The following is a 138,539-nucleotide window of genomic DNA, read 5'->3' as shown; positions in this document are numbered from 1 at the left end:
TAGACCCAGGAAAAGCTGATGCAGACTGCAGGAATATATCATAAGAACTCAGCTGGTTATGGCAAAGTCACTACCTGGAGGGATCAAGGAATTCCTCCAGAGGAAGCCAAATTCCAAGGAGCTTTTTTAAAAAATATATTTATTTATTAATTTTTTTTTCATTTTACATACCAACCCTAGTTCCCCCTCCCTCCCCTTCTCCCGCCTCCTCACCTCCCTCCCACTCTGCCCCCATCCACTCCTCAGAGTGGGTAAGGCCTCCCATGATAGTCAACAAAGTCTGGCATACCAAGTTGAAGGAGAGCCTAGCCCCTCCCCATTATATCTAAGGCTGAGCAAGGTATCCAAGGGAATGGGCTCCAATACTAAGGAGCTTTTGATGTTATTTGGCTTGTTATATATCAGCTGTATTCTATTATGAAAATCATGTGTGCCTTCATAGTTTTCCCAATTGATTTCCCCCTAAGAAGAGCTAACAGTGTAGACTGATCACTCTCTGGACATACACATTCCAGGTATTTGGAGAACAGCCTCAGGAAAGGCTTTCTCTGGAATTAGATATCTCCCTTAGCCACTTTCAAGGACCTGCAGTAATAACAGTCCACATGAATGTCTCCTGATTTAAGATAAATTCCACAAGGAGACACTGCCTAGGTCAGGTGGACATTAAGTAATAACTTTACACAATTTAGCTTGGACCCTCCTTTCTTACAGCCTTACTAACTTTATAGGCCTCTAACTCCTTACCTAACCACTTCTAGGAATATTTAGATAACTTTCTGTGCTGACAGCTGTGCTCAGCCAGAACCCCAGTTCAAGCCTCCCTGTAATTATCATCATTGGCAGCATCCGGCCAGGTCCATCCCCAGATGGAGGAAAGTACCTTAGCAGAGACACCTCTGTACTCTCTAAGAACAGACTTAACCATCCAGGCTACCAGTTTGAGAAGGCCTGGCAGATGTGCCAATTAAGCTTACCTTCCTCCTTTCCCAAACCTTACCTCTAGTTCCAGATCTCCCTTTAACTATCACCAGAGGCATCTAGCTGTACACAGGTTGCCTAGTGACTGAGCACACTTTCCCCCACCCTGCAGAAAAACAACAGATAGCTTGGACAGATAAGAACCACAGGAAAAAAGAAGGCAGTTTTATTTCCTCCCATTGACCTAGCAACTTATAGAGTCCTAACATTTTCTACCAATCACATTTAAGACTATAGTGGAGCACATAAGATACCTCTTCTTAGATATTACCCAAATTTAGCCTTTAGCTAATTCATTCCCCATTGGTCACTTCCCTTTTGGGTTGCTAATGATAATTAATGCTTATTGCCCCTCTCTGTGATTCTTATCACCCCTCCATTTGACCCTGGAAACCTGGCTTTGCACTGTCAAGGGAATACTGCTTGTAAGCGTGTATATACCAGGACTCCCAGGGCACGGGAGACAGAGAAGAGAAAAGAGAATGGAAGAACTAGATGGGTAAGAACTGGAGAGGAACAAACCGAGATGGGGAAGAACTAGATTGAAGGGCTAGAAGAGAGTACTAGAGGAACAAGATGAAGATGAGGAAGAGCCAGATGGAGAAGTCCTAGCTGGGTAAGAACAAACTGAAAAGGACCTAAATGAGGCAGAGTTAAGACAAGAGAATTAAGATAGAACTTAGAGGGAGCAGTAGATAAATATAGAGAGAAATCAGGCAAGAAAGGAGCTAGGCATGAGAACAAGAACTGAAGCTGTGTAGATAGGATGTTATGCCAGAGGAATTAAACCAAGTAGACTATAGAGCTGGGTGCACTGAGATTCTATTTCCCAAAAATAGTCCTCGCCGTTAGTAGTTCTCTCTTCTGAGCCCCTGGGATGTATAACATTAAGGCTGGTCCCTCTAATATTATACAAGAAAAAGCTATGAGCTGACTCCACCCAGTGGGGCCTACATCTAAGAGGAAGTACCTGACATTCCAAACATCCTCTATACCCCTAGACAAATGTCAGCCAATCAGGGTCCTGAACCCTGGAAATCCCCTCACCCTAACCTCTGCTATGATTTAAAAAAAAACACAAACAACAACAACAAAACAAAACAAAACAAACAAACAAAAAAAAAACACCCTGCCTGGGGTCTGGGCTCTCACTGTTGCCTTGGACAGGCAGAAAGACCAAGCCTTGGAGCATGAAAATAAAGGCTCTTTGCTTTTACATATAGGATTCAGTCTCCATGGTGGTCTTTTGGGGGTCCTAAAATCTGGGCATGATGCTCCATAATTTGATCTGCACAATCATTTCATGAAAGTGTGTATATAGAGTTCCATATTTTAGGGGTAGCTAAATGCATGACTGCATGAATACAGTGTGGATACTGATTCCATCATAAAGTGTGTATCTACAGAGGAAGCCATGCTAGCCACACTGAAGGCACCATCCCTCTTTGTAGCCCTGGCTGTCTGGGAACTCACTAGGTAGTCCAGGGTGCCTGGAACTTGAAGAGATCCATCTTAGCCTGTGAGTTCTGGGGTTAAAGGAGTGTGATACCCCACCTTACTAAAGAAGCTGGTCTAAAGAGAGAAGAGATTGAAATAGCTTTTTTTTAATTCTATCACTTTTCTCAAAAAGGGCTTTAAAAGTATAGTCAATATAGATAGTGAATAATAGCCTTAGCAAAATGTTAAAAATAATAACAAAGACAAAATAACAACAAAATAGCGAAACTAAACCCAAAACAATCAAAAGCAAAAACCAAAAACAAAAAACAAAAACAAAAAATGTATCATGTGTTGGGTTCATGGGGGTCCATAGAAGAAACAGTCACTCTAGGCTGATGAAGCACAGAGTCAGCCTCTGGTGAACTGACTGACTGTAGCCTTGCAAAAAAACTTTTTTTTAATTATAAATTATATCTTTAGGAAGTCAATTTCCACATACCAAAACTTATCTGAAGCACCCTAAAGAGACAAATGCCAAAGCAATTGCCAATCCCAGGACATCTCAGTTTTCTGAGTCCTCTGGAGACCAAGTTTTACATAGGCTTTGAATCTCTAAGAAACTCTCAGAGAAGATTTACATACTTGAAACAGAAGGAACTGGACACAAAAGGTATCAGTCACAAAAGGCAGATCAAAGCCAGGTGCTAACACCCTGGAATCAAACCAGCTGCAGAGCTCTGCAGGATCTCCCATAACATCTCCTCCTTTTTGTCTATGCAACAATTTACTATGTTGGAGATTATGCAGCTTTACAGCAAATGCAACCTTTTCTCTATCTTTCTGTTTTACAATTTTTTTTTGTTTTTGTTTTGTTTTTCGAGACAGTGTTTCTCTGTGTAGCTTTGCACCTTCCTGGATCTCACTCTGTAGACCAGGCTGAGCTCGAACTCCAAGATCTGTCTGCCTCTGCCTCCACAGTGCTGGGACTAATGGCGTGTGCCACCACCACCCAGCTATGTTTTACATTCTTATGTAAGTAAGCCAAAATACATTTTAAAGTCAGTGAGGTTACTACTATGTTGGGCCCCATAAGGCCCAGGTGTGAGGCCCAGTGTAACTTTCTGAACCTAGCTTGAGTTTGATGACCTGTCCTCCCGTGGGGAGCCAGCAGAGCCTGGTACTTTCAGTAGAGGCAGGTCCAAGCCCCTGCCTATTGGTGAAATTATTAAGGCCACTCCACATAGTTAAAAGGGAGGTTTATTTTGTGGGGTAACTTACAAATGAAGGGGTAGGTTGCAGGGTCTGGCAAAGGTATAGTGCAGTCTGGCGGTGTTCTCTGGAGAACTCTGCTTGGTCTACCTCCAGCGTCCAGGGTCCCAGAACCAAGAGAGAGACCTCCTCTCGATCCTCAGTCTTCTGCTCCCTCCTCCGCCCCGCCTTGTGGGCGTGACCATTACCGAAGCCTCAATGGGGGTTGGAACTTCCAGGCCAATCCTGGGATGGCTACCCACTACACCTGCCCCTGCCTCAAGGCTGTGAGAGGTATCCCACCATTGGTAGTGGGCTCCAAAAATCCAGCTCATACACCAGGGATGGATCTTGATCTTATTGACAGGGGGCCCTTAAACAGATCAAGCTACAAAACTGTCTCACTATGCAGAGGGCCTAGTCCAGTCCCATGAAGGCTCCATAGGTGTTGGTCTAAATTTCATGAGTTCCCACTAGTTTGGTTTGATTGTCTCTGCAGGTTTCCCCATTATAATCTTGATACACTTGCTCATAGAATCCCTCATCTCTCTTGGACTGGACTCCTAGAGCCCTGCCTGGTGTATGGCTGTGGATCTCTGCATCTACTTTCATCAGTTACTGGAGAAAAGCTTTGTGATGACAGTTAGGATATTCACGGATCTGATTACTGGGATAAGCCAGTTCAGTTCAGGCACCCTCTCCACTATTGCAAGAAGTCTAAGCTGGGGTCATCCCAGTTTCTCCCTATCCCCATGATGTCTCCCTTTATCATGGTATCTCTTTCATTGCTCTCCCACTCCATCCCTGTTCAAGCTGGACCATCCCTTTGTTCTCATCCCCCATACCCTACCCTCCATTCCCCCCCCCATCCCCAGTTTACTTATGGAGATCACATCTATTTCTCCTTCCCAGGGTGATCCAGGCACCCCTCTTAGGGTCCTCCTTGTTAGCTAACTTCTCTGGACCTGTGTCACACAAATTCTTTTTTTTAGCTGAGGACTGAACCCAGGGCCTTGTGCTTGCTAGGCAATTGCTGTCTGTGTTGGACGCAGACCAAGCCTGGGCTTGCTTGTTTTAAACCCCTGTGTGTTTTGCATCAGATATTGGCTCTGTGATGGTCTTGCTTGGGGGTCTTGTGAAGCGGGCACAACAAAGCATACACTTGACCCCACCATAATACTTTCCCTGAACTCCATTTTGATGTTAACATCTTAATAATATACTGGCTGACCCAATTCAGTAGTTTTTTTTCTACAATGGAATGTCTTTCATCAGCTGTTGTCCCTATTTCATTAGAGTTAAAAAATTAAAGTTAGTAAAGTATTATGCAGTCTATCTCTGGGGGTTGAATGCATAGGGACAGAAGAACAGAGAGGACATTTAAAGCCATATATGGCTAATATAGCAATGAATTTATGGGGACATAATTTGTTACAACAATGGAATACCCAGATTAACATTCCTCCAATCTCAGAAACAAACCATAAACTAATGTATGTTTCTGGGGAAAATGTTAAAAGGTATTATGAAGAACAATCACCAACCATTCAGGTTGTACAAAAATGGCACAACAGCTGTTAATCTTTCGAAGATACTGACAGCTCTACATTTAAAAAGGTTAAATGACAAACCTGTCTGGGTGGAAAAATGGACTTTGACATAAGAAAAATTACAGGCACTAGAACAGCTGGTACAGGAGCAGTTGAATGCTCAACATATTGAGAAATTTACCAGTCCCTGGAATTCTCCTATATATGTTATTAAAAAGAAAACTGGGGGGTGGGGATTTAGAGCGCTTGCCTAGCAAGTGCAAGGCCCTGAGTTCGGTCCTCAGCTCTGGAAAAAAAAAAAGAAAACTAGAAAGCTGAGGATGGAAACAGATCTAAGAGCCATTAATAAGGTGATTCAGCCAATAGGGTCTTTACAGCCTGGAATTCCTCTGACTTCTCCATTACCTAAAGGATGATCTATTATAGTTATTGGTTTAAAAGATTGTTTCTTCATTATACCTTTACAAGAAAAGGATAGAGAAAAATTTACCTTCACGGTGCCTACTTATAATAATTCTCAGCCTGTTAAGAGTTATCAATGGAAGGTTCTCCCATATGGGATGTTAAACAACTCCACTCTATGCTATAATATTTTGTACAACAGCCATTGAAAATTATTTGTGTACAGTTTCCTGAATCTATAATTTACCATTATATGGATGATATATTATTAAGTGATTCAAATGTAGATACTTTAGAGAAAATGTTTGAAGAAGTAAAGAAATTTTTGCCTTGTTGGGGATTACAAATTGCTCCTGAAATAAAACAATGGGGAGATTCTATTAATTACCTAGAGTATTAAATAGATTTACAAAAAATTCCGGAGAAATCAATTGCAGATTCTAAATGACTTTCAAAATTTGCTGGGAGACATTAACTGGCAATGGCCCACAATTGGATTAACAATTTAAGAACTGAATTATTTGTTTCAAAACTTACAAGGTGACAAGGACTTAAATAGTCCAAGAGAATTATCAGCTGAATCTGAGAAAGAATTGGCTTTGGCAGATAAGAAATTACAGGGTGCACATATGGATCATTTGAATCCAGAGCTTGATTGCATTCTGGTCATTGTACATTCTGTGTATTCCTTATAGGGTTTTTAATGCAGAGAGAAGATAATATCTTAGAATGGATATTATTACCCCATAAAGAGAGTAAAAATTAAAGATCTATGTAGAAATGTTTTCTTAAAATTAAGACTTTGTCAATTAGCAGGAATAGACCCAGCAGAAATTATAGTATCTTTTACTAATTCTGAAATTTCCTCTCTAAGGTCAGAAAAATGAACATTAGCAAAAAGCTAGTAATAATTTCTTGGAGAGATTAACAACAAATATTTCAAAAGCAAGAGAATTCAGTATATAAAGAGAAATAATTGGATCCTTCCTCACATTGTATGGGGAACACTAACTTCTAAAGCACCTACATTGTATACTGATGCAAACAAATCAGGAAAGGCAAGTTACAAATCAGGAAATTTTAATAAAGTGGATCAAAGCCCTTATGATTATGTTCAAATGTCAGAATTACATCCTATTCTCTTGATATTTTATATTTTCCAGAACCTCTTAATATAGTTATTGACTCTTAATATGCGGGAAGAGTCTATATGACCATTAATATCATGATAAAAGTTTAAATATATATATAAATTTTATAAGTTTTGAAATAAAATTCATACCATAAGAATTTTTAAAGATTCAAAATAAAACCACAGAATTATGAGATTAGTGGCAATACAACAGTCCCTTAATTTAGGTTTTCTTCTGTCCCATATCAGAAGATGGCTCTTAGCCTTCATTCTCCTGAAAGACATAAAAACCCTTCCCCAAGCCTAACGTTGGGGAGGTTTCCTTTTGGCAAGTTATATCTGATTAAATGAAAAGCATTTGTTAGTGGTATAAGTTAGTTTAAATTGGATGGTCATGCTGGGCAATGAACTATCACCTCTTATTCAAATTGAACCTTTATCAATTTTGATGGTATCTACAGCTTATCTTCTCCTGTAGAAACAAAAGCAAAACCTCATCCCCAACATAACACATATCCTGGTTTCCATTCTGAGGTCAATACATCTTTAAAATATACAGGCTTATTTAATTCTGTAGTATTTTCTATTATTCAGTGTGTCTCTGCAGCTGTTGTTCCCTTCTTGTTAGCACTGAGAAAATTCAAAGTTAATAGAGCATTATGTAATCTATTTCTAGGGGGTTTTGTTACCCCTTTTTGTTTATTTAGCATATCCTTTAGAGTTATGTTTCATCTTTCTATGACTGCTTGGCCTGTAGAATTATGTGGTATCCTGTAATGTGACGAAGTCTCAATTTTCCTTTTAAAATAAACTTAGGAATCTTTTCCACAAAAGTTTTTTTTTCAAAGATTTATTTATTATGTACACAGTGTTCTGCCTGCATGTATGCCTGCATGCCAGAAGAAGGCACCAGATCTCATTATAGATGGTTGTGAGCCACCATGTGGTTGCTGGGAATTCAACTCATGACCTTTGGAAGAGCAACCAGTGCTCTTAACCTCTGAGCCATCTCTCCAGCCCTCCACAAAAGTTTTTAATTTTTTACTCTGTTTATTTGGTAGAAATATCCATTCTAATATAGTATCTTCCCTCTGTATTAAAATTCCTGTAGGAGAATGCTTAGAGAACAAAATAACCAAAATGCAATAAGCTTTGGATCCACATGTCCTTCCTGTACTTTCTTTTCCACCAAGGCCAATTCTCTCTCAGGTTCATCTGAAAATTCTCTTGGACTATTTAAGTCCTTGTCACCCTCTAAGGTTTTAAACAAATTGCTCAGTTCATCATTTTTTTACCCCAACAACAGTTCATAGATGGGAAATATTTCCAAATAACCTTTGAAAGTCATTAAGAGTCCATAACCAATCTCTCCTAATTTGCACCTTTTGGGGTCTAATTTCTTGTAAACCTATTTTATATCTTAAATAATGAATAGAATCTCTTTTTTGTATCTTTTCAGGAGCAAGTTGTAATCCCCAACAAGGCAAATTTTTCTTTACTTCTTCAAACATTCTTTCTGAAGTATCTGCACTTCAATCAGGTAATAAAATATCATTCATGTAATGATAAATTACAGATTTAGAAAATTGTTTATGTATTACTTCCAATGGCTGTCATACAAAATATTGGCACAGGGTTGGGCTATTCAGCATTCCTTGTGGGAGGACGCTCTATTGATATTTCTTAACCAGTTGAGAATTATTATAAGTAGGCCCTGTGCAGGCAAATCTTTCTTTGTCTTTTTCTTGTAAGGGTGTTGAAAGAAATAGTCTTTTAAATCAATAACTATAAGAGGCCATGCTTTAGGTAACAGAGTAGGCAAAGGAATTCCAGATTGTAGAGAGCCCAATGACTGAATTACTTTGTTAATTGTTCTTATGTCTGTTACCATTCTCCACTTACCAGATTTCTTTTTAATAACAAATACAAGAGAATTTCAAGGGCTGGTTGATTCTTCAATATGCTGACCTGCTGTTGTACCAGCTCTTGTACCAGCTCTTGTACCAGCTCTTCCAAGGCCTGCAGTTTCTCTGTTGTTAAAGCCATTGCTGAACCCATATAGGCTTTTCTGTTAACTATTTTAAAGGTAGAGCTGTTGGTGTCTTTGAAAGATCAGCAGTTGTTATGCCCTGTTCTTGCACAATCTGGATGGCTGGTGACCACTCTTTATAATACTACCCCCTAATGGTTCTCTCAGAAACATGTGTTATTTTATGATTTCTTTCTGAGGTTGGAGGGATGTTAATCTGAGATTTCATTGTTGTAATAGATCACGGCCCCATAAGTTCATAGCCATATTAGCCACATATGGCTTTAATTTTCCTCTCTGTCCTTCTGTATCTATACATTGGAGCAATCTTGCACTCTGTTTCACTTGAGATAATGTTTCAATTCCTAACAGCTGAACATTTACCTCCTGAAGAGGCCAATTTGGATGCCAAAATTCTGGTGCAATTATTGTCACATCTGCTCCTGTGTCTACTAAACCTTCCAAGAAAATGTCATTTATTTGAATTTTGGTCTTTGTTCATTTATAGAAGTTTGCCAAAAAATTCGCTTTATGGTTTCTCCTGAATTTTCTATTCTCTCTGCTACAGCTGTTCTATCTCCCCAAGCAGCCTGGTTTATTACAATAGGCATTTAGTTATTTAATTGCTCTGAGAGGGGTTTATTCTATGATGGCAGGAAATGTCTGAGCTGAATTTACTGTGAGGGCCTGCATGAGGCCCCTCTGGCAGTTTCCTAAGGGCAGAGGCCTAGGATTACCTTGTCTGTCCCTTGTTGATCTACATTTGTTGGCCCAGTGTTTACCCTTACCACACATTCTGCATAATCCAGAAGGATGGGGCATTCTGTTTCCATTGTTCCTTGAATTAACATTCTTTCTAGGAATGCCCTGTTTATACTCCCTTTTCAAATGACCTTGTTTACCACAACCAACCATCTGACATTTTTTCCTCAAAGCTTTTGATATAACCTCTCCTATCCAAATCTCATCATGGTTATGAGACTCAACATTAATTGTGTCCTGACCCAATTCTCCAAGGGTGCCAATCTTGCCTTTAACAGCCTGATTATTCTTTTGCATGTGCATTCAAATTCTCAAAAGCCAAAGATTAAATTATTATCTGTCTAGCTTTCTGAATCTGGTATCATTCTATTTACTGCTGAAGACAGCCTTTATAAGAAATCAATGAAGGATTCTCTGGGGCCCTATATAACTTTTGTGAATGATTCAATTTTTTTCCTGTTTCCTCAATTCTGTCCCATGCATTCATGGCTGTCATGTGGCATAGAATTAAGGTTTGATTATCATATACACATTGTCTTTGTATATCAGTATATATCGGAGCCTTCTCCAAGAAGCTGATCCTGGGAAATTTCAACACCTCTGGTTCTTCATTGGGGTTCTATTGTTCTAGCCTCCTCCTGAAACCATGTTCTCCACTGTAATTGTGCTCTTGACTCCAGGACAGCTGTTACCAATTCTTTCCAGTCTTGAGGACTATTACAAGTTAATCACAAATTTAACATTTGCTTTACAAATCGAGAATTCATGCCATATGATACTATAGCTTCCTTAAATCTCCTTAAATCTAACATCTTCACTAGAGGCTAATTAGCTTGTACATGCCTTTGAGCCAGGAGTTCCTGTAAGGTTACCAGATAGATTAAGTTTTGTTGCTTGAAAACAGGCTGTCTATCTATAACCATATCATTCAATCCTGAAATAATTTCACCTTTAAATTCTTCTGTCTGGGTCTGAATTTCTCTAAAAGTCATTTTAACAGGTTTTTCTAAAGTCAATCTTGAGTTAGTTTCACCTTTGAGTAAATATCTTTGTGGTATGGTTGAAAATTCCTTGGGTATATGCCCAAGAGTGGTATGGCTGGGTTTTGAGGTAGTTCGATTTCCAATTTTCTGAGAAACCACCATACTGACTTCCACAGTGGTTGTACAAGTTTGCATTCCTACCAACAGTGGAGGAGTGTTCCCTTTGCTCCGCATCCTCTCCAACATTGACTGTTATTAGTGTTTTTGATCATAGCCATTCTGACAGGTGTAAGGTGGTATCTCAGTCATTTTGACTTGCATTTCTCTGATGATTAAGGATGTTGAGCATTTCTTTAAATGTCTTTCTGCCATTTGTGATTCTTGTTTTGTGAATTCTCTGTTTAGCTCTTTAGCCCATTTTTAAATTGGATTGTTCGGTATTTTGATAACTAATTTCTTGAGTTCTTTATATACTGTGGAGATCAATCCTCTGTCAGATGTGATGTGGGGTTGGTGAAGATCTTTTCCCATTCTGTAGGCTGTCTTTTTGTCTTATTGAACATATCTTTTGCCTCGCAAAAGCTTCTCAGTTTCAGGAGGTCCCATTTATCAATTGTTGTGCTCAGTGTTTGTTCTGTTGGTGTTTTATTTAGGAAGTGATCTCTGATGCCAATGCGTTCAAGAGTACTTCCTACTTACTATTAAGTTTAGTGTAACTGGATTTATGTTGAGGTCTTTGATCCACTTGGACTTGAGTTTTATGCATGGTGACAGATATGGATCTATTTGTAATCTTTTACATATTGACATCCAGTTATGCCAGCACCATTTTATGAAGATACTTTCTTTTTTCCATTAGTTTTGGTTTCTTTGTAAAAAATCAGGTGTTCATATGTTAATGTTGGGGTCTTTAATTCGATTCCTTTGGTCTGTATGTTGGTTTTTATACCAGTACCAGGCTGTTTTTATTACTATAGCTCTATAGTAGAGCTTGAGGTCAGGGATGGTGATGCCTCCAGAGGTTGCTTTATCATACAGGATTCTTTTAGCTACCCTGGGTCTTTTGTTTTTCCATATGAAGTTGAGTATTTTTTTTCTAAGTCTGTGAAGAATTGTGTTGGGATTTTGATGGGGAATGCATTGAATCTGTATATTGCTTTTGGTAAGATTGCCATTTTCACTATGTTAATCCTACCTATCCATGAGCATGGGATATCCTTCCATTTTCTGATATCGTCTTCAATTTCTTTCTTTAGAGATTTAAAGTTCTTATCAAAATGGTCCTTCACTTGTTTAGTTAGTGTTATCCCAAGGTATTTTGTATTATTTGTGACTATTGTAAAGGGTGATGTTTCTCTGACTTCTTTCTCAGCCCTTTTATCATTTGTGTATAGGAGGGCTACTGATTTTTTTTTTAGTTGATCTTGTGTCCTGCCACTTTACTGAAGGAGTTTATCAGCTTGTACGAGTTCCCTGGTAGAATTTTTGGAGTCACTTATGTATACTATCATATCATCTGCAAATAGTGAAATTTTGACTTCTTCCTTTCTTTTTTTTTTTTCTTTTCTTTTTCTTTTTTTTTTTTTTAGCTGAGGATGGAACCCTGGGCCTTATGCTTGCTAGGCAAGTGCTCTACCACTGAGCTAAATCCCCAACACTGACTTCTTCCTTTCTAATTTGTATCCCTTTGATCTCTTTTTGTTTTCTTATTGCTCTAGCTAGAACTTCAAGTACTATATTGAATAAATATGGGGAGAGTGGACAGCCTTGTCTTGTTCCTGATTTTAGTGGTATCGATTTGAGTTTCTCTCTGTTTAATTTGATAGTGGCTGTTGGATTGCTGTAAATTGCCTTTATTATGTTTAGGAATGTTCCTTGTATTTCTGATCTCTCTAAGACCCTTATCATGAAGGGGTGTTGGATTTTGTCAAAGGCTTTTTCAGCATCTAATGAGATGATCATGTGGTTTTTTTCTTTCAGTTTGTTTATATGGTGTATTACATTGACAGATTTTCGTATGTTGAACCATCCTTGCATCCCTGGGATGAAACCTACTTGGTCATGATGAATAATTTTTTTGATGTATTCTTGGATTCGGTTTGCTAATATTTTGTTGAGTATTTTTTGCATCAATGTTCATGAGGGAGATTGGTCTGTAATTCTCTTTGTTGCATCTTTGTTTGATTTGGGTATCTGGGTAATTGTAGCTTCATACAAAGAGTTTGGTAGTGTTCTTTTTTTCTATTGTGTGGAACAATTTGAAGAGTATTGGTATTAGTTCCTCTTTGAAAGTCTGGTAGAATTCTGCACTGAAACTATCTGGTCCTGGGCTTTTTTTGGTTGGGAGACTTTTGATGACTGTTTCTATTTTTTTAGGGGTTATTGGTCTATTTAAATGGTTTCTCTGATCTTGATTTAACTTTGGAATGTGGTATCTATCCAGAAAATTGTTCATTTCTTCCAAATTTACCAATTTTGTGGAGTATAGGTTTTTGAAGTATGACCTGATGACTCTCTGGATTTCCTCGTTGTCTGTTTTATGTCTCCCTTTTCATTTCTGAATTTGTTAATTTGGGTGCTCTCTTTGCCTTTTGGTTAATTTGGCTAGGGGTTTGTCTATCTTGTTGATTTTTTCAAGGAACCAACTCTTTGGTTCATTGATTTTTTTTTTTTTTTTGTATTGTTCTCTTGGTTTCTATTTCATTGACTTCAGCCCTCAATTTGATTATTTCCTGGCGTCTATTTCTGCTGGGTGAGTTTGTTTCTTTTTGTTCTAGTGCTTTCAGTTGTGCTGTTAATTCATTGGTATGAGATTTATCCATCTTCTTTATGTGTGCATTCAGAGCCATGAATTTTCCTCTTAGTACTGCTTTCATAGTGTTCCATAAGTTTGGGTATGTTGTACTTTCATTTTCATTGAATTCTAGGAAATCTTATTTATTTATTTCTTCCTTGACCCATTAATGTTTCAGTTGAGCATTATTCAGTTTCCATGAAATTGTAGGTTTTTTATAATTTTTGTTGTTGTTCAAGTCTAATTTAAGGCATGGTGGTCCGATAAGATACAGGAGGTTATTCCAATGTTTTTGTATCTGTTGAGATTTGTTTTGTGACCAAGCATGTGGTCAATTTTTGAGAAGGTTCCATAGGGTGCTGAGAAGAAGGTATATTCTTTTGTGTCAGGATGGAATGTTCTGTAGATATCTATTAAATCTATTTGAGTCATAACATCTGTTAGGTCCTTTCTTTCTTTGTTGAGTTTCAGTCTGGTAGATCTGTCTTTTGGTGAGAGTGGTGTGTTGAAATCTCCCACTACTAATGTGTGGAGTTTGATGTGTGTTTTAAGCTTTAGTAATGTTTCTTTTATGAATGTGGGTGCCTTTGTATTTGGGGCATAAATGTTCAGGATTGAGACTTCACCTTGGTGTATTTTTCCTGTGATAAATATGTAATGTCCATCCTGATCTCTTTCGATTGATTTTAGTTTGAAATCTATTTTATTAGATATTAAGATAGCTACACCAACTTGTTTCTTAAGTCTATTTGTTTGGAAAGCTTCTTCCCCGCCCTTTACTCTGAGGTAGTGTCTGTCTTTGAAGTTGAGGTGTGTTTCTTGTATGCAGCAGAGGGATGGATTCTGTTTTCTTATCCATTCTGTTAGTCTGTGTCTTTTTATAGGTGAGTTGAGACCATTGGTATTGATGGATATTAATGACCAGTGATTGTTAGTTCCTGTTATTTTTGTGGTCATATTGTGTTGTCTTTCTTTGGTGTTTGTTGGTGTGGGATTATCTATTGCCTAAGTTTTCATGGGTGTGTTTAGCTTCTTTAGGTTAGATTTTTTTTCCTACTAGTGCTTTCTGTAGGGCTGGGTTTGTGGACAGGTATTGTTTAAATCTGGTTTTATCATGGAATATTTTGTTTACTCTGTCTATGGTGATTGAGAGTTTTGCTGGGTATAATAGTCTGGGTTGGCATCCGTGGTCTCTTAGTGTCTGTGTAATGTTTGTCCAGGACCTTCTAGCTTTCATAGTCTCTATTGAGAAGTCTGGTGTTATTCTGATGGGTTTGCCTTTATATGTTACTTGGTCTTTTTCCTTTTTCGGCTCTTAATATTTTTCCTTTGTTCTGTATGTTTAGTGTTGTGATTATTATGTGGGGAGGGTTTTTTTTTTTTGGATCCAGCTTATTTGGTGTTCTGTAAGCTTCTTGTATCTTCATAGGCATTTATTTCTTTGGATTAGGAAAGTTTTCTTCTATGATTTTGTTGAATATCTTTTCTGTGCCTTTGAGTTGGTATTCTTCTCCATCTTCTATCCCTATTATTCTTGGGTTTGGTCTTCTCATGGTGTCCCAAATTTCTTGGGTGTTTTGTGATATGACTTTTTTGTCTTTAGTGTTTTCTCTGACTATTTTCTCTATTGTGTCTTCATTGGCAAAGATTCTCTTTTTTTTTTTTTTTAAAGATTTATTTATTATGTACACAGTGTTCTGTCTGCATGTATATCCTGCAGGCCAGAAGAGGGCACCAGATCTCATTACAGATGGTTGTGAGCCACCATGTGGTTGCTGGGAACTGAACTCAGGACCTTTGGAAGAGCAGCCAGTGCTCTTAACCTCTGAGCTATCTCTCAAGCCCTGTTCCATCTCTTGCATTTGGTTGGTTATGCTTGTTTCCGTAGTTCCTGTTCATTTAGTCATTATTTCTATTTCCAGCATTTCCTCAGTTTGTGTTTTCTTTATTGTCTCAATTTCATTTTTCAGATCTTGGATTGTTTCCTTCCTCTGTTTAATTACTTTTTCTTGGCTTTCTTTGATTTCTTCCAATTTTTTGTTTGTTTTTTCTTCCATTTCTTTAAGGGAATTTTTTATTTACTCTCTAAGGGAGTTTTTCACTTCCTCTTTAATGGAGTTTTTCATTTCCTCTTTAAGGGAATTTTTTATTTCCTCTTTAAGGGAATTTTTATTTCCTCTTTAAGGGAGTTTTTCATTTCCTCTTTAAGGGAGTTTTTCATTTCCTCTTTAAGGGAGTTTTTCATTTCCTCTTTAAGAGCCTCTATCATCTTCTTAAAGTCATTTTTAGGGTTGATTTCTTCTGTTTCTTCTGCCTTGGTATGTTCAGGTCTTGTAGGTGTAGAATCACTAGGTTGTGATGTTGTCATATAGGTCTTCTTGTTGTTGCCTGTGTTTTTGCACTGGCATCTACTCATCTCTTTCTCTGTTCGGTGCAGGCAGTGTCTGTGTCTGAAGGTGCCTCTCTTGTTCTAATTGTTAGTCTTGGTTCACTAGGATTTCTTTGTTAAATTGGTGCTGTTGGGCTCTGTTTCTTAGGGATCAGCTTAGTCAAATCAGTGTTAGTAGGTTCTGTCTCTGGGAGCAGTTGTTCCCAGTTGGTGTAGGGTGTGCTTATGGTTTCAGTGGTTGTTAGGTTCGTAAGGGTTAGTTTTTTGTTGTTGTTGTTGTTTGTTTTTTGGTTTTGGGGGGGTTTGGGGGGGTGGGGGAGTAGGGGAAGGCAGCTTTCTGGTCGCTGGGACTCCAATGGGTAGGGCCTAGGAGCTGGAGACCTGATCTGCTGGTCTGGAGATGGGAGCTTACCTGTTCTCAGTCGGTGAAGTGTATACTTAGGATTCTGGTGATCTGCTTCAGTGGCTGGACAGTGCCTTCTTTTGTGTTCTCAGGTCACATTTTGCTCATTTGTGAACTCCTCAGCTGTTTTTGTTTCCTCAGACTGCAAACAGTAGGTTTCTGAATCCTTTTCTGGATGGATTTCAGCTGAGTAGGGTAGTTTCAGTAACACCTCCAAGTTGTTGGGTCGCAGGATTGGCAGCTGGGCCCTGGGTTGGCCTCAGACAGTGTTCAGAATCATTTTGGTCTCATCCCATGGAAATGGCTCCTTCCCCAGGTGTTGGGATTAAAGGCGTCCCTGTTCCAATCTCTTGATTAGGAACTTGTTTTCACTAACTCCTCAGTGGGTGGTAGCTCAGTTTCTGGTTTTTATTATAATTGTGTCTCAGCCACCTGCCTGACTCTGTGGCCCCCATTATTATTTATTGTATTTGTATTATTTTATTACATTTCTGTAGTTTCATTTTTTGTGCATATGTTCCTGGATTTTAGTATTTGAATACTACTAGCTTCACAGGCGTTTGAAGAGTTTCTTCTGTTTTTGGTTTTTGCTTTTTTTTTTTTTTTTTTTTTTTTTGGTTTTTCGAGACAGGATTTCTCTGTGTAGCTTTGCGTCTTTCCTGGATCTCACTTGGTAGCCCAGGCTGGCCTCAAACTCACAGAGATTTGCCTGGCTCTGCCTCCTGAGTGCTGGGACTAAAGGCATGCGCCCCCACCGCCCAGCAGTAAAGTTTTCTTCTATGGTTTTGTTAAATATATTTTCTGTGCCTTTGAGTTGGTATTCTCCTTCTTCTCTCCCTATTATTTTTATGTTTGGTCTTTTCATGTTGTCCCAAATTTCCTGGACATTTTGGGTCATGACTTTGTTGGCTTTAGTGTTTTCTTTGCCTGATGAATCTATTTCCTCTACAGTATCTTCAATACCAGAGATCCTCTCTTCCATCTCTTGCATTCTGTTGGTTATACTTGCATCTGTAGATCCTGTTCATTTTCCACTTCCAGCATTACCTCAGTTTGTGTCTTCTTTATTGTCTCAATTTCAGATTTCAAATCTTGAGCTGTTTCCCTCATTTGCTTAATTGTTTTCTCTTGGCTTTCAAGGGATTTATTGATTTCTTCCCATTTTTGTTTGACTTTTTCTCTAATTCTTTAAGGGAATTTTTCATTACCTCTTTAAAGATCTCCCTCGTGAACAATGATGCAAAAATACTCAATAAAATACTGGCTAACTTGCTATGGATATCGCTCTGTGTAAATAAAGTTCTGATTGGCCAGTGGCCAGGCAGGAAGTATAGGTGGGACAAGAGAGAAGAGAATTCTGGGAAGTAGAAGGTTGGAGAGAGACACCGCCAGCCGCTGCCATGAAAAGCAACATGTAAAGACACCGGTAAGCCACAAGCCATGTGGCAAAGTATAGACTAACAGAAATGGGTTAATTTAAGATAGAAAAGGTAGATAACAAGCACCCTGCCACAGCCATACAGTTTGTAAGCAATATAAGTTTTTGTGTGCTTTCTTGGTTGGGTCTGAGCGACTGTGGGACTGGCGGGTAAGAGAGATTTGTCCTGACAGGGCCAGGCAGGAAAACTCAAACTACACTAAATGAATCCAGGAACACATCAAAAAATATGATCATCTCATTAGATGCTGAAAAAGTCTTTGACAAAATCCAACACCCCTTCAAGATAAAGGTTCTAGAGAGATCAAGAATACAAGCAACCTAAACATAATTAAGACAATTTACAGTAAGCTGACAGCCAACATCAAGTTAAATGGAGAGAAACTCAAAGCGATTCCACTAAAATCAGGAACAAGACAAGGCTGTCCACTCTCCTGATACTTATTCAATATAGTACTTGAGGGGTTGGGAATTTAGCTCAGTGGTAGAGCGCTTGCCTAGCAAGTGCAAGGCCCTGGGTTCAGTCCTCAACTCTGGAAAAAAAAAGACAAAATAACAATATAGTACTTGAAGTTCTAGCTAGAGCAATAAGACAACAAAAGGAGATCAAGGGGATACAAATTGGAAAGGAAGAAGTCAAACTTTCACTATTTGTAGACAATATGATAGTACACATTAGTGATCCCAAAAATTCTACCAGGGAACTCCTACAACCGATAAACTCCTTCAGTTAGTTGGCAGGATACAAGATCAACTAAAAAAAAATCAGTAGCTGGGCAGTGGTGGCACACACCTGTAATCCCAGCACTCAGGAGGCAGAGGCAGGTGGATCTCTGTGAGTTCAAGGCCAGCCTGGTCTACAAAGCGAGTTCCAGGAAAGGCACAAAACTACACAGAGAAACCCTGTCTCGGGGGAAAAAAAATCAGTAGCCTTCCTATATACAAATGATAAATGGGCTGAGAAAGAAATCAGAGAAACATCATCCTTTACAATAGCCAGAGATAATATAAAAATACCTTGGAGTAACTCTAACTAAGCAAGTGAAAGACCTGTACGATAAAAACTTTAAGTCTCTGAAGAAAGAAATCAAAGAAGATATCAGAAAATGGAAAGATCTCCCATGCTCATGGAAAGGTAGGATTAACATAGTAAAAATGGAATCTTACTAAAAGCAATCTACAGATTCAATGCAATCCCATCAAAATCCCAACACTATTCTTTACAGACTTGGAAAGAACAATATTTAACTTTTTATGGAAAACCAAAAACCCAGGATAGCTAAAAGAATCCTGTATAATAAAGCAACCTTTGGAGGCATCCCTGACCTTGCTCTACTATAGAGCTATAGTAATAAAAACAGCTTGGTACTGGCATAAAAACCAACATGTGTGTCAATGGAATCAAATTGAAGACCCTAACATTAATCCACACACTTATGAACATCTGATTTTTGACAAAGAAGCCAAAACTGTACCATGGGGAAAAAAGAAAGCATCTTCAACAAATAGTGCTGGCATAACTGGATGTCAACATGTAGAAGATTGCAAATAGATCCATATCTATCACCACACAAAATTCAAGTCCAAGTGGATCAAAGACCTCAACATAAGTCCAGTTACTCTGAACCTGATAGAAGAGAAAGTATGAAGTAGTCTTGAATGCATTGGCATATAACACCAGTAGCACAGACACTGAGAGCAACAATTAATAAATGGGAGCTCCTAAAACTGAGAAGTTTTTGTAGGGCAAAGGACATGGTCAACAAGACAAAATGGCAGCCTACAGAATGGAAAAAGATCTTCACCAACCCCACATCTGATGGAGGGCTATTCTCTAAAATATATAAAGAACTCAAAAAGCTAGACATCAAAATACTGAACAATCCAATTAAAAAATGGGCTACAGAGCTAAACAGAGAATTCTCAACAGAAGCCTCTCAAACGGCCAAAAGACATTTAAAGAATTGCTCAACATCCTTAGTCATCAGGGAGATGCAAATCAAAATGACTCTGAGATACCATCTTACACCTGTCAGAATGGCTAAGATCAAAAACACTGAAGACAGCTTATGTTGGAGAGGTTGTAGAGCAAGGGGAGTACTCCTCCACTGTTGATGGGGATGCCAGCTTATACAGCCACACTGGAAATCAGTATGGCAGTTTCTCAGAAAATTGAGAATCAATCTACCTCAGGACCTAGCTTTATCCCAAGGAATGCTCAATCATACCACAAGAACACATGCTCATTAGCATGCACATAGCAGCATTATTTGATATAGCAAGAACCTGGAAACAACCTAGATTCCCCTCAACCAAAGAATGGATAAAGAAAGTGTGGCACATATACACAATGGAGTATTACTCAGCAGTAAAAAAAAACAATGACATCATGATGTTTGCAGGCAAATGGATGGAACTAGAAAATATCATCCTGAGTGAGGTAACGCAGACTCAGAAGGACAAACATGGTATGTACTCACTCATAAGTGGATACTAGATGTAAAGCAAAGGACAACCAGACTGTAACCCACAGCTCCAGAAAAGCTAGCTAACAAGAAGGACCCAAAAGGGACTCATAGATCACCCAGTGAAAGAGAAATAGATGAGATCTACATGAGCAAACTGGGAGTGAGGGAAGTAATAGAGGGCAAAGAATTGGGGATGAGAACATAAGAAATAGGAGGGTCGAACTGGAACAGGGACAGAGTGGGAGAGCAAAGAGAGAGCTACCATGATAAATTAAGACATCATGGGAATAGGAAGAGGCAGGGTGCTGGGGAGGTTCCCCAGGAATCCACAAAGATGACCCCTCCTTGGACTACTGGCAATGGTTGAGAGGGTGCCTGAAATGGTCTACTTGGTGACCAGGCTAGTGAATACTCTGTCATCATAGAGCCTTCATCCAATGACTGATGGAAGGAGATGCAGAGATCCACGGCTGGGTGCCAAGCTGAGCTCTGGGAATCCAATCAATGAGAGAAAGGAGGGATTCTGTGGGCAGGAGATGTCAAGATCATAATGGGAAAATGTGCAGAGATGACCAGCCACACTAGTGGAAACCCATGAACTGTGGACTAATAGCTGTGGAACCCCCATAGCATTAGCTTAGGCCCTCTAGAAATGGGAGACAGTTGTTCAGCTTGAACATGAATCGGGATTTGTCCCTGATGCATGGGTGGGCTTTTTGGAGCCAGTGTCTACGATGTGACACCTTGCACAGCCTTGGTGCAGGGGGGAGGGGCTTGACCCTGCCTCACCTGAGTGTGCCAGGCTCTGCTGACTTCCTGTGGGAGACCTTGACTATGAAACTGTGGGGATGGGGGCTGGGTTGGGGGGAAAGCTGGCGGGTGGGAAGAAGGAAGAAGGGGGGATCTGTGGTTGGTATGTAAAGTGAATAGAAAATTTCTTAATAATTAAAAAGAAAGGAAGGAAGAAGAAAGAAAGAAAGAAAGAAATCCATTACCAGTCACACCAGTCAGTCAGCAGGGTGACTGAGCTAACTCCTGATATCTGAATTCCCACTGGAAATAATTTATCCTAAGTGAATTCATAGGTCCCTGGGGTGGGGAAGACTCATGGGAGCCTCCCTCGCCCTGAATGTCCCCTAGAACAGCCTTGTGCTATAGACTTCTATGCTTCTTCACTGTGGCAGTCAAGCCCGAGAGCAAAGGGCACAAAGCCAAGCTCACTGCAGGCCTCAGAGTAGAAGACTAACACAGGAGGTCCAGCGAGGCGTCAGCTAGCTACTAAAAATGATGACACAATCAGGTTAGTCTGTACGTCTAGCTGCTTGCTTTTTCACGTGGTAGTTGGAGTATTCACTCACATAAAGTGTGCTGCAGCCTACCCCATTGCCTGTAAGATGAATTGCTAAACAGTCTTATTAATAAAAAACCTGGAGCCAGATATTGAGGTAAAAACTGAGAGATTATGGAAGCAGAAAGAAGCCAGCCATGTTCTTACTGCTAGAAATCCTCAGCCAAAAAGAGAGAGACCTACTTCCTGTATACGAATGACTATATGCCTTTCTGTCCCTGCCCTCTTACTTCCTCTCTCCACTCAGCTACATCACTTCCTGTCTGTCTGTACAGACCTCCAGACCTCCATGGTTAGTGCTGGGGTTAAAGGCATGTGCCATCACACCTGGCTCTGTTCCCAGTGTGGATATCTGCCTCCGGAATGCTAGGATTAAAGGTGTATGCTACCATTGCATGACCTCTGTTTACTATAGTGGCTGGCTTTTCCCTGATCTTCAGATAACCTTTATTGGAGTACATAAATAAAATATCACCACATTTCTCCTTTTTTGTCTAAAATAAAAAATTGTAATATAAGAAAAACTATATACAATAAGTACAATAACTATATATAATATATATAAGCAATAAATACCTCAATAATGTCTAGTTCATTTGCATTTGACAAATTCAGCAAAAATATTTCATTATCAACCCTATTTTAGTGAGTACAAATGTACCTAATTCACTTTCTATCCTAACTTGTATTACCAATTGAAAACTATCTTTTGATGTCTTTCAAACTTAAACACTTTACACCTCTTTAGTGAGTTTCCTTTTTGAAATTGTTACCAAGGAAAACTATAACTATCTAATCTTCAACTCCCTCAGAGACCTGAGAAAGAAATATTACCTAGTAAAAGAGGAAGTGCAAACAAGTGACTTCCAACAAATGTGAGTTATGACCGAAACAGCCGGCTGCCTAGACAGTCACCCAAGGTTTCTCTGCAATGTTGGGGCATCCATTCTTCAACCTTCAGGCTTAGCATGTCTGACACACTCATCTGTGAAGCAGGATTTTCTAAAGGGCCTTCCTACCTTGTCTTGGCAAGGTTTGGCAGTCCTTTCTTTTGTGTCCTGCTTGTCCATTTTGGACAGCACACTGTCAGCAGTTGATGCGAAAGCACTTTCTTGCCAAGTGGATAACTTTTGCATCAATAAAAGTAAACTTCATATGAAGTTTCTTTAATGCCCATCATCTTCTCTGAAGTAGATTGGTGCTGACAGGAGCAGACATGTCTCCTAGTCATAAAAAAAAAAAAAGAATCTATGTTATTAAAACATCTTAAATGTCATAGTCTACAGCTCTCTGAAGTGTTTGAAGATGATCTATCTAAAATACATCTCTGTTTGATTTTGGAAACATACCTAATATTACTACAAGTTCAATTGTAATGACTAATTACTAACTAACTTACATTTCTTAATATTCTAATTAGTTGGTAATAATAACTTTCAATGGCTAGCAAATTGCATTACATTGTTAAATGAACTGTATAGGTACAATACCTTGAACAAGATTATAAATATATGTACAGTATTTTCAAATAAAATCAATCTCAAATTTGTATCAGTATACAATATACAAAAATCCAATCCAACGTAAAACATTTAAAACTAGTAGTTGCCTTCTAAAAGTAGACTCAATAATCTAGCTTTTTATCTTATCATATCCATATTCTTTTTTCTGTTCAAAGTAGATTCAATAATGTACCCTTTATTCTATTATTTGTATGTCTTTTTTTTTCAGAGTAAGATTCAATAATCTACCTCTTATCTATGTCCTCCTCTTTTTTCCAACAAATACCCTGAATCTAATTTCCTTTGTTTAACTTTTTCCTGACCATTAACAATTAACAACTTAAACTATCTTAAACAATGACAATTATCTGAAACCCATTGAAAGACCAAGAACCCCCCCCCAACTCTTGGGAATGTGGGTATCATGTTCTTAAAATTACTTCCTGCTGTCTGGGGGTGAAGACATTTTTAAGGAATCCTGAAAAGAAAAATTTGGGGTTAATTGTCAATTCCTGGGAGAGGTAGCTGTATCCTTTGTTGTCCAGTCTCTGCATAATGGGAAAATTCAGGGCTTGTCTCAAGTTCCTTGCTGGAGTAGTCTGTGAGGCTGGGTCATCTCAAGCTAGGCATCTCAAAATTATCCTGAGAAGTTTGTAGTCCAAAGCCAGTCTTTGGGTGGTGTTTGTCAGCTTAGTGGTTTTATCATCGTCCTGATGGGATTGTCATTATGGGTCCCCATCATCTTTTTGGAAACTTCAAATTTGCTGTTAGGTGCAATCATGATTCCCTGCAGAAAACTGATAGAGACTCAAACACAAAAACATGTAGAAGCAGCTAGATGAAGCCTTTTTTCTAGAATAAGTTAGTACTCTATATGACCATGAATATCATGACAAAAGTTTAAAAATATATACATATAAATCTTATAAATTTTGATATAAAATTCATACCTTAAAAGTTTTAAAGAATCAAAATAGAACCAAAGAATTGAGATTAGTGGCAATGGAATAGTTTCTTAATTTTTTGGTTTCCTTTTGTCCCATATCAGAAGATGTCTCTTTCTTCTGACATGATACAGAGATTTTGCATTCCTTTTAACAAACATGCTTGGGTTTAGAGAAGGAGAGAGCCATTCTCCAACTCCAAAGCCAGCTTTAATTTTTAATAGAACTGGGAATACATAAAGACCATTTGTGTTAAGTGTCTGTAGAGAACAACAGAAGCAAACATTAGGAAGATTTAGGAAATTTTATATGTGATATGCCAATAGGCCAATTCACTCTTTTTCTTGGGACATATTTTTCTGGATGATTTGTCCCTTTTCTTCAGTTGTCTCATTTGTCCAGTGTTCTTCAGATTTCTTAACCTTCATTCTCCTAAAAGACAAAAACAAAACCCTTTCCCCAAGACTAATTATGGGGAGGTTTCCTTTTGGCAAATTATTATCTGATTAAATGAAAAGCATTCGTTAGTGGTATAAGTTAGTTTAAACTGGATGGTCATGCTGGGCAATGAACTATCACCTCCTCTAATTAAGAGGTCTCTCTTGTTTAAATAGAACCTTTATCAATTTTGATGGTACCCATAGCTTTTCTTCTCCTGTAGAAACAAAAGCAAAACCTCATCCCCAACATAACACATACCCTGGTTTCCATTCTGAGGTCAGCACATCCTTAAAGTATATAGGTTGATTTAATTCTGTAGTTTTTTTCTATTATCCAATGTCTCTGCAGCTGTTGTTCCTTTCTCATTGGCATTGAGAAAATTCAAAGTTAATAGAGCATTGTGCAGTCTATTTCTGGGGTTTTTTGTTACCCCTTTCTGTTTATTTATCATGTCCTTTAGAGTTCTGTTTGATCTTTCTATAACTGCTTGGCCTGTAGGATTATGTGGTATACCTGTAATATGCTTTATATTATAATAAGCAAAAAACTGTTTCATTTTACCAGAGACATATGCTGGAGCATTGTCAATTTTAATTTGTGCAGGTATACCCATGATGGCCATAACTTCTAGCAAATATGTGATTACAGAATCAGCCTTTTCCAAACTCAGAGCAGCTGCCCACTGAAATCCTAAATAAGTATTAATGGTGTGATGTGCATATTATAATTTTCCAAATTCCACAAAGTGAAATACATCCATCTTCCAGATTTCATTCTTCTGAGTACCCTCTGGGTTACATCCTGATGATAGTGGAATTTGGTTATAGAAGGAACAAGCATGACATTTCCTTACAATTTCCTTGGCTTGTTGTCAGGTTATAGAAAATTTCTTTTTATATAATAGAAAAACCTTTTTTGTTCTTTTCTAATATATTATATATTATATAGTCTCTGTGGATGCAGAGACTATAGTGAGGGGATAAGACACTGGCTGTTGAAGGGTGAATAGGAGTTGGTTGGATTCAGAGAACAGAAGCTGAAAGCAGGGGACCATTAGGCAGTCAGGGACCACAGAGGCCCTCCCTCAGGCTGAGACACACTCAGCCCCGTCCAGTGCCAGAGGCGGAGCTCACACCACAGGAAGGTTCTGAACCGGGTTTGCAGCTTCTGCTAGAGGATCTCTAGAGGCTCTTGCTTCAGGGGTAGGACCCAACATCCATCTTCACCCAGTGTGTCCCAGGAAGAATGGCCCAGATGGCATCATTCCGTTTCTCGGAGTGGGTGAGCCTAACCAGGAGTCCCCAGCACAAGAGCTCTGGAGTGGTGCTAACAGGAAGTGTGGTCTTGTAGGAGGCGTCACTGGGGGCTTAAGGCCCATTTATGCTCAAGCCATGCCCAATGAGACAGACCACTTCCAGTTGCCTTTGGGATCAAGATGTAGGACACTCAGCTACTTCTCCAACACTGTGTCTGCCTCCAGGTCACCATGTCCTTCCATGATGATAATGGACTGAACCTCTGGAACTGTAAGTCACCCAATGAAATGGTTTTCTTTGCAAAAGTTTCCATGAGTCCGACAATGGTGGTGCATGCCTTTAATCCCAGCACTCGGAAGGCAGAGGCAAGCAAATCTCTGTGAGTTCGAGGCCAGCCTGGGCTACTAAGTGAGTTCCAGGAAAGGCGCAAAGCTACACAGGGAAACCCTGTCTCATAGTTAATTGGAGGCCACCCTGGGCTTCATGATACCCTGACCAAAAAAGGGAAAGGATAATATTCTGATACCCCAGCCATGTTGGGGATGGACTCTGGATGGATCACCATCCTTTCTGTGCCTTGGCTGTACCTCCTCACCCAGTTTTTCAGTGTTTGATCTGAAACACAAAATCAAGGGCTGGCCCGGCTGGCAGAGTGTTGCGCTAACACACTAGGCCCTGGGTTCCATCTCACCTGGAGCAAACCTCCTCACTGTGACCCAGGGAGCATTTCCCAGGGATACTCAGTGGGTCTGCGGTCCCAGGTGGTGTCCAGTTGATCTGGAACATGGTCCTTGCTGTGTCCCCCACCTCCATATCACACAGCCTGTATTTGTTAACACAAAAGTACAACTCTAACTTCAAAGGGGATAAGAGGAAGTTTGCTCTGGAGCCAAGTGTGTGACCATGACCCAGGAACACAGATACAGGCCACCCTAAATTCCATGTCCAACGTGGTGACAGCAGCAAAGTATTTATAGTAACAGGACAGAGGCAATCATTAATCAAGACACTTTTCAAACACATTGGTGGAAGCACCTGCCAGGTGGGTCACAGCAGTGCAAGATCTGAGATGCAGGCCCGATGCTCTCTCCTCATGGGTGGAAATTGGTGGTCTGCTGAGTTAGCTCACTCCAAAGGGTTCATCTGGGCTGTGATTAGGCGCTAAAAATTCCAGTCAGTTCTGCAGTCTTGCAGAAGGTTCAACTGACAGGTGTAGCCTCTTTCCAGAACCTTCCTTCACAGATGCCAGCCCACGTCTTTCCAGCTCAGCCCATGTGGTCAGGACTCTGCCAGCCTCCACAGGTCCTCAGTACCCTCAAGGCTGACTGAGGGACTTTGCTTAGTCAACAAAACTGAGCGTGGCTGCCCTCCTTCCTGCAGCTCTGACCCAGCCTTCAGGGACAAGGCCATGTTGGCACTGTGACAGGACGTAAGCACCTTGTCCAGCTGGAATGTTCTGAAGAAAGGAGTCAGCTGGGCTGTGGAGTGCAGCCAAGTTCCCAGGCTAACTACTCCCATCCCCCAAATCTCCCAGATCAGTGCTCAGAAAATCCAGTTCCCCCTAAACTCCTCCCTCAGCCTCTAGAACATTCTTCCACTTGGCCAGCTTCCCATGCCCACTCCCCCCGCCAGTGGGCCAACTCTCTCCCCAAATACTGCTCCAGCTCACTCTTGGCATCCCTGACAGCACCACCTATACTACCCTTCTTTCTGTGGCAGGTGCAAGGAACACTCCAGAATTTTCAAGCCTGTCTGTCTCAGTGACTGTTCTAATGCTGTGTAGAGACACCATGACCAAAGCGACTTAAAAAAGAAAGTGTCAAATGCGGGCTTACAGTCATGGGGGAGCGTGGCAGCAGGCACCGAGCTGGAGCGGTAGCTGAGAGCTCACATCCAATTCTCTTACAAGTTGGAGGCAGAGGTCAGGGAGACTGGGTCTGGCCTGGGCTTTTGAAATGTCAGAGCCCACCCCAGTGACACACCTCCTCCAGCAAGGCCACACCTCCTGATCCTTCCCAAACAGTTCCACCCGCTGGAGAGCAGGCATCCAACATACGGGACAGTTCCCATTCAAACCACGCCCTCCAAACGCACCTGTAGCTTCCGGAATAGAGCTGGCAGTCTCCTTCAGGCAACAATCCCAGAACCCTCATCTGGGCTTCAACTCCATCTCCTCAATATTCTTGAGCACACAAAGCGACTTCCTGCCTCAGGACCTTTGCACATTCCCTGACCTCCACCTGGGGTGTGCTTGGTTCCTGTGTACCTGGCTTTTCACCTGCCAGCTCTCAGCTCAAATGTCACTCTAGTGCTCATGCCCATGCCAGACTCAGTAGCTCCTCACCCGAGCTTTTCCCGCCAGCTACACTCACTTCCTGTTTGAATTCCTTCTCTAACAGACCATGCAAATTCTCCCATTTTATTTTAATTTACATATGTGTGCAAGTATGTAGGTATGTGTAGAGGTCAGAGGCACATCAGCTGTCTTCATCAATCAATCACTTTCTACTTTGTTTTTGTTTATTTTTTCCCTTTATTTTTATTTTATGTCTGTAGATGTTTTACCTGCATGTGTATCTGTACAGCACATGCATGCAGTGCCCACAGGAGCCAGAAGAGGGCATTGGGCCTCCTGGGACTGGAGTTCTGATGGCTGGAAGCTGCTGTGTGGGCGCTTGCCTCTCTGCAGGAGCAGCCGGTGCTCCTGCCCACCGACCTGTTTTCCAGCCTGGAAACCCTCATTTCGGGGGTCTTCTGGGATGACAGGAAGCCCCCATCCCAACTCTACGCTCTATCAGCCCACAACCTGGAGATTCCCATCAGTCCCTCTCCTGCTGGGCAGACCTACACCTCACAGCCAGCCTCAGTTTCCCCAGCTGTAAGAGGCATCCCATCTGATGACAGGATTCTGAACTTACTCTTAGTTTTTAGTATTTGGATGGCAAATTACTCTGTTTTGGTTTCGTTTGGTTTGGTTTTTGTTTTTTTTTGAGACAGGGTTTCTCTGTGTAGACCTGGCTATCCTGAAGAGGTAACATGTGAGCAATGGCTTCCAGGCACTCTCTCAGTTTAGTTATGTAACCCACCCACTGGGCCAGAGCAAAACTGTCTCTTTCTGGGGGTTCAGTCCCTCTCCCTGAGCTCCTGTTTGGCCTCCAGCACATGTAATGTGTGGCTTGGTCACTGTTCCCTCTTACCAGGCTTGTCCCAGCACCTAGAACAAGCCCAACCAGGCACAGATCCCTTCCCAGAAAACAGGTCTCCTGACCCCAGACTTGCTCTGTAGACCAGGCTGGCCTTGAACTCAGAGACCCACCTGCACAGTCTCCTGGGTGCTAGAATGACAGATGTGTGCCACTGCACCCGCACCCTGCTTCTAAAACACCCATTTGAGTATGGGAGGGGTGCCAGGAAGCTCTCTGGCTGGGAGAACATCTGCTCCCCCAGCCCCCACCCCCTGGGAGGGGTGCCAGGAAGCTCTCTGGCTGGGAGAACATCTGCTCCCCCAGCCCCCACCCCCGCCAAGCACCTAGCCAGATTGCAGAGTCAAACCCAGGTCCCTGGCGATAACGGGTTTCTCCTTGTGCAAACAGTAGGCACCTAATGTGGGAATCATTCTTCTCCTCCCCTCCAGCCCCTGCTGCTGCCGTGCAGGAACCTCAGGCTGGGGTGTGCCTTCTGCTCCAGGAAACAGGTGTTTTTCCTGCTACTGTGGCTGGGACTGAGTGATAAGACCCAAGGGTCTCTTGGAGAGAGGAAGACAGGGCACAGGAAGAGGGCTCCAGGGATGGGCTTCCTTCCCCGGATGGGAGGGAAGTGAGCTCAGGGCTCATCCCTGAAGAAGAAAGCACAGAGGGTCAGCCCTCTTCTGCCACAGGCCTTGGGCTGCTCCATCCCCAGCTGTGGAAACAAAAAAGGAAGGAAGTAGGGTGTGGTGGGCACTGTCCCCCACTCAGGGATGGTGGAGGCAGGAGGGTCAGTTCTCAGCCAGCCTGGGCTACATGAGACCCTGTTTCCAAACAATCTCCAAAGAAAGGGGAGTGAAGCACCTTCCTTGGGCATGTGGTGTGCCTGAGGGTTGTGAGCTGAACATGGAAAGGTAGATGGGCCTCCTCTTCTGCTCAGCGGCCTTCAATGGCTCCCCCAGGGCCTCGTGATCCATATGGTTCTCAGTCACTCACTGCAGTGTGGCCAAACAATGTCCTCAGCTCCTGTATCTGAGCATTTCCCAACCTTAGGACCGTGGCCCTTGCACTGGGCTGCGCGCGCGCGCGCGCGCGCACACACACACACACACACACACACACACACACACCATACAGATGCACACATGCATACACACATACCATAGAGACACACACACACACAATACACACACACACACACACCATACAGATACACACTCACACCATACAGACAGACACACACACACCATACAGACACACTCTCATACACACCATACAGATGTACACACACACCATACAATCTTTCCACATGCACCATACAGATGTACACATACCATTGACACCCATATACACCATACAGATGTACACACACACATACACACAGATACCATATACATACATACCCCCCCACATCATAGACACACACACACACCCTACACACCATACAGATGTACACACACACACCCCACACACACAATACAGACACCCACACATACCCCCCCACACACACCATAGACACACACACACACACACACACACACACACACACACACATACCATACAGATGTATACACACACCACACACACACCACACAGACACCCACACATACCCCACACACACACCATAGACACCCCCACCCCCACACCCACACATACCATACAGATGTACACACACACACACATACCATACAGATGTACACACACACACCACACACACACCACAGACACCCACACATACCCCACACACATACCATAGACACACACACACCCCATACAGATACAGATGTACACACACACACCATCCAGTCTTCCCACACACACTCCACGCAATGCTCCCCCCTCTTTCTTTCCCCCCTCTCCATTTTCCTTCTTCCTCCTTCTACCTTTGAGGCCAACTTCAGCTGTGCCTGGCGGCACACACACCAATCCCTGTGTGCCTGAGACGACAGGAGCCTCACAAGTTGCAGGCGGCCTGGGCTGCAGACAGACTTTCACAAACACCAACCATGGGAGCCAGGGGCGTGTCCCGCGGTAAAGGTGCTTGCTGCCCAGCCCGACAACCTAAGAACCCTGAGAGAACTGACCCGTGCCCATTGTCCTTTGCCCTCGCAGACACCGTGCCTAGCAACAGTGCACACCCCACCCTCTGAGCCAATAAATCTTTTTAAAAGGCAAACAACAAAAACCAACCACAACAACAAACGGTCAGGAGAGGTGGCCGAGGGCCGGCTGGGGGCACTGGGGACACTCCATGGGGATGTGGCTTAGGTTGGCCGTCTAGTCCTGGTTGGACCACAAATAGCTTCGTCACCTCTTTGAGGCCCCGCGAAGCCTTGGAAAGTTCTGGAGCAGGAGAACTGGAAGAAGGGTCCCCTTGGAGGGGCTGATCTCAGGAAGCCCCTGCTTGGGGTCACCAGCCCTGCTTTGGGGCAAGGAGGAGCTAGGCTGGCCTCCCTCTGCAGACTGGAGCAGGAGCCGGGCCGCTGAGTCACCAGCTGCTGGGAGAACATTTGGCGCCCAGAGGCCCCGCGTGGGCTGCCACGCAAAGGAACGCAGCCCCGGAGCCCCTCCAAGCCGCCTTCCCTACTCGCTGTTCCCACAGCTGCTCTGCAGAAGGATCGTGGGAGGCAGGGGGGGGGGGGGCGGGCAGGCGAGAGCAGAGGCAAGGCCAGCAGCCCCGGGTTTCCAGCAAGGTGCAGCCTCTGTGTATCTGGGGACTCTGTCCAGAATGGAGAATTGAGGCTCTGGGAAAGGCAGGGTCTTGTTCTCATTCTCCACATCCAGAGTCGAAATCCTGCCTCCCTCTTTCTCTGCTCTCAAGTCTCCCATGGCTCCCCAGCACCCTCAGAACAAACCCACACACCTCCCCCTCCTTGTGGTCCCCAAGGCCCTGCTCAGCTCCTGCAACTTCACATGAGGGTTCAGCCCTACCTCATGGTTCTCTGGTTTATTTACCTCTGGCCACCCCAGCTTCCACATTGGTCCAGTCCCTTCCTCAGGACCTTTGCACGTGCTGTGTTCCCTCTGCTCCTAGTCCATCTCTCAAAATGACAATTTTAGAAATCATGGATGGTCATGCAGAGAGCTGCCTGGGAGTCAGGATTTGAACCCAGGCCTATCTGAGACTCTTACCTTTCCAAAGTATGCTGTAAGGCGATGTCATGGTTTGGGTTTGGTTTAATTATTTTATTTTCATTTTATTTAATTTTTTTTTTTTTTTTTTTTATTGTTTGGGTGGGTTTCAAGACAGGGTTTCTCTGTGCAGCTTTGGAGCCTGTGCTGGAACTCACTCTGTAGACCTCAAACTCAGAGATCCGCCTGCCTCTGCCTCCCAAGTCCTGGGATTAAAGACTTGTGCCACCACTGCCCGGCTGTTTATTTTCAGGATATCTCTATGTAACTCAGACTGGCCCTGAATTCACAGCAGTCCCCCTGCCTCAGCCTCATGAGTGCTAGGATGAGGATTGTGAACAAAGCCATGTTTGAAGTTCTCTTTCAGGTCCACTGCTCAATGAAGCTGGCTGACCCCCAGACTCTGAAGTTGACTTGCCTAGGTGCCAAAGACTCTTGGGGTCCCTCCTCCCTAAACTCCTCCTCCCATCCCTGCTCAGATATATCCCTAGAGTCCCTCCCAATGTGGTCACAATTCCTCGGCCCACTTTCTGCCCTTCACAGGCCTTTATGCTGGAGCCTACAAGGAGTGTTAGCCAAAAATAATCCTTCGACCTACCTCCTGAAAATGGGCCGGCCCCACCCGGCCACCTGGCACCCAGGAGGCAATTAGCGCAGGTGGTAAATGAGGGTAATTAGATCTGTGGGAACTCACTGCCATCCAGCTCCCAGCACCACCTCCTGCGCCGCTGCACAGCAGAGCAGCCCCCTGTGCCAAATCGTGAGCAACCTGAGCTCCACTGCTTCCTCTCACCAACTAAAATTTCCTCGGAGAGAAACCCAGGTCCGCAAAATCACCAACACACTCCACCTTCTCCATGTCCCCATGCCCCCACCCTGTGTGCACCCTGGGGCACACTCAGACTGAGGGAATCAAGAACTGGACACAGACATGTTCAGTCTCCTGGGGTCAGACCTGAGACAGATGAAAAAGGACTCCTTGGAAAAGAGGGTGTTGGAGGTAGGCTTCTGAGGGATGGATAGGGTCAACTGGGGATGGCTAGAGGTATGGGGCTGGCTGAGCGGAGTTTGTGAGGATCACACCATGTTGGACTTTTTTTTTTTTTTTTTTTAAATGTGATACAGAGTCTCACTAAGCAGTTTTGGCTATTCTGGAATGATGTAGCCCAGGCTGGCCTCAAACAGAGATCCCCTGCTTCTGCCTCCTGAGTGCTGAGATTAAGGGTGTACGCCACTACCACCCCAGCTAAGAAATTATTTTTATTTAAAAAATTAATAAAGACCAGGCAGTGGTGCCTTTAATCTCAGCACTTGGGAGCAGAAGCAGGTGGATCTCTGAGTTCGAGGCCAGCCTGGTCTACAGAGCAAGTCTGGGGTCAGGAGACCTGTTTTCTGGGAAGGGATCTGTGCCTGGTTGGGCTTGTTCTAGGTGCTGGGACAAGCCTGGTAAGAGGGAACAGTGACCAAGCCGCACATTACATGTGCTGGAGGCCAAACAGGAGCTCAGGGAGAGGGACTGAACCCCCAGAAAGAGACAGTTTTGCTCTGGCCCAGTGGGTGGGTTACATAACTAAACTGAGAGAGTGCCTGGAAGCCATTGCTCACATGTTACCTCAGTGCTCAGTGAGCTGACCTGGCACCTGCTTGGTTTCTCCTGTGGACAGGAGGCTCATTCCTTCACTGTTCCTCAGCCACAAGGACAGGAGCCACACTCAGTCAAGTAAAGACATCTGAGATCCTTCGAAAAGTCCTTAGGGGTCCCTGCAGCCACTCACCTGTCACTCGGGACAGAAGGCTGTGGGTGCTGCCTGGGTTCTCCAGCCCCTCACCTTGCCTCAGTTCACTGTCCAAGTGAAAAAGAAAACCCTGCCACATGGAGGGAGCCACACCCCTGGGCTTGCTCCAGGCTAGCCCTGTTCTAGCTCCAGCTAAGAGGCCAATCCCAGGTTCAGGTGAGAAACCCTTGTTGGTTTTTGAGACAGGGTCTCTTTGCAGACCTGGAACTTGCTGTGTAGACCATGCTGGCCTTGAACAGAGATAACCTGCCTCTGCTTCCTGATTGTCCATCTCTGGTTTGAGAAGTATCTTATATAGCCCAGGCTGGCTTTGAACTCACATTGTAGCTGAGGACGACCTTAATCTTCTCCCGTCTCCACCTTCCTCCTGGGAAGACAGACACATACCATGCCTGGTTTCGGGAGAGAACTCTCAACTCTCAAATTCTTTCTTGTGCCCACACATAGTACAAAACCTGCCTGGGCCCTCAGCCACTGCGCCCCACCCCCTCTGCCAAATAACCACATGTCTTGGTTCTGCAACCAGCCAGCCAGTGCCTGACAGACCAGGAGGGACTTCCAGCCTGTTGCCCCAAACTCAGATACTTTAAAAAAAAAAAAAAAAGTCGTTGGTAATAAGGAAAAAGTCACTCTGAACACAGCAGACGGTATTTTCTTTGTTCCCAGTGTTCACACATTCTGTGGCTCTGGGCCTGAGAATGAAGCCAGATCCTTTGCCTGTACATATGCCTCTCAATGTGAGAGCAGTTAGAAGGCCCTGTTTTCCCCAGCTGGGAATAAGAGTTGTGTCAAGGAGTCTGGGGGCTTCACCCCACCTGCCTGTGACTCAGAAATCAATGGAAATACATCCACATATTCTAAATATATCCAGAGCATCAGTGGCCAGCGGGCCAGGGAGAGGCTAGGAGCCCCATGCGCTTCCAGTTTGGGCTGTCAGAAGCTTTGGGAAGGGCAAGGAATGACAGAGGCCCTTGGAGAGGGCATTCCTGGGAGGACAGAGAAGGAAACTCACCTCCTGGCCAGAGAACATCTCCATTGAGAGTTAGCAACTTGCTCAGATGCCCATAGCAGGGACCAGACACAGAGGGCTTTAGACAAGTAGGAATGTCTGACATAGGAATTTCAAAGCTGAGAGCTCCAGGGAGTCACAAGCTGTCCACTTGTCCCCAGAGCGCTGAAGCCCTTGTAGAACTTTCTAGAAAAGGGCAGAAGGGGATTTGCAAGGGGGACCAACAGGCAGATAGGGATCCCTAAAGGATCCTCAGCTGGCTGCTGTGGGCAGACAGGCTCCCAGGGCCAAGTGTCAGGACAGACGATAGAGATGCAGGGGCTGGTACATTCCATGGGAAGAGGACCACTCTGACCAACCGATGGTGCTGGGATGGAGCCCAGGGCTCCATGGGAGCTTGTCGAGGCATCTACTCACTGAGTTGTGGCCCCACCACCCACCTGCATCTGGGGAGCTGGGTGCACGTTGTCTTCCTGCCTCGGTTGCTAAGGGTCCGGGAAATTTTTATCTTTCCGTTTTGAGGGACAAGGTCTCACTGTGTGACGCAGCCTGGTCTCAGCAAGGCAGTCCTGCCCCAGGCCCCGGGTGCTGGAATGTCACAATAAGACATCCAGCTAGGCCTAGACCCTGCTTCCAGGCTCTGGCAATTGAGCTCCTACTGAATGCAGCCCACGAGCATCCACAACTCCCGGCCCCACAGCGGCAGTGGCCATACTCCAGTCAGCCAGGAAGCCACCCGCAGGCAAGGGCCACCCTTGGCACGAGGCAGGAAGGCGAGGGGTCATTGTCCACCCATTTTCTGTGTCTCTGGCTCATCCAGGATGTCTGCTTCTGTCCCCACACCCTAGCCCACTACATACATCCACCCAACACCCACCCTGTCTTCTCAGCCTTCAGCCGATCACCCAGGGCTCAGCCCCACCGTCCTTCCGGACACTCCCCCCGCCCCTCCTCCTCCAGTCCCTTCCCCACCCCGCCGTCTTTACCCCCTGCTACCTTCTGCCTCTTCCCTGGTATTCCAGAGGCTCCGCCTTACCTTCGGCCCCTGCCTCTAATCCCTTCTGCTCCAACCCCCTGACTCCACGGCCCTCCCCTCCTTCAAAGGCCCAGCCCTCCCTATGACTTCTTCTGCTCCCTCCCACAGGGCTTCCCCGCTTCTGTCCACCCTCTGGACCTTGACTTTCTGGCCCCCCTCTCTCTCCCCTACCCGCCTCAGCCCTCCTTGTCAGTCCCCTCCCTCACTTCGCCTTGCAGTCCGCGCCTCCTTCCCAGCCCCACCCTCCCTCCATTGACCCTCTCCCCCGCCTACTTTTCCTCCTGTTTCCTTCCTCTGCCCCTTCACCCCGCCTCACTCCCCCTCTTCCCCTCTGCTCTGTCCCCAGCTGTTCTTGTCCCCTCCCCCAGCCCCTCCGCAGACTCCTGCTGAAGCTCCCCCTCCCCCCAAGTCCGCCCTCCCCGTCTTCCTTCTCCAGGTCGCCTCCCTCCCCTTGCCCTCACTCGCTAGCCGGCAGGGGGCGCTGGGCAGAGGCGGGGCGGCGCGGGGACTGGCCGCGATGGGACTGGAGGCGGCGCAGACAAAGGCGCGGGCGGCGCGGGGCGCGCGGAGGGCGCGGGCCGAAGGCAGCGGCGGCGGCGGCGACTCGGGGTGAGCCGGGCGGGGGGACCCCAGCTCCCGTGACGCGATCGGAGCGCGGGGGGCTTAGGGGACACGGGAGCGCAGACGGTTTCCAAAGTTGCAGACTGTGCGGCAGGGTCGGGGTGCTGTGGGTTGCAGGCTGGGGTCCTGGGGTGAGGGCTGGGGTCCTGGGGCGCGGAGCGCAGCTGCACTCGGTCCCCCAGCCCCGGATCCGGGTGTTGGAGGCGCCGAATCGCGAGGCTCCGCTGCTTGGAAAGTTGCTGGTCGGCGGCTCCCGGAGTTGGGGCGCACGGGCTGTCCCGGCGCGGGTGGGGACTGGTCCCAAATGGGATTCGGGTGCGGGGCTTCCGGAGGGAGCCCCGCCGCGCGCAATCGCGATCCCCTGCCCTGCGCCGCCGCTCCGAGGCGCGTGACTACTTGGTGAGTAACTTTTCCCGATCTCAGCAAGTCTGGGCAGGAGAGGCCGGACCGGAAGGGCCTGGGTTTGGGGACCTCTTTTCCCCAATCTCCGCCAGTCCTAATCGCGTCTCCGAGCCGAGTCGCCCCTCCCCCGCGTGGGGTCTCCGGTTTCAGACCCGGTGACCGCGACAGCAGCTGCCCAGGACAGCATGGGGGTGCTGACCTCAGGAGCCTGGTCCTGTTCTTCCGCATCCGCAGTACCCTCCTCCAGTCCCTTCGGATGCAGATGTGGGGATTCAGGAGGGTACCGAAAAATCCCGAGTGATGGGTACAGGCACCCACAGGAGGCTCTCCAAGTCTTGTTCTCTGCTCACATGGTGGGAACTGGGATGAGCCGCTTGTCAACTGTCTGTGTGGGTGCGCGTGCATGCGTGCATTGCGTGTAGTGTGTGTGTGTGTGTGTGTGTGTGTGTGTGTGTGTGTTAAGGTCCCATTCTGTAGCCCAGGTTGGCCTCAAAGTCTCAACAATCTTGCCCCATCCTCCCCAGTGCTGGGATGACAGACATGTGCCACCATGCCAAACTTTCATTTTGTCCTTTTTATATTAAAAAAAAAAAAAAAATGTTTGTTTAACACATATGAGTGTTCGCTCCAGCTCCTCGTTTTTTTGTCCTTTTAAATAGGCTAGGGCTTCCTGGAGACTCGACTTGGACTCCAAAGTGTAGCCTTGCCCTCAGGGTGTGAGCTAAGCAGTCCTTTTGTGGGAGCAGAGAGGTCCTGGGGTTCCCTGCCCTGGGCGGGCGGGTGCTAAGCGGTCCTCGGTAGGAGCAGAGTCTTGAGTTCCCTGTTAGGCCCAGGAAGCATTCCACTTTTCTTCTCTGACATGGGGATCTGGCGAAGATGTCCCAGGTGGCCTTGAACTCCTGGGATGCATGACCTAACTGCCTTGGCCTTCTGAGAAGATGGGACTACTGGCTCTAACCACTGATCCAGCTTTGCCCACTTTTTGATGCAAGGCCTTCTGGGGGCTGCTGGATGGGAGGGGTGAATAAGATGCCCACTCACTTGGCCCTGGCCTCATGCCCAGCTCCTGTGGGAGGACACTTTCCCAGTGGCTGGTAACCTGGAGTGTGAGTGTGACTTTGGCATGCTGTTCTTGGGGCTGTCTCCTACCCAGGCAGTTTGGTAGCACTCTGTCACCTCTGATGACACCCCTCAGCCCAGGTGTGGGGGGCTTCTCCTCAAATGGAGAAAAGCTCCAGGGTAGAGGGCTCACCTGGCACACAGGAAGCTCTGAGCTCCACCCCCAGCACCATATGAACTGAGTACGATGGTGCAAGCCCGGCATCCCAGCACTTGGGAAACAGAGGCCAGAGGATCAAGTTCATTCTTGGCTCCAGAGTGATTTCAAGGCCAGCCTGGGCCGAGACTGGTGTGGCTGTAGGACACACTACTTTCCTTCCTTGCTGCTTTTGTGGAGGGAGTCACCTGGATGACCCACTTGGCTTGAGCACCCCTGGATCCTTACTCTCAAGCCCTTTCTCTCCCCAGAGACCAAACAAGTGGTTCCTGTCACCTCTCTGGGTACCCCTTAGACGCCATCCCGCCCAGCCTGACCAATGTCCACAGCCAGGTGAGCGCCCACCCACTCTGGTCAGGCCTAGCCCTCTGGGTGGCCAGCCCCCTGCAGAGCTTCTGTTCCCCCTGCAGGGAACAGCCAATCTTCAGCACCCGTGCGCATGTGTTCCAGATCGACCCCACTACCAAGAGGAACTGGATCCCAGCCGGCAAGCACGCACTTACTGTGTCCTATTTCTACGATGCCACCCGAAATGTGTACCGCATCATCAGCATCGGGGGTGCCAAGGTCTGGGCAGGGCCCTGGGGGCAGGTGTTGGCACCAGGATGTGAAGCCACAGGCCATGCTGGGTGACTTGTGAATGGGGATCAGTGAGTCTCTCTGGGACCTAGCTTCTTCCAGGAGTGGCTCAGGCTGGGATCTCAGAGAGGGGTTAATCCGTTCAGCCTTCCATCATTATTGTCAAGATGGGGGTACTAGACCTCAGTGGGCCAAGAATGCTACACTAGTCTCTCACTGGGGGATTCTAGGCAGGGGCTCCACCCATAAGCCATGCCTCTGGGGGATTCTGGGTTGGGGTCTACTACTGAGACAGGTGCCTAGAATTATTTAATCCACTATGTAGTCTAAGGCTGGCCCTAAACCTTGATGACACTCCTCCTCAGGCTGGCAGGCTGGCGGGCTCATGATGATCATTGTCATTCCTGCGGATCTTAAATCTTGCTCTCTCCACCCCCAGGCTATCATCAACAGCACAGTCACCCCCAACATGACCTTCACCAAAACCTCTCAGAAGTTCGGGCAGTGGGCCGACAGTCGAGCCAACACTGTCTATGGCCTAGGCTTTGCCTCTGAACAGCAGCTGACCCAGGTGGGCAGGGACACGGGCAGTGAATGGCGTCTGCGGTTCTTGGGGTGGTTCCACAGACAGTAAGACCTCTTGTGTGCCCTGGGCAGTGTGGTCCTTTGCTACCTTACTCCAACTTTGCACACTCTGTGTACCTCTTAGGGCCTCTAATGGAAGCCTGGGCTGGGCACACCCTGCCCAGCTGTACCTCTCTCCACTTCTGGCCTGAGTCCATTACTTTTTCCAGACTTATTTTTGTTTGTGTGTCTGTGTGGATGTGTGTGTGCTGGTGCCTGCAGAGGTGAGGAGATGGCATTAGATTCTTACAGGAAATTGTCTAGGCATCCGATACAGGTGATGGGAGCTGGACTCGACTTCTGGAAGCACTCCTACTGCTGAGCCACCTAACCCCTCAATTGTTTTTTTTTTTCCTGAGACAGGGTTTCTCTGTGTAGTTCTGGTTGTCCTGGAACTCGCTCTGTAGACCAGGCTTGAACTCAGAGGTCTGCCTGCCTCTGCCTCCCGAGCGCTGAGATTAAAGGTGTGTGCCACCATGCCTAGACTTTTCTTTTTTTTCTTTTTTTGTTCTGTTTTGTTTTAAGGAAAGGTCTTACTTTGTAGCCCAAGCTGTCTTTAAACTCTCAGCCATCTTTCTGCCTCTAGAGTGCTGGATCATGGGTGTACACCACACTGGGCTTGTTTGTTTAGCAGCTCTCTGGCCTCCAGCCATCCTTCCTCGGCCTCCCTAAGTGGTTAGGATTGGTCCTGGGGCCTGGTTTAAAACAAAAAAAAATCTGGGCTTGGAGGGATGGCTTTGTGTTTAAAACACTGGCTGCTCTTGCAGAGGACCCAGGTTCAATTCCCAGCACCCACATGGCAGCTCACAGCCATCTGTAACTCCAGTCCTAGAGAATTTGTTAGTTGACCTTCGGGGCACCAGGCACACATGTGGTGCCCAGATATACATGCAGGAAAAACACTGATACACGTAAAATAACTGTTTTTAAAAAATTATTTTCTTCCTTTATTTTTATTTTTTGTGGGTAGTAGGGTCTCACTATATGTAACCCTGGCTGGTCTGGAACTTGCTATGTAGACAAAGCTGGTCTCAAACTCACATTTAGCTAAGGCTAACCTTGAACTCCTAACCTGCCTGCTGGCACCTCTCGCTGCTTAAACAACAGGAATGTACCACAGAGTGCAGTTTAAACATCATTGGGGTGGGGTGCCTCAGTGGTTAAGAGTGTAAGCTGCCCTTGCTCAGCATCCACACCGCAGCTCACAGCCTTCTGTAACTCCATGGAGGTTGACTTGAGGCCTCTAGTTTTGGGGGGCACTTACACATATGTACATATAATTAAAACTAATAAAAATAAAACAAGTTTTCTTTTAAAGGTTTTTTTATTACATTTATTTGTTATTTCTGTGTTGTGTGACTGTGTGTGTGCATGTGTGCTGTGGAAATCAAAGGACAGCCTATAGGAGTCAGTTCCCTCCTGCTGTGCATTTGCAAGTCCCTCGGACCAAACTTAGGTCATCAGGCTTGACAACAAGCTTAATGAGCCAGCTCACTAGCCGCACAGTTTTTATAGTTGCCAGGTGGTGGTGGCAGCCCACGTCTTTAATCCCAGCACTTGGGAGGCAGAGGCAGGCGGATCTCTGAGTTCAAAGCCAGCCTGGTCTACAGAGCGAGATCCAGGACAGACACCAGAACTACACAGAGAAACCCTTGTAGAATTGATTAATTAATTAACTATCTTCTCTTTTTGAGACAGGGTTTTTCTGTGTAGCCCTGGCTGTCCTGGAACTTGCTCTGTAGACCAGATTGGTCTAGAACTCACAGAGATCCTCCTGCCTCTGCCTCCCAGGTATTGGGATTAAAGGTGTGTGCCACCACCGCCTGGCTTTTTATTTTTAAGAAATGTATGTGCATTTGTGTTTATACCTGTGTGAGGATGCCCCAAGAGGCCAGCAGAGGGAACTGGGTTCCCTGGAGTCAGCAGTTGTGAGTTAGTTGCCTGAGGTAGGGTGTGGCCTGTTGTGGATTCTCCGTGACAGAAGCCCTTCTCTCCTAGGCACTGAGTCATCATTGCTCAGGACTGCACAGATTTTTCTGATAAATGAAAATTAATTTAATTTTATGTGCATTAGTGTTTTGTTTGCATGTATGTCTGTGTGAGGGTGTCGGATCTTCCAGGTCCTCTGGAAGAGCAGCCAGTGCTCTTAACCACTGAACCGTCTCTCCAGCCCCTATGGAAAGTATTTTAAGTGAAAAGAAAATACATTATCATAGTCACAGAACCAGCGTTGTCAGGTGACCCATTTAGGAGAAGGAATGAGATGAGGCCCCCACTCTCACTGTGGACGCCCTTCCCTGTGCTGTGAGATACTGGCAAGTGTGGAGGACAGATGGGCACCAGCCTCAGGCTGTCCATTCCAAGCCAGCCTGACAGGAACATGGAGTCCCTTTCCATGTGGCTCACAATGTCACCTCTGTGGTACACCACACCCCTCCATGTGTCTCCGTGACACCCAAGATGGTCACAGGGTTAACCTTTTACAACCTCCCCTGAAGGCCCCAGGGGGGTAGGACAGGTGATGAGGGAAATGCTTTCTGTCCCCCTGCCTCACCCCCAGTTTGCTGAGAAGTTTCAGGAGGTGAAGGAAGCTGCCAGGCTGGCTCGGGAGAAATCCCAAGATGGTGGAGAATTCACTAGTCCTGCCCTGGCCCTTGCCTCCCACCAGGTAGGACTGCACTCCATGTCTACTGGACCCCATGCCTACCACACTCCCGAGGCAGCTGTAATATGCTTCTCATGTCAGGGGTCATGGCATTGTGCTGGTGTCTAAGGCTAGCTGATGGCTTTACTACATTCATGCATGTGTGCACACACATGTGCATGTGCCTGGATGCACATGTGGAAGTCCAAGGACAGTTTGTGGGGGTCAGTGCTGTCCTTTCAGCAGGGCATCAGGTTTGGTGACCAGCTCCTTTACCCACTGAGCCATCTCCACAGCCCATGCCTCAATTTTAAGTGGGATGTTTGACACCTTTGTACCCAGGGGAGATCTGTTAGTGGAGAATAGTCCAAGTGTTCAGATCCCTGTTTCTGTAGGTTGTTCGGGTCTTGAGGGGTTAGTGAAGACTGAGAGGTGGGGGGCTGTCCCCATCCAGGAGCCTGGGGAGCTATGAAGGGTGAGGAGGGGAGACACACACTGGGCTTCTTGGGTCAGTTCAAACTCCCTGATCTTAATCAACACCCCAGTGACCCCAGTCCTCAACTCAATCAACCTTAGCTCTGCGACCCTGACTGAGGCAAGCGCTAGCCGTGACCCAGTCCTGGCTCCCATACACAGGTTCCCCCGAGCCCCTTGGTCAGCGCCAACGGTCCAGGAGAGGAGAAGCTGTTCCGCAGCCAGAGTGCAGATGCCCCTGGCCCCACCGAGCGGGAGCGGCTGAAGAAGATGCTGTCAGAAGGGTGAGGGGTAGGGCTTTCAGGGCAGCTGTGATGGGCAGAACCTGCTTGAAGCCATGATGGGTGTGGCTGGGGCCTAAGGGTTGTATTGTAACTACTACTGAGCTTCAGGGTGGCAGGCGTGGTGTTGCTGGGGACAGTGCCTTGACTGGCTGGCACCAGGGGTGTGCTAGGGAATTCCCAGGACGGATCTTTAGGATGCAAGGGACTTGGTGTTGCTGGGGTCAGAGTCCTGACTGGGATTAGGGGCAATCTGGGAGAGGCAGGAATGGGCTTCCAAAAATTTTTGGAGGGAGGCTCTTGCTGTGTAGCCCAGTCTGGCCTGGAACTCATGTAGCCTAGACTGACATCGAACTTAAGGAGATCCTCCTGTCTCAGCTCATGAGCCACAACTCCTTACTCCACATACCATGGTCTCCCTTCCCCAACCTAGTGTTTTGACACTGCTCCTAGCCCAGGAGGCCCTTCACCAAATGCCACCTGCTCTGACCACGTACGCCCCTAGCCTGGTGTCTTCCCCGCAGCTCCGTGGGTGAGGTCCAGTGGGAGGCGGAGTTCTTCGCACTACAGGACAGCAACCAGAGGCTGGCAGGGGCCCTTCGCGAAGCCAACGCGGCCGCTGCACAATGGAGGCAGCAGCTGGAGGCCCAGCGTGCAGAGGCTGAGCGCCTGCGGCAGCGGGTAAGAGCCCCACATCCCTTCTGCCCCATGTTAGTCTCCAGAGAATCATTTACTGAAAATAAGAGCCTCACAGGGGTCATCAGGCTCTCCATGTCCCAGGAGCACTGAGCTGTGTGTGTGCAGGTGGCGGAGCTGGAGGCCCAGGTGGCTGCAGAGCTGGTTCCAGCAGGCGAGAAGGAGGCAACCAGCCAGTCTGTGGAGCAACTGGAGGCTCAGGTGCAGACCAAGGACCAGGTGAGCCAGGGGCAAGCTCCAGGGTCTTGCCCTGGCCTGTCTTCCTGGGACTCCAGGGCCCTCTGAGCAGACCCAGGACCCTTTCTCTCTAGGAGATCCAGACTTTGAAGAGTCAGAGCGTGGGGACACGAGAAGCTCCTGACACCACTGAGCGGGAGGAGACACAGCAGAAGGTTCAGGTTGGCTGTGGGGTGTGGCATGTGAGCGTGGCCCCGGAGGTAGGATGGGTCCCATCTGCCTGTGAGCAGGATGATAATGCCTACCCAAAGTTGTGAAGCCTTAGCACACGTTAAGCTCATACCTAGTCCTCCTACACCTGAGCAGTCTGAGGTCCAACGCAGCGGGACCTCACCCAATAAAGTACCTGGAGTGAGTGTCCCCAAGATTCCTGAGGAGAAAGTTGGGGAAATGACTGCTGTCCTTGGGGACGGGTGCAGCTTGTACAAAGGTCTAGAGGTCAGGACCCAGAATTGGTGTCCTGCCTGGGGGCCTGTGAGAGGATCTGCAGGAAGGCCATTCTGTGTCCGTCATGGGTTTACGGTGTGCGTGTGTGCACACACAGGTGCTCCCATGTGGATGCGGGTTCATGTACATGTGGCAGCCAGAGGCTGGGGCCAGTCTTCAATTTTGCCCCACCTTAGCCTTTGAGACAACCTATCACTGAGTGTGAAGCTCAGATTGTCTAGGCTGGGGACTGAGGCAAAGAGCAGCAGGGGGTTGCTTTCCCACCCCGGGTTCACAGCAGCCAGCAGCATGTTCGGCACCGGATTTTACATGGGTGGAGGGATTGGAATTTAGGGCCCTCAGGTTAGAGCGGGTGCTTTACAATCTCTTTAGTGGTAGACTACGTACTTTGTTAAAAATGTTTCTTTGATGTTTTTCCTGAACTTGCAATTTTAGGAGTTAGTTCTCTCTTTCCACCATGTGGGCACTGGTGATTGATTAAACCTTCTTTTTGATTTTTTTTTTTTTTGGAGACAGGGCTTCTCTGTGTAGCTTTGCCTCGCTTGGTAGCCCAGGCTGGCCTCGAACTCAGAGATCCGCCTGGCTCTGCCTCCACCGTGCTGGAATTAAAGGCGTGTGCCACCACCACCAGGGCTGTATTGTTGTCCTTGATGCTGTCTTTAGCAGCAGCTGGTCAGTAACTCACGGAGATCCACCTGCCTCTACCTCCCAGTGCTGGGATCAAAGGTGTGCGCCACTACGTTTGGCCCAGGTTTTTAACATTTAATTGTGTGTATGTGTGGGTTAGTTATACTTGTGCAGATTCCCTCCGAGGTGTTGGATCCCCTATGGAGTCACATATGGTTGAGTCGCCCCATGTGGGTGCTTGGAAGCGAACCCAAGTCCTCTGGAGAAGTTCATACTCTTAAGCACTGAATCATCTCCCCAGCCCTTCATCTTGCTTTTAGAAACAGCCTGGAAAAGGCTTAGGCCGGCCAGTGTGCTCCAGGGAATCCTGTCTCCCGAGTACTGAGATGCTCAGCTTCTTATGTGGCTGTTGGGCTCTGAACTCACATTGGGCACCTCAGACTTTTAAGACAACTTTACTGCTGTGTGTCCCAGCCTGGACCACACCCAGCAGGAAGGGCAGCCAGAAGCGTCATAGACTGCCCCACCCTTCGCTCCTTCCTCCCCTATAGGATCTGGAAACACGGAATGCTGAACTGGAGCAGCAGCTGCGGGCAATGGAGTGCAGCCTGGAGGAGGCGCGGGCGGAGCGCGAGCGCGCGCGGGCAGAGGTGGGCCGGGCCGCACAACTGCTGGACGTGCGGCTGTTTGAGCTGAGCGAGCTGCGAGAGGGCCTGGCGCGCCTGGCAGAGGCCGCACCCTAGTTGGCCCCGTGGGTCTGTGACCCCAAAGTGCCCTGGCAGGGAACCAGGGCTGCCTCTGAGCTTTGCACTATGTAGAGTTTCCTAGAATCCATGGGTGACGCTGATACCCAGATTACGTTTCTACGCGGCTGTACAAGTGGGTGGCGTTGCGGCGCCTGCTGTCACTGGCTGCTGCCACCTTGTGTCCCAGGGATGCGAGGGAGGGCCACAGTGGTCATCCCCATGGGGCAAGAGAGGCCTTGGGGACCAGAGACCCGCAGCCCTGCACCCACCCCGCCTCATTCTCAAGTCGGACGGGCAGGTTCAGAGTGTTTACTGAGGTCCTCTGAGGCCCACCCCTCGGCCGGTGCTCCCTGCTTTCTGTCGCCGCTGAAGCGTCTGCCCCACCTTCTCCTTGAAACGGCGGTTCTGTTGCTTGATCTTGGCCAGCTCCGCCTTGCGCTTAGCCTCCAGGTCGGGGTCCTGGGGAAAGGAGTGGGGGTGAGAAAGGAGCAGGGTAGCTTCCCAGGAAGCAGCTCCCATCCCCAAACCCAGCACACCCTTACTGGCCACACCCCCACGCCTGGCCCTGCCCACCGAGCCCTCCCCACCCCTCGGTCCACCTTCCCCTCCAGAATCAGCTGTTTCCGCTTGTTGATCTCCTTCTTTTCATCGAAATGCGAGGCCTCCAGTTTCTAGCAGGAGAAAGTACAGATCAGGACAGGCCCGCAGGGAGCCCCGCCCCACACACCCTACACAGAGGCCACACTCACGATCTCGCACTCTCTGCGCACCACGTTGACCTGCGTGAGGATGTTCAGGACCTCGGCCTCCTCCACCACCAGCTCCTCCAGCTGCTTCTCTGCAGAGCAGGGTGGGAAAACCAGACCACAGCACTAAGTGGGGCTGTGAGTGCCATTGCCCTCTGTGCCCCCAGTTCTGGATGTCTGCATCCAACCATATGTGGACTGTGACATTCAAAAAAAGCAAAATTGTGCCTGTTATCACAACACTGGGAAGGCAGAGGCAGGGGGATCACTGTGAGTTCCAGGCCAGCACTGTAGAGCAAGGATCTCTCTCAAATAAATGAATGAATAAAAGACGGAGTGAATGAGGTGAGACCCAGGCGCCTGTGGTCCCAGGATTTTTGGGCCACTGAGGAAGCTCAGGAAAGAGCACTGGCTGCAGGTCCAGATGGCGTGTCCTCGGGCTGTTTAGATGGGGGGCTACAAGCCATGCCAGAGAGCTCAAGCCCTGGCCCACCTCCCTACAAAGAGGCACCTCCAGGGTGGTGGCCCTGAGCGCAGCAGGCTTTTTTGTAGTGTTGGCTGGGCACCCAGAACACAGCACTCTGCAGTTCTAGGATGGTCCAGGCAGGGAAAAGGTTCCACCCATGGCCCCTACCCACTTACTGATCTGCTCCTCGATGGCATGCAGCAGGTGGATGTCATACTGTGTCACCAGTGTGATGGCCCGTCCCTGCCGCCCTGTGGGGACACAACTGTTAGAGGACCTGGGCCCCACCAAGTGGCTCATCTCAGCTGGTCAGCTCAGAGGACTAGGCTCTACCCAGGGTAGGGCCTGTATGTGGGAGCTGGAGAATGGTGGGGGCAGCTCTGCTCAGCTGGCCTTCTGTGAGGGCTGGCAGCATACTGCTTTCCTCTTTAGCTAGGAAGCCAGGGCTCAGCCCTACTCTGCTGCCCTTTCTACAGTGAGTGAACAAGCTGATGCACTGTGGGCTGACAGAGCCTATGACCCACAGCAGCCGCAGACAGGCTTCTCAGTGCTTATTATTTGTTAAGGCAGGGCCCCTCAGAATTCCCACAGGATCAGACTGCCAGCCCCATCCAGCCCAGCAACCCTGTCTCTCCTGCTTATAGGCATGAGGGAGTGTCGAAGCAGATGTCTCCCTGGTTCCTGGGTCAGCATCCCAGTGAGGTGGCAGGCTGGGGATGGCTGCCAGGCCAAGAGTGCACCGGGAAGGTGTCTCCACTGAGTCTTTGATCTGAAGACCTGAGCTCCCCAGTGTCTCTCACTGCGGCTGGAACCTCATAAGCTTGGCTCTGCTCACCTGCACGGGCTGTTCGACCCACTCGGTGGATGTAGATCTTGGGGAGCCCAGGGGTGTTGTGGTTGATGACCACCTGCACAGTGGGGATGTCCAGGCCCCTGGAGGAACAGAGCACTCAGCTCGGGAGTCCATGTTGGGAGACCAAAGCTGACACTCAGCCATCCACATGCCCAAGTCCTGGTCCCATGGTGGCTCAGGCCACTGGAGAAAAAGCTGCACTGGGCCTGCTCACCTCGAGGCCACATCAGTGGCAATGAGGATCCGGTAGACGCTTGACTTGAACTTGGCCAGGGCTGCAAAGCGCTCTTTCTGAACCACAGGTGGGGGAAGGTTAGTGAGCAGATGGAAGGGGCTGGGGATAGGGCAGAGACCAGGGAGGAGGTAGTTGCTGAACCAGGAGGATCTCTGAGAGTTTGAGGCCAGCCTAGTCTAAACAGAGTACCAAGACAGGACTGCATAGAGAGACCTTGTCACAAAAATACCAAAAAAAAAAAAAGAGTCCCCATTTGCCTAGGCTGGCTTTGACCTCCAGATCTCCAGAGCCCCACCTCCCAAGTGCTGTGTCTAAACTATGCGTCCAGGTAGACATATACAGAACAGGCATATGAACTCTACCCATTTATATGGCTGAGGATGGAACCCAGGAACCATACATGCTGGGCAAGCACTCTATCAAGTGTGCCCCAGCCCCAGCCCCTGAGTGGTGGCATGTGAGACGAGAGGCTGTGGCCACGGCCATCACCTGCTTCATCATGGAGTGCAGCGACACCGTGGGGAAGTTGAACTTCCGAAGCATCATACAAAGGATTTGGCAGGTCCTGGTGGAAAAAGGGTGGTTGTAGGTGTCCTGCCTAACCCACCAGGATGTCACACAAGTGACCTAGGAGTCGTGGAAAGGCTAGGTCTAATGCTGCTGTGCTTCTCAAAGCCAGAACCAACAAGGACGGACCCTGACCTGGTACTGACTTACAGAATAGTGCTCTCATGTGCCTGGATCCTTCCGTGCCTGATGGCCACTGCACATCCAGCACTTCCTCTTCTGCAGACAGACACCCACCCTCCTGTCTCTGCCCCTCCAACTGACTCAAGCTGACACAACCAACAACTATTTTGAGGCTCTGGTTTGGTTTGAGTCCGGGTCTCACCATGTAACTCTAGCTGGCCTGGAACTTGCTATATAGACCAGGCTAGCCTGAAATTCACAGATCTGCCTGCCTCCTGGGTGCACCAGCAGGCCAGGCCTGGCAGCTGACCTTCCCATGAGGGAAGCTGGCGCAGAGCTTCTAGCCCAGGTGGCAGAGGCCTCTCACTCACTTGCAGGTGTTGGTGAAGATGATAATGGAGCAGTCCTCCAGCTGGTCTTGGAAGGTCTGCACCAAGTGCACCAGGTAGGCGTCCTTCACCTTCTCCGGCACCAGCAGGTAACGCTGGTCAAGCTGCTCCACCGTGCGCACCCTGGTGGGGGAAGGGCAGAGCAGCATAGCCTCAGTTTCTCATTCTGCCTGAACCCTCTGGTCTGACCCTCACCCATAGCTTTGGAACCCACGGGGCCTGCGCCTCCCAGAAGAAGGGCTGGTTGGTGGCCAGGCCCTGCAGCTCCCTGAGTGTGTCGGTCAGCGTGGCACTGAACAGCAGCGTTTGCCTGCGTGCTGGCACGGAGGCCAGGATTGTCTCCAGGTCTGTGGTGAAGTCGGTGCAACCCTGCTCCAGCAGCCGGTCGGCCTCATCCATCACCTGCATCAGAGGGGTGGGACAGGGGACTGGGCCAGTGAAAGAGCAAAACACACAATGCAGGACCTGCCCCAAGTTTAGCATACCTGCTTTTCAGGAACTATGCAATTGGCTCCTCAACACTGTACCCAGCTTCAGGCCATGTCACCTACTCTGCAGGCCCTCTAGGGAGCCCCTTTCTACATGCTGTGTCTCTACTGGGCTTTTTGTTTGTATGAGGCAGGGTCTCACTGTGTAGTCCTGACTGTACCAGAACTCACAATGTAGACCAGGGTAGCCTCAAACTCAAGAGACCCTTCTGACTCCACCTCCCGAGTGCTGGGATGGAAGGTGAGTGTAACCACGCCTGGGTGGCCATTGTCTTTATTTCTAGCCCTCTGCCCAGTGATCTATGAAACCAATGTTAAGAATGGATGTCAGACTAGCATAGTGGCTCACATCAACAGAGTTCCAGGACAGCCAGGGCTGCATAGAAAGACCCTGCTTAGGAAAGGGAAGGGAAAGGGAAGGAAAGGGAGGGAAAGGGAAGGGAAGGGAAGGGAAGGGAAGGGAAGGGAAGGGAAGGGAAGGGATACTGTTTCTCAGCCTGGCCCCTGGCTCCAGGCCCTAGGGAAAGTACAGGCAGCTCACCAGGAATTGGATCTTTTTCATGTTGAAAGTGTTGGAGCTGCGCAGGTGGTCGGCCAGGCGCCCAGGGGTGGCAATCACCACATGTGGCTTCCGAGAGAGCTCAAGTGCCTGCGCCACCATGTCTGGAGTGGAGGGAGAGGTGAGGCCGGGTGGGTGGGATCAGCAGGGACCCCATGGCCCACCCCAGCCTCTCAACCCCCATACCCATGCCGCCAACGATAATGCAGTCCTTCAGGCCCAGGGGCTTTCCCAGCACCCGGAACTGCTCAGCAATCTGGTAGGCCAGCTCCCTGTGGGTGAGAAGGGCCAGCTGAGTCAGTGAGTACCTGTGCCTGTCTCCCATCCTTTCTCCTTCCAGCCTCCACCGCCCTAATGTTGATGGCCTCCTCAAAATCAATTCTAGGGGGACTGGCAATGTGGCTCAGCAGGTAAGGTACAAGCTGCCACCCTGAGTTCCATCCCCAGGATCCACATGGTGGAAGGAAGAACTGATTCCTGCAGGTATTCCTCTGACCTCCACATGAGGTCATGGCATGCACATACAAACAGTAATCAACATAAGAGCAAAGTGTTCACTGCTCAAATGTGAGAATCTAAGTTCAGATCAGCAGCACCCTTGTAAAGGCTCAGTGTACAGCTGTTATCTCCCACCTCAGTGGGGGGTGAGGAAGGGCAATGAGACAGCAGGATGGCTGGGGCTCACTGACCACCCAACCTCGCCTATTAATGCGCCCTAGTATCAGTGAGAAACGCTGTCTGAATTTTGATGCCCTCTTCTAGTGTGCAGAAAAGGCACATAAAACAATAAATCTAGCCAGGCAGTGGTGGCACACACCTTTAGTCCCAGAACTCGGGAAACAGAGACAGTGGATCTCTGCACGCATGCACACACACAAATCTTTTTTTAAAAAGCAAATAAGGTGGAGGACAATTAAGAAACATGCCTGACATTACCCTCTGGCCTCTGTACAACCTACATCCACATGCACACACATCCACAATCTAACCTTTGGTGTGACACTCTAATAGTGCTCCAGCATCCTTTCTGTTTCTGGTCCTCTCAACCTCTGTGCACAAGAACCTATAGGCAGGCCTACAATATCCTTTAGCAGTGTGTGTATGTATATGCCATGACGCTTCTGTGGAGGTCAGAGGCCAATTTGCTGGGGTCAGTTCTCTCCTTCTACATGGGGATTGAACTCAGGTCATCAGGCTTGGTGACATCTTTCCTTGCTAAGCAATCTTGCTGGCCCAAGAATATCTTTTTGTTTCCCTAGCTGTGAGATTGCTTGTAGCTCCCCCCTGGCCAGCCTTTCCTGAGTCCTAGGAACTTATCACACATACCATGAGTCCTGCTTGATTTTCTGCATCTCTACTAAAAGGAATGATTCTTATCCTATTTCATACAAGAGGAAATGTATGGGAGGCTGTACACTATGTGACGATATATCACTGTAATAAAAAGCTGAACGGACAATAGCTAGGCAGGAGGTAGAGGTGGGATTTCCAAGGAGAGAAAGGAAGACAAGAATCTAGGCACACAAGAGTTGCCAGGAAACACAGAAAAGAAACAGGAGGCAAGGCGCGAGATAGAGAAGAGAAGCAGCGCCACATGATAGAACATAGATTGATATGAATCAGTTAATTTCCGTTATAAGAGCTAGTTGGGAACAAACCTAAGCTGTAGGCTGAACTTTCATAAATGAGAAATAAGTCTCCGTGTCTTTATTTGGGAACAGGCTGGTGGGAGAGACAAAGACTCGGGGTCAAGGCGCTTGCTTCAAAAGCACAGCCAGATCAGTCCCATGCAAGGGGGTGCTGGAGGCCCACCTGGTAGGTGTGAGAACCAGGCAGAAGATACCGTAGGGGTCCTCAGACAGCTTCTGCAAGATGGGAAGCACAAAGGCGGCTGTCTTGCCACTTCCTGTCTTTGCGCAGCCCAAGCAATCTTGACCTGGCAGAAGGCAAAGCAGTAACATGAAGCAGGGCCACAACCGCTCCGCTGGACACTCGCTCACCATTGTAAGAAATAGCTGTTTATAGTCTGTTTTCAGTATCAGGTGCACTTGAGAGTTCATCAAAGTTACAGATGAGCAGGAGGTGCTGGGCCCCTTCCCCTAGTTGGTGGCTACCTGTCCTAGAATTCTAAGGGTTGCCTGGGCAGTGGCCCATGCCTTTAGTCCCAGCACTTGGGAGGCAGAGGCAGGTGGATCTCTGTGAGTTCCAGGCTAGCCTGGTCTACAGTGTGAGTTCCAGGACAGGCTCCAAAAGCTACACAGAGAAACCCTGTCTCGAAAAACAAAACAAACAAACAAACAAAGAATTCTAAGGGTTGGAGAATTACAGGTGTCTGCTATGTGACTGAGCCCATGAGCAGAAAAGGGGAGCAGCCTCAAGCTCCAAACTATTCATTAGATGAGGCTTGGGGGTCCTAAACGAACAGAATGGGGAATCTGAGAAGGAGACAGGCCCTGCTGGTCTACGGAAGAAACGGTCATGAATTTTTCCAGATTTGGGGAAAGGCTTCCAAACTTGCTGGAAATCAGCACACCAGACATTTTTGCCATTTCTCGTGCTGGCACCTTTTACACAGAATGGAATATTAAAAACTGTTTCATTTTTCACTAGTTCCTTGAATTTGTTACTATCTAATGTCCCCAATCATTATTCTTTGAAACAAGGTTTCAAGTAGCCCAGGCTGGTCTGGAACTTGTTACATAGCTGAGGACTATCCTGAACCCTTGATCCTGTTTCCACCTGCTGTATATTGGAATGACTGAGAGTCACCACACCTGGCTCCGAGGATCCATCTCTCTTTTGTTTTTTTGTCTTGTTTTGTTTGTTGTTGTTGTTGTTGTTTTTCGAGACAGGGTTTCTCTGTGTAGCTTTGTGCCTGTCCTGGAACTCACTCTGTAGACCAGGCTGGTCTCGAACTCACAGAGATCCACCTGCCTCTGCCTCCCGAGTGCTGGGATTAAAGGCGTGCGCAGCCACCGCCGCCACCGCCCCGCCCAAGGATGTCTCTTTAATGGCAAAGATGAATTGGGACGAAGAGCACTGATACAAACACAGAGCCCTGATTTTTACCTTTAGTTTCTGTTTGCTAAGTCAAAACGACCGCCTACCCTATTTTTGCAGTGCCACGGATTCATTCACCAAACTCTCCCTATGCTCGGCACTACGAAAATTTCAGACAATGCACACGAGTCAGTCGCAGGCTGAAAGTCAGTAATATGGGTCAGGGGCCTGAAACAACCAAAGCCGACCCTGACTCGTGGGACCTAGCGATGAGGGGACAAAGAAAAGCACGAGAAGAGCGGAGAGGACTCACCCTCCAGGATTGCCGGGATGCAGCCGAGTTGCACCGGCGTGGGCTGCTTCAACCCCAGCTGCCGACATTGTTCCACGAGCCACGAGGACAGCCCGAGCTCAGCGAACCCCGCCATGCTACGGACTGGCGCGGAGAGTACCGAGATGGGCACTTCCGGCGCGCTAATATTGCGTCACGTCCACTGGTTCCTCGGCCAATCCCAGCCTTGACCGCTTTTCTGGCGTTTTCTTCCTGAAACCGTCGTGTTCGTTGACGAACTACAATTCCCAGGAGGCTATGCACCACGCGGCTTCAGTTTCAATACCGCCGATTGGTGCAGTAGGACTATGTTTCCCACAGTTCCTGGCGGCGGAGTCCTGCTTCCGGCCTACGTGTCTCCCAGGAAGAGGGCTGGCTATAGGTGTGGCGACATGGCTCCTCCGGCTCCCAGCGCGGCTTCTGGCGGCTCCGGAGAGGTAGACGAGCTGTTCGACGTGAAGAACGCTTTCTACATCGGCAGCTACCAGCAGTGCATCAACGAGGCGCAGCGAGTGAAGGTGGGCGGCGGACAAGGCTGCTTCCGGCGCGCGCTGCGGCTCTGGGCGGACGCGGTTTCTCTAGTAGCAAAGGCTTGTTTTGAACATACTGTATAGCAGAGGCTGACCTTGAAGTCCTGCTCCTTCAGTCTCCACCTCCAGTGCTGGGATGACAGGCGTGCACCCCTGCTCCCAGTTCCCAAAATTATGTGGGTTGGTTGACAGGGGCTCACTCTGTAGCCTATGCTGACCTGAAGTTAGGGTCCTGGTGAGGTGGCAGGTGTGCGCCATTTCTTCCATCTTAAAACTTTTACTGTTTCGCCCCCCACCCCTTTTTTCCGAGACAGTGTTTCTTTTTGTTTATGTCTGGCTGTTCTGGAACTCACTGTAGACAAGGCTAGCCTCGAACACAGAGATCTGCCTCCCGAGTGCTAGGGTTAAAGGCGTGGGCCACCACTGCCTCACTTTTTTTGTTTGTTTTTTGTTTTTCGAGACAAGGTTTCTCTGTGTAGCTTTGCGCCTTTCCTGGAACTCAACCAGGCTGGCCTCGAACTCACAGAGACCTGCCTGCCTCTGCCACCCGAGTGCGCCACCACTGCCCAGGCCTGCCTCACTTTTTTATGTCTAAAGCCAGGCACATTTTCTATCCCTGCACTTGTGAGTTCAGGGCCAGCCTGATCTACATAGGGAGTTCTAGGCCAGTCAGGGGTACTATTGCAACCCTATCTTAAGCAATAAAAGACCAGGCATGGTGGCACACACCTTTAATCCCAACACTTAGGACACAGAGGCAGGCTGATTGGTCTACATAGTTAGTTCCAAGACAGCCAGGGCTACACAGAGAAACCTGTCTTGAACTGCCCCCCACCCTCCCAGAGTTATAAAAGGAAGACAGGATTTCCTTTAGCCCAGGGCTGCCCTCAAACTCCCCATGTTGCTGAAGAACACTGAATTCCTGATGCTCCTGCCTCCACTCCAGAGCGCTGGTATCAGAGTTGTTCCTAGCCATGCCCAATTATGCAGTACTGGGCATGGAAGCCACAGCATCGAGGCAAGTGCTCTACCAACTGAGTCCCAGTCCTGAATTTATTTGTAAAACAGTCAGCAATCTTGCTTCAGCCTTCCAGATGCAGGGATGACAGGCCTTTTTCTCCATGCCTGGCTTGTCTTTTGTTCATGAAAGAGGAGCACAGCATCAGCACCAGGCTGGGCTGTTCTTGACAGGTCACCCTGTCACTCATTCCTTCACAGCCCACTCCACTGGGCTCTGGGAGGTGGAGTTGACAGAATGCCTTGGTGACAGAGGCAGAGCAGGCAGTCAGGAAATGACAGGAGAATGTGTTATGGACAGTGGTGGTCTTAGGCTTGGCTGTTCTGAGTGTGAAAACAGCCTGGCATTCCAGGTTCGGGGCATTGAGGGGCTGGGGCATGGCTCAGTAGAATGCTTACAGCATTATTCTTACCAGGCTAACATCTCAGACTTAGTGGGCTCCGCCTTGTTCAGGCTCTTCATTTCCTAGCTTTCCCAGTGACTATGCATTGGCTGTCTTCCTAAGCTTCTAGAAGGTTCTCTCAGTCCCTGGCTTTTCCTCCATCTCAGAACAACAGATGTGGGGTCCTCTCGTCCTTAGAACCTCCCTCTGTGTTGCTGCTCTTAAGGACTTGTGTTCCTGATTCTTGACTCTGAAGTGTGTTAAGTCACCAGTCACTGGCCAGGCAAGCTGACTCAGTGACTCTGAATACTAAACTCCTTCCTTCCTATCCTTATCTCTTTAGGGTTTTGGATGACACCCAGCTCTCATGGACCTTTCTGATGTTCTTTTCTTCTGTGTATCCTTGCCCAGTACTGCTATAGCTCATGTTAACCTCTTTATACCTACCACCGCGGATGTCTCAGACACCAGCCATCCCAGTTCCCACCTGGGACCTCAGGGTGTATCATAGTTCAGCCACATCCTTCAGCTAAGTTAAGCAGCCCATCACACATCTGCTCCTTCCTAGCAGGAGGCACTAGGGTTGTAGGTGGCTTGAGGCAGGCTCTCCCTGCATCAGCTTCAGGCCCATGAGAGCTGCTAGTTGCTAGAGTGTTGGGCACTATGGTGATCAGGACCCCTGAGGGTATGTGAACCCAGCTACTCCAGAGGCTGAGGCAGGAGGATCAATAGAAGCCATCCTGGGCTTTGTCTAAAATAAATGTATGTAACCGCTCACCATGGAATGGCCTGGCCTGTGTGCCAAAATCTTAGGTGGGTCTAGTCTCCCCCGCCTTTGTCTTTGTATCTGACTGTCTCTTTCTCCATCTCTTGAAATTCTGGGGATAGAATCCAAGGCCTGCACACACTCAACATCTCTGTCATTTTGTGGCTCCTCAGCCCATACCTCTGGAGGTTCATTTAGCCACTCTCTTGCTGTAGAACATCCAGGCCTTCAGCTTCAGATGAGCCAGCAGATCTCAACTGACTCACTCCTTCCAAAGCCTCTGGCTTCTTCACTGTCGGCTCTACAGGTTTTGAGGGATGCTGGGAAAGGCCTGAAATCATCATCTTCTTCTTTTTTTTTTAAAATAATTTATTTACTCTTACTTCATTTGCATTGGTGTGTCTGTGTGAGGGTGTCAGGTCTTGGAGTTAGAGACAGTTGTGAGCTGCCATGTGGGTGCTGGGAGTTGAACCCTGGTCCTCTGGAAGAGCAGCCAGTGCTCTTAACTGCTGAGCCGTCTCTCCAGCCCAGGCCTGAACTCTTTATTCCCAGCATTCTCACTATGTTCAAAGTCCAGGCTGATCTTGAGATAATGGGCGTTTTCCTGCTTCTGCATCTCCTGCCAGCCAGGTCTGCAGGCCATCCTGTCCTCCCACTTCCTGCTTCAGGGTCCTGGGGGCCTTGGCCCTGAAAGGTAGTGAAGCTGCAGACACTGGAGGGTGGCCACAGGTCCCCCACCTTGAAGACACCAAGAGCCAGCATTGGTGTCTTACCAAGGATGACTCAGAGCCCCCAGGCTGGCTATCTTTGATGGTACCCTTCTCTGAGTGTCCTTTGGGAGTCACTTATTTAACCAGGCATGGTGGCGCACACATATCATCCCAGCATGCAGGAGGCAGAAGCAGGAAGATCCAACATTCAGGGTTGTTCTCAACTACACTTGATACCAAAAAACTCCCCAAATGATAAAATCAAAGCCCCATGGGAGCCATGAGCAGGGCTGGTCAGCACCCAGAGGGCTGGAGTGCACAGTGGCTGATGGAGCTGTTGCGCTCCATGACACTTGGTCCAGCCTCCAGCTCACACTGGTTGAGACAATGGGTTTTCATACTGTGAGCCCTCTGGAGGCTCTGGTGGGATTCCGGGTCTTCTGGATGCCAGAGCTGTTTAGAATGGGCACCCCGAAGCCGCCCAGCAGCCTTTCCACCTCACTCTGACTGTCTCTCCACAGCTGTCCAGTCCCGAGAGAGAAGTGGAGAGGGACGTCTTCCTTTACCGAGCATATATTGCACAGGTCAGTGTGGACCCAGTCTGGGGAGGGGTACAAAGCACTGCGGGAAAGCTGCTGTGGGCAGCCAGGCCAGGGGCCTGTGTCAGGATTCTTAATCATGGGGAGGCAGGGGACAGTTTGCTGCACTCCATTCTCTCCTTCCATTGTGTGGGTCCTAAGAATTGAACTCAGGTCCCAGGCTTGGCGGCCATCTCATATAGCCCAGGATGACCTTGCTCCTCCTCCCTCCACCTCCGTGTGCCACTATGCTTGGCTTCATCATTACCCGTGTAAAACAGTGAGGTGTAGACCGGGCACTGGTGGCGCACGCCTTTAATCCCAGCACTCGGGAGGCAGAGGCAGGCGGATCTCTGAGTTCAAGGCCAGCCTGGTCTACAGAGCGAGATCCAGGACAGGCTCCAAAACTACAGAGAAACCCTGTCTCAAAAAAAAAAAAACAAAAAAACCAACAACAACAAACAAAAAAACCAGTGAGGTGTATTCTCACATTCTAAAAGCAACCCCAAGCTGTGTAGGGTGGCACAGACCTGTCACCCCAGCACTTTGGAGGGAGAGGCAGGAGCTCAGTTTGAGGGTAGCGTGGGCTACACAGCAAGACCCTGCTCAAAAATACATATTTCTACTCATCTCTGAAAAGCTCTTCTTCACTCTGGCCCAGCGCGGGGCTCAGGTGCCCAAGAGTGATACTTGGCAGACAGAAATCCTCCTGCCTCAGCACATGATCTATGCCACCAGCCCCATCCTATCCCACACTCCTGTGTGTGTCAAGGAAAAGCTGGGTGAGACTCTCCAGCAGGGTAATATCTCTGGTATTTGGAAGGCTGAGGCAGGGGGATTTCTGCAAGTCTGAGAGCAGCCTGGATGAGAAATACTACAGCAAGGGACAGGGGGCTCCAGAAGTAGCCGTAGGTGCCAGGACGAAGCCAGGAGATGAGGGAAAGGTAGGGCACTGCTGTCCCCACACCGCCAATATCATTGACCAGCTACAGCAGTGGGACGTGGTAGGACAGAGGAAGGCCCACCTAGCAGTCTTGCTGCCTGCTGTTGGAGCAGTTGACAATGTCCTGGTGTGGGCAGTGTGTTGGCAGTGCTGGTGGCGGGTGGGAAGGACTGATGTGCACTTGTGACTGTAGAGGAAGTATGGCGTGGTCCTGGATGAGATCAAGCCCTCCTCGGCCCCAGAGCTCCAGGCTGTGCGCATGTTTGCTGACTACCTTGCCACTGAGAACCGGAGGTGAGCCTGGCTGGGGCAGGTCCAGGGTCTACTCCACCCACAGAGGGAGTACCCTTCTCCCCACCCTTCACTTCCTAGCCTCCATTCCCTCACCCGCTCAGTGGAGGCAGACCTGCTGGAGAGCCCTCTGCAGGGCTGGGGACATGGCTGCATGTTGAGTGTGCTTATCCTGAACGTGGCCTTGGCTTCCGTTCCTAGCATGGAGAAGAGCATGGGGGCTCTGAGAACAGTTCACTAAGCCATGTCCAATGGCCACAGATGCAACCTATGAGGACCCAAGAATACTGTCCCTTCCTAGCAGCCAGGCTGGCCACACCCTTCACCAGCACCCAGGCCTACCCATGTTGGCACAGAGGCCTTTGGGATTCCCAGCCCCCAGAGGGTGACAGAAATGATTCAGTTTCTCAGCTGTCACATGCAGCCTCCCCAGCAGGCCTGGAGTGCCCACTCCCACTTCTCTCAACCTGTTTTGCCATCTACATGAGAATACATGACTCAGGCATCAAAGGCTGGACACTGGTGTGGCGGGTTAGGGTGGCCTGGCACTCTGTAGAGATGGGCCAGGCCACTCTGCTGCTTGTTGGCATGCACCCCTGGACTGACACACCTCTGTGCTCCTGAAGAATGGGATCCTTCACAGTCACAGGGCACAGGCCGATTCCTGCCTCAGCCTCACTGAGCAGCCACATCTCACAGGGATGCCATCGTGGTAGAGCTGGACCGTGAGATGAGCAGGAGTGTGGATGTGACTAATACCACCTTCCTGCTAATGGCTGCCTCGGTCTACTTCCATGACCAGAATCCGGATGCAGCCCTGCGCACCCTGCACCAGGGCGACAGCCTTGAGTGGTGAGTGCCTGGAGCCTGCTCCCTTCTAGCTTTTCTGAGGAGGGTCTCACTGGCCGGGCTAGCCTTGACTCCCATAAGTTGTTTTCTGAGCTGTATGCACGCACGCACGCACAGATAAAATACAGAGAGAAGAGAACTAGGCTGGGCTGAGTAAGAGGGGAATATAATCAAAATATGTTATATACATGTATGAATTGCGAAAATAAAAAATAAGAAGTAAAGACAGGCAGGCCAGGTATATACCTAAAATCCCAGCTCCTAGAAAGCTGAGGGAGCGGGATCAAGGCTTTTTATCTCTATATAAATTTATTTGGGGACAGGTTTCATGTACCACAGTGCGTGTGTGTGTTGACCAGTGTACAATTTGTGGAGTTGGTTTTTTCTACCATATGGGTCCTGGGGATCAAATCCAAGTCACTTGGCTCAGTGACAAGTGCTCACCCTCTGAACCATCTCTCAGATGCACTAAGGTTTTGAGGCTAGCCTGGGCAACAGAGTGAGAGAGCTTGTTTTTAGTGGGGTGGGGCAGGCAAGGGCATTTGCCTGTCTTCCCAGCACTTGGAGGTAGAAGACGGAGGATCTGAAATTCAAGGGCATCCCCAGCTCATCTCAAATTCGAGTCTAGCTTAGGCTCCATGGAGTCCTGTCTGAAAGACAACAAGGGCAAATGACCGAAGGGTCCGTCCTGGAAACGGAGGAAAAGAAAATAGGAGAAAAGGATGGATTCAGCAACTGCTGGGTCTGGGGCTGGCTCCTGGCTAGAGGGAAAACAAGGGACAAGTGGCCACAAGTCACCTGTCTCCCCGGGGCTGAGAGGGAGGCTGAGAGGGGCAGGTGAAGGTGTTCTAGGGCCAGCGTGGGCAGTGCTGCATGCAGGTGCCCCATGCAGACACAGGGCTAAGTCTGGACCCCAGGAAGTGCGGCTAGCAGGTTTTCTACCCACAAGTCTGACCCCACAGAGCCCCAGGGAGACCCCAGGTCCCTGAGAGCTCACTGGCAAAATGGGGGTATTTCTCTTGGCAAGCCAGACGCCTGCTGACCACTCTGTCTCTGCCCTATCCACAGCACAGCCATGACAATTCAGATCCTCCTCAAGCTGGATAGGCTGGACCTAGCCCGGTGAGCTACAGCTGGGACCACAGTGACCGGACCTCAGCCTCAGCTTCCCTGAGGCGTCTCCTTATTTCTGTTCCATACAAGTGATGCACTGTCCTTTACCTAGCCTCTCCCTGGAGTCCTGTGCTGGGGACGAGGGAATGGGTGCTCTGCCTGTATCCTCTGTAAAGCTGAGCTGTGGGTGGAGACTGCCCTGTCACAGTCTTGATGGTGTCTGGACGTGGGGAGGGGTTGTTGCTGGGGTGGAGTAGATCTCTCGAGCTCTGGAGCGTGCAGGAAACATGGAGCTTACCCTGGCGCTGCACAGCTGAGCTCGCCTCAGAGAGCATCTCTCTAGATTCCTCACCATGTAGGGCAGCAGGTGGGCCAGCCATGTCTATCTACTCCATGTCAGCTGGACACAGGAGGAGAGTGTGGAGGGTCTGTCCCCAGGCCACTCAGCACCTTGTCTCCTGTGCCCTAGGAAGGAGCTGAAGAGAATGCAGGACCAAGATGAGGATGCCACCCTCACCCAGCTAGCCACTGCCTGGGTCAATCTGGCTGTGGTAAGCTCCACAGGCATTGGGGGCTGGGGACTAAAGTGTCACTCACGTGGCTGCATCTCTGTTCACTCTGCCTCACCCGCAGCCTAATGGCAGAGCCCGTGGAAGTGGTCCAGGCTGGGCAGCTGGCCTGCCCTCCAGGTCTCCTGACTTCGGGGCAGCTCTGCTCTGCTCTGGGGCTCCTTTAACTGAACTGGTGACAGGCTGGGCATCCTCAGCGCACACTGCCCTGCCTCCTGGCAGCTGCCCTGTTCCGGTTCTTGGGTTTGGCCTCCTTTCCTGAGCTCTCTTGTGCATAAGCCTTTACAAGGGGACCCAGGCCTCTGGCCTTACACAGCCCTCCTCCCGGGTGGGGAAGACCCCAGTCTAGCTTTCTGGAAGTTTGCTTATTTATTTTCAGTTTGGAGGTTTTGTTTTGTTGGTTTGTTTATTTGTCTTTTTCTTTTTTCTGGAACAAGCATGAGACCCAGGGCCTTACTCATGCTTGGCAAGTGCACTGCCACTGTGCTCCACCCCAGCCGTATTTTATTTATTTTTAATTAAATTTAGCTTTGAGGGATTTTGTGTTTTTGCTGTGTTTTAAGCACAGGTTTCACATAGCCCAAGCTGGCACCGAATTGGCTGTGTGGTTGGGGTGGTTTTGAACTGAGGCACAGGCTCACTCCCCATGCCTAACCCATCTCTCTGCCCCCCATTTATTTGTTTGTTTGCCTGTTTATTTATTTAGGTTTTTCAAGGCAGGGTTTTGTTGTGTAGCTTTAGAGCCTGTCCTGGAACTCGATCTCTAGACCAGGCTGGCCTTGAACTCACAGAGATCCCAAGTGGCTGGGATTAAAGGCATGCACCTGGCCAAAAATTTATTTATTTGTATACAATGTTCTGTCTGTATGTCTGCTTGCAGGCCAGAAGAGGGCACCATGTGATTGCTGGGAATTGAACTCAGGACCTCTGGAAGAATAGCCAGTGCTTTTAACCTCTCCAGCCTCCCTGTCCCTTTTAAAAAGTGGATTTGAGCCAGGCAGTGGTGGCACACACCTTTAATCCCAGCACTCAGGAGGCAGAGGTGGGCGGATCTCTGTGAGTTTGAGGCCAATGTGGCCTACAGAGTGAGTTCCAGGAAAGGCGCAAAGCTACAGAGAGAAACCCTGTCTCAAAAAACCAAAAAAAAAAAAAAAAAAAAAAAGTGAGTTTGTTCTTAGCTATGTCCATGTGTGTGCATACGGTTGCAGTGCCCAAAGAGGCCACACAAAGGTGTCAGATCCCTCACAGTTAAGAGTTACAGGTAGGCATCCAGTGGGTGGTGGGCTAGGTCCTTTTAAAGAGTAGCAGGCGGTGGTGCAGCACACCTTTAATCCCAGCACTCGGGAGGCAGAGCCAGGCCAATCTCTGTGAGTTTGAGGCCAGCCTGGGCTACAGAGTGAGATCCAGTACAGGCGCAAAGCTACACAGAGAAACCCTGTCTCGGAAAACAAAAAACAAAACAAAACAAAACAAAAAAATGGGTAGCAAGCACCTCTGTGAGTTCAAGGCCAGCCTGGTCTACAGAGCGAGTTTCAAGTAGCCAGGGCTCCACAGAGAAGCCCTGTCTTGAGAAAACAAATAAATAAACAAACACAAAAGAGTGGCAAGTGCTGGGAGCCACTCACCTTTCTTCAGCCCCTGACCTTTTTCAAAATTAATTTTCGAGGCCAGCCTAGTCTACAGGTTCAGGGCAGCTAGAGCCACAGAGAGAAACCCTGTCTTGAAAAAAGAACAAAAATTTGCACTTTTGTTTTGAGACAGGGCTTCATAAGGGTTGGGTTGCTCTTGATGGCCCTGAGTTTACCCTGTAGGCAGGCAGGGCTTGGGCTTGTTCACATACATGTGTTTGGGGTAGCACATGTGCACAGGGAGATGAAATTCTGGTCTTTAGGTATGGCAGCAGCACCTGAACCATCTCACCCGCCCAAGGCTTGAAGTCTGTCCTCCTACGACTAGCCTCAGGGTAGCTGGAGTGACAGGCCAGTGTCCCTGTGCCCTAGGTTGCCCTTGAACCTCCACTTGAGCTTCCTGAGGATCTGTCTGCACACCTGGCTGAGCTCTAGTTTCACAGCCTCCTTCCCCTAGTGTTAGACTGTGTAATGAATGTGGGGACAGCTCTGGGCTGATAGTCACAGGTCTTGTGGCCCTGTGGTCCCAGCACGTGGTCCACATCCCTAGAAACCTTTTTGCACAGCCTCCAGCCGTGGTTGGGGCTGGGCACTAGGTAAGCATGTTCACTCCCCTCTCTCTATACAGGGTTCTCTGCAGGGAGGGAGTAGGGTCCTTAGCTGTGTCGTGGAGCATGCAGGGGGAAAGCAGATGACCAGCAGTGACACAGTTGTCCCCACAGGGTGGTGAGAAATTGCAGGAAGCCTACTACATCTTCCAGGAGCTGGCTGACAAGTGCTCCCCCACGCTGCTGCTGCTCAATGGCCAGGCAGCCTGCCACTCAGCGCAGGGCCGCTGGGAGACTGCGGAGGGTGTGCTGCAGGAGGCACTGGACAAGGTGGGTGGGGCATGCTAGGACTATCTAGTCATCCCAGCACCGTCACCTACTGTACCCCAAACAAGTGAAAAAAACAGTCATAGCTGGTCATGAGACTGAAGCCTTGGGTAGCCTGACTAATAGCCACAACATGCTCTCCAGACCCACTGCCCCTCTGCTGCCTGCTGTGGGGTCTCCAGGGTGACCCTTCACCTAACTCACTGGGAGCTTTCAAACCCTGGCAATCCTTGTTCCTCGGTGTCCAGGTGCTGGGGTGACATGCCTTACTTGAAATTAAAGAGGCATAGCTGGGCGGTGGTGGTGCATGCCTTTAATTCTAGCACTCAGAAAGTAGAGGCAGGCATATCTCTGAGTTTGAGGCTAGCCTGGTCTACAAAGTGAGTTCCAGGACAGCCAGGACTACACACAGATATCCTGTGTTGGAAAACAAACAAAACAAAATTAAGAGAGACCTCACCAATAGATTGAGGGCCAAAGGGTTTGGGCTAAGGCATCCACTGGGCCGTCCTTGGTAGGACATGGGTGTTGCTCAGAGCCTCTTATGTACAAGGTTCTGAAATGGGAGAGGAAGGACTGGGTGTTTAAGGTCTGTCACCACAGCACTCAGGAATCTACAACAGGATTGTCAGTTTGAGGCCAGCCTGGGCTACATACTAAGATTCTGTTTCATACGGCTAGAAACTAAAACCAAGAAAGTCATGTGTGGAGTGAGCGCCCCAGGGAGATGCTGCTCACAGACTCTGGCTGTGACAGATCCAGATCTCCCATTAGGACAGTATGGGTGCTGGGCTCCTGCCTCATCTGAGGTCAGTAGGAGCCTTTGTGGCCACAGGCTTTGGGGAGCTTTTTCTGTGGGGGTGGGGTTTGCTTTTTTTCAAGACAGGGTTTCTCTGTAGCTTTGGAGCCTGTCCTGGACTAGCTCTGTAGACCAGGCTGGCCTCGAACTCACAGAGATCCACCTGCCTCAGCCTCCCGAGTGCTGGGATTACAGGCTTGTGTTGCCACCGGCCGGAGGGGAGCTTTGGCTGGTTGGCTGGTTGGCTGGTTGGTTGGTTGGTTGGCTGGTTGGCTGGCTGGTTGGCTGGCTGGTTGGATGGACAGACAAGGTTTCTCTGAGTAGTCCTGGCTGTCAGGACCTCACTAACCGCAGCTGTTGAAAGGTGCTTCATCAGGACACAGCATTTTTATTCCTAGGCTGCTTTCTCTTCCCCGTCACAGAATTGGGGGGCCGCCCACACTCAGATGAGAGTTCTTAGAGGACACACCCAAATATCTGTGGGTCTAAAGTGGAGGTAAAGGCAACCCCACTGCTAGAGCCAGCTTCTCAGTGAGCCCAAACACTGTGTAACGGTTTATTAATGTAACACACGTTACACTGTAGTGTCTCCATATTTAGCCCCTGAGGGCATACCATCTCCTGCCTAGAACAGTGGCGGTTCTGCTTTCTGTTTTGTGGTCCTGGGGATTGAACCCAGGCCTTGCCCATGCTAGGAAAGCTCTCTGCCACTATGCCCAGAGCAGTAGTGTTTCCAGTTGTAATCTAGCTGATTGCATTTTGCAAACTCAGCTCCTTGAGGATCTAGACTCATGTGTCCCTGGCTCTGGAGACTAGGACTGGATTTCTAGCATGGGTGTGTGCCCTCAGGGATTGTTTGTTCTATGTGGACTCCAGGGCCTTGTGCACACAAGGGTGGCTGGTCTCAAGCTCACAGAGATCTACCTCTGCCTCCCAAGTGCTGGGATTAAAGACATGTGCCACCATGCCCGGCTGGCTTTGGAGATTTTTAGGCACAGGTGCACTGTTGTAGAACTTGGCAGCTGGTCTGCACACCACCACCCACCACCACCACCCCTACTCCCCCCCAGCCCCTCCCCTGAGCTGGCCTCCCATCCCTGCCCAGACAGAGGAGGCTGGTGATGTAACTGTTGGGGAGGGGGCATGACAATTAACCAGTAGCTTCATGGGGTGCAAGTGAACTCGGTGTCCCCAAAGCTGGGAGAGTAGACCGGGCTAGGCTGAGCAGGAGTGCATGGGGAGGGACTCTGGACAGCTTGGCCTCACCCCATGTTCCTATAGTGGCTTGGGCTGACTGCTTTTGGTACCAGACAGATGTTGGTCTGTGGATTCAGGGCCTGTGTTTGCTGACTGCCTGTCCCCCATCTATTTCCAGGACAGCGGCCACCCCGAGACCCTCATCAACCTCATTGTACTGTCACAGCACCTAGGCAAGCCCCCTGAGGTAGGCTGTAGCAAGGGGCAGGCCTCAGCCCCTTCGTGGTGGAGGTGGGGACAGCAGCAGCACAGGCAGAGACCAGGGAGGCACCGTCCACTGGCTCATTTGAGGGGAAGAGGAAGTTAGGGCAGCTTTCCGCATAGAGCCTGCTGAGGCCTGAGCCATCTGCATCTATTTGCTGTCCTCAGGGCTGAGTGGTCAGGGTTGGACTGGAGCCACCTTGGGGCTGTATCCTCGAGTGCTGGTTCTCAACCTATGGGTCGTGACCCCTTAGTGGCTAAACATCCCTTTCTTTTCTTTAGGAAAAAAAAGATGTTATTATTCATGTATATGAGTGCTTTATCTGCATGTACAACTTTATGTCAGAAGAGGGCATCAGATCCCACTAGAGATGGTTGTGAGCCACCATGTGGTTGCTGGGAGTTGAACTCGGGATCTCTGGAAGAGCAGGCAGTGCTCTTAACCACTGGGCCATCTCTCCAGCCCCTTGACCAACACTTTCACAGGTCACATAGCAGATATTTTCATTCTGATTCATAGCAGTAACAAAGTTAGAGTTGTGGAGGAGCAGTGGGTCAGCACAGCATGAGGAGCTGCTGTGTTAAAGGGTCGCAGCGATAGGAGGACTGAGAACACTGCTCTGTGGTGTAGGGCATGTTAGCTCACAACGCTTCATGAGCCCGACTCCTCAGTGTGTCCCACCCCATCTTGGTCACTCCCTCCCTGGGGCCTCTGTTCCACACCTGAGGCTAGCCCAGCAGTGTGTACGATGTGCTGCCTGGCTCTAGGTTGGGGATGGTGGGGATCAGAGTCCCTCCCTTGCCCCTACCCTGCTCTACAGGGCAGAGTGGCTTTTGGATGTGCACATCTGTCTAACTCATCCCACTCCACACTCCTCAGGTGACAAACCGATACCTCTCTCAGCTGAAGGATGCGCACAGGACCCATCCCTTCATCAAGGAGTACCAGGCTAAGGTGAGCAAAGCAGGTGCTCCTAGGGATGGGGAACGTCCTGATGGGAGAAGGCTATGTCTGTCTCACACATGGCATCTGATCCCCCACTGCAGGAGAACGATTTTGATCGCCTTGCACGGCAGTATGCGCCCAGCGCCTAAGGTAGAGATGCACCTTGTGACCCCAACTGTTCCGGATGTCACCCTCACTTCCTTGTCTGCCAATAAAGTCTGTCCATCTTCTCTCTGCCTGATACCTACCCAGCACTTACTCCGGCCACTCTGGTAGGAGTGTGGAACCAGGGCTTTGGAGGAAGGAGTCCCAGGGTCCCACTTCACTCCAGATTGCAGAGTTACCCCACCATGGTCCGTAGACTTCCCCTAGCCCTTCAGGCACCCGTCACGCCAGACTGAGGTTCTTAGGGCTTACCAGGCGGCCATTGTGCACAGCATGGTGGGCACAGGGTCACTGGTAGGGTTGTCAGCCGAGATTGAGACCTATGCTGGGACCTGCTTACGAGAGTCTTGCCTGTAGTGCGGAGCCCTGAGCAGGTAGGGTCCAGCTGGACAGGAAGGAGGGCTAATTAGGGCTATGGGTCAGGCAGGTCTCCATTGGGCTGTGTGCCATCATGCTAGACTCTAGAAGACACACATTCCAGTGGCAAAAAAACAGACCCCTGAGCTGGCCCTGGGCTCCTTGTGACCTCAGCTCGCCTGCTGGAGAGGAAGTAAGATATTTGGCTTTCAGTCTGGTGTCTCATCTGCCTTGCGAGTAGGTAGCTACCTGACACATCACCTCCTATGCCACAGAAAAGCGTCCACAGATACCTGGCCCTGTGACAGGAAGGACTGGACATCATCATCAACTCAGCATGGACTCCATTAGGGGTCCAGCAGCCTTAGCACTGAGCCTGGGCACACTTGTCTGTGCCCAGGAGCCCTGGTCCCAGGCCAGGAAGAAACTTAGTCTGAACAGGCTTCTTCCCTTACAGATGGGTGCTGGGCTTGCCAGATGGCATAGAGGTTGCCAGGAGGGACTGAGAAGGCCCAGCCCCTAGCCTGTCACCTGAGAACTCAGTAACAAGTGAAGGAACCCTGCCCCACATGGGTCTAGTCAAGAACAGAGTGGTATGGTGCACCTATCATTTGGGCACTCCTAGGGAGACGGGGGAGCAGGAGTTCAGGGCCAGCCTCAGCTATATCATGACACTCTCTCAACAGGCTGTGAGATGGCTCAGTAAAGTGCCTTCCCCAAAAGCATTAGAGCCCGAGTTTGGATCCCCAGCACCCTTGTAGCCAATAGCAGAGGTGTCTGTAATGGAAGATGAGGATCCCTCCTTAGGGCTGTTGGCCACCTGGTCTAGTTCGATCAATGAGCCCTACGTCAGTGAGAGACCCTGCCTCCAAAAACAGAGAGCAGGGGCTGGAAAGGTGGGTCAGTGGTTAAGAACACTGGGGGCTCTTGCTAAGGACCCAGGTTCAGTTCCCAACATGTTCCAGGGGATCTGATGCCCTCTCCTGGCCTCTGAGCACCAGGCAGACAGAACACACAAAAGGACTAGATCTCACTCTGTAGCCCAGGCTGGCCTCGAACTCACAGAGATCCACCCGCCTCTGCCTCCCAGTGCTGGGATTACAGACGCGCGCCACCACTTTGAAACAATAATAGCAGGGGCTGGAGAGATGGGTTGGTGGTTAAGAGCACACACTGCTCTTGCAAAGGACTGGAATTCTGATCCCAGCAACTATATCCATCCAGCCCACAACAGCCTGGAACTTCATCCCCAGGGGACTCCATACCTTCTAGACCTGTGGGCACCTGGATGTGTGACAGATGCGCTCACATACACTTCGAGTTGGAGGGAAATATCTCTGACCTCCATACTCATGCACTAGGCATGTGTGAGTGCACACACATGGTGTGCACATGCATGAGGCTGGGGTTCTGACTCCTTTGGTGGAGTGCTTACATGCACAGAGCCTGAGCTCCATCACCACCAGTGGATGAACTATGCATAGTGGTGCATAACTGCCTTCCAGGCACTCAGAAGGCAGAAGCAGGAGTTCAAGACCATCATCAGCTACACAGTGAGACCCTGTCTCAAAAACCAAAAAGGGCCTGAGGCCGTGGCCAGGGAGATCAGTGCAAAAGGCCTTGTGGCTGGAGGAATCAGTAGAGTAGAAGAAACTGACCAGGCTAGTCTTGGTGGCTTTCTCTCCGTAAGATGGAACTGCGGGAGGCTGGTCTTTGGACTGTCCCCAGCCCTCCTCCAGGTAACTCCCTCCCAGTTATCCTCTAAGCGGCACACACAGGCTCCAGAGCTGGCTGGAACCACAGACACTGTGTATTCCAGGAGCCCAATGGAACAGAGGGTGGGTCCAGACCCAAGCATGGGCAGAATTTCTTTTTTGGTCTCATTCCATTTATTTATTTGAATTGGGGCATAGGTAGAGATGAAAGGATAATTTCCTAGAGTCAGTCTGTCCTCACCTTCAGGACGTTAATTTGATGGCAAGGCCCCTCACACCTGCTGAGCCATCTTGATTGCAGAAGGGGTAGTCGCAGACTGAGCAAAGGACCACCCAGAGCTCCGGGACCACTTAGTCTCACAGCAGCACTGGAGGAGGGCTGGAAGGGTGGATCCCGGCATTCTGGGGGCGGGGCCTGGGACGACCACGCCCCCGTTTTGCTCTGGCGGGGGCCTGCGCGCCCCCGGCCTGGCTGCAGCGCGTGACGCGGGGGCGCGCAGCGGCTCGGAAGCGTGCGGGCAGCATCGGGGCAGCGGGCGATCGGGTGACATGGCGGCTGCGGCGATGACCACTGAGCTCGAGGTGCCAGAGCCGATGCCGAGCTACGCGCAGATGTTGCAGCGAAGCTGGGCCTCGGCGCTGGCAGCGGCACGGGGCTGCGGGGACTGCGGCTGGGGATTGGCACGCCGCGGCCTGGCGGAGCACGCGCACCTGGCTGCGCCCGAGCTGCTGCTGGCCGCGCTGTGCGCTCTGGGCTGGACCGCTCTGCGCTCGGTGGCCACCGCGCGCCTCTTTCGGGTCAGTGCGACCTGGGGGCCCCTGTGAACTGCATGCGGGAGAGTGAGTGGGGTCACTGCTCACGTATCCATTTGTCCATGGTGGCTGCTGGAAAGTTGCGGGGGGGGGGGGGGGGGGACGGGGCCTGGAGATGCCCTGGATGTTGGGACCTCAGAGACTATCCCGAGTCTTTGCAACAAGACCGGGTGGTGCGGGGGTGTAGCTGAACTGGGGTGACGCTATGACGGATTGGGGGTCCCATGTGGTGCAAGAAAACTAGATCCACACCCTGTCCTGGGTAGTTTCAATAGAATCTAGGGCGATCCGCTCGGTACTGCCTCTGTTGCGGACCCAAGGGCCGACCGGGGGACCCTTCTGGGGACCTACTTAGGGACCAGGGAGCCCAGATCCTGCACCAGGAGGCCTCGAGGTGCACAGAGGTCATCTGCGCCCTGCGTCATCGGGAGCTGCTGTATCTATACCAAGTCTGTGCAGTCGAGGCCCCGCCCCTGTCTGGAGTCCCCACCACCCCTGAACCAGGGATGGCACAGACCTGCGTGTCAAGGGCCACACCGAGGGGCTCAACCTTGGGAATGACCCTATCTGTGTCTTCAGGGTTGGATTCTGCCGCCCCCGTGGGGCGATGTTCAAAATGCTGTTTCTGGAGACTGAGGAGGCCACCGCCCAGGTCTGAAGAATGACCCTGGTAGTGATGACATTGGCACTTGACCCCATTCTTCACCTCTCCTGGGGGGATACTCCCTAGCGGACTAGCTAGGGACATCCTGCCCCCGTCTGACTGGAAGTAGCAGAGGGTGTGGGGACAGAGAGCGTTGTGCCAACAAAGGGGCCTTTTCTCTGCTGATGGGAAGAGGCTGCTCCTTGTTAGATCAAGATAGGGTGTTGTCCAGCTCCAGAGCCCACCCAGTCCTTTGTCACCCATGGGAGGGAGTGACAGCCCCCAGCTGCTGGAGAGAGGGGGAGGCAGAGTGAGGAGGGCAGCCCTGGTCCCCATCTGCAGCCCTGATGCCCAGCTGGGATGCTGGAGGCCCTTGAGGCAGCCTGACGCCACCCCACTCTCACCCTGCGCCTCTCTAGAAACAGGCGGAGGGGCTGCCCCATTCTCCAAGCTCAACTTGGCAGCAGCCTGGTTGCTAGGGGTTACAGGAGCTGGGTTCTGGCTGTCTCCATGACAACTGCTGAGTGCTCTGGGCTCCTCTGGCCCCCTCAGCCTTTGTAGGAAGAGGGCTGGGTTTGGCCCACAGCTCTGGAGCTCTGCCTCAGGGTGCTGGGGCCTGCCCGTTCCAACCCAGTTTTTGTAGTTTTGGGGATAGTGTCTAACTCTGAAGCCCAGGCTGGTCAAATTTATGGCAATCCACCTGCCTCAGCTTCCCAAGCGCTGGGATGATACCCATACACCACTGATCTTCTAACTCAGGGCTCACTATCCTGTGATGTCTCCATGTCACCAAAATCAGCTTGGCTCCACCATCACATGACTCGCTTTCACTTTTGCCCCTTCTGACACCACCCCCTTCTCTCAGTAGCCTACAACATCACAGCCTTTGGTCCAGCTTTCTCCTATCCTCAATTTCTCCTCTGCTTCCTCCCAGTGTCGGGAGTCACTGTGTTTTCAAGTTCCCTTCCCCCAAGGTATTTTCCTTCAGTAGTCTCCCCCTTTCTCCCTTCCTGAGACACCTTCATTTCCTACTAGAACCTGAGCCCCCACCCTCACCCCCACCCCTGGCTCCCCTGGGCTCCGTTGCTTTAAACCTACATGTGTTATGACCCCCCCCTGCCCCCGGACTGCCTTTCCCAGGCCACACAGGACAGCTGGGTGCTAAGTTTAGCCCTTCATGACTGCACACGTGGGCTCTGGTTACCCCAGAGGATGTGAGGCTGAGCCTTCTCAATGCCACCCAGCCTGGCAAGTCCCTGGGTCTTGGTTTCCCCCTAGAGAAGCACTGAGCTCCCCAATGATAACCATTCCCCACCGTATCCCCACAGCCCCTGGCCAAGCGGTGTCGTCTGCAGCCCAGAGATGCTGCCAGGTTACCAGAGAGCGCCTGGAAGCTTCTGTTCTACTTGGGCTGTTGGAGCTATTGTGCCTACCTGCTCCTGGGTACCCGTTACCCTTTCTTCCATGACCCGCCCTCCGTCTTCTATGGTAGGAATCCTGTGGAACTCTGCTAAAAACACTGGGAAGGGGCTGGGAAGATGGCTCAGCAGGTAAAGGAGCTTGCAGCCAAGCCTGACCACCTAAGTTCTATCCTTGGGGCCCACATGATGGAAAGCGAGAACTGACTCTTAAAAGTTGTCCTTTGGCCTGGCGGTGGTAACGCACGCCTTTAATCCCAGCACTTGGGAGGCAGAGGCAGTCGGATCTCTGTGAGTTCGAGGCCAGCCTGGTCTACAGAGGGACATCCAGGACAGGCACCAAAATTACACAGAGAAACCCTGTCTCAAAAAACAAACAAACAGCTGGGCAGTGGTGGCGCACGCCTGTAATCCCAGCACTCGGGAGGCAGAGGCAGGCAGATCTCTGTGAGTTCGAGGCCAGCCTGGGCTACAGAGCAAGATCCAGGAAAGACACAAAGCTACACAGAGAAACCCTGTCTCGAAAAACCAAAACGAACAAACATGTACACTGTGGCATGTACACTGTTGTGTACACACACACACACACACACACACACACACACACACACGAGTTCTGGAATGGGCCTAATGAGATGCCGCTATGGAAGTCTTTATATCAAGACAAGGGTGGTCATGGAACCCTGGGAATGGGATGGTCAGAAGAGGGTCCCTACCAGAGGCAGTGCTGCAGGGACATGTGCAAAGGCCCTGGGGTGTCACAAGATAGTTCCATGAAGACTCAACTCCTGGCTGGAGTTTGAGTTTCATAGGAGGTGGACAGGATGAGGATTCATGGGTGCAGAAATGTGCAGAGTGGAGAGGCTCCTCGCTAGGACCATGATGTGGGAATCATCAGAGCCCTGGGAGGTGCGGAGATATATACTTCCCTAGGGACAGGGGAAGGGTGAGAGGACTCTGGGATGGACACACCTAAGAGCTTTCTTTCCCCACATGGAGAGCATCACACACTTTTTTCAGTGTAGTCCAGAATGGCCTAAAATTGGGGATGCCACTGCTCAGCTTCCTGAGTGCTAGGATCCAGGTGTGTATCACCACTCCCATGAGCCACACCCGTTTTGAGTTTCAAAAGGAGTGATGTTAGCTGTCATTCATGTAGATAACTCAATGGTTTCTTCCTGTTTGTGTTTGTTTGGTTTTTTGAGACAAGATTTCTTTGTGTAGTCCTGGCTGTCCTGGAACTCACTCTGTAGACCAGGCTGGCCTCAAACTCACAAAGATCCTCCTGGCTCTGCCTCCCAAAAGCTGGGACAAAAGGTGTGCACCAGCACGGCCCCGCTCTGGCACTATCCTCTCTACTCCTGAGCCACACCCACAGCCGTTCATGGGGCAGTTCTAGGCAGGGGCTCCACCTGCTCCAGGCTTTAGCAAGTGCCAGGGTGGCTTGTGCTAGGGACAGCCAGGAGGAGACCCCCAAACCTTCCAGGGGACAGCCAGTCTGATCATAGCAAGAAGTGGCAAGAGACAACCTAAGTGAGGAAGGCAGGGGGTCAGGGAGGTGGGTGTGTTAACTGGGACAAGGACCTTACTGGAGGTGACTGGTTGAGGTGTGCCCAAGTGGGGCAGTGCAGATAGACACTGTTGGGATTAGGAGCTTGCTGGAGGATGAGGAGAAATATGTGTATGGGGAGGGGTTCTTCTGTTTTCTATCACAGTGGGAGAGGACACCGTGCACTACAGTTTGCACATGTGTGGAGGTCAAATAACAACTTGTGGGGGTCAGTCCTCTCCTTTCCTCATGTGGGGCCTGGGGATCAAACGCAGGTCATCAGCAAGGCCCTTTACCCACCAAGCCTTCCTGCTGGGTCTTTTTGGGATTTTGTATAGGGTCTCATGTAGCCTGGCGTGGTCTCAAACTAAGCATCCTACTGCCTCAGCCTCCAGAATGCTGGGTGGAGGTCAGGGACAACACTGGGGTTGCTTCTGTCCACCTTTATGTGGGTCCTGGGCGTGGAAATCAGGTGGCCAGGCATCCATGGCCAGCATCTCTGCCACTGGAGCCATCTCCCCGGCCCCTCGGGTCCTCTCCAACTTCCCATTGAGTGGCTGCTCTAAGATGAGGCTGATGCAACTGGGAAAATGGAGGCGCTAAGGCTTAGAGTCAGACTTGGGAGAAAGAGCATCGAGGAGCCTTGAACTCAGCATAGGGAGGCAGGGCAGAGTAAGAAGCACAAGTCGGGGGCAGTGGACAGTGGGGGCTCACCTGGGGGAACAGACAGCTGTCTGAGTGAGGACAGACATGCCTGGAGGCATGGGAAGGCTGGAGGGAGAACAGAGGCATCAGGTAGAGTCCTCCACAGGAGACTCACCACGCAAATGTCCTGGGCCAGGTATTGCAACAAGAACCATCTCTGTCTGGAGGGTGGGCCCCAGGCATGATGGTACATACTTGTTATTTCAGCACTGAGGAGATGAGGCAGGAGCATTGCTGTGAGTTCTCAGGCCAGCCTGGATAACATAAGAAAGAGACTCTCAAAAACAAAACAAGCAAACAAAACCAAGCAAGCAAAGTGGGGCTGGGGAGTTGGCGGAGAACTTGAAGCCAGAAGCCTCAGTTCTGTCCATTTTCACCAGGCATGGCGTCTCCATGCTGGGCACCCCAGCACTCGGGGTGGGATGGGGCAGATTGTGACTTCAAGGGCATCATTTGCCACACATGAGACCCTGACTCGATAAAGGGGCTTGTGGCCAAGCCTGGTTACCTGGGTTGATCCTTGGGACCCACAGAGTGGAAGGAGCAGACTTGTAGAAATTGTTCTCTGACCTCCACAGGGGCTGGAGACAGACAGGTGCCCACATACATTCCCACAGTAAGTAAGTAAGTAAGTGATCTTAAAAACAAGACAGACTTATGACCACCCCACATTCAGAGGACACTTGTGAGGCTGTGTTGGGAGGTGTCGGGGACAGGCCCTGAACGTGACTGTGAACGTGGTTCTTCCCAGAGTGGAGGTCGGGCATGGCGGTGCCCTGGGACATAGCCACCGCCTACTTGCTGCAGGGCAGCTTCTACTGCCATTCCATCTATGCCACCGTGTACATGGACACCTGGCGCAAGGACTCTGCAGTCATGCTGGTGCATCACGTGGTCACCCTGCTCCTCATCGCCTCTTCCTACGCCTTCCGGTGAGGTCACCAATATATGCAAAGGCCTGGGGCTGGATGGGGCCAGAGCAAGGAGGGGCCGTGGAGCAGGGGTGTAAAGCCTGGAGAAGGACCCAGAAACCCTCCCCTCACCCACTGTCCCCTGCCTTGGGCCTACGGCTGCATGACCCCCCCCTTTTTTTCTACATTTATTGATTTTTAGGTTGGCATGGGTGTTGCAGCTTGTGTGGGGGTCAAGGACAACTTTCAGGAGTTGGTTCCTACCATGTAGGTTCTGGGAGTTGAACTCAGTTACTGGACTTGATGACAAGTGACTCTACCCACTGAGCCATCTTGCTAACCCTGTTTGACACCCTTGACCCAGACATAGCAAAAGATGTAGAAACAGAGATCTGGTGTTCGAAAGCCCACATGTGTTCCCACCTTCTCAGGGGGCTGAGACAGAAGGATCATTTGGACCAGAGTTCCAGGCCTGAGCTACAGTAGGACCCTATCTCTAACAGAATAGAAACTAAGCTGGGTTCCAGAGGCTGAGACAGGAAGATTTCTGTGAGCTGCAGGCCAGCAAGAGCTATAAGCATGAGACCTGACTCAGTGAAATAAGGGGAGCAGAGGAAGGGTGCACAGCTAAGGGCACTGCCCCCCAGGACACAAGTCTCCCCAGGGCACCGGCCTCCACGCCCCCCAGGACACAAGTCTCCCCAGGGCACCGGCCTCCACGCCCCCCCCCAACAGGTCTCCCCAGGGCATCCAGGGCACCGGCCTCCACTGGCACTGGCATGCGCACACCACATAGAGGCAGATCACACAGTAACCAGCAGCTGAAGCCACGGCTCAGGGTTAACAGCATGTCAACTGTTCTTGTTGGTTTTTGATGTTTTTATGTGTATGGGCACTTTGCACAGAATGGGATGCCCTGGAGCTGGAGTGACAGGTGGTTGTGAGCTACCTTGTGGGTACTGAGACCCGAACTCGAGCCTCCTGCAACCGCAGCCAGTGCTCTTGACCTCGGAGCTGTCCTTCCAGCTCCAGCTGTGCTGCTCTTGCAGCTGGCCGGGTTCAGTTCCTGGCACTGTGTCCGGTTGCTCATGCTTCCCGACACCCTCTCCCGGGCTCCGCAGGCTCTGCACACAGGCACACACTCACACACAGTTGAACCCACCGCGGCTGGGATGGATGGCCTGGCTCTGCAGTCCCGGTGTGATTGTCCCCACCCCACAGGTACCACAATGTAGGCCTCCTCGTGTTCTTCCTGCACGATGTTAGCGATGTGCAACTGGAGTTCACCAAGCTCAACATCTACTTCAAGGCCAGGGGCGGCGTCTACCACCGTTTGCACGGGCTGGTGGCCAACCTGGGCTGCCTCAGCTTCTGCTTCTGCTGGTGAGAGCCGTGGGGCAGCTGCGGTTGGTGGGCCGGGCAGAGGGGTGTGGCTTAGCGGGTGGGTGGGGCCAGGAAGGGGTGTGGCTTAGTGGGGCCCAGAATTCCGCCCGGCCCAGGGCCAGGCCAGGCTGGAGAGGGGCTGATGCTTGGTGGCGTGAGTGGGACCGGGAGGGTGTGGCCTAGTCCAGAATTGTGAGGCCTGGGAAGAAACGGAAGGGTGCTAAGCAGGAGGGGAGTGGATCCTGGTGGATGAGGGACAGGTCGATAAATCAAGGCGTGAGGGAGGGGAAGGAGAGAGGAAGAGGAAAGAAGCCTGACCTTCCTTCCTGTGTCCCTGACGGCCCTCCTCCAGGTTCTGGTTCCGCCTCTACTGGTTCCCGCTGAAGGTTCTGTATGCCACCTGCCACTCCAGCCTGCGGTCGGTGCCCGACATTCCGTACTATTTCTTCTTCAACACACTCTTGCTGCTCCTCACTGTCATGAACATCTACTGGTTCCTGGTGAGCCAGCCCTGCGGGTCCTCCCGTGTACAGGCAGGAAGGGACTGGCAGCCTCAGGGTCTCACCCGGCCTTCTCCTCCCACAGTACATCCTGGCTTTCGCTGCCAAGGTGCTAACTGGCCAGATGCGCGAACTGGAGGACTTGAGGGAGTACGACACTTTGGAAGCTCAGACCACCAAGCCCTGCAAAGCTGAGTGAGTGAGGCTGGGTCTCAGGCCCCAGCTCCTTCCTTTAGGAACAGGTGTGGGCCCAGAGAATGCAGGGATCCCACGGAGAAACTGCCTGAGGCAGAGGCGTGGATATGTAGCTGGAAATGCAACTTCTGGGTGGTAATAGGCCTTTCATGGCTGGGAGCTGCTCGCTGGGCCGGAAGGAATGACCAAGAGCTTGCACTGGGCCAGACTGTGACCTCCAGCCCAAAGGAGAACAAGGCCTCCGCCTGCCCTGTTGGCCTGGGAGTCCAGGGTTGGCTCAGCAGCCATGCGAAGGCTGAAATGATGCTGGGGTCGCAGTGGACCTCTGGGGCCCTCACCAGACCCTAGGCTGGGTAGACAAGCAGGGTTCAGGACATGCAGCACCCCTGGGACAATGTGAAGGACACTGAGCAAGAGCAAGAGCGGGAGGCTGTAGAAGGTTCCAGAAGGTGCAAACCAGCCAGGTCCTGGGATATGGTAGAGGTATCAGCTCAGACCCCGTGAGGCAGGAGGTGAGGGAGAAAGAAATACGATTTAATAATTTTTGGTTTTTAAGGAATGGAGGAGAAGGACATCTTTTTAAAAAAAATTATTCTTATGGTGGGGTCAGGGCATGGGCCACAGTGGGCGTGAAGGTCAGAGGTCAACTTTGTGAAGTCAAGTCTCTCTTTCCACATGTGGATCCCAGGGATCAATCTCAGGTCATCAGGATTGGCTACAAGCACCTTTCCCCACTAAGCCATCGTGTTGGCCCTAAGTTCTTTTGTTTTGTTTTTTAACTTTTAAAATTATTATTGTTATTTTATGTGTGTGGGTGTTTTGCCTGAGTATATGTATGTGCACCATGTATGTGCAGTACCCAAGAAGGCCAGAGAGGGTGCTAGATCCCCTGGAAGGAGTTAAAGATAGATGTGGCCCTTAATGTGGTTGCTGGGAACTGAACCCAGGTCCTTTGAAAGGGTAATCAGTGCTCTTAACTAACCACTAAGCTATCCCTCTCCAGTGGTTCTTAACCTTCCTAACACTGCGACCCTTTAATACAGTTCCTCATGTTGTGGTGACCCCCAACCATAAAATTATTTTCTTTCTTTTTTTCTTTTTTCTTTTTTTGGTTTTCTAAGAGACAAGGTTTCTTTATATAACAGTCTTGGCTGACCTGGAACTTGCTCTGTAGACCAGGTTGGCCTTGAACTCACAGAGATCCACCTGCCTCTGCCTCCTGAGTGCTGGGACTAAAGGTGTGAGCCACCACTGCCCGGCTCATAAAATTATTTTCATTGCTACTTCATAACTGTAATTTTGCTACTGTTATGAATCATAAAGTAAATATCTGGGCTGGAGAGATGGCTCAGTGGTTAAGAGCACTGACTGTTCTTCCAGAGGTCCTGAGTTCAGTTCCCAGCAACCACATGGTGGTTCACAACCATCTGTAATGAGATCTGGCGCCCTCTTCCAGCCTGCAGTCATGCATGCAGGTAGATCACCATATACATAATAAATAAATTAATTAATTAATCTTTTTTTACAAGTAAATATCTGATATATGGCCCCCGTGAAAGGGTCATTTGACCCCAAAGGGGTCATAACCCACAGATTGAGAACTGCTTCTCTAGACCCTGGCCCTAAGTTGTTCTTTTTAAAAATTATTTGTGCATTTATTCTGTTTGGATGGAGAGTTCTCTGCCTGTGTATTGGTTCACTACCTGCGCACCTGATGCCCACAGAGGTGAGAAGAGAGCATCAGATAGATCCCCTGGCGTTGGAGTTACAGACAGTTGTAAACTGCCATGTAGGTGCTGGGACTCAAACCTGGGTCCTCTGGAAGAGCAGCCAGTGCTCTTTACCATGGCGTGAACCTAATTTCTTGGAGTTAGGCATGACGGTGTCCACCTACTGATGCTAGCACTCAGGAGGCTGAGCAGAAGTCCCAGGACAGCTTCAACTAGAGAGACTGTTTTTAAAGAAAAACCTAGACAAATAAATAGACACATTTTCATTCCTACCAAATCTGGGGCTACAAAGGAAGTGTGTTGAGGCCAGAGCCAGCACCAGGGCATGGTGAGAGGTTCGCTTCCTATCGCTGACCACTCCCAGCTGAGCACAGGGAAGTCAGGCAAGGAAGTGCAGCAGGCCTCACTGGCCTTCTTTCTCACAGCACCCAGGACCCCTTGTTTGGGGGCAGAACCACTCCCAGCGGGCCAAGATCTCTCCCTTCAGTCATTAATCAAGAAAGTGCCCTACAGACTGGCCTACGGGTTAATCTGCTGGAGGCCTGTTCTCAGTTGAGGCTCACTCCCTTCCCAATGACCCCAGTTTGTGTTAATGATAAAAACTAGTACAGTTGACCCCCTTGTCAACCTGATGCACAAACACATTAGTATTAAACCATAACCTCTCCTTTATTTTTCTCCCCAAGATCCCATGTTAATGTTACACTATAAAACACAGTCCAGCCGGGTGGTGGTGGCACATGCCTTTAATCCCAGCACTCGGGAGGCAGAGGCAGGCAGATCTTTGTGAGTTTGAAGCCAGCCTGGTCTACAGAGTGAGATCCAGGAAAGGCACAAAGCTACACAGAGAAACCCTGTCTTGAAAAAGAAAAAAAAAAAAAAGTTCAACCACTCTGGGGTTGGAGACTTCCAGATGACCTGGGTTCAATTCCCAGCACCCATATATCAGCTCACAACTGTCTGTTACTCCAGTTCCAGGAGATCTGGTGCCCTCACACCAATGCACATAAAATAAAATTAAATAAATTATCCAAAGTCTCTCAACTGTGGCTCCTGTAAAATTAAAAATAAATTAAACATTCCCTACTCTAGACACGATCAAAGTGTCAATTAAATCTGTACCTCAGTGTCTCAAATCTGGGGTTCACTCAAGATCATCTAGGCTTGTCTCAGCTCACATTGGCTGCACTCCGCTGCTGCTGTGCTCCCATGGCCCTGGCATCTCAGACATGACGGACTCTCCACCTTCATCTGTGGCCTCAGCTGCTCTCCATGACCCCTTCATGCCTTGAAACTGGTACCACACAGGAGAGTTTTACATCTTACAAGGAAGGTGGCCCCCTCTGGACCACAGCTTCTGTGTCTGACCCTGAGGAAACACTTGCAGGAGACTTCACAGCATGATGCTGGGCTCAGTCACAGCTGACCAAAAGCTGTTAATCCCACTGAGCAAGAATAGGGCCACTATCACAACTTTGGAGCCAAAATTGAAGCAAATTTTATTCAATACTGGCCAAGATGATGGACACTGGCCAGGTCCATACTGGTGGTCCCCAGAGAATGGCCACAGAGTACTTTAATCAGATGCTTATAAAGGCAAAACCCACAAGGCTACGTATTTGTACTTCCTGCCTTTGCCCAATGGGAGCAAGCATACATCCTGAGGTACCTCTGCCTGTGTGTGACCAAGCGCATCCTGTGCAGCTGGGGCGACCAACCTTGTTTACTGAAGGAAAACACAGGGCTTGTCTCACATGAACAACAGCCCCCAGCATTCCAGGAAGTTATCTGTCCTTGGACAAGTGGGGCTTACAGGCTAGAGGCATTTGTTTTATAGATCTCTTGAGCACAGTAATTACAACTTAAGACGTAACTTTAACCCTCACAAAGCCACACAGCCATACAAGCTCTGTGGTAGCCAGAGCAGAAAGCTGGGGGTTCACATCCAAAACTGCAAGCAGTAAGCAGAGAGAACGTACTTCACATTGGATGAGGCCTAAGATCCCAAAGACCACTCCCAGGAACATACTTCCTCCTAAAATGCTGCGTGCGTGCGTGCGTGCGTGCGTGCGTGCGTGCGTGCGTGTGTGTGTGTGTGTGTGTGTTCAAAACAGGGTTTCTCTCTGTGTTGCTCTGGCTTTCCTGGAACTCACTTGGTAGCCCAGGCTGGCCTCGAACTCACAGAGATCTGCCTGCCTCTGCCTCCTGAGTGCTGGCTGCGATTAAAAGCGTGCGCCACCACCGCCTGGAGAAAAGCTTCACGTTTTTAATCCCCCCCCCCCCACATATGGACACCAACTGAGGAGCAGGTGTTCAAATGAGCCTATGGGGCACACTCTCATGCCAAGCACCACACCGAGGGGCCTGGACGGGTGTGTGAAACCTCTCCCAGGACTATGAGCTCAGCTAGAGGATGAGGTCTGACTGAGCCCACAGGACGACAGCCGGTCTGTCTGGTTCTGATGTACGTAAAACTTCTAAAATCAAAGTGGAACAGCCAGCATGTTAGACCAAGAATCAACCATCTTCAGGCTTATGGCTGAAACTGCCGTCTGTGTAATTGGGGTTCAGGGTAGGGTTGCCTGTGCTATGACATAGGGGCCTGACGGGAGTCTCATTTGGAATGTTTCGGTTGTAGTGGTACCCTTAATGTGGGTTGTGAGGTCTGTGAAGACATGGGAGGGCATTTTGAGGAAGCTTCTGGAACATTCCAGAGGCTTCTACGAGGCTTGAGAACAGGGTAGGGAGACTCAAACAAATCTGAAAACAAGAAGGGCCCTCTTGCTGCGGGAGATGCCGCACCCAGGGCTCCAACAGCTGGACCCCTGGAGGGACTGCTCTGCCTCACTTGAGGAAGTCCGCGGTATGCCCCCAAGAACGAACTGCAGAGGGGGAACACCAGCGACACCTGCCGGCCACAACTAAAAACTCTAGCGCCTGGCTCGGTGGGCCACGCCTTTAACCATCCCACACCGGGGCAGGGGGAGGTGGGGGAGGGAGCAGAGGCAGAGGCAGGTGGGGTACGGCTCGGCTGCAGAGCACGTGCCTCGCGCTGCCGAAGTCTGCCTTCCATTCCCAGCACGGTGGACCCTCCAAACTTTCCCAGAGCCTCTGAATATTGTGAAGGGAGTTTGGGGGTAGGGCAGGCAGGCACACGGGACCACAGCAGGGATGGTCTGGGGTGGGAGTCAGGGAGGGAGCCTGACTAATTCTACCTGCCTGATCCCTGCCAAGGTGGAAGAAGGGAAGAAGATATTTAACAGGGAGAGGGAAGCGTGTGGTTCCCAAACTCATCTGTCTTGACTTCTGGTCCCCAGGAAGCCGCTGAGGAATGGCCTGGTGAAGGACAAGCTCTTCTGAGTCCCTGTCCTCAACTCGGCCGTCCAGGACTCCTCCTACCCTACCTGGGAGACTGGCCCCGCCCCTGGAGACTCGATCCAGTTCCTGGAGGTCTGCTCCCACCCCTGGGGACCTGGCCCCGCCTTTGGAGGCATGGCCTCGCCCCCAGGGCGCCCGGGTTGCCACTCTTCTCCAGGGACCCTGGCTGCCAGCCGCTCCGCCTTCCAGGTCGACCCTAGACCACCCACCTTGGGACCGCCGCCCAGTCCTGCCCTCCAGATCAGTGGGGCTCGGACACGCCCCCTCTAGGACCTCAAAACCCCCTGGACCTGTGGCCTCCAGCCTACTGGTCCCGGACACAGTGGATCCCGCTGACTCTCGGACACCGCCTGGGAGGAAAATGCTCCCTGTCCGCCACCATTCTGGTGGCCGCCTCCTCTTTCTGCTCCTGCTCCTGCTCCCCTCAACGCCCCCGGCCCGCGCACCAGCACCCTCGGACCCCGCCTCTGCCCTGCTCCGGGCTCTGGGGCTGCACGAAGCGCCCCGGGGCGTCCCCACGCTCCGGCCTGTGCCTCCTGTCATGTGGCGCCTGTTCCGACGCCGCGACCCCCAAGAGGCCAGAGCGGGGTACCCTCTGCGACCGTGCCACGTGGAGGAACTGGGGGTCGCCGGAAACATCGTGCGCCACATCCCGGACAGCGGTGAGTAGGGGTTTGTGGTGGGACAAGGGCCCACGAGGCAAAGGGTCCTCCACGCGTCTAGTCCAGCCTGCAGCAAGCTATTTTCTTAGCCGTCTGAACTCAAGAACACATTCCGGGGCTTCCCAAGAGCAGACCCGGCCTCAGCCCTGCCTCCAACCCCACCACCTCACATCCTCTGATGCCTTCCTTCAGGTCATTTTCCGGGGCCCCAGGTGCTGGCTGGCCCACCTCCATCTGCCCAAGTCTCTAAGTGTAGGCAGGCGCCCCACGGTGTCTCTTCCTCGCATCTAGCGCCCTGCCCCCACCCATCCGTCAGCAGTGCCCTGCAGACGCTGCTGCCTCCGCACTCCCCTTCCTCCTCGTCCCGGCCCAGCCCGTTTGCCGGCACGCCGCGCCATGTCCGCTCTCTCCTCACCCCTCTAGGTTTGTTGTCCAGGCCCCTAGAGCCCGCCAGGACCTCGGGACTGTGCCCCAAGTGGACTGTCGCCTTCGACCTGTCTGGTGTGGAGCCTGTGGAGCGCCCGACACGCGCGCGGCTGGAGTTGCGGCTGGAGGCTGCGAACGGGGACATGCGCGGGTGGGAGCTAAGCGTGGCACTGTCGGCAGAGGCCGAGCATCCCGGGCCTGAGCTGCTGCGTGTGCCTGTGCCACCCGGGCTGCCACTGCGCGCCGACCTACTTGGGGCCGCGGTGGCTGCCAACGCGTCGGTGCCGCGCACCCTGCGCCTGGCGCTGTCGCTGCACCGTGGAGCCGCCACCGCCTGCGCGCGTCTGGCCGAGGCCTCGCTGCTGCTGGTGACGCTGGACCCGCGCCTGTGTCCCCCGCCACGGTCGCGGCGCCACACAGAGCCTGGGGTGGGCGGAAGTTCGGAAGGCACGTGCCGCACGCGACGGCTGCACGTGAGCTTCCGCGAGGTGGGCTGGCATCGTTGGGTGATCGCACCTCGTGGCTTCCTGGCCAACTTCTGCCAGGGCACGTGCACGCTGCCCGAAGCGCTGCCAGGACCCGGAGGGCCACCTGCATTCAACCACGCCATCCTGCGAGCGCTTATGCACGCAGCCGCCCCCACTCCGGGCGCAGGCCCGCCCTGCTGCGTGCCCGCGCGCCTGTCACCCATCTCCGTTCTCTTCTTCGACAACAGTGATAACGTGGTGCTGCGACACTACGAGGACATGGTGGTGGATGAGTGTGGCTGCCGCTGACCACCCGGAACACCCTTGCAGGGACAGCCCCATGCGAAAGCAAGGACCATTTGTTCATGTTTTATTGGTGACAAAAAGCTTAAAACAAATTTGACCAAAAATTAAGTTCCGTTGCGTTGGCGCAGGTGTGCCTGGGTAGGGGTCGGGTGGCTGCCGCGGGGTAGAGGTTGGGGGTAGAGGTTGGGGGGGCCGGGGCAGGGCGCCCAGCAATGAGGCCTCCACCCACGCTGGGGGAGAACCCGTGGGCTGTCACACATTGGTCAGGCTCACGAGGCTCAGGAGTTCGCCTGGGGCCTCTGAAGCTCAAATTCAAACAAATCCTCTGGCCGCGGTGCAGGCGATGATCCCAGGCTGCGGGGCTCAGGCTTCTCAGCGTTGCCTCTCTGGAAGCTTCTTGCATCTCCCAGGTCCACCACTAAGGTCTTAGAGACAAACTGATCAAAGTACTTGCCATACTCCTTTGAAAGAATCTTTGAGAAGAAAAAAAAAAAAGAAAAAAGAAAAAAGAAAAACAAACAAACAAAAAAAAAAACCAAAGCCCTAAACACCGTATTTTCTTTAAATGAAACCCCTTAGCGCTGGCACCGCGCAATGACGCTCCTGGCCGCCCGCTCGGGCACAGAAACGCGAAGTTCGTCCTGCTAAAACGTAGCCCCTCAATCACGAGAAACAAAGAAAAAGAACAGCGGGCCGGTGCTGGCGAGGCCTCCCCTCTGGCGGGCGCGGCGCCGGGCCGGCCTTGCAGCGTGCGGGCCTCTCTCCTCTCGCCGCCCGCAGGGGGCGCCCGCTCCTCGGCGCTCCCTTCCGTCGTCCTCCCTGGCCGCTCTCCGCTCTCCGCTCGCTCTCGCTCTCCTCTCCTCTCCTCTCCTCTCCTCGGCTGCTCACACAGTGGTGCTTCAGTTTTAGCAGTGGAAAACAGGTATCCATTTATTTTTATTTTTTATTACCCAGAATAAGATGCTGATACACTAAGCCACATAGCTTAGCTCTTCCGCCGCCACCTGTGATGAGGACAGGGTGGAGGTGTCAGGCCAGGCAGCAGAAGCAGCTGCTTCCCGCACGCCCGCCCATCCCCGTGTGTGGAAGACGCTGAGCCCGCTAGGGCACTTGCCTCCTAGTACTGGGACAGCCCGGTGACCCCGCCGTGCTGGTACGCCCGCTCTCCCTGGTACGTGGAGTCTTGCGAGAGTGCCACGTCAATCTGTGATTTAAACTCATCACCCAGGTAGCTGTCCTGGAAGGCAAAGCCAGAGTAAGCAAACCACGACACCCACCCAGTCCCCAGATGCTCAAGCATGGGACAAAACTCACACTGCATACAGCCTTAGTGGAGAGTGGCGGGCCCAGGGACCACAGCCAAGTCCAGGCAGAGTCACTCACCCTTCAGAAAGGCACCACAAGGTCTCATGTGTGCCCCTCCCCCACCCTTAGGCCAGGACGCTGGTGAGGGCCCACCTGGGACAGTTCCGGCTGGGAGAGGCCGGGCTGGCTCATCTGGGAGGGCTGACTCATGGACACGTAGCCCTGTGTGAGGGCACCCTGCGAAAAGGGCTGTGAGGCCACGTCCTGACTGGCCTGGCTGTTGGGAAGGGTGGTCTGGCTGGGGCCAGGAAGCCCGAAGCGGTTCTTCTGGCGGCCTCCACGGCCAGTCTTGCTTTTTGGGGTGCCCCGGCCTGGAAGACAGCAGTGAAGGACTGCAGGCTCCACTAAGCTTGGAGTTCAGATGAGGACCCAGGATGGTGAGGACAAAGCCACTTACCAGCAGCCGGCCCATTGGCCTGTCCAAAGTACCCAGGTGGTGGCATGGGAGGCATGACCAAGTTGAAGGGAATGGGGATGTTCATGGCAGCCACATGGCTGGGACCTGCACTGATCATGCCAATCTGGTCGTGGGTCTGGAAGTACATGTTTGAGGGCCGTCCTGCAAGACACCTGGAGTCAGAGGCAGGGCCCAGCGGACAATGTTGCAGTGAACTAGCTGCTGGGCCAACCAAACAGACAAACGGAAGTAGGCTGAGTGTGTCTGCCATGCAGGATGTTTTAGAGGGTAAGGATTGGCAGAGGGGGGTAGGTGAGGCTCTGGCCATGATGGCGCTTTCTGGGCAACTCAGAAGCTTCCAGAAAGCAGAGGTCAGCCTGGCTGAGGTGGACGTTGGCTTGCCTCAGGGTACACCAGGGCAGCAGTACTCAGGCAGCTTACTGTAGACAGGAGGCCCCAGCCAGACCAGAGGGACCATGGCACAAACCACTAGCAAAGGCCAGAGCATGGATACCGAGAAGGGATCCTGGTTGGAGAAGCCACAAAGACCCACTGGGCAAGCTCCAGATGGAGGTAAGAACTGAGCCTGGGAGGCCACCCATGGGGTGACAGGACCAGACTGAGACATGGGAAAGTCAACACTCTGGTGCTTGCCAGGAACTTACCCTGGCTGCTGCGGTCATAGACAGATCCAGGGATGATGGCCTCACGGGCATCATACATGGCTGTAGTCATGAAGCGGGCCCCCTGCAGGGTGGCACAAGAGCGAGGAATGTGTCAGTCAACAGCAGCAGGGGCTAAGAGCCCCCAGCTTGCTTTCCCAGGTCCCGGGCCAGCCCGTTGGCCCACCGGGTTGACGGTGTTGACCAGCTTGCGCGGCTTGCTGAACTGCATGAGGCTCTCCCGCAGGTTGTTGAGCGGCCCTTCCACCAGCGCCTTCTGCTCCTTATAGTAGCTCAGCAGGTGGTTCCACAGTGGCTGCTTCGACAGTGCCTTCGGGTTACCCACAATGATCACGCCATATCTGCGGGGCAACAGACGCATGTGCTCAGAGCTCATGGTCACACCCACTGGCTCCAGTGTCTAGGATTAGTACCCTGAATGTCAAGAGCTGGGTGCCAAGAACCAAACAACATTGGTCAACAAATGAGGTGGCACCTTAAAAAGCCAAGCCCCTGAAACCAATTCAGAGAAGGAGGCCAGTCTCCAAATGTCTGCAGTGGCTGTCTGTAGGGTCATGGAGTTGTGTCTGTACTCCTGATCCAGCAAGGCAAGCCATAATGACCAGCTCTTGGACAGGTCAGGTCTGAGTGCACTTCTAAGGCAGACACGGGGAGCTTCTAGTTACTGGCTGGAGGGTGGAAGGTGGGAATGGACAGGTGCCTACCTCGCTCTGGTGAGGGCCACATTGAGACGCCGAGGGTCATTCAGGAACCCGATGCCCTGGTGCTCGTTGGCACGCACACAGGACAGAATAATGAAGTCCTTCTCCCGGCCCTGGAAGGCATCCACACTGGCAATCTCCACTTCCTGAAGGAGACAGAGTCCCATAAGCCACACCCCCTCCTTCAGCTGCAGAGGAGCTGCATCACTGAGGTCAGTATAGCCAGATGCTACAAGTCCCCAGTGACAGAGACACCACTCGCCTGCCACATGCCCAGGATACTGTGCTGAGCTTCCATGAGGTGCAAGTACCATGTCCCCCAGGTGGCACCAGCTGTCCTGACCGTTGAATCCTGGACTATTCTCTTTTTGAGACAAAAATCTTACTGTGTCCTGACACTCGGCTCAGCCACCAGAGTGCTGACCTTAAAGGCACGACTTGCCACATCTTTTCGACTTCTGCCTTCAGCGTAGTCCAGAAGCTGCTCTGAGGCACTTACTGCGGCTCAAGGAGCCAGCCTGCAGCATTACAGGCAGCCATGAAACGCGATGCTGGCCAGCAATGTGTAGTCAGATGCTCTCTCCTCACTGCTCAGCACTTCAGGCCATTTAAAATGCAGTGAATGTATATATTATATGTAATATATACATATCCCACAGCAAGCATATGACAACAGAGGACTTACAGCAGCCCTCTTCTCCCACTATGTGGGCACTGGGAAGGCTGCACTCAGCCTTGGCCCTCGGGTACCTTCTGACAGGCTCGAGTCAGGAGCAGGGCATGGGGAGTACCTGGTAGAGTTTGGTGTGCAGGGAGCCGCTGAACTGCATATACTGCACCAAGTAGGAGCGCTGGCCCTCATAGGGTGTGATGATGCCAATCTGGTCAGGCTTGGCGCCTGCCTTCAGCAGCTTTGTAGTTATCTTCTCCACATTGGCTGCCTCCGTCCTGAGAACATCTGGCTGTCAGTGACAAGGATCCCCACAGCCTGTCCCCAGCCTGATAGATCTCCAACAACCAAGGAGGCACTGGTGGCCATATGACAGTCACCCACCCCTGCCCTTTACTGGGGCCCCTCGTATGCTTGTGACATGCACAGCAACCCAGGGAGTAAGATGCGTAGCTCCACGCATGGGCTGCTGCTGCACACCTGTTGAGGTAGGACGTGCCAGAGCTGGCAATCTCCTCCTGGCCCTGTGTCACGTAGAAGAACATGGGCTTGTCAGGCTGTGGCCACTGGAAGTCAAAGCCCTTCTTGACACGATCCGCTGTGTCAGGAAAGACAGAAGCATCACTGCTGAGAAGCCCGAGGGGCTCCAAGTGCACACACACCGAGAGCAGTGAGGCCACTGCACCAGTGGCCCTGCATCAGGGCTCCTGAGCCACATAGGCCTGGGACAGAACAGGGAAGCCAACAGGCCAGGCCAACACTGTTTACGGTATCACTAGGCAACATGAGATGACATTCTTAGTCCCCTAGAGGTTGCACACTGCACCTTAGTGGCCCCAGAGCCCCTTGACTGTGTGTGGAGCTGGTGAGCTGGCCCTGTCACAATTGAGTCTATGGACAGCAACCTCCGCCCTCATCCTCAGACCTGGGCCTGTCAGGACCCGCTGGCCTAGGGACCATACTACCCTCCTGCTTGGCTGCTACCATTCTAGTCCGTTTTGCAGGCTGCTCACTGTGCAGCTTCTCACACCCTGGACGCTAAATCCCTCACATCAGCTTATCCCACACTGGGAAACTTCCTCCCAAGGGTCACGTGTCAGAGCCGATCACTACTGAAGGGAGCTGGCCCTGGAGAGCACCCTGCCCCAAGCCTCCAGTGACCGAGGAAGCACAGCGTGGTCGTTTCAACTTGTCAACCGAGTTTGGGGTATAACAGCCACCCATGGAGGCGCACGCAGCCAAATGGAGGCGGCCACGGGACCACAGCAGCTCTGGTGTCCACTAGGCAGGTCTGTCCTGGCACAGCTTAGCAAGGGATATGCAGGCCTATCCCAGCATTTCACCTGTGATACCTGAGTGGTTAAGAGCAGCAGACAACAGCAAACACCTGGGGAGCCCTCCCACACTGGGGCAGCCATATAGGCCAGAGCAGGTACAGCCTGGCCAGCAGAGCAGTGGCATCCCCGCCTGGCTGCTGGAATCCACATGCCAGGCCACATAGCGCAGCTCTGAGCAGCTCCTTCCCTGTCAAGAGTTCATCAAACATAGGCATTCAAATCCACATTGACTCACTGAGAAATAAACCCACCACTGAAGGGGGGGGGAGTTGTGGGTGTGTGTGTGTGTGTGTGTGTGTGTGTGTGTGTGTGTGTGTGTGTGTGTGTTTGAGATGGGATCTCACTATGTAGCCCTGGCTGGCCTTGACTTCACAGAGATCCTGCCTCTGTCTGCTTCTGAGTGCTGGGACTAAAGCTGTGAACCACCATGCCAACATGTTATAAATTTTTATGAAAAATAACTTTATGCTGCAAAAACAAGACAGTGGCCCTTTCTTCCTTGTGGCCAAGTCACTCCACTTTACTGTCAGTCCTCACGGAGGACAGACAGCTGGATCCAGGGTGCCTTCTGCATTAGTCTCCTGTAACAGGCTCCAGTCACCAGGGAAGTTAGCTTCCACTCACAAGCAGCTTGGGGGTGGGCGGGACAGGGTAGACACAGTGTCCAAGCCTTTCTGGGTAACTACGGCTCATCTGATACCACAGCAGGCCATAGGCTGCTGTGTCTACTACCCAGCACCCTAGGTCCTCCCACTGCAAAGACCCTGAAGGGGTCACCATCATGAAGGAGTATCAGGGCAGAGCCAGAACCACACTCCAGGTAAAAGGTGACCAGCTTCTGATCTCAGGAGACAGGCTCACACAGCTCACATGCCTGTCATGCTGTGATGACCCTCTGAGGGCCTTGTCACCTGCCAGGTCTCCTCATACTGACTGTTTATCAAACTAAAGCCTGCTCTCTTCTGGGCACCTGAGCACGTGATTCGTTGACACTTCGGTCAGCCACTACCCCAAAGGAAAGGGCTGGGAAGCTGTTGTCAGGGCGGTTCAGTTCTAACTACAGGGATGCCACAGCCTGGGACTGACTGTCCCGGGCCTCTGTGAAGCATTTAGCCCACCACCCAGCACGAAACAACGGCCACGGAGAACCCATTTACAGACCAATATGGCCACTGTGTAGCTACCACATACTCCAGAGCACATGGCCCAGCAACACTGTGCCCAAGGTGCTAGTGTGAACAGTAAGTAGCATGAAGGCCTGAGAGAGGGGTGTTACCTGCAGTGACACCATTCTGCAATGAGCCCTCGTAGAAGATGTTGGACGGGAAGGCGCTGAGGGCGGGGTGCATGCGGTACTGCACCTGCAGGCGGATGGGCCGGATCCCCAGCACCACCAGGCGCTCAAATAGTGACTGTGACAGTCCAGCCTTGGCTGCCTTCTTGCACATCACCACTGGGCCCAGCTGACAGTGGTCACCCACGAGGATCAGCTGTAGCAAGAAGTTCCTCAAGTCAACACCTCAGGCTCCAGGCAGCCTAAGTGTCCCCCACAAGGGACAGAGGTTCACCTCTACCGTCTAAAAGCAATACTATGAGCGCCCTTGGGCGGGCGAAAAACTGCTCAATGTGTGCTGTGCTCACACACTAGGAGGTGTGGGCGGCAGTGGACCACATGGGGCTAAACCCCCTTAAAAGACCTCTTCCAGGTCCTGTATCACCCAGCACCACTACAGGGGCATGCGGGGCCACTTGAGTGGCAGGTACCCACCTGCTTGGCCCCAAGGACTACAGGCACCATGCACTCAGGCTCGGTGGCCTGTGTGCTCTCATCGATGAGGATGGAACGGAACTGCATCTTGGCCAGTCTTGGGTCCCCAGCACCCACACACGTGCAGCAGATGACATCTGCGTTCTGGGGAAGGCACAGGCATCAGGGCACAGACAGTCTACCTCACCATGACAGTTGGCAGACCTGGAGCGCCCTACTCTATACCCGCTCAGCAAGCATCTGTGTATAGGCGCACCTGTGTGCACATGTGTACTTTTTCTGACGGGGGTCTTTGCTGCCCCAGGCTGGCTTTCTATACACAGTTTCCCAACAACTGGATAACCGGTCCTTCTGCCCCCCAAGATGAGCACCACAGGCTACAAAGAGCATCAGTGTCAAGGTGGTACAGCCTCTGGGCACAACCCCCAGCTGTGTCTGCCAACAGCCAGGCTGGTGGAACCCTAAGGCTGAGACTCCCGTTTTGGAAACCAGGTTTGCCAGAACTGGGAGGCTGACAAGTGGCAGCTGTGTGTCCCTGACTATGGGCACAGACGTGGAGACCAGGGCCTCCAAGTGCTCCCAGGCTCCTGACTCGGGCAAGTCTCTCGAGCCCTCTGCCCACAGAAAAGGCTCCAAGTCTCCTGGGCTGGCGCCACACTCACCATGAGCAACTCTCTCTCAGCTGTGCGCTTGAGCGCCCGGTACCGCTTCTCATCTGCAGACGACAGTTCACCCGTCTCATCTTTCAGCTGCTGCAGCTTCTGCAGCTCAGGCATGCTACAGAACACACAGCAGGAGTCAGCACCAGTGGCAGAGTGCAGCCTGTACTGAGACCCCAGAAGCAGACACTCACCTGTCCATATTCCTGATCTGGTTGTGAAGAGCCAGGAAGGACACTGGGGAGTCAATGGCCTCGCGGCTCTTGGCACAGAGCCGCACAACCTTCAGTCCTGTCTGGTGGATCTTCTCTGTAAGCTGGTCCACAGCGATGTTACTTGGGGCACAGACCAACACAGGCCTGCAGAGAGAGAGTGGAGCGGGCTGTCAGCATGGCCCAGGGGAGGCTCAGCAAAGGCCCACAGCAGAGCTGCACAGCTCCGATTCCAGCACGCACAGCCATGCCAAGGCAGAACAAGTAAAGGTCCCCACCCCCACCAGCCACCAGCCCCCTCTCAGTCATGTGAGGCAGGCCTGTGGGTTGTGGACACACAAGGCACCTGTACACTGCATATATTTTCTGTGGCCCTGGCAGAGCCGAAACAGCCCACCAGGCCACATGAGACACTGCCACTTCCCACTCACAAGGCTATTACTGTTGAGCACCTACCCATTGCCCTGCCGAGCAAGGTGGTAGACAATAGTGGCAGATGTCACAGTCTTGCCTGTGCCTGGAGGGCCCTGGATGAGGCTGAGCGGTCTCTGCAGCACGGTCTTCACAGCATACACCTGCAGGGATGTTGCGTCAGCAAGGCTGTGATTACTACAGCTCCCACACAGGCCCTGCCTCTGGCCCCAGTGGCACCTGAGAGTGGTTGAGGTCAGGAAGCCCCTGAGCTGTGAAGCGCTTTGGCAGCTGGCACTTGATGACCACATCCTCCACCTCGTGGCCCAGCAGCTTATGGTAGATGTATCCTGACACAGAGGTCTCGTCCACAGCGAATGTCTTCAGCGCACTTTGCATCCTGTAAGGAGAGCCAGTGTAGGACCCAGTGGGCCACAGGTACTGGAGGTAGAGGGGCCCCCATGGCCCTAGCACCCCGGGGTGCTATCAAAAGACGAACCTATCAAAAGAGGTCGACTTCCACACAAAATCCACCTGGAAGTTGTGGGTCACCTCCACAGGCGCGCCCACGCTGCTGCGGAGCTCAATAGCAATCTCATCACCGTAATCTGGCCGCTGAGTTAAGTCTGCTTCCTGCTCAAAGCCACTACCCTCTACAGGGCCACTGGCTTCTGGTCCTCCCGAGTGACACTCCATCCATCACTAGACCAGTTCCCCTTGGTATCCACCAAGGGGACTGCTGTAGTCTGACCCCAGGCTGCCACACACAGACACGTACTCAAGCATGCAACATAAACTGCATTGGGGTGGGGCAGCTTCTAGCCAAGACATATGTGGTGCAGACATGTGCATATCCCACACAGAGGGAAGACAGGAAGGAGTCACACCCGTTCAGGCACTGGAGACAGCCAGGGCTTCGGTTATGGCACCCATCCTCCCAACTGGTGTGGCAAAGGATACTATCGGGGACCTTGATGACGTGGCCAATCCCCTTCCATAAGGGTGCTAGGTCCCCTTTGTAGCGCAGACAGATCTCATCGCCCTGCATGAGCCGCATATCTTGCAGGAAGGAGCAGCAGAGTTAGCACTTTCCAGAGGGCCGTGGCCTCCACCATGCAGAGTTCACATAAGGACATGATACAGGGGACTAGGAATTGTATGCTACTTATGGTCACAAATATTTTAAAACTTAAAATCACCTCTTAACCAAATTATGACTAAATCCTCATTACCAGAGTCAGTCTTGGGTAAAGTGAAGAAGGCGATTCTCTTCTTGTTAAGGCCCAGGTCCCACCTGACCGTGATGTTATCTTGAGTCTGAACATACGAGAAACAGGGACCTGGTTAGCCCGCCACCCTCTCACGGGCTGGGCTCCCCACAGGCAGGGGCCTCTAGGAAGGCCATGCCTGTGCTCTGCAGCCTTTGGAGTGCAATGCACAGCATCCACAGCCAGGAACTCCAACATCTGGGAAAGAAGCAACAAGGATCCCCCAACATCTGCTGCCTACACCAGTCCCAGCAGCAAGCTTTGCAGAGAGCCTCAGGAGACCCGAGACGGTGCTTGGAGGACCGGTGACATAGAGCCCACCTCCCAGAAATGATGTTGGAGCTGCAGACAAAGCTGTTAACCAGACACAAGGGGTTCTCTCTGATTTTAAAACCAAGAAACACTTTAGGCCTTCTTTCAAAATGCCCAGAGCCCTGGCCTAAGGCCATTTATGTGCCTGGTTCCATCCAGTTCGAGCCCTCAGGAGATGCTTTGTTAGAGACCCAGCCTACATGCTGCACCACGTCACCTGTGACTCCTTCAGCTTCTTGTCATAGTCAGCCTCTAGCTTGACCAAGGGCCCGAAGATGTTCTGGTACTGGTAAGCATCCTCATACCGCAAGAGTACATGCTGTGGCTCCTCATCCACACCTGGCTTCTCCAGGTCCTCCAGGGTAGCCGAAGGGTTTTCCTATGGCCGAGAATAGCACTATGCTGCTCACCCTGCTTAACCCCCATAGCCAGCGATCGAGAGCTCGGAAGGAACCCAAGGCTTGCATGGCCTCTTGGCACAAACCTTCATGGGTGGAGTGTGGCCACTGTGCTGTGAGCCTGCGCTTAAGCCTATTGTCCTGATGGTTGTGGGTATGTCTGGCAGCATTCTGACCCCAAGAAACGGGGAGAGAGCATCCCCGGAGCCCACAACCAAAGACTCGTAGAGTCCTGGACTTCCTCCAGTGAGCTGAGTCCATCTCCTGTATCCTGTAACCTCATGGCTCCCCTGGGACCCACTGCCTTCAATAAGCCCCACTGTGGAGACAGAACACAATCTGGGCACACCAAGATAACTGGAACCTGACCACCAGGTGTAGACAGACTAAGCTGGACAAGGCTTACACCATTTTTGTCCCACACTACTTAGGATTCCTGGTCAAAGGGTGCTCAACTAACATTCCCAACAAGATGTGAACAAGGTCAGAGCCTGAAGCTGGCCCCAGCAGGGCCTAGGGAACGCAGGGGTCAGAGCCCCTCCCCATATCTGACCTGGAGCCCTGACTCATCCTCTGAGACAGGGACAGGTGCTCCCTGGAACAGGAATCTCATGACAACCTAAACCAACTACTCATACCATCTGCTCTGTCCCCTTCAGCCAGCATACAAAGACCCCCAGCAGTCCCACAGGCCCCATGTCTCCAAGCCCCCAGAGTCTCTGGATGGCTCACCTTCCACAGCTCCTCCAGCTTGTTGATCTGCTGCGCAGTGATCTGCCGTGCTCGAAGCTGCTCCTGCTCCGAGGGAATCTTGACCAGCCATGACAGGAAGCACCGATCCTGGATCAGGGGCTGCCACTGGGAACTGTCCCAGTTGATGTCCTTCAGGCTGCTCTGGCTGGCACAGGGCTGTCTGTGCAGGGGTGGGGCAGGAGAGCGGGTTGGGACCTGGCCCAGGAAGCCTCTAACTAGCCAGAAGCCAGCAGCATCCGCACACCGCAGCTCTGGCCCCAGCTCACAGCAGACTTGCTTCCTTCCTTCCTTCCTTTTTTCGGTTTTTGGAGACAGTGTCTCATCTATGTAGCCCGGGCTGGTCCTGGATTCTCTATGTAGACCGGGCTGGCCTTGAATTCAAGATCCTCCTGCCTCTCTGCCCCCCCAGTGCTGGAATTAAAAGCTTGCGCCACCACACCAGGCCAGACTTCCTTTTCCAATTTGACCAGGATGCACACAAGAGCCCTCAGGTCCCAGCAGCCCCGCCCCGCCCCGCCCCGCCCCGCCCACCGGGCAGCTCACCTGCACAGCAGCACCACCACCGAGTCGGCCTTGGCGGGGATGAAGCCCAGCAGGAAGACGTTGCGGCAGCCGCAGTTGTAGCACTCCAGGACTGTCTCGCCCAGCGGCCCGTCCTTGTGCAGCGTCACCTCCTTGCACTTTGCCCTCACCAGGTGATTTACAATGTGGCTGGGACCAGGAAACCATTGGCAGTTAACACCTAAGCCTGGCTCTTCACCACTTTCAGTTCTGTAGCCCACCTGGCATGTTCTGGGTACTGTTCACGGTCCTTTAGCACAGGCTCATGCCTATGCACCCGGGAGCCACAGCCTTGCCTCACCTCATCTGCCTGCAGAAACCTTCCACTGTCTCTCACAAGCCCGCCATTTCCCCCACTCCCATTTTCCTGATACCTTGAACAGCCAGGCAGACACCTCAAGGGTGGTCCATGTCAGGCTGGCCACCTCATCCCTGAGGCCCATGGGCTCTGCCAGCTCTTCCTGTCACAGGAGACACTAGCATGACCCCATGACAACCTTCACCAGAGTCCTCTGGTGGCCACCCAGCTTTGCAGGCTTGACTCCTCCTAAACAGTGGTCAGTGGATGCCTTGCTTCAAGTGGTCAATTTTCCCCATCCCGATCCAGGACAGGCCTTCCCCCTGCCTACCGTGAGCTTTATTCTATTGCTTTTTCTTCACAGAAGGAGCTGATACCAACGGAGCAACACTTCGGCTACCTAGAACCTTCTGAGAATGGGACGTGATGATCCCTGAAGGTTGACTATAAGACCATTTAAAAATGCTAGCCCCTGCCTCACAGCTCCTGACCCTTCTGCAGACCTGCTATCTACAAGCTTCTGTGGCATTCTTTCTGAAAAATGTCCTGAGATACAGATCCGTGCTGGCAGTGGGGCACAGGCACACCAGACTCAGCTCTGCTTCTCCCCTACTGGCAGTGGGAGGACCCTGACACCATCATGGAGAGCCAGCATGGAGTGGGACTCAGCAGCAGCACCAGGATATGACGATATGACTTGGGGTCTGGAACCATTCGCCCAAGACAATCAAGTGAGGTGGGCCAGCTGGATGCCCATGGCCTCCCAGGAACAAGGACAAGCAGGCCGTGCCAGCCTCATCTCACGAGAGACAGGCGCAGACTGAGAACGAAATTAAGCCAAACTCCTCGAATAATGAGCAAGCCAGAGAATCAATCAAGGGTAAACATGCCGAGGCGTTCACACGCCACCATCTGTTTCAAGTTACACCAGGCAGAGGGAGGGGGAGCCCAGGTTCACCAGCGCCATTTCACCCCGCGCTTCACTCCAGCATCATCCTAGCTCACGGCACCAAGCACCCTGATTAAACACACATGCATGGCTGTCAGCTACCTGCCAGAAGTATTCCCTCGGCCGTTGCAGAACCACTTCTTGCTGGTATTGCAGTAAACCACGCAGGCAGGGTCATGGATTCCACAGTAACTGGAAAAGTCCAACTCCAGTCAGTGCCGGCCTCTTACAGAGCTTCTGCTTCCCATTAAACACAACCTCAACCCCAGCAAGTCAAGTAACAAAAAGTCACTTCCACTAACATGGCAAAGTGAGGGCAACGCAGACGCCAGGCAGCACAGGCCAAGGCAGTCCTGGCCCCTCTCCTCAGCCTGCAGGTTAGGAACAAGGACCCAACTTCAGCAGAAGGCACCATGTGCCCAGCAAACCCTCAGGCCCAGCTCTGAGGCTGGTGGTGCTATGAGGTACGCCTATGTACCCTAAATCACTGGTTCTCCATAACTCCCCATGGCTGTGCTGTGCACTGGGCAGGTAGGGACAGGAACCGTGGAACCAGAACGTGCTATCGCTGGCTCCCTAGTCTAACGTGGCAGCAAGGAGGACTAGGGTGCCCAGCTCAGCCTGCCTGTGGCTCTGGAAAGCACTCGTCAATCAGGAAAGCCATGAGTAATGAAGGCCTGTGGAGCGGAAAGGCCAAACTTGTCCTGCAGAGGGCAGCAGGTGGCTGCAAAAGCCCTAGTGGAGACACCAGCTCTGGCCTTGGGGCCCGGACAAGCTGAGCTGGGTGTATGCAGCAAAGGCATTCCAACTCTTAATTCCTTTGTGTGCCTCTGATGGAGCTGAGAACCTCAGCTGATCACGACACAGCCCACAAACTGTCCATGCCCCACCTTTCTGAGTGGCTCTTCAGGTTCCCTGTGGCTCCTCTCTAGCTCCTAACGACTAAGGAGTAGGGGTAGTGCAGGGGAACCCATCAGAGCTACATGAATTCAGGGTGTCACGTACTGAGCCCAGGGTCCTGACAAGCAACAGGGACTTTGGAGCCACCTCTTGGCCTACCTGCAAGCGTGGACTGGGAGGTCCTTGGTGTAGTATGTGTCTTCTTCATCTTCTTCAAAGTTCAGTTCAGCCAGCAGTTGGCTGGTCTTGGCCACACTGTCATCCACAGCCCCATTCTGCAAGATGCCCTCTGGTCCAACCTACAGCAGAACACAGGGCTCACCAAGGTAGCACCAGGGTGCCAGAGCTGGCTGACAGCGTGGTGTCCCACTGAGTCTGTCCCACCTGGTCATGGAACGCACAGCTAAGCTGCCAAGAGAAACTATCCCCACAGATGAAGTACGCAGGAGTAAGACAACGTTACACACCCTAGGAACAGCTGTACAACGTGAAGGCAGGAGCCTGAGTCAACTACCATGGAGGCGGTGCTGCAGGCTGGGGCAGAAGCCAGACTTCCAAGCCCAGTTTGTGCCTTACGGATAGGGACACACCACCAGGGAGGGCCTCCAAGTCACGGCACAGGATGTCTGCACTAAAATCCCACCACTGAGACCATGCTGCTTTGGCTGGCCTGAAGGGACATAGCTCCATCATCACCCCAGGAACCTCTGCCCCAGAGCACCAGCCCCTTTCCCTAGCAATTAGCCACCGGGTGGCCAGGCAGCTGCGTGTCTCCAAAGGCCCAGAAGTAGCAAAGCCACTGGGCCAAGCACCAGGACTCAGACCCAAGAAGTAGAAACAGACACCTCTTAATCAACCCATCAGTCACATGGTTCAGCACCAGGTTCCCACCTTCAGCCACCTCCCAGCTGATGCTTGTGGTTGAAGCCACATGCAGACATTTACTAGTCACTTCTCAGACCCTAAAGACAGGGTGCCCATGAGAGGCCAGGATGGGGGGGGGACGACAATTCCCAACACCACCAAGATGTACTCATATGGCTGGGGCATATGTCCGAGTTGTGCTCAGCCAGGCCGTAGTCACCCCATGTCTATATTTATTCCAGAGGTAGGCATGGGGAGTGTGCTCTGTAATCTACAAGCATGTTTAGACAAGGAAGACCCAAAGTAACTTCTAGACTCATCATCCTCAGCACAAGGGACAGAGCCAGTCCCCCGCGTCAGGCAGGAGCTCCCAGTGCTCTCTCCATCCCTGGCCCTTCATAATGTGTGTTATTACAAAGAAACCCTGTAAAACTGACAAAATTCCCAGAGCAGGCCAGGTGTAGAGGCCAGATTAGCACAGGTTCCAGGATGGGCTGGATCAGGGCTGGGTTTGTTTGTTTGTTTTTTTGAGACAGGGTTTCTCTGTGTAGTTTTGGAGCCTGTCCTGCATCTCACTCTGTAGCCCAGGCTGGCCTAGAACTCACAGAGACCCGCCTGGCTCTGCCTCCCAAGTGCTGGGATTAAAGGTGTGCACCGCCGCCGCCCGGCCATCAGGGCTGCTTTAAGAGAGTAAGTCAGTAGCGTTCTCACCCTGTGACATGCCTATCCCACAAAGGCCACTCAACACTCCCTTCCCAGAGCCAGGACCAGTATGAACTCTGTGTGCTAAAACACTAGGGAGTGCCTGTAAGTGGGGCTCTTACAGAACCTGACTGGCTCACTTTCCTGAGCCACCAGCTTAGGACCCTCACCCTACTCAGAACCCAGGCATGCTAGACAAAACCTCATATGAAGTTCATTGTCACCAGTCTCTGAGCTCCAGGCACTGGAAAGACTGAATAGCACAGTGACCCGCCGCCACATCAGCTTCCAGGAGGCTGGCCACACACGCTAAAGCACAGGCAGGCGACAGACTTGCTCACACTCTTTGACAGAGGCTTGCACCTCAACACTTTGTGGGCTCCATGGGTGGCACACAGAAGAGCTCAGAGCCTCCCTGGGCCCTGAGCTCTAATAAGGGCAGGCCCTGGGTGCCTCTGGTGGTCTACAGGCCTGAAAAGCAGTGAAGCAGGACCAGGAGTCTGTCATGACTGCAGTGACTGTGGCTACTACAGGGTCCAAGGCTACGTCTCAATTCTCCTGCCCACACACCATCATACCTGCTGCTCTGAGGAGCCACCAATTCTCCCCAGGTCACATCATTTTCCATTCCCCCCACGAGCACAAGAGCTCCGATTTCTGCCTGTCTCTGCCATGAACGGTGTCCTCTAGCCATAAAACGGGGCTGAGATGGAATTCTAGGGTGGTCTTGAGCCACCATCCCTGTGACCATACAGCTGATGCCTATTGTGACCATGCATAAGCTGTTGCCAATCTGTCCCCTTTCCCATGTGTCTGAGCCCCCCAATCCCCACCCCATGTGGTGCCTGGCCTGAAATTTTGACAGATGGTCCCCACTGTGCACAGAGGGATGGGAAGGAGGGTGGTGTCTCATCGGTCCTGACTCAGCTTTTTAAATAATTTTTTTTTTTTTTTTTTTTTGCTTGTCTGTGTGGAGGTGTCAGATCTTGGAGGTACAGACAGGTGTGAGGTGCCACATGAATGCCGGGAATTGAATCTGGGTCCTGGTGCAAGAGCAGTCAGTGCTTTCAACTGCAGAGCCCCCTCCTCTCCAGCCCCCGACTCAGCTTCTTAGCTCTTTAGGGAAGCTGTCTAATGACTTCTGCAGAACCACCACCAGGTGCAATAGTTCTTATCTGCTCCAGTGGCGCTGGGATGGAGTACTAAGACTTCTGGGTGGGCACACACTGCTGAGCTGCATGGCAGCCACAGATTCATGTCAAAAAAACAGCTTTTCCAGGCCAACTGTAGTGGTATAGGAGGCAGAGAGAAGCAGATCTCTTCAAGGCCAAGGCCAGCCTCATCTACAGAGTTCCATACTTGTCAGAGTGCCACAGTGAGATCCTATCTCAAAAATAAAGTTTTCAAAAGGAAACAGGGGGCCGGGCAGTGGTAGCACACACCTTTAATCCCAGCACTCGGGAGGCAGAGGCAGGTGGATCTCTGTGAGTTCAAGGGCAGCCTGGCCTACAGAGTAAGATCCAGGAAAGGCGCAAAGCTACAACAGAGAAACCCTGTCTCGAAAAAACAAAAAACAAACAAACAAAAAAGGAACCGGGGACTGTCTCTTCTGAATGTGGAGCAGTCAGCTGTGGGGCACCACCAGGCACTGAGGTCCTAACAGCACTGTACTCAGGTCCCTCATGCAGCAAGCTACAGACAGGAAGCCCTGGTCATCCCGAGGGGCAATACAAGACAAATACAAGGAACATTCTCCAGCACTCTCACAAAGGCCAGGCTGGAAAGAAAATTCCAGACTGGCTGCATGACCTAGCAACAGACTGGCCATCTCTACACATTCTGTGACTGTTGAGGACAAGCATCTCACACTCTCAGAGGTGCATCTGGTCCCAGATGGTAACAGAATGAGCTAAGAGCAAGGGATGGCACCTGGCACAAAGCAGGGCCAGACCCCACAGCAGGCAACTCAATAAAGCTGCATGAACACTATTGCCTTGGCCAACACAGGGCTGCAAGCCCTTGCCCCATGAGGTGGTCCAGGGCACATTGCCACCTCACCAGACCAAAAGGCATGCCGTAGGTTTCCCAGCCAACTCAGGGCCCCAGGCAGGGGTGCTGGGTGTCTCAGGCCCCGCTCCAGGAGAAAGTCTGCTCTAACACAACATTTAGGCTCACCCTGAAGCTAAATTAAACCTACAAGGGTCACTTTCCTGAAAACTGATTCCAAGACACATGGAACTCAGACCTTGGAACAGAGCAGTGAAGGGAACTCTGCTTCCAGAAGAAACTTGTAGAAAGTTTCCACTGTGTGGTGCTGTGACCTCAGACTAGAGGTGTACTGCAGGACTCACGGGCATCACCCCACTTAAGTCTGCTGGCTGGTGCCCCAGGACCTTGGTTGGCATGCACTGCCCTCAGCCTCAGCTAATCTGGCTAAATGCCTCGAGGTGTATAGCACCTGCCAGGGCAGCCTTGAATCCATATCTGGCCCCAGGGTTGCTGTTTGGCCTGCTCCTTGCAGAAGCCCCACCCCTGAAGAGAGCCTGCCCTCTAGGAGGCCCCAAATTCATGTCTGCCCTCCAAAACACAAATGCTGGGATGTAAAGTGAGTCATCTCTTGTTCTTCCAGGTCCTAAGCAGGAGATGAGTGGGAGCTACATGGCCCGGGGTACCCTCCCCCAAACCTACACAACAGCCACATCCCTTCAGCTGGCCTTTCCAGCCTCAGAAGAACAGGGCTTATTTAGTGTCTGGATCAAGACCCAGCTGGGGCAGCTCCTGACCTGTGAGGCTCTGAACTTCCTTAACCTTAGTTTGGACCCAAGATGAGTCGTAGCTATTTTGACCTACAAAGAGGGTGACCTCGCTGGGTCCAGGTCAGCAAGAAGCCCCCCCCCCCTTTCTCCATCCTGTGGCCTTTGACCTTTATTCTGTGTGGTATGAGCTCACCTATCTCTCACAGGCACCCAAGGATGGGACCACACAGGTAGCAAAAAAGCACATGTACAGGGCCACCACAGCCAGAAAGAGCCCATCCTGGGTGACAAGTGCAGCCCAGAACCCTGGGGAGCCGCACACCTCTATCAAAGCACCCTTGAGTCCTGAGGAAGCAGCAGTGCAGCAGGCATGCTGCCCACCCAGGACAAGGCTGGACAGAGCTGGAGCAGACTGTCCCAAGCCATAAAAAACATCCCACCTCAGTGACCAAACTGTTCACACCGTGGGTCACCAATCAACACCTAGACTCTAGAGGCCTCTTCTCTCACTAGACCAAAGGGGCAGGGTTAGTCAGCAGTCTCTGAGGGTTCCAGTGCCCTGGTCATTCATTCACAGACCGTTTACACACGTTCAGAGGCATGCACACAGCACTGCCATGACATCCCCTGCTTCACCTTCTGCCAGTCCTCTGCTTAGCCCTATCTCAGGCCTTTCTGCCCAGGGCAGATCAGAGTGCCCATAGCCCCTACCACCTCTAGGCCATGCTCTCACCCAACTTAGAGGCCAGTGCCCCCAAAGGCTTCCACAAGCACTCAGGTCACCCTGACTGCCAGCATCCTTACAGTGCTGAGTGGGCACCATGAGCAGTTGGCCAGGCCTTCCTCCACCAGTCAGTCCTCCATACAGGAGGAAAGAAAGGCACCTTGGGGCTGAGGGTAGAAGCCAGGCCACAGGCTGTCACGAGGTAGGTCATGTGATGCACAGAAGAACACCTGAGGTGCAGAGGGGTGCCAGTCCCAGTCAGGAGCAGGGCGAGGGCCTCAGGGCTCCCATCTGCCTCACGTGTGACTCCTGGCTAGCGGGCGCTGTGGTGCAGGTGCTGTCTAGAGAGCTGGAGTGACCGCAGCCTTTAAGACTGCCTCTGCCCTGTACAGCAGCAGGCCCCAGCATCAAAGGGTCTCTCCGAGGCAGAAAGAGGCTATCTGGGTGCGCTCACATCTCCCCTGGCCGACAGAGCTAGGTAAAGAAGCTAAGCATGACAGATCTCCACCCCACAGTGGGACACTGCGGAGGCTGGACTCAAGTCTTTAGCTCTGGCAGTAGCAAGCAGGGGTGGTGTGTCCCACTTGACTAAGGAGCCACCCATGGACAGTGAAGCTAACAGGATGGAAGTCCCCTGAGAAGAGGACAAGCAGGCTGGCCCTGTGTCCTGTGACTAGGCCTGGATGGAGTGCAAGAGACCCAGAGCTCGGGTAGCACTGTCCCCAGACAGTGATGTCCCTCCCTGAGCAGATCCCACTTCAAGGACAGCTGAGGACATCGAGCCAGTGGCCTGTAGGCCACTTTTCTCGGCACATTATTATCATCATCCAGACCTGTGTAGTAGACAAGACACCTGCACCCTGCTGGTTCACCAGGAGGTGGTAGGTACTGGAGGATCCACAGCAGCACACCAGAATCTCAGGTGGTACCTGAAGCCACTAAAATCCCCCAGGTCACCAGAACAGGAACACAGTGGCATCTGTCTCCTAGCATTTTGATCTTCACCGTTTCACTTATGACAGAAGGCCTGTGTGCTAAGCATGCGACAGTGGAGACAGGTCCCCAAAGACCCATCACGTCACAACAAAAGCAGCGCAGCCCACCCCACTCACCCTCCTCCTGCTAGTCCTTACCCTGACAGGTGCCCACACCCTGACCCTCCACTGGCCCTGTGCTCACCAAACCTCACTGTTAGAAAGAAAGACAAGTCAGGAGGTGAGCAGCCCAGGAGTTTTTCCCACAAGCCAGTATACAAATGATAGAGACCTGAAATTACCTTTTGGTCCTCACAGTTTAAATAGGGACCTGGATGGGTCAAGAAGCAGAAAATAAGAAGCCTGGCCTATCTCAAAGACTCTGCAGGGCAGTGCCAGCCCATTCCATCTGGACCTGCAGGGTTCTGTCGAACACTGGGGCCTTTCCACACAGAAATGGGGGTTCTTTAACATTGACCCAATAGTCCTCTACCTCTAGACTTCAGAGTCAAATCCCCACCGAGCCAGCGTACAGACCTGTACACTGGGCAGCAGCCCTGCAATCCTTCAACCAGTGGGACATGGAACTCCAGGACAAGCTTCTTCCCCCAGAACACCTCCCACAGGTGCTAACCCTCAGCAGGAAAGTCAGCAGGGATGGGTCTGTGCAGCGAAGTTACTCAGCCATGAAAAGGACACAACACATACCAGTACATGGATGTACTCGGAGGTCATGACAGCAAGTGAAGAGCCAGGCAAAGAGCTGGTGAACAACAGAGAGTGTCTGCCCAGCACAGACAGGGCCCAGGTTCTGTCTGCACTCCAAAGGAATAAGCCACAAAAATGACAGACATGGGACAACCACACCATGCCATCTATACAGCAACAGAAAGGGTCCATGACCCTGCTTCAGTAAAGCTGGGGAGGACCACTGGGCCAACAGGAAAAGCCCCTGACCAAAGCCCCAAATCCACCTTGAAAGATGAGTAAGAGAAAATAAATCAATGTTTCTGGTGGCTAATGCCACTGGATGTGCGAGAGGACTTTCTCCACTTTCCAATTCTGTTCACTTTCTGCCCACAGATGCAGGGCCTCCTAAAACAAGTTGGAAGGCGCTCCCTCCCTTCCCAGACACAGATTTGATGTTAAGAGAGGCCACAGTTTCAACTGGCAGAGCAGGGCACATCCATGTGAGCACAGGCACAAGTCTGCTGTTGCACTTCCGCTGCAGCTCAGACCTCAATGAAGCAGCCCTCCCTCCCACTCTACTGGCCTTCCAGCTGTGCCGTCCTGCTGCAAGGTGGGTGACCCCTCACACCTCTCCCCTTTCCAGACACATGAGGCTGAGGAAGGGCAGTCTACCTAGCTACCCAGCGGGGGAAGTGACAGAGGGCTGGCCTTCAGGGCCCCCCCACTCCTCTAGGCAACCTGTTCTCTTCCCACCTCCCGGCACCAAAGGTAAACAGTGAGAAACAACATACACCTGTTCCAATGCAGATGCCGCTGTGGGGCTGAGTCAACCCTCTCCTTCTATTAGGGCTGAAAATGAGCCCAAGTGGGTGGTCTACCCACAGGCATGACTCAACCAGCCAGCTCAAAGGCCCTCCCCCAACAACAAGGTCTGAGATCACTGATGAGGGCTGGTGGTGTCTCCCAAGCCCCAAGCACAGGGACACCTGTGGCTCCAGCCTGTAGCTCCTCCCTGAGAATACAGGAAAACAAAGCGCCCAACACCAAGCCAGCCACAGTGAGAGCCATCTGATGAGGTGGTGGCTAGTACCTAGCCCAAGCTGAAATGCCTATACCGCCTGTCATTCAAAACAAAAGTCCCTCCCAGAGGTACAGTCACCCATGTGATACACACTGTCGATGCCTCTGAGGAGCAAAACTCAAACCCAACTTTTCCAAGCAGAGCCTAGGAGTTACATAACACTGGTTTCAGCAACAGGCAAACCGAAGGGGAAAAACAAACCGGCAACCGCCTCTCTAGCCAACCCAACCAGCCACCGAGTGCGCTGCTTCCACCGGAGGCGCCAAAACCCTGACTCTGCTCTGCTCCAGGGACCCTCAAACTTGAACTGGAGTAGCCTGGCTCGGGGGGCGGTGGATGGAAATGGAGAGAGGGTGGGATGGGGTGGTTGGACTGGCTAAAGAGGTGACCCGGAAGGCACTTTGGACCCAAAGGATAGCAACTGTGGACAGGTCACCTCAGGCCAAAGAGAGACTAGGGTAGGTTACCACAGACACACCCAAAAGCGAGTGAGGGCAGCTCCGGCTTGAGGTTTGAGGCAGAGCAGATCCTGCACTATAGGACATACATTTACGCAGGTCACGGCCCAGCCTAGATGGGTGGAGGAAACAGGGCAGGTGGCAAGTAGCTGGGACAAGAGGTAGGGAATCAGAGGAGATGGCAGGTAGCCGGGCCAGAGCACCAAGAAACGAGGGCGGGTGGCAGGGGCTGTGGCAGGTAGACGGGACCTGGGGTAGGTGGTTAGGACAAGCAGCTGAGGGTGGAAGCAGAGATCTAGGGAAGGAGAAGTAAACAGGAACCAGGGTATGGCACCAAAGATCCAGGACAGGTTACAAGGACTCAAGGCGGGTGGAGGGAACCTGGGGCAGTTAAACAGGTATCCAGAGTGGTATCTAGGGCCAGTTAGCAGGGACTTTAGGGAGCCAGCGTATGAAGCAGACCCCCGAGGCTTGTTCACTGGACCTGGGGCAGGTTCACAGGGGCCCAGTGCTGGTTAACTGAGACCTGGCACCGCAGCTCCCGAGCCCGCCCGCCCGCCCGCCCGCCCGCCCGGCTTCCGGCGCCGCCATGCGCCGCTCCGCTCACTTGTGCGTCGAGCTGGCCCGCTGCGCCGCCTGCGCCCGCTCCGCCCGGGCCTCCCGCGCCTCCGGGGCCGCCGGGGGGCGTCTGCGTCTGGCTGGGGAGAGTGAAGTCGGTGAACTCGAACTCGGAACCCTGGGTGTCGGCGCCGAGCAGCTCGGCTTCCTCTGTGTCCAAGAAGGTGAGCGTCTGCGAGCTGGGGCCGTACGCCTCCACGCTCATCCTGCCGCCCGGGCCGCGCCCTTCGTCGGCGCCTCGCCGCACTCGAGCCCGAGGCTTCGCCTAGGCCTAGGCCGTAACCCGGAGCAGCCGCCGCCGCTGCCCCTCGAGCCGGGCAGACTCTGAGCCGGCCTCCGAGAGCAGAGCAGAGCCGCTGGCTCCAAGCGCTGAGTCGCCGCCGCCGCCGCGCCCCTCCGCGCAGCCGCTCGCCTCAAAGCCCACCGCCGCTCTCAGGGCCCTGGACAGGAACCGCCGCCGCTGCCGCCGCTGCTGCGGTGCGCGTGCGCGAGCCCGACGCCGGCACAGGTGCGCGTGCGCGAGCCCGACGCCGGCGCAGTCGCGCGCGCACCTCCCGGAAAGCAGCCAACCGCGCCCGGGCCTTAGAAGCCGAGCGGGAGGACAGAACTCGCCGTGCGCCTGCGCGTATGGGCGGGACTTCAACCGCCTTGAGGGTCAGGGCTCGCGAATTTGGCCCCGCCCCAACCGCTGCCTAGTGGTGCGCAAGCGCGGCGACGACGTCCTGGCCGCCGGGCCTCAGGGCTGGCTGTTGTTTAGGTGCTGGCTGAGGCCGGCTGAGGGTGCAGGCTGGGGCGCAGGGGCGGTGCGCCTCCACTCCTTGACCCCTGGCTACCCCGTCTGCCTTCTGCCTCGTGGCCATCCTCGGTGTTCATCGACTGAATAAATGAGGAGGGAGTGGGGACCCGCCATGGTAGCCACTGCTGCTTTCCGTGGTCTGGAGGCTAGCCTGGGAATCGCTAGAAGGGTCAGGTCCCCTAGAACTCCGGACGGTTGTGAGCTACCAGGTGGGCGCGGGAGCTCAGCCCCGGCCTCCGCAGGTGCACCATGCCGTCCCTCCAGCCCGTTTTGTTTTCCATGGCGGGCAATATAATAATAGTGTAATCCAGACTAATTTGGAACTCTGGTCAATCCTCCTGCCTCAGAGTCCCTCGTGCCAGGGTGACACGTGCACACACCACTGGCTGTTGCAGTGTTGGCCCCAGAACCCAGGGCTTTGTGCGTGCTCGGCAGAGACTCCTGACTGATGTACATCCGCAGCCATCATGAAGCCTTAGGGGAACACAGTCCTGTGCTTGCAGTCCAGCGCACAGGACGCATCCTGGATGGCCCGGTCCTGGGGCACTCCTTCAAACACTCGGGAGGCAGAGCCAGGTGGATCTCTGTGACTCTGAGGCCAGCCAGAGGTCGACATAGCAAGTTCCCGGCCACCCAGAGCTGTCTCAAAAAACAAAAGGTTTTTGTTTTTTTTTTTCGAGACAGGGTTTCTCTGTGTAGCTTTGCGCCTTTCCTGGAACTCACTCTGTAGCCCAGGCTGGCCTCGAACTCACAGAGATCCACCTGCCTCTGCCTCCCGAGTGCCGGGATTAAAGGCGTGCGCCACCACCGGCCTTTTATCCCAGGACTCTGGAGATGAAGGAGTTCAAGGTCATCTTAATTTACATAGCAAGTTTGAGGCCAGCCTGAGCTACATGAGAACTCGGATTTAAAAAATAATAACAAATAGGTAACTGTTCATGAGGCTAAGGATTAGCCTTGGTCACCACAGCCTTCTACCAAAGGACAAGGCACTGCCTGTAGCTGCTGCTCAATAAAATGTTTTTCCATGCTTTCATGTGGCATGTGCCACAACCACCCGGCAATAATAATCTTTAAAAAAAAAAAAAAAAACAGCCGGGCGGAAAACAGCCGGGCGGTGTTGGCGCACGCCTTTAATCCCAGAACTCGGGAGGCAGAGGCAGGCAGATCTTTGTGAGTTCGAGGCCAGCCTGGTCTACCAAGCGAGATCCAGAAAAGGCGCCAAAGCTACAGAGAAACCCTGTCTCGAAAAAAACCAAAAAAAAAAATATATATATACACACATACATACATACATACATATATATGTATATATATATATATATATAAAAAATTAAAAAAAAAAAAAAACAGACCGGGCGGCGGCAGTGGCGGCAGATGCCTTTAATGCCAGCACTTTTGAGGCAGAAGCAGGTGGATCTCTGTGAGTTCAAGGCCAATCTGGTCTACATGGTGAGTTCCAGGAAAGCCGTGGCTACACAGAGAAACCCTGTCTCAAAAAACAAAACAAACAAAAACCCCCAAACAGTGAATTAACTCCAGGCTTCTCCTCCAGGAGCCGGCGCTGCCTCGTAACCGTACGGTGATAAACGCTGCAGGCGCTCAGCCCGCTGAAGTGTGTGGAAGGGAGTGTCAAGACCAGCCTGCTAACAGACCTGGTTTGTTTGGTTTTTATCTGTTATATTATAGGGGTCACGTAGTGCTGCCACAGACCTGTAGAGATCAGAGGACAACAGGGCCTCCTTCCCCTTCCTACCGTCTGTTGGGTCATCAGCCTGAGCATCAAGTGCCTTTATCCACGTAGCCATTGGCCAGACCATGAGGCTTTGGTTCTATCTGAGTGGGCATGTAGAAGTCAGAAGTGGATGTCAGATGTCTTCCTCACCCTCTGGCTCGTGGTTGGAGCCCAGAGCCCGCTGCTTCGCATCAGCTGGCTAGCCAGCAGGCCCAGCCCTTCCTGCCTCAGGCTTCCCAGCACTGAGGCTGCAGGTACCCCACAGTTTTCAATGTGTTTGAGGCTCACCTTGATCCAGCAGCTCTGAATCAATAGGATCTTCTTTCTTTTCTACAGATGTATTTGTGAAATGACCTGGGGTGTTGGTACTCTAGAATACAGTTTAATGCACAATTTGGGGGCTCAGGCGACAACAGCTCAGGGGTTAAGAGCATCCACATGGCAGCTCACCACTGTCTGTGACTCAGCTCCAGCGGACCTGACACCCTCGTCTGACCTCCACAGGCACATATGTGCACATACCTACACTCAGACATGCAAATATTAGACATGTTTATTTTATGTGTATAGTGTTTGCCTACATGTGTGTCTGTGCACTATATGCATGAAAAGAGCATCAGATCACCTAGAATTAGAGTTATAGATGGTTGTGAGACATCACATGGGTGCTGGGAACTGAACCTGAATCTTCTGGAAGAGTAGACAGTGCTCTTAACCACTGAGCCATCTCTCTAGCCCCAACAAACATAATTTAAAAGACTAAAATCCTTTTATTTTCCCGAGACAGGGTTTCTTCATGTAGTTTTCGTGCCTGTTCTGGATCTTGCTCTGTAGCCCAGGCTGGCCTTGAACTCACAGAGATCCTCCTGGCTCTGCCTCCCGAGTGCTGGGATTAAAGGCTTGCGCCACAATCACCCAGCCTAAAATCTTTTTTTAAAGGCTAAAACAAACAAGGGACTGTGGACACAGTTCAGTGGAGAAAAACACCTAAGTGTGAGGACCCGAGTTCAAATCTCCAGACCCTAAAAAAAAAGGGGGGGCATGGTAGCACTTGCCTCCTTTGGGGAGATGGGGGGCAGAGACAGGAGGGTCCTCAGGAGCTTGGAGGCGGTGCTAGCCTGCTGTCTGCAGTGCAAACAAGAGCCCCTGCCCCACACAAGGTGGAAGCCACACCTGACGTTTTTTTCTGATATCACAGGTGCTCTCTGGTATAAGTCTCCCGAGTGCACATACACAAGCGTATGCCCGTACTGTGCATGTCGGAGTCTCCTTAACACTGTTCTCTGAGCAGCACAATGTCACAGCAGTGTGCGCCATGACAGGCATGCAGAGAAACCCAGACCTGTCATATACACTGATTCATGGACTGTGACTTTGGGCCGAGGTTTACATGGAGGACCAGCACTAGGGAAGATGAACCCACTTGAATGGGCCTCAGACTTCCTCAAGACAGGAAAGATCCATGATGAAGTGACTGGAAGGCTGGGACTGGGGCTCAGCTTGTAGTTCAGTTCAGTTGTAGAGTGCTTGTAGCTGGGTAGGAAGAGTACTTGTAACTCAGTTATAGAGTGCTTAGAGCTGAGTAGGAAGTATGTACTAAATGCATAGGACCCTGTATTCTAGCCCCAACTTCACAGAAGCTGGGTGTGGGGGTACGTACCTGTCACCCCGGCACTCAGGAGGTGGAGAAAGAAGATCAAGATTTCAAATCAAAATAGGGAGCTGGAGAGATAGCCTAGAGGTTAAGAGCACTGGCTGCTGATTCAGAGGATCTGGGTTCGGTTCCCAGCACCCACATGGCAGCTGTAACTCCAGTCCCAAGGTGTCCAATGCCCTCTTCTGATCGCCATGGGCACCAGGCAGGAACATGATGCACAAACATACAGGAAAAAACCCATCGCACAAGATAATACTTTATAATATAGTAAAGTATTTTATAATATTTTAAAAATAGAACAGAATTTTTTTTTAATCCAAACAGAAGATTTAGGCCTCTCGTTCCAGTGCTCTGGAGACAGAGGCAGGTAACTGAACTCCAGGCCAGCCTGCTCTACATAGTGAGACTGTATCTGAATGCAAAAATAAAAATTTGAAACAGGAGTTTGAGAGATGGCTCTGTGGTGAAGAGAGCTGTTACCCTTACACTGAGGACAGTAAGTTCTGTTCCCAGCACCCACAGTGGGCAACTTGGCTTCCTGAGACTCCAGATCCAGGGGATCTGATGGCCTTTTCTGACCTCCAGTGTGCCACCTGTACCCATGTACACAACACAACAAACACACATACACACAGAGAATTAAAAATCTAAAATAAGCTGGGTGGTGGTGGCACACGCCTTTCATCTAAGCATTTGGGAGGCAGAGGCAAGAATCCAGTCTAGCCTGGGCTACTTAGCAAGATCTTGCCTCTAAAAGAAATCAATAAAGCCAAGGATGGTAACACACATCTTTAATCCCATCTCTCAGAAGACAGGCAGAGAGGATCTCTGTGAGTGTGAGGCCAGCCTGGTCTACATGCAAACTCCAAGCCAGCCAGGGCTGCCTGTCTCAAAAAACTAAAACAAAGCCGGGTGGTGGTGGCGGCGGCGGCGGCGGCGCACACCTTTACCCAGCACTCAGGAGGCAGAGCCAGGCGGATCTCTGTGAGTTCAAGGCCAGCCTAGTCTCCAAAGTGAGTTCTAGGAAAGGAGTAAAGCTACACAGAGAAACCCTGTCTCAGAAAACCAAAACCAAACAAAACACCAAACAACAACAAACACAAACACAATGGTTTTGCCCACTGTCCGCAGGGTCACTGTGCTGTCTCAGCTGTCACTTCAGTTCCAGTGGCCCCGTGGGAGTCCCCATGATCCCCACAAAGGAAGAGAAGATTTGGCCTGTTTTCTAGATGGTTCTGCACCAGTGCAGCCTCCTCCCCCCCAGCAGACAGCTGTGGAGCCAAAGCCCTGCTCTGGGACATCCCTGGAGAACCTCTTTGGAGACTGATCTTCCCGGCTGGCCGGAACTGCCCACACACCTGGTGCTCATTCTGGAGGGAGCCCCAGCCAGGCCTGTAATTCCACACTGATTCACGGGCCATGCCTGTGGCTTTGGATGGAGGACTAGGAAATTGGAAGGAACAAGCCTGGAGAATTGGTGAAAGGAAACAGGGGAGGAGGGAACTGTGTGCACAGATCTCCAGAGCTGTCCACTGATGGGGAACCTCAGCACAGGGGGCATTTTTAAAATGACACTATTATTGTTGAAGTGAGGAGCACTTGCCACATCACATGTGGAGGTCAGAGACCACTTGCAGGAGTCAGTTCTTCCCTTCCACCAGGCGTGTCCCAGGGATCAAACTCAGGTTGTCATCCTCAGCAGCAAGCACCATTACCCGCTGAGTCATCTCACTGGCCCAGCCCAGGAGACTTTTCATATCCGGTGCAGAGAGTACCCATTCTCTAGGCAGTCAGCCTCTTTCTTGGCCATCCCTATCATGGCCCAAGGGGCCCATGAATGAGGTGGCCGTGGTGGCAGGGATGGAAGCTATGCATAGAATCAGCAACCTGGATGTCTATTCACCAAGGGCGACCTGGGCTGTGACTGTGGCTGAGGACCAGGTCAGCCTGCAGCAGAGGGGCATCGGGTATCCTGGTTTGCCATTCTCCCTTCCTCTCCAGCTGCTGGTGTTTCTCAGTGAGCTGCAGCCGGTCAGCTGCATGCAGCCGGTCAGCTGAGTGGTCCTGCTGCCCCTGCTTCCAGAAGCACTGAAGTTTCGAGTGTGCATGACTGTGTGCAGCTTTTAACTTTATTTATTTAGAGACAGAATCTCACTGTGTAGATGGAACTTGTTGTGTAGACCAGGCTGGCCTCAAACACAAAAATCCACCAGCCACTGCTCCCTACGTGCTTGGATTAAAAGTGTGACCCACTATGTCCCACCTGGCTTTTTATGAATTTGTTTGTTTTCACATGTGTGCTGGGGATTTGGACTCAGACCCTCATGCTTTCACAGCAAGTACTCCTTTGTTATTTTATTTTTTCTTTCATCATCTTTTTATCCTAATAGTGAAATGTTTCATTGAGGCTTGCCCAGTGATGGGGTAAAACCAAAACTTATTATCAGCCACAGTCATCCTAGGGTCCCCCTGCTATGTAGCCTCCCTGGATCTGTGGGTTGCAGTCTGATTGTTCTTTGTTTTATATCTAGAATCCACTTATGAGTGAGTACATACCATGTTTGTCCTTCTGGGTTTGGGTTACCTCACTCAGGATGATTTTTTCTAGTTCCATCCATTTGCCTGCAAATTTCATGCTGTCATTGCTTTTCTCTGCTGAGTAGTACTCCATTGTGTATATGTACCATATTTTCTTTATCCATTCTTCAGTTGATGGGCATCTAGGTTGTTTCCAGGTTCTGGCTATTACGAATAATACAGCAAGTACTCTTACCCACTCCTCACCTCTGCAGCCTCTGGAATGGATTTTTAATGACACCAGACAATGGTGGCCTGGAAGTTGGAGGCAGGCTCCTCCAGAGCACTGTAAGTCAATGTGTTTTATTTAGTTACTTCAGTGTATGTGTGTACTTGCATGTGGAGACCAGGACTCAACCTCAGGAATCTAGCCTGTTTCTCTTAAAAGATTTTTTCCCTGTATGTTTGTGCACATGGGTGCAGTGCCCTCGGAGTCCAGAAGAGGGCATCAGATCCCCAAGAGCTGGACTTACACAGGGTGACCTGAGCAGCACCTGTGCCGGGAGTGCTCTGAGATCTCATTGGGCCCCACCTTGATTTTTGAGTCACCAATTTACCTAGACTGTTTGGCAACCATGGGATGAGAGCCTCACCTCCAGCGGCGAGGGTACAGGCATGTGCCATCACACCCAGCTTTTTATGAGGGTGCTTGGGGACTGAGCTCAGTTCCTCTCCCTGGGTGGCAGATACTTTAAGCCCCAAATAGTCTACGCAGCTCCTCCTCCTAGGGAGGACTATATAACAGAAGCACTTAGAGAAGGAAGGTGTGAGGTGAATAAGGAATGTCTCCATAGGCTGTGTCTGTAGATGGCTGGTCCCGTTGGAGGTGCTGTTTGTGGGGGGGCCATGGAACTCTTTTCTTTTCTTTTCTTTGTTTTTCAAGACAGGTTGTAACTCTGTGTAGCCCTGGCTGTCCTGGAACTCGCTCTGTAGACCAGGCTGGCCTCGAACTCACAGAGATCCGCCTGCCTCTGCCTCCCGAGTGCTGGGGTTAAAGGGGTGCCCCACCACTGCTAGCCTGAGGTTTTGGACATGTTCACAGAGGGCTTTGAGGGTCTATAGACTCCAACTCCTGTTTTCTCTCTTTGTTCCTGTGTGTGTGTGTATATGAGAGTGTGATCAGAGGTGTGATGGCCACGCCTTTAATCCCAGCACTCTTGAGACAGAGGCAGGGAGATCTCTGTGAGTTCCCGGCCAGCCTGGTCTACAGAGTGAAGTCTAGGCCAGTGTGAGCTACTTAGTGAGAAATTGTGTAAAAAAAAAAAAAAAAAGTGGTGGGTGAGTTTCCATCACTATGGTATATGCGTGAGTAACTGGAACATTCCTTTTGGTTCATGTTTTCCAAGATTTCTCTCTATGGTCATGTGATCCTATGTCTTTGGAACTAGGGTTCATGGTAGAGCAAATTTGTCTACCTCACAGTGGTTGGAAGGCTGAGAAAACCAGGAAATTCTGGTGTCCCTGTGATCTCATTTCTTCCAGGAGGTCCCCACCTCTCCAATCCTCACTATCTCCTAAGACCACTGTCCTGGGGACCAGGCTGTCAGGCTATGGGCTTAGCTGATACATAAATTTATTACTTGTTGATTAAGTGACCTAGCTTCCTATCCACCAATGCCTGATGAGCTGTCACTTAGGAGACAGATGCCATGGACCTTCAGTGCCCAGGCAGCATCACAGAAGTCAGGCAGGTTGTTCTCTACTGAGTTCTTTGTGTGTGTGTGTGGTTTTTCGAGACAGGGCTTCTCTGTGTAGCTTTGCACCTTTCCTGGAACTCACTCTGTAGCCCAGACTGGCCTCAAACTCACAGAGATCTGCCTGGCTCTGCCTCCCGAGTGCTGGGATTAAAGGCATGTGCCACCACCGCCCAGCTGCTGAGTTCTCTTGTAGTGTGGTGTTGAGGATTGAACCCAAAGCCTCACACAGGCAGGAACAAGGCCCTTCCCCCTCCCCAACACTGCCTGGAGCTCTCTAACTAGGGATGGGGACTGGTCATCAGCCCTCAGGGATCCCTTCTATTTCCTGAGCTCTGGTATTCCTGGGGTTCACCACCAAGCCCTGCTTCTTCAGTGGGTGCTTTGGGATCCAAACTCAGGTCATCTCCCCAGCTCCCCATCTTTTTCTTGTGATCAGGTCTCATTGTACATGAGGCCCAGGTTAGCCTGGAGCTCAGTTTTCCTGCCTCGTTCTCCAGATGGCCTCTGTGACAGTCATGGTGTCACCCCCAGCTCCAGGCTAGTTTCCTCCTTAGAAAACCTAGATAATAACCATCTTGACTGCATAATATTCCAAATGTGCCAATGCACTGAACTGTAGCTAAAGTGGCTAGCCTGGCAAATATATATGTGTGTGTGTGTGTGATTGTTATATTATATAATGTATATATAGTGTGTTACATTATTGTTTTCTTTTTTCCCTCAGAGCTGAGGACTGAACCCAGGGCCTTGTGGTTGCTAGGCAAGCACTCTACCACTGAGCTAAATCCCCAACCCAAGCGTGTTATATTATATAATGTATATATTATATGTGTGTTATATTATATGATGTATATATTATATGTGTATCATATTATATAATGTGTATATATTATATGTGTTACATTGTATAATGTATGTGTTATATAATGTGTATATATTTTATGTATATAATGTATATATTACAATGGTTTAAAAAAGTTTTAAAACCCTGGTGAACATGAACAAGCAATGGACTAGTGAGCACCAGGCACGGTGCTCAATCCCAATACCACACACATGCACGCATGCGGGAACACACAATTCTACTTACAAATCTATGAACAGGCATAGTGGCACACACTTTTAGTCCCAGCCTACAGGAGCCAGAGTCAGGAGATCTCAAATTTCAGACCAGTACAGGCTTCACCTAGAGCCTGTGCAACAGCGAAAACAGAAAAGACCGGCACGAGGGTCCAGCAAGGAAAGGTGCTTGCTGCCAAATCCAGCAACCTGAGTTAGGAAGGAGAGAACTGACTCCTGCTCATTGACCTCTGACCTCCACAGGCACACTGTGACACATGTGCACCCCACTAAGAACAAATACATGCATGATGAGAGAAAGGGAAAAGGGGGTAGCAGCTTGCTTGCCTCCAATTCTGGCATGGAACTTTACTCACTGGGCAAGTGTGGGTGGATCCCTGATGGCCAGGCTCCATCTGCTGGCAGTGTGACCTCTCAGCAATGGCCTGTCTCTGTGTCTTGCTTGTGAATAGGGTTCAAGTGGCCCTGACACCCTACAGCATGCAGTATACTGACCATTTGCTGTACAGAGCAGTGGCCCATGGGGACGCACTTGGGCATGTGTGGTTGTGTCCGTTCTAACAGTTCACTTGGTATCCAAATAGAAAAAGGAAGCCCTAAGGGCTGGAGAGATGGCTCAGTGGTTAAGAGCACTAGCTGTTCTTTCAGAGGACCCAAGTTCAATTCCCAGCACCCACATGGCAGCTCATGACCACCTGTAATGGGATCTGATGCCCTCTTCTGGCGTGCAGGCATATCTGCAGACAGGGCACTTACACATTTATTTATGTATTGTTTGTTTGTTTACACAAGTTTATTTAGCATTGGATGAAATGGTTCTCACAGCATCTTAAGAAAGGATTAATGCCAACCCTACCAAAAATACACCCAAACTAAAACTTTTAGTGAAAGCAGTATGTAAAAACAGGCATCAACTTCCACTTCAAGGCAAGTCAGAGGGCACCCAGCCTCTCAGAAGATGGCAAGGCCTGTGGCTGGGGAGACAGCTGTGGGTGCTGGGAACCGGACTCTTATGGTTTTGGTTGTGAGCCTAGCCTTTAACAGCTGAGCCATCTCTCCAGCCACACTTACACATTTAAAAGAAAAAGAAAGAAAGAGAGAGAGAGAGAGAGAGAGAGAGAGAGAGAAAGGAAGGCCTTGCTGACCTCACTGAGGGCAAGGTCTCATGTCTCCATTTCGGAGTCTGTGTCTCTCTATGCCTTTCTGTTTCTCCCTTTTTTATTAATTCTTTTGCTTTTTGTTTGTTTCTTTTGTTTTTCGAAACAGGGTCTCATTAGGTAGCTCTGGCTGTCCTAGAACTCACTCTGTAGTCCAGGCTGGCCTCAAACTCACAGAGATCCGCCTGCCTCTGCTTACAAGTGCTGGGATTAAAGGCGTGCCCCACAACCGCCACCCAGCCTTTTAAATTAAATTTTAAAGATTTATTTTAATTTACATGTATGTACATTTTGCCTGTATGTGAGTCTGTACACTATGTGTGTGAAGTACCAGAAGAGGGAGTCGGACCCCTGGGAACTGGAGTTATAGGTGGTTGGGAGCCACCATTGGCTGCTGGGGACTGAACCCAGGTCCTTTTCAAGAGCAGCTTTTCAGCCTCCTTTGATTTTTTTTTCTGTCCTTACCTCTCTGTTTCTGTCTCTGTCTCTGTCTCTCTCTTTCTTTTCTCTCTCAGTCCTGCTGTATTCCAGGTCAACTGAGGTGTGGTCTAGTCCTGGTGATCTAACCTACTCCCCATGCGTGGCTCCAGCCTTGCTCTTCCTGGCTGTTCTGGAAGTTCTAGGCATCCGACTCCTATTCCAATTTCCAAGTTTGGAAAATAGCACTTTTCTCCTGAACCGAGAGAGGTCCCTGGAGCAGAGAAGCAGCGTGGCCGACAGGGTCTCCTCTCAGTTGCCTGTGGCTTCCCCGCCAGAACCTCTACATCCTGGCCGGGCGGCGGTGGCGGTGCACACCTGTAATCCCAGCACTCGGGAGGCAGAGCCAGGCGGATCTCTGTGAGTTCGAGGCCAGCCTGGGCTACAGATCGAGATCCAAGACAGGCACCAAAACTACACAGAGAAACCCTGTCTCGAAAACAAACAAACAAAAAAAGAACCTCTGAATCCTGGCAGAGGCGCCCTCACTAAGCTGCAGCCAGGATGCCCCTTGGAAACTCTCCCATCCTAGAAATAGCAGCTGGCTGTGGGACTCCTTGCTCAAAGCAGCCTGTTGTCAGCCGGGTCACACCCAGCTGCCGGAGGGGTTCAAGAACTGCTCTGAGAGGCTTTGAACATGATGGTGGGCTCAGCAGCCGGGGGGCGGGGGGCATCTGCACTTAAAAAGCCACTGTGGCTTTATTGGAGACATGCTGGGGTGTCAGGAGCTGGCTTTGGGCTTAGCCTCAAAGCCCCACTTTCCACAGAGGCTCAAGGCTGCCTTTCAGGGTGGCCAAGGTACATCCTTCAGAAGGAAGGCATGCCCTGGGCTCCTCCAAGCCACCGCTGGGAGGTATCTTTAGACGGAATTTCACTGTAGTCAGTGAAAGGGAAGGATTTTAAATACCATGTCTCTCTCAGTCTAAGGTGGCCATCACTGCTACCAGTTCGAATGGAGATGGCTGTGGGCTGTGTGTGTCTGCTGCTTTTTGTGACCGGTAGCCCCGGCTGGCTACATATTTACTACATAGCTGAAATGACCTTGAACTCCCAGATCCTCTTGCCTCTACCTCCCAAGTGTTAGGATGGAAGATGACCAATGCCATGCTTCCTACTGGGACAGCACACAAGACACATCAACAATAGAAGTCGGGCCAGTGTTTGTTGAATGAATAAACAATTCAAAATGCATCAAGCCTGCTTGTCTGTTTCTTCCCAGTCAGAGGAACTTAGGGGTGGATCGGATGGGATTAGAAAGACAGGCTTTGAGGGCGGGTCAGGTCCCAGTGTTTGGCAGGGAAGGGCTGCAGTGTGACCAGGCCTTTCCACTTTCTGGTCTGACTCCGGGCCCTGACGGCCATAAAACCACCCTGCGTAGACTGGCAGCATTTTCCTTTAATATGTTCCTGAAGGCTCTGGCAGAACCTGGAGGAAAATTCCAAAGTAACAAGGAGAGAACTCTTTTATGTCCTTGGGGACCAGTAGGGATAGGACCCGGGGGCACCCCGCAGCCCCGCCAGGAGGCCCTGAAATTCCCAGGCAGTGGCTGTCTGCCCATTGTCTGGTAGAGGGACAGACAGACCTCCCTGATGTCTGTGATGTGGGGATGGCGGGCAGCCCTGTCACTTCGCCACAGGAATTCATATAAAACTGCATCAAGGTGTTTCTACCAAGCACGCTATGGAGCCTGGAGCATGTTACATGTCTTCACACACTTTTCCATCGATCCCCATTGCCTGGAGAAAAAGCTGAACCCACCTTCTCAGCTCCAGGTCTCGCCCAGTCCAGAAACACTGCCTTCTCTCCCCTCCATGTCTCCCCACACTGGACCCACGCTCAGCCTGTGGTCCGACTCTTGCTCTTCCTCATGACTGGACTCCAGTAGCTACCTCTGCACCCCTCCCCATCACAACTCTAACCAGTCTGCGTTGACTGATGGTGAAGTTCTGGGTTATGATCCTGGAGTGTTGTTGGGGGAAGTGGAAGAAGGTAGATGCTTTCAAACTGTATCGTAGGGTCAGGCAAGTCACGTGGTCCCCGAGAAGACACTGATGCAGCCCTCCCTCCTGCACAGGCTAGCTAGCTCCATCTAAACCACATCTAAGTCAAGACCTATACAACAGAAGGAACCATGGAAGCAGGGAGGAAGGACTTCTAGAAAGAGACGGCAGCTTGTGCAAAGGCCCTGGGGAGAACAAAGAGGAAGGTGTCTCAGGCACCTCCTGGATCTTGGGGCCAGCACTGAAGGTGTCAGGGTTCTCAATTGAAAATAACATATTGGGGGAGGGAATGCTGAGGGCCCCTAAACGCAGCACCCCTGGGGCTGAGCCACACGCCTGTCTGAGCTGCAGGTCTGGGCTGAGTCAACCCATCCCTGGACGGCCCAGTGAGCCTCATGAAGAACAGCTGCTGTGGCTGGATCATCGTGGTGAGGTGGCAGAGGCTTGCCAAGCTGACCTCTGACCTTGGTGCCGAAGGGAAGAGGCTTGTGTTTTCCTCATCCTGGATCTGTGTGCTGTGGCTGGATGCCAGGATCAAGTCCAAAATCCAGATGTGGCACTGGCTGAGACCCCGGGGCCATGTGGTAAGGTGGGCCAGGCCAGGAAGGTCAGGCGTCTGTGTATTGCTGGCAGCAGCCCCGTGAGCATAAGGGGGCAGGATAGTTAAGACAGCAAAGGCTAGAAACATACCCTGTTGCTAGGCTACACTGTCGCACACTGAGGTACCAACCCCAGCACCCAACCAAGAAAAACATTCCTAGGCTCTGTCAGGGGTGGGGAGTGAGGGATGGGGGTGGGAGTTGAGAAGGGCCAGACCCAGCACCCAACCAAGGAAAACAGGCCTGCCTTGAGTGTAGAATAACCACGGAGATGATCCTAGGCTCTGGGGGTGGGAGGGCAGTGGTGAGGAGGGCCAGCAGCTTAGAACCAAGCTTTAGGCACAACACCTTGGGGCTCTGTAAGGGCAAGCTGTATGTCTCACCATGCAGTGTGGGCTGGCTCCAGCACCACACAGTAAATGTTTTTTTTTTTTTAAGATTTATTTATTTATTATGTATGCAGAAGAAGGCACCAGATCTCAGTACAGATGGTCGTGAGCCACCATGTGGTTGCTGGGAATTGAACTCAGGACCTCTGGAAGAACAGTCGGTGCTCTTAACCTCTGAGCCATCTCTCCAGCCCTCACAGTAAATTTTGAAGTTGAATGCACTATAGTTTTTTAAATAATAAGGAAATTATATGGAAGTCATAATCAAACTCATCTCTCGGACTGCTCTACCCTAGACAAATGTCTTGTCCTCTCTTGGCTTCCATTTGCATACTGCCACCCTGGGCCCTGGGGCATTGAGACTGACACAGTCTTGATATTCCCTGTGACCTGATGAGGCGTCACATACTCATTTGAGCCTTGAACACTGTTGGAAGCTGTGACGGTGTGAGGAGGACATGGACTCCAGTCCCTGGCGCCTCTGCTGACCACCAGGCGTTTGGAAACAACATGCTGAGGTGGTTCCAAGCAGGATGTTCCCTGATACTTACTACGGTTGCCTGGTACTCAGTGGAGGTCAAGAAGGGAACGACCAGGCCAGACCTGGAGCTGTGCCCAGTGGCAGCCTTCCTGTGGCTGAGAGGGTCACCTTTCCACAGGGCCATGTAGACAGAGGGGCCAGGTACAGGTGAAAGCTACCAGCCCAGTTTGGTATCTACCCGGATCACTAGCTAAAATGACTGAGTCCCCAGAGGCCACATCACTGAAGCTGGCCCAGGTGAGGGGTGACGGCATGTGTCTAACCCTCCCCTGCTCTCGCCACACCCCTGCTCTGAACCCAACACTTCTCCCTGCTCTACCCACCCACGCACCACCCATGTGCTCACCCACAGACACTACCCTCTCACCCCACACACTTTCATCTCCTGGGACCATCATGATCCTGGTGACGTGGCAGTCACTCCAATCCCAGCACCATCTAGGTGACGTGTAGCGTTGTGCTGGGCCATGCTGAGGTGCAGTGAAGGCCACCAGATGACCGTGGCAGTGAGAACAAGCCATTTGGAAGTGACTGTGCCCACAGTCACAACCAGATGACGCCAGGGTGCAGGCTGCGAAGCCTTTGGAGCCCAAGCCTGGCTCCTATGACCACTCACCCGTCCCCTGCCCTACCCGTCATCCTTTCATAAATGGGTTGTGCTGGAGGTTTCCTGGTCCTGTGGTCCTGAAGCCGCTCAGACCCAACCAAGTAAACACACAGAGACTTATATTGCTTACAAACTGTATGGCCGTGGCAGGCTTCTTGCTATCTACTTCTTCTATCTTAAATTAACCCATTTCTATTCATCCATACTTTGCCACGTAGCTCATGGCTTACCTGTACCTTACATCTCACTTGTCATGGCAGCAGCTGGCAGCTCTCTCTGCCTCAGCCTTCTCCTCTCTGCTTGTCCCGCCTATACTTCCTGCCTGGCTACTGGCCAATCAGTGTTTTATTTATTAACCAATCAGAGCAACACATTTGACATACAGGACGTCCCACAGCAATGGGTAACCATTCATCTGCGTCAGATGCATGGACCAGGCTCACCACAGGGCCTTGGCATCTGCAGTGCCCTGGCTTGGGGCTCTCAGGGTACCTGCTCACCTGTGAGCGTTTGGGCTTTCCCAGCCCTGGATAGTGTCCTTGGGCCACAACCCTCATGTCCATGGCCTCACGTTCACACGCCAGCTGACATTTATTTGACACCTTGCTGCCAAGCCCCATGGCGGCTTCTCTTCCCCAGGCCTGGGCCACTGCCCAGCGTAAACACAGCAGTCTCTGCTCCATTCATCACTCAGTGAACAAGGGCCCCACTGTGCAGGCCTTGAAGCGGGCTGTGATGGGCAGCAGGGGACTGAGGCCCTCAGGCCCCCTGTTCTGACTCTACACCTACTGTCCGCAGCCTGCTGCAAAAACCCGGGGTAGACATTCTCCTGTGGCTGGGTAGCTTCACGCCTTGAGCATCCAGCGACCACATGCAGGCGGCAAGGAGTGACGCCATCTTTGAGACTGGACTCATGCAGCTGTCTGCCTCAAACTCCTGACCCTCTTTTCCTCCCTGCCAAGGGCTGGGGTGACAGGTGTGTACTATACCTGGCTGCTGCTCGTAAACCAAGTTTCCCTGTGTAGTCCAGGTCACCTGGAAGGTGCCATCCTTCTGCCTCCACCTCCTCAGTGGGAGAGCAGGCATGTTCCATCATGTGTGCAGGGGATGGAGCCCAGGGCTTTGTGTATGCTAGGCAAGCACTCTACCAACTAAGTCATAAGCACTCTGCCTACTGAGCCCAAGCACTCCACCAACTGAGCAACAGCTCCAACCATTAGAATTGTATTTATTTATTTATTTATTTATTTATTTATTTATTTATTTATTTATTTATTTATGCCAGAGCTGAGGATTGAACCCAGGACCTTGCGCTTGCTAGGCAAGCGCTCTACCACTGAGCTAAATCCCCAACCCCTTGTATTTTATTTTTTATTTTAGTTTTTCACCCCACCCCACCCCAGACAGGGTTTCTCTGTGTAGCCCTGGCTGTCCTGGAATTCACTCTGTAGACCAGGCTGGCCTTGAACTCACAGAGATTTGCCTGCTTCTGCCTCCCCAGTGCTGGGATTAAAGATGTGCGCCACCCCTCAGCTTTATTTTAGTTAGTTAGTTAGTTTGTTTGTTTTTTGTTTTTGTTTGGGTTTTTTTGAGCTGAGGATTGAACCCAGGGCCTTGCTAGGCAAGCGCTCTACCACTGAGCTAAATCCCCAACCCTATTTTAGTTTTTTTAGATAAGAGTTCTGGTACCCAACGCTGTTCTGGAACTTGAACTGTAACCCAGGCTGGTCTCTTTACATATCCCAACATGGTCTTGAACTCCTGATCTTCCTCCTTGTACTTCCTGAGCTCTGCAGTGGCTGTGAGCCCTGAGCTTTCTCAGTTTGGTTTTCTGAGGCAGAGACTCCCTCTGTAGCTGCTTTGGCCTGGAGCTGAATCCTCCTGCCTCAGCCTCCCCTGCATGGGGACCACAGACCTGTGCCACCATTCTGGACCATACAAATTATTTTCTAATATTTTCTCTGTGAAGAAACACACAGAGAACTACCTGAATGAATATGTTTGATTCTTACATTGATCCTAAAATGTGGGACTCTTTCTTGTACTCATTTGTGTGCACATGTGTATGTTGAGTGTTCGTGTGTGTATACATGCGTGTGCAGTGCTGCAGATGGACCTGAGACAGGAGGCGGCACTCATGGGTAAAAGCCCCCAATCCCTGGCTTCCTGGCAATGCTTCCTCTTCATTAGCAAGAGGCAGAGCACGGGAGAGGCCTCACTCCTACCCAAAGGCTCCTTCGCTGGGGGGGGGGGGGGACGACTAAGTGAAGGCTTTACTCACGCTCCCGGTAAGTCGCACAAAGAGGCTGTAACAGGAGTCTCAGACCTGGGTTCTGACCGAATGTCTCTGGAACATTCCAGTCTGTTCCTAGCGAAGTTCAAGCCTCTTGAATCAATTCTTTGAGATGTAAAAATGTAGACTAAAATCTGAAATATGTTAAGAAAGAAAAAGAATCCCTGGTGTCGGTGGCTCACGCCTTTAGTACCTGAACTTGGGCGGCAGAAGCAGGTGGATCTCTGTGAGTTCGAGGCCAGCCTGGTCTACAGATTGAGATCCAGGACAGCCAGAGCGACATAGGGAAACCCTGTCTCGAAAAAATCAAAACCCAGATAAGGGCCGGTGAGATGTGTCAGAAGGTAAAGGCGCTTGCCTGATGACCTGAGTTCTGCTCTGACAGGCTTTTCTCTGACCTCTACATACACAGTATGGTGCACAAAATAATGAAACAGATTGAAAAGTGTGTGTGTGTGTGTGTGTGTGTGTGTGTGTGTGTGTGTGTAATATTGATGATGCTTGAGCCTTGTGGCAAACTTCTGGATGTTTGGCTTGCTCAGTAAACTGTAGTTAGTGTAGTCTTTAATCTGAGGGGAGTCTGGGGTGAAAAGGATGGCAAATGGGTGGAGTCTGCTGAAGGCCTAGGCAGTCACAGGCCTCAGACACCAGCTCCCTGACCTCTGGTCCTTATTTATGAAACATAGGTCTGGCTGGGCTGTGGAAATGGCCAAGTGACCCTCCCCTTGTTGCCTTGATGGATTCCCCAGACCCAACCTGTGGCTGGGCAGCCGACATACTTCTCTCTTGGGCGGTAGCAGGCAGCCGGCGCCACACGTCTCCTGGCCCAGCAGGCGTCAATCAGAAAGGGCCCCTGGGGCTCCATCAGCAAGCCCCACCTGGCCCTGATCCTGGAACCACTCCGCCTGGATGTCGGGAAGGGCAATTGGCCCGGACTCATGAGTTCCAGAATATCACAGCTATTGCCTGGCTGGGGTAGAGCCCAGTCTGGATTCATGAGGAAAGGGGTGTGTGTGTGTATGTGTGTGTGTGTGTGTGTGTGTGTGTGTACACGTTCATGTGCATGAGTGAGCCTGGGGTTTTGTGTATATGTGGTTGTGTGTGTGTATTGGGTTGGGGGGGTTGTGAGTGTGTGTGCATATGGGGTTGTGTATGTATGTGGGATTGTGGGGGGTTGGTTGAATTTGTGTGTATATGGGGTTGTGTGTGTGTATGTGTGTATAGGGTTGTGGGTTTGTTTTTTTGTTTTTTTTTTTTTTTTGTGTGTGTGTATGGGATGGTAGTTGGGTTTGTGGGGGTGTGTATCTAGCTCCCCACTCTGGGTGTGGGGCATCAGCTGGCTTATCTCTCCTTAAAGGGAAATATGGAGAGACTCACACTCTGACTGGGTACAGCAGGCTATCCCAGCACTTTGTAAGTAGAAGCGGAAGGACCAGAAGTTCAAGGACATCCTTGGACATAGTAAGTTGGAGGCTAGCCTGGGCTACAGAAGACTGTCTCAAGAATACAAAACCGGGTTGGGAATTTAGCTCAGTGGTAGAGTGCTTGCCTAGCAAATGCAAGGCCCTGGGTTCGGTCCTCAGCTCCAGAAAAAGAAAAAAAAAAAGAATACAAAACCAACTAGACTAACAAAACATCGAAAGCAAAAACATTCTCTGTGTAAACTCAAGGTTACAGACGCAGGCTGATACGGGAGCTAGCCCACCAAGGATTCCCACAAGCTGTCTCTCCCTTCCCAACAGTGACTGCTTGTGCTTGGGAGGAGGGGGGCACACCCAGCAGGTATAAGGGCCCAGGAAGACACCTACAAAGTGAAGCCCAGGTGGTTAGGGTTAGGCAAGCTGCTGGGAGAGGGTCTCTGCCAGATGGACAGGAGCAGGCAGGAGCGAGCCCAGGCTGCCTTCTGAGCCCTTACCCTTCCCTCAGTCCTGGCTGACTCCCCTCTCCTAAGGGCCTGGCTGTGGCCACGGCTGTGGCTGAAGCCACGTGGTCCTGAGCCCCAGCCCTGTGTCTAGCTTGCTCAGGCACCCGTTGCAGGGCTGTGGCCTGCTGTGTTGGAGGCAGGAGACTCAAGCCCACAGGTCTGCTCTGTAGTAGTGGTTTTCTTGAGAATTCCAGCATTGCTCAGCAGGAGCGGCCCCCAGGTGTGCCCGGAGCCAAAGAAAACAGGAGGTGGGCCAGTCAGGCAGGGAGTGTGCTTGGGGATCTGGCTTCTCTGAACACGGTCACCTCCAGCCTCCCTCACCCTCTGTGCGCCCTTATTGCCTTCCAAAGACAACTTGGGCCTCAAGACATGGCACTGCCCTTTGCTGCCTCACCCCCGACCTGACACCCTAGTGACATCTACCCAGTGGCCCAAGTTCATTTTTTCTGAGGCTCCCACTGTAGCCCCAATGCCTCTGGGTGATGGTGTAACCTAGGCTGCCTCTGACAGGCTGGGGACTGTTGTCTTCCTGTGTCACCGCTAGTAACCTAGCAGGGAGCTTCACCCATGTGTAACACATGTATGGACCCAGAAATCTAGACACACATCCTCCAATGCTCTCCTCACTGGAGCCACCCCAAGGGCTCTCCCCCACTGATCTAAGGCCCTTTTCATTCGCTTTGTCCCCTGGGCCCCCTTTTCCAGGCAGCCCTTCATGACTTCTTATGGGAACAACAGCTCTTCCTGGGATTCAGCCTTGGCTTACAGTGGCCCCAGGTGGATCAGTTCCCGCCCCCGGACCCCAGCTTCTCTGTAACAGACTGTGAGCTGTGAGTCCCGGGAGGCCAGGTAGAAAGGGTTAAAGCTCCTGGACACTGAGGCAGTTTACAGCTCAGAGTGTGGCTGGCCCAGGAAAGGAGATTTCTCAGTTCCCGGCCGTTTTTATTTTTATGACAGGCTGTCTCCCCAGCAGCTGGAGAGCAAAGCTGGGTGCAGCCCACTGAGAACAGAAACCCAGGGAAGCAGAGGTTCCCCCCCATATCCAGCATCTCCAATGTTCCTCGACAGTGCAAAGGGGGAAACTGAGGCACGGGCACAATTTACTGGGGATTGTTTGGAGGTGCTGGGGCTGGAATCCAGGACTTTATACCCTCACAGTCCCCTGCAGACCTGACCTGAGCCACGCCCCCCACCCCCCAGCAGATCCCGGCTTAGCCTTGCCCACAGCCCCTGCTGACCCAGGCGGAGCCACGCCCACAGGCACCGTTGCGGGGTGGGGGTGGGGTGTTCTGAAATGTGGAGAGAGTGTAGGAGCCAGAGTGGGTGGGTTCGGACCTTTCGATCACTTGTGACTTTGTTTCTCCAAATGTTACCCGCGAGGGTCAGATACAGGCACCCAGTGGTGAACAGGAGTGCGAGGGGGGCCCCACTTGACTCCCCGAGGCTCACCCCTCTCTCTCCTCAGAACCCACCTTGTCCTGATCATCCCGCGGGGCCGTGGGGCGCGGTCCTGAATGCAGAGCCCGGCCTGTTTACCTTGTGGCGGGCTCTGGGCAGGGCCGCGGGGGCTGGCCCTGCCGGGCGCGGGAATAAATAGGGCGCGGGCTGGAGGGCGCAGACGGCAGCCGCAGCTCCGCCGCCATGGGCCTCACCGCTTGCGTTCTAGTGCTCGCCCTGGCTGCCCTGCGCGCGATCGGACAGGGCCAGATCCCGCTGGGTAAAGCCGCGTAGTAGGGGACGTGGGTGGGCTGGAGGTCCCTCGGGTCCCTCTAGGCTCCCGATTCCCGCTCCTCGGAGCTTGGGGTCCGTTCTCCCCAAGCAGATGCACTGGGCTGAGAAATCAGGCGGCGGGTGGAGCTGGAGCAGCGGGGTGGACTTGGAGAGCCCCGGAGGTAGTGATGGGTGATGGTTGGCGAAGGGTGGTGGGGTGGTTGGGCCGCCCATCAGTGGCTCCTGCGGACGTAGGTGGAGACCTGGCCCCACAGATGCTGCGAGAACTTCAGGAGACCAACGCGGCTCTGCAGGACGTGAGGGAGCTGTTGCGACAGCAGGTAAGGGAACAGAGAGGGAGACAGTGCGGGGACCGAGAGACAGCGCGACAACAGAGCCGGCAAGAGTGTAGGACAGAGTAGAAACAGGGCGCGGGGACCAGACGCACAGGGTCCGAGCCTGGGAGACAGGGGTTCTGGAAGGGGCTTGTGCGAAGAGAGATGGAAAATGGGTAGTTGTGGGCACCGGCTTCCCAAGGAGAGGGTCGTGGGAGGAGGAAGGGGACCGCGAGGAGGCGCACAGGGAAGCGTCCCGCTGACCTCCTGTCCCGCAGGTCAAGGAGATTACATTCCTGAAGAATACGGTGATGGAGTGTGACGCGTGCGGTGAGCCCAGCCGGGACCCGAGGGCAAGAGGAGGGGTGGGAAAACAGCCAAGAGGAGAAAAAAGGGCTGGGGAAGAAGGCTGGCGGGGGCGGGAGTGAACGACGAGGGAGCGGACTGGACGTCGGAGAGAAGGCCAGTGAGGTGCGAGCAGACCCTGGACAGCGTGGACCTAGAGGCCCGCGCAGCGGCAGGACGCACGCGCGACCATGCCCCGCCCCAGTGCATCAAAAAGAGCGCCCTCGAGGGGCGTGGTCATGGATGGCTCCACCCAGGGCGGGGCAAGCCAGTGCCCTTATGGGCGCGGCCAGAAGGCTCCTCCCCTGGGTGTGGTTCAGAGAGGCTCCTCCCCCGACCACGGTCTAATTGCTGGTTTCTAAAGGGATGCAACCCGCTCGCACTCCCGGCCTGAGCGTGCGGCCAGTGCCACTCTGTGCACCAGGCTCCTGTTTCCCCGGCGTGGTCTGCACGGAGACGAGGAACGGCGCGCGCTGCGGCTCCTGCCCTCCTGGCTACACCGGCAACGGCTCGCACTGCACCGACGTTAATGAGGTGCGCGGGCTACTCATACCCCCGACGTCCTGACGCTACCCGGGCCAACCCCATCACAAACTCCCTCCTTCCCGACGACCCCCTTATCCACCGAGGGTGCCCTCCCGCCGCTAACCGGAGGCACAAATCCAGAAGATCTCACATTTACCGGGGGAGCTCCACCCAGGCCAACTCCACCACTGTCCCAGACGCACGCCCTGACCACGCCCCCTGCTCCTTCTGACGCCCACCCGGACGACCCTTTGGACGCTGCGGGTGGATCTCCCCAGCCATCTTCCTCATCACTGGGGCCCGACCACTACTCCTCTACTTTGGAAAGCCGCCCTCCTCGCCGCCGCGCCTGCGCGCCCCGTCGGCCACTTCCTCCCTCAGCTGGGGATGCCCGTCCCCCAAGTTCACTTCCTCACCCCTAAGGGGTCACAACCCCATGTCCATCAAGGCAAAGTCGTCTGCGACCCTTGGGATCTCCATCTCGTGTGACACCCTACTCCAAGAGCTGGCTGATGGCCCTGGCTGTGAACCATCCTGGTCTGGTGGTGCACGCCTTTACCCCTCAGCTCCCAGGAGGCAGAGGCAGGCCGATTTCTTTAAGTTCCAGGGCCAGCCTGGTCTACATGGTGTGTTCCAGGGCAGCCAGTACTATACAGTGAGACGCTGTCTCCAATAAAACAAACAAACCCATGTCCAAATCCGGGAAGCCCCAAGGCTCTTGAGGTCCAGCTTGGGGCCCCTAATCTTACGTGCTCCTTTCTCACAGTGCAACGCTCACCCTTGTTTCCCGCGCGTACGGTGCATCAATACCAGCCCTGGCTTTCGCTGCGAAGCCTGTCCGCCTGGTTACAGCGGCCCCACCCACGAGGGCGTGGGGCTGGCTTTCGCCAAGACCAACAAACAGGTAAGCGGGGCATAAACCTGACGTTTATGTCAGGAGGAAATGGAAAGCATTTTGTCCAGAAAACTCGGTCATGAAGTCAGGGTGGAGACTCAGGTCGCAAAGAGACGTCGTCCCGGTGAAACATGTGTTGTCTGACCGTGTCTCCGTCCGCCAGGCTTGCACGGATATTAACGAGTGTGAGACCGGGCAGCACAATTGCGTTCCAAATTCCTTGTGCGTCAACACACGGGTAAGGAAGGCAGGGACGGTGAGAACGGCGCTGGTGAGGCGCGGGTGGGTGCCCCGTTGACGGACCGCGCCTGCGCACAGGGATCCTTCCAGTGCGGCCCCTGCCAGCCCGGCTACGTGGGTGACCAGACGTCAGGCTGCCAGCGGCGAGAGCAGCGCTTCTGCCCGGACGGGTCACCCAGCCCGTGCCATGAGAAAGCGGACTGCGTCCTGGAGCGCGATGGCTCAAGGTCGTGCGTGGTGAGTGCGGGCGCACAGGTCATGGAGGAGGGGTCCCGGGGCTCGGGCGTGCGTGGACATTAATACCGCCTCCCCTGCGCAGTGTGCCGTCGGCTGGGCCGGCAACGGGCTCCTGTGCGGCCGCGATACAGACCTAGACGGTTTCCCCGACGAGAAGCTGCGCTGCTCAGAGCGCCAGTGTCGAAAGGTGGGTGTGACCTGGAGGGCGTGACCTGGAGGGCGTAGTGGGGCAGATAGACACACACCCCTCACCCCGCGTACCTGCTCCCCAGGATAACTGCATGACGGTGCCCAACTCGGGGCAGGAGGACGTGGACCGCGACGGCATCGGAGATGCTTGCGACCCAGACGCGGACGGAGATGGAATCCCCAATGAGCAAGTAAGGCTATGGGAGGGTCCGTGGGTGGGGCTTGGTGGCGGCTTGCTCTCCAAGGGCTAGCTGGTTGTCCAGCTTCTGGTGGAGGGGCAGAGGGGCAGAGGGGCGGGACCTCCTTGGAGATGCGCAAGTCCGGGAAGTGGTTTTTTAAAATTAATTAATTAATTAATGTGTGTGTGTGTGTGTGTGTGTGTGTGTGTGTGTGTGTGCGCGCGCGCGCGCGCGCTCTTCCAACTGGGAAGCAATCTGAACCCCCTGTCCTGACCTGGTTTCACTTGCCTTGTCTTCTAGGACAACTGCCCACTGGTTCGAAACCCAGACCAGCGCAACTCAGACAAGGATAAGTGGGGAGACGCCTGTGACAACTGCCGGTCCCAGAAGAATGATGACCAGAAAGATACAGACAGGGATGGCCAGGGCGATGCCTGTGATGACGACATTGATGGCGACCGTGAGCATGGCTGGGGAGTGGAGAGTGGGGCCCATCTCCCAGTGGAGTGCTTGAAGGCTGAGGGCGAGGAGAAATGGAAAGATCTCCATGTCTACTTCTCAGGAACCCAGTTTAGTATCCTCGGCTGGCTTCAACCTGATGCATAGCAGGGATGGCCTTGAGACAGAGTCTCACTATGTAGCCCTGGCTGTCCTAGAACTCACACTATAGACCAGGCCGGCCTTGAACTTAGGGTGCTAAAGCGAACAGTATTTTTATTACATTTTAATTTATCTATTCTGTGCACATACACCTGTGTGCTTGAATGTGCGTGCATGAGTGCCATGGCACACACGTGGAAGTCAGAGGGCAACGTGCTTTGCAGGAATGCGCTCTCTCTCACCAGGGATCAAACTCAGGCCAGCCTCTTGGCCAGCTACTCTGTCCCAGGCCTGATCTGTGTTGTTCCGACACCATCCTAGCCTGACCCCTTCTTTGGACCCTGCCTTATTTCCCTGATTTGTCCCAGGAATAAGAAATGTAGCTGATAACTGTCCCAGGGTGCCCAACTCTGACCAGAGCGACAGCGATGGGGATGGGGTCGGGGATGCCTGCGACAACTGTCCCCAGAAGGAGAACCCGGAGCAGGTGGGCCGCTTCCTATGTGAGCCTCAGGCTGGGGCCACGATGCAGCCTGCCAAGGGCAACCTGGGGGTGGAAGTTCTTGGGGGGAGGACCTGACTGTGGACTTGGGGGTGGGGACAGCTTGAGTCCTCAGCCTTGACTGTGACCTCTGACCCCATTCCAGAGGGATGTGGATCACGATTTTGTGGGCGATGCCTGTGATAGCGACCAAGACCAGTAAGGAGCCCTTGAGACGGAGGCGGCTGAGGTGCATGACACCCCCTCCCAGGGTCCCATTGTCCCACCTCTTCACGCTAGGGACGGGGACGGACACCAGGACTCCCGGGACAACTGCCCCACAGTGCCCAACAGTGCCCAGCAGGACTCGGACCACGATGGCAAGGGCGATGCCTGTGATGACGACGACGACAATGACGGAGTCCCTGACAGCCGGGACAACTGTCGCCTGGTGCCCAACTCGGGCCAGGAGGACAAAGACGGTAAGGGTGGTGAGGGCGTGGCTATTAGCTGGTGCGTGCTCTGGTGTGGGCGTGGCCAGCAGCTGGCATAGGCTAGTGGGAGGAGCCTGAGCTGAGCCCACAGTGGCAGCGTGTCCCACCTCCTTTCAGGGGATGGCGTGGGTGACGCATGTCAGGGCGACTTTGACGCTGACAAGGTCGTAGACAAGATCGACGTGTGCCCCGAGAACGCCGAGGTCACTCTCACCGACTTCAGGGCCTTCCAGACGGTCGTGCTGGACCCCGAGGGTGATGCACAGATCGATCCCAACTGGGTGGTGCTCAATCAGGTGCGGCCAGGACCGGGGTGGCGGTTTAAGGGAGCCCAGGTGGCGCTCTGCCGGCCTGAGACCTTCCTTGTTCCTCCGACCGCCCCAGGGAATGGAGATCGTGCAGACCATGAACAGCGACCCTGGCCTAGCTGTGGGTGAGGCGGGGCGGGGCGAGGAGGACCTGCGGGGCGTGGCTACAGAGCAGGACCTGTCAGTCTAGTTCCGGGAAGGGGGGAGAAGAGGGTGGGTGGGGAGGAGAGGTTGCTGGTGTGGCGGCCATAGGTGGGTGTGCCGTGGAGGGGCAGGGTGGGCTGGTCTGGACCCCAGGAGGGTGAGGCTGTGGCTGTGGGTAGGGCCTTGGGGGCATGGCCTTGTGAGTGGCCATGGGAGGCGTGGCCCTTGAGACCTGGTGGGATTTGGGTGTGCTTTAGGATGTGGCCAATGGTATGTTGGAGGTGTGGCCTTACTTTGGGAGTGGGGTTGGGAGCAAGCAGCCTCTGGAGGGACTAGGTCTGGTTCCGGGTGTCCAGAGCAAGCAAATTTTGGGAGGCCCCATTCCCCTCTCCCCTTCTACAGGGTACACGGCCTTCAATGGCGTAGACTTCGAGGGCACGTTCCACGTGAACACGGTTACTGATGATGACTACGCTGGCTTCATCTTCGGCTACCAAGACAGCTCGAGTTTCTACGTGGTCATGTGGAAACAGATGGAACAGACCTACTGGCAGGCCAACCCGTTCCGGGCAGTGGCTGAGCCGGGGATCCAGCTCAAGGTGCTGGGCTGTATCCTCTTGGTCCCTGTGCTCTACACACACTCTACTCTCCCAACGTCACCACCAAAGCCGCCATAGCCTTCCAAGATTGATCCGTCGCACCATGCCTCATTCTCCCTCACCCATCACCCACCCCCACCCCCCAATCATTGCCACAAGCCTTGGGAGGGCTCAGAAAGATGCCTTCTCCTTGAAGTGCTTGCCGCATGCACAAGCATGGGGACTGGAGTCTGGAGCCCCCAGAACCCATGTGAATGCTGGGTCTGCATGGCAGCTCCCCTGTAGTTCCAGCCTTGAAAGGTAGAGACAGGAGCCCTAAGGCAGCCAGAGCAAGCTGGCTAGTCACTAGCCGCACTGGGGGGCTCCAGGCTTCATCAAGAGGCCCCACCTTATAGAACAAGGTGGTAAACTACTGAGGATGAGTCTGACAGCAACCTCCAGCCTTCACTTCCAAGTGCATACACACCCACATGCATGCAGAAACATGCATACACGGAGTGAAAAATTAAACTGTCTCAAAAAAGAAAGAGAGAGAGAGAGAGAAGAAAAAAGGGAAAAAAGGTACTCCCTTAGGACCACCTCACATCCCATTCGGCTCCCAAACCTGTCACAGAGTCCTAAATTCCCCTGGTCACTGCATATCCTCTTACAGATGCCTGCAACAGGGCCACAGGTTCTCTAGATCCCAGCTTATCCCAGCAGGCACCTGCAGCCTGCAAGCCACCAGACCCAGTAGATTCCCTAAGGTGTCCCTGTGCATGTCCAAGGACTCCAGACTCCATTACCCATGGTGGCCACCCAGGAGTCCTCACTTGGTCTGCCTTCCCACAAGGACCTTCTGAATATTCCACCACCCATAACCCCTCCTGCTCCATTAGATGGGGCTCTGATCCTCTTCCTCCCCTGGCCTGCGGCAGGCTGTCAAGTCCTCCACGGGTCCTGGGGAACAGCTCCGAAATGCACTGTGGCACACGGGGGACACGGTGTCCCAAGTGCGGCTGCTGTGGAAGGATCCTCGCAACGTGGGTTGGAAGGATAAGACGTCCTACCGCTGGTTCCTGCAGCACCGCCCTCAAGTTGGCTATATCAGGTGGGGATGCCCTTGCTGTTGGTGAGCCGCACTGGGGATGCCCCGCATTGCTGCGGCTCCAGGGCTCCATTTACAGTACAGCATGGGCCTCTGCGCGGATGGTCCTGATTAGAACTGACAGGACCACCCCAGCACCTGTATACAGGGCACCTGACACACATTCTCACAGAAGGAAACTGAGGCGGGTTCCCCTGCCCCTGCTGTGACACTAGCCCCTATCTCTTGAGTGTGAAGGGGGGCTGAGCATGGGGACCCCACCTCACTGTCCCACTTACAGGGTACGGTTCTACGAGGGTCCTGAGCTAGTGGCTGACAGCAACGTGGTGCTGGACACAGCCATGCGTGGTGGCCGCCTGGGTGTCTTCTGCTTCTCCCAAGAGAACATCATCTGGGCTAACCTGCGCTATCGCTGTAATGGTGAGCTAGGTAGGGGGCAGTGGGCAGGACCTGGAAGGCTCTAGAAGGCATTCTCACCTGTTGCCTCTTGACCTGCAGACACAATCCCTGAGGACTATGAGAGTCACCTGCTGCGGAGGGCCTAGGGGCCTCAAGTGTGGCACCGCTGACTGATGGGCTGTGGTAGCCTGAGCTACAGGTGTCTGGGTCTGGCATCCCTCTGGAGGGGTGTCTGGCCTGGGGAGGAAAGGCTAATAAAGTATGAATGTGGGGGACTGGCTGGCTCTGGTCTCTGCTGCAGGGGCCTGTGTGAATGGGCCTCCAGGAAGGAGGCCCCGGCTCTGCACTGTAGTCATTCAGCTAGCAGGGGCATGCAACTCATTACAGATGCTGACACCCCTGGGATATTCCAGGGTATGATCAGATGGGAACTCCAAGTTTAAGGAACCCCACAGTCACTAACTGCCTCAGTGGAAGGTGTGTAAGGGGTTCAGATGGGGCACAGACACAGGAGAACAAGGTATCCAGGATGGGATAGGAAAAGAGGGAGAGACCCAGACGAAAACATCGGGTTTATTACATTTCATTACAAAGGGCGCAAAAATACAAAGAAGCGTCTGCGCCAGAAGGTGGGGCGGGCGGCCGTGCATGCCCTGAGCAACCTGACCCCCAACTGCAGTGTCCATGTGAACAGCCACGGACATCCACAGCAGCGGAGTGCACATGCTGGGGGCAGAGCCAGCCTGGGCACAGGGTGGGGATGTGGGACCAGCCATTTGCATATATCAGAGGGGCTGCCCAGCCCATGGCATTCTGTTTCCTGCTAAGGGGTGAGATAGGGCCCGAGGACCAAAGCTGGCCTCTGGATTTAAGGCCACAGCTTTGTCCTCATGTCCCCCATGTGATCAGAACTCTTTGGCCAGCTGGGGTGGATTAGGCTGGACCATGGTCATGCTGGGACTCTGGAGCCCCAGGAAAAGGCTGTTGCAGAAGGTGCAGCTGGCACCGTCATGGGGCCCTGGCATTGTCCACACCTTGCTTAGAGGGTTGGGCCCCTGAGCCCACTAAGGTTGAGAAAGCAATGGAAGGGAAACTGAGGTTCAGGGGACCCCTTGCCCTTGAGAGTACCCCAGCACCCAGACTTGAGAGGGTACAGGTCCCTCCAGCTTCTGCCCTGATGGGGAGACGTGGCTATGACCAATGGGGTGGTGAGCATTTGTGCCACACTGAGGGCCATGCCTGAGACAGGAATGATCAGGGTCTCCAAGTCACCCACCAGGAGATCCCTGAAGGAAGTGGGGACCTCAGAAGCCAAGGAGAAAGGGGTTTAAAAAGGACAGGTACCAATACAGTTGGGCAGGCCTTGGGGTCTGTGAAAGACCACATCCCTCCAGCAGTCGGGCCCACGCAGGGTAGACTGCACCATGGTGTCCTCACCTGGACACCTCTTAAGGGACAAGAGTCAGTCAGGCCTAGGGCACAACTATACCACTGACCTGCCCCCACGCCTGTGCCACATGGCTCCATCAGGACCCCGATCCCACCAGCCCCCTCCGCCTGCGGCTCTACTGGGCACGGAAATCTTAGGGAATGGGAAACTCGGGATGCAGTGAGCCGACTCCAAGCCCACTGTGACGAGGGCAGTGGCCAGCACCGACCGGCACGGGTGGCCGCTCCACACCTTTTGCCTGTAGTGTCAGGGCTGTGATTCTGACACTAGGCCTAGTATGACAGCTGCCAGCCATCCTTGCATGCTGTGTGGTGGCATGTGGGTCTCACTAGGGGGCCCCCCTGTATAAGAGTCTTCCAAAGAGCTGAAGGTTGGGCTAATTATGTAATAAACTTTAGAATCTTCCCCAGCACAGAACAGCCACTGGACAGTTGCAGAGAAGAAACAACAGGGCCTGTGGGTGGAGGCACAAGCCATTTTTTTAGGACACAGAAGGGGGCTGGGTCCAGCTGCATCCTCAGTCTGGAGGCCTTTGGGTGGGTAACCACTGCCCCAGGGGGCTTAAAAGACATCTGAGCACAGTGCTATCAAGATGCCCCGCTCTTGTTTCTGAACTGGGGAAATGGGTCAGCCACCGCAAGACTGAGGCTTGGCTGAAGACAGTGGTACATGGATTGGGTTAGGGGAGAAGGGCCAGGCTTGGCTCACAAATCTGACCTCTCAAGGGTCAGTCGTCCAAACCTGTCCTGAGAAAGCATGGATGTAGGCAGAGGGTCTATGTACATGTTGCAGAGACTCCAGGGTGGTTGCTCCCAGCACAGTTTAATGGGTCATTGTATGTGCATGTCACCAGCCAGGGGTCCCCATGGCCTTGAGCTGTCATCTTGGGATGTCTTGGCAATACTAGACAGGTGACTGACATCAAGAAAACAAAGATCACCCCTGCAGGAGTGCCCCTGACACTGAGCCTCTGGGCCCAGGGTGGGGGAGAGTGAACCCTTCCAGATCATGCAGGCACCTAACCCCTGGGCCCTGGCTGGCCTATGAGGACTAGTGAGATCCCCAGAGCTGCCTGGGCTGCTGTGGCAGGGGCCCCATCACCTCATCACAGAACTTGGCAATGAACTGAGTCACATCAACACAGCTACATACCCTCCTGGCTGCAGGGCATTGAAACTGGACCACAAGCTTGGGTGGGTCACGGGGCCATGCCCTCCTGCCCCAGCTCACTGAAAACTTGGAAGGCCAGTGACCAGTTACTGGAAGCAGGGCCCTTGCCTGAGAAGCAGGCTCTCTGCCTTGCTAAGGCCAGCTGTTCAGGCTTCTACAGCTTGGAGAGAGTCATACTCCAAGCACATGTACTTCCCTGTTTTGGTTTTTTTAGACAGGGTCTCATGTAGCCCAGGCAAGCCTCCACCTCTCAGGCTGGGGTGACAGATGTGTACTACCATGCATGTCTCCTAATGATGATGATAGTGATGTCTGTACTATTCCCTCCAAGCCCACACCAGTGACAGAAAGGCCTGAGACCTACACAGACCAATGCTATATCCCCAAGTCCAGGGGGACAGAGGGGATGGTGATGGAAGGGCAGCAGCTTTCTCATGCAGACAGCCACATTGTGGCTTGGGGAAGGACACACAGTTCCCGTACTCCCCAAGCCCCTGGCACAGGCAGCGGGCAACACCACTGAGAAACAGTCAAGCAAAAGGTGTGGCCCTGGCAGACAGACGCATGTGACTGTGTCAAGCTGTGACTTAGGGTGGTGGGATCAGAGCTTCCAGGCCGAAAGTGACCCACAAAAGACATGCCAGGCCTATGGTCCCATCACAGGGAGTCTTAGCATAGAGACATGGCCACCAGCCACCTGCTGAGGCCTGGCTGGCACCTTGGGGATGCTCAGAGGGAGTGGGTTCTCCAGAGGCCCCCAGTGAAAGCCAAGGCCTGTTCCTGGACGTCTGTTCTGCAGCTCTTCCAGACACATTCAGTCACTAGGACCTCGCACCCAGTCTCCTCCTTGCCCACCCAGCTCTTTGGAGCTGAGACTAAGTGCAGGTGGGTGACGTCTAGGTGTGCAGCCTGGCAGCTCGGCTTGTAAGTGCTTCAGGCTACAGTTCCAGTTAGCTTAAAAAAAAAAAAAAAAAAAAAAAGGCCAAGGTGGGCCTGGGCTAACACATGCTTCAGGGCCAGCCACCAAATGCCAATACAAACTCAAGGAAAAGCAGGGTTGCCGCCTCCCGAGCCCCAGATCCTAAGTAGTAGTAGGGATCAATCATGGGGCTGGGAAGGATGAAAATGAGCAGGTGACCTGTGACCCTCCATCTGTCCCGTAACACCATATTGGGCATTGCCTGGCAGTGGGCCAAGGGTGCTTGAGAGAGGGTTGAGGAGGGGGCACGGCTGCTTCACTGGGCTCTGTCCACACCA

General features: G+C 51.7%; 7 protein-coding genes across 11 annotated transcripts; 5 read left to right on the top strand and 2 right to left on the bottom strand.

Moving 5' to 3' along the window:
* The first annotated feature begins 36,059 nt into the window (after window positions 1–36,059).
* Homer3 (homer scaffold protein 3) lies at window positions 36,060–46,325 on the top strand. Of its 2 annotated transcripts, XM_036209538.1 has the most exons (10): window positions 36,060–36,277; window positions 38,219–38,300; window positions 38,418–38,534; window positions 38,986–39,117; window positions 41,731–41,838; window positions 42,451–42,572; window positions 43,094–43,250; window positions 43,374–43,484; window positions 43,577–43,663; window positions 45,128–46,325. In XM_036209538.1, the coding sequence occupies exons 1-10, from the start codon at window positions 36,186–36,188 to the stop codon at window positions 45,317–45,319; spliced, it is 1,200 nt and encodes a 399-aa protein (XP_036065431.1). In that variant the 5' UTR covers window positions 36,060–36,185; the 3' UTR covers window positions 45,320–46,325. The 2 variants fall into 2 exon arrangements, with proteins under 2 accessions (XP_036065431.1, XP_036022190.1); XM_036166297.1 differs by lacking the exon at window positions 36,060–36,277 and having other exon boundaries at window positions 37,282–38,300; window positions 38,378–38,534.
* Ddx49 (DEAD-box helicase 49) lies at window positions 44,697–53,201 on the bottom strand. The gene is made up of 13 exons (XM_036209537.1): window positions 53,062–53,201; window positions 51,561–51,684; window positions 49,935–50,020; window positions 49,731–49,852; window positions 48,916–49,103; window positions 48,684–48,824; window positions 48,112–48,187; window positions 47,602–47,678; window positions 47,370–47,467; window positions 46,711–46,785; window positions 46,072–46,160; window positions 45,922–45,993; window positions 44,697–45,781 (listed from the first exon to the last, which is right to left on the bottom strand). The coding sequence occupies exons 1-13, from the start codon at window positions 53,174–53,176 to the stop codon at window positions 45,632–45,634; spliced, it is 1,413 nt and encodes a 470-aa protein (XP_036065430.1). The 5' UTR covers window positions 53,177–53,201; the 3' UTR covers window positions 44,697–45,631.
* Window positions 53,202–53,411: 210 nt separating this feature from the next.
* Window positions 53,412–66,768, top strand: Cope (COPI coat complex subunit epsilon). The gene is made up of 10 exons (XM_036166830.1): window positions 53,412–53,597; window positions 57,007–57,069; window positions 58,200–58,300; window positions 58,997–59,149; window positions 60,215–60,268; window positions 60,729–60,810; window positions 63,179–63,334; window positions 65,506–65,574; window positions 66,469–66,543; window positions 66,636–66,768. The coding sequence occupies exons 1-10, from the start codon at window positions 53,472–53,474 to the stop codon at window positions 66,681–66,683; spliced, it is 927 nt and encodes a 308-aa protein (XP_036022723.1). The 5' UTR covers window positions 53,412–53,471; the 3' UTR covers window positions 66,684–66,768.
* A 2,474-nt stretch (window positions 66,769–69,242) lies between these two features.
* Gdf1 (growth differentiation factor 1) lies at window positions 69,243–83,965 on the top strand. Its single transcript, XM_036166573.1, has 8 exons — window positions 69,243–69,569; window positions 71,556–71,715; window positions 74,651–74,831; window positions 76,032–76,193; window positions 76,546–76,693; window positions 76,779–76,888; window positions 81,936–82,658; window positions 83,082–83,965. Exons 7-8 carry the CDS (start codon window positions 82,358–82,360, stop codon window positions 83,858–83,860), a joined length of 1,080 nt encoding a protein of 359 aa, XP_036022466.1. The 5' UTR covers window positions 69,243–69,569; window positions 71,556–71,715; window positions 74,651–74,831; window positions 76,032–76,193; window positions 76,546–76,693; window positions 76,779–76,888; window positions 81,936–82,357; the 3' UTR covers window positions 83,861–83,965.
* Cers1 (ceramide synthase 1) lies at window positions 69,321–81,999 on the top strand. The gene is made up of 7 exons (XM_036166574.1): window positions 69,321–69,569; window positions 71,556–71,715; window positions 74,651–74,831; window positions 76,032–76,193; window positions 76,546–76,693; window positions 76,779–76,888; window positions 81,936–81,999. Exons 1-7 carry the CDS (start codon window positions 69,321–69,323, stop codon window positions 81,976–81,978), a joined length of 1,053 nt encoding a protein of 350 aa, XP_036022467.1. The 3' UTR covers window positions 81,979–81,999.
* Window positions 83,966–84,378: 413 nt separating the features above from the next.
* Window positions 84,379–106,950, bottom strand: Upf1 (UPF1 RNA helicase and ATPase). Of its 4 annotated transcripts, none has more exons than XM_036166568.1 (24): window positions 106,356–106,950; window positions 97,659–97,798; window positions 96,702–96,791; window positions 95,335–95,502; window positions 94,771–94,951; window positions 93,858–94,019; window positions 93,260–93,377; window positions 93,021–93,119; window positions 92,560–92,686; window positions 92,301–92,460; window positions 92,106–92,224; window positions 91,632–91,796; window positions 91,441–91,555; window positions 90,779–90,922; window positions 90,287–90,500; window positions 88,154–88,271; window positions 87,795–87,951; window positions 87,007–87,149; window positions 86,469–86,643; window positions 86,285–86,366; window positions 85,620–85,781; window positions 85,316–85,533; window positions 84,972–85,094; window positions 84,379–84,861 (listed from the first exon to the last, which is right to left on the bottom strand). In XM_036166568.1, the coding sequence occupies exons 1-23, from the start codon at window positions 106,569–106,571 to the stop codon at window positions 84,975–84,977; spliced, it is 3,393 nt and encodes a 1,130-aa protein (XP_036022461.1). In that variant the 5' UTR covers window positions 106,572–106,950; the 3' UTR covers window positions 84,379–84,861; window positions 84,972–84,974. The 4 variants fall into 4 exon arrangements, with proteins under 4 accessions (XP_036022461.1, XP_036022462.1, XP_036022463.1 ...); XM_036166569.1 differs by having other exon boundaries at window positions 92,560–92,668; XM_036166570.1 differs by having other exon boundaries at window positions 93,293–93,377.
* Window positions 106,951–127,518: 20,568 nt separating this feature from the next.
* LOC118568962 (cartilage oligomeric matrix protein) lies at window positions 127,519–134,937 on the top strand. The gene is made up of 19 exons (XM_036166552.1): window positions 127,519–127,612; window positions 127,861–127,946; window positions 128,219–128,270; window positions 128,650–128,819; window positions 129,577–129,714; window positions 129,869–129,943; window positions 130,024–130,182; window positions 130,265–130,369; window positions 130,455–130,562; window positions 130,851–131,010; window positions 131,519–131,637; window positions 131,798–131,850; window positions 131,932–132,113; window positions 132,243–132,421; window positions 132,510–132,558; window positions 132,980–133,176; window positions 134,094–134,266; window positions 134,544–134,683; window positions 134,762–134,937. The coding sequence occupies exons 1-19, from the start codon at window positions 127,537–127,539 to the stop codon at window positions 134,806–134,808; spliced, it is 2,268 nt and encodes a 755-aa protein (XP_036022445.1). The 5' UTR covers window positions 127,519–127,536; the 3' UTR covers window positions 134,809–134,937.
* The last annotated feature ends 3,602 nt before the right edge of the window (window positions 134,938–138,539 follow it).

The sequence above is a fragment of the Onychomys torridus genome, chromosome 17 (assembly GCF_903995425.1).
Source record: "Onychomys torridus chromosome 17, mOncTor1.1, whole genome shotgun sequence".
Lineage (NCBI taxonomy): Eukaryota > Metazoa > Chordata > Mammalia > Rodentia > Cricetidae > Onychomys > Onychomys torridus.
This window is presented reverse-complemented; position numbering and strand designations above follow the sequence as displayed.

Coding starts and splice junctions, on each gene's coding strand:
- Upf1 (XM_036166568.1), bottom strand. CDS start 106,571: ATGAGCGTGGAGGCGTACGGCCCCAGCTCGCAGACGCTCACCTTCTTG. Junction 87,150..87,794: donor TGCACACCAAACTCTACCAG/GTACTCCCCATG, acceptor TGTCTCCTTCAG/GAAGTGGAGATTGCCAGTGT. Junction 85,782..86,284: donor CTATGACCGCAGCAGCCAGG/GTAAGTTCCTGG, acceptor GGTGTCTTGCAG/GACGGCCCTCAAACATGTAC.
- Cope (XM_036166830.1), top strand. CDS start 53,472: ATGGCTCCTCCGGCTCCCAGCGCGGCTTCTGGCGGCTCCGGAGAGGTA. Junction 59,150..60,214: donor CAGGGCGACAGCCTTGAGTG/GTGAGTGCCTGG, acceptor CCCTATCCACAG/CACAGCCATGACAATTCAGA. Junction 60,269..60,728: donor GATAGGCTGGACCTAGCCCG/GTGAGCTACAGC, acceptor CCTGTGCCCTAG/GAAGGAGCTGAAGAGAATGC.
- Ddx49 (XM_036209537.1), bottom strand. CDS start 53,176: ATGGCGGGGTTCGCTGAGCTCGGGCTGTCCTCGTGGCTCGTGGAACAA. Junction 48,188..48,683: donor ATCTTCACCAACACCTGCAA/GTGAGTGAGAGG, acceptor TTTTTCCACCAG/GACCTGCCAAATCCTTTGTA. Junction 45,782..45,921: donor AGCTGATTCTGGAGGGGAAG/GTGGACCGAGGG, acceptor TCCTTTCCCCAG/GACCCCGACCTGGAGGCTAA.
- Homer3 (XM_036209538.1), top strand. CDS start 36,186: ATGGGACTGGAGGCGGCGCAGACAAAGGCGCGGGCGGCGCGGGGCGCG. Junction 38,301..38,417: donor TGACCAATGTCCACAGCCAG/GTGAGCGCCCAC, acceptor CATGTGTTCCAG/ATCGACCCCACTACCAAGAG. Junction 43,251..43,373: donor CTGAGCGCCTGCGGCAGCGG/GTAAGAGCCCCA, acceptor GTGTGTGTGCAG/GTGGCGGAGCTGGAGGCCCA.
- Cers1 (XM_036166574.1), top strand. CDS start 69,321: ATGGCGGCTGCGGCGATGACCACTGAGCTCGAGGTGCCAGAGCCGATG. Junction 69,570..71,555: donor CCACCGCGCGCCTCTTTCGG/GTCAGTGCGACC, acceptor GTATCCCCACAG/CCCCTGGCCAAGCGGTGTCG. Junction 76,194..76,545: donor CTCAGCTTCTGCTTCTGCTG/GTGAGAGCCGTG, acceptor GCCCTCCTCCAG/GTTCTGGTTCCGCCTCTACT.
- Gdf1 (XM_036166573.1), top strand. CDS start 82,358: ATGCTCCCTGTCCGCCACCATTCTGGTGGCCGCCTCCTCTTTCTGCTC. Junction 82,659..83,081: donor GCGCCACATCCCGGACAGCG/GTGAGTAGGGGT, acceptor TCACCCCTCTAG/GTTTGTTGTCCAGGCCCCTA.
- LOC118568962 (XM_036166552.1), top strand. CDS start 127,537: ATGGGCCTCACCGCTTGCGTTCTAGTGCTCGCCCTGGCTGCCCTGCGC. Junction 130,563..130,850: donor ATGGAATCCCCAATGAGCAA/GTAAGGCTATGG, acceptor CTTGTCTTCTAG/GACAACTGCCCACTGGTTCG. Junction 132,114..132,242: donor GGGCCAGGAGGACAAAGACG/GTAAGGGTGGTG, acceptor ACCTCCTTTCAG/GGGATGGCGTGGGTGACGCA.